General features: G+C 36.0%; 5 protein-coding genes across 8 annotated transcripts; 2 read left to right on the top strand and 3 right to left on the bottom strand.

The window, feature by feature from the left end:
• Positions 1-3,504: 3,504 nt before the first annotated feature.
• On the bottom strand, positions 3,505-22,682 carry LOC128997436 (uncharacterized). The gene is made up of 14 exons (XM_054423074.1): positions 22,477-22,682; positions 21,924-22,047; positions 21,314-21,417; positions 20,623-20,788; positions 19,654-19,800; positions 19,176-19,341; positions 18,555-18,632; positions 17,651-17,793; positions 16,619-16,825; positions 15,664-15,788; positions 15,315-15,341; positions 14,500-14,670; positions 12,403-12,589; positions 3,505-6,078 (listed from the first exon to the last, which is right to left on the bottom strand). The coding sequence occupies exons 1-14, from the start codon at positions 22,680-22,682 to the stop codon at positions 4,606-4,608; spliced, it is 3,324 nt and encodes a 1,107-aa protein (XP_054279049.1). The 3' UTR covers positions 3,505-4,605.
• Positions 22,683-35,190: 12,508 nt separating this feature from the next.
• LOC128996197 (proton-coupled folate transporter) lies at positions 35,191-56,216 on the top strand. Its single transcript, XM_054421340.1, has 10 exons — positions 35,191-35,365; positions 37,784-37,996; positions 46,171-46,345; positions 47,024-47,212; positions 49,935-50,195; positions 51,552-51,653; positions 53,004-53,141; positions 53,779-53,862; positions 55,090-55,246; positions 55,966-56,216. Exons 1-10 carry the CDS (start codon positions 35,348-35,350, stop codon positions 56,051-56,053), a joined length of 1,425 nt encoding a protein of 474 aa, XP_054277315.1. The 5' UTR covers positions 35,191-35,347; the 3' UTR covers positions 56,054-56,216.
• Positions 56,217-57,747: 1,531 nt separating this feature from the next.
• LOC128996196 (N-sulphoglucosamine sulphohydrolase) lies at positions 57,748-85,745 on the bottom strand. Of its 4 annotated transcripts, none has more exons than XM_054421337.1 (12): positions 85,527-85,733; positions 80,431-80,591; positions 79,684-79,813; positions 78,155-78,288; positions 68,174-68,324; positions 67,552-67,702; positions 67,191-67,278; positions 65,718-65,837; positions 60,581-60,760; positions 59,766-59,935; positions 59,145-59,291; positions 57,748-57,962 (listed from the first exon to the last, which is right to left on the bottom strand). In XM_054421337.1, the coding sequence occupies exons 2-12, from the start codon at positions 80,540-80,542 to the stop codon at positions 57,816-57,818; spliced, it is 1,530 nt and encodes a 509-aa protein (XP_054277312.1). In that variant the 5' UTR covers positions 80,543-80,591; positions 85,527-85,733; the 3' UTR covers positions 57,748-57,815. The 4 variants fall into 4 exon arrangements, with proteins under 4 accessions (XP_054277312.1, XP_054277310.1, XP_054277311.1 ...); XM_054421335.1 differs by having other exon boundaries at positions 78,155-78,291; positions 85,527-85,732; XM_054421336.1 differs by having other exon boundaries at positions 78,155-78,291; positions 85,645-85,726.
• A 789-nt stretch (positions 85,746-86,534) lies between these two features.
• Positions 86,535-96,488, top strand: LOC128997435 (cytoplasmic tRNA 2-thiolation protein 2-B). The gene is made up of 9 exons (XM_054423073.1): positions 86,535-86,770; positions 90,615-90,892; positions 91,300-91,540; positions 92,498-92,633; positions 93,125-93,256; positions 93,852-94,001; positions 95,088-95,211; positions 95,774-95,886; positions 96,393-96,488. The coding sequence occupies exons 1-9, from the start codon at positions 86,706-86,708 to the stop codon at positions 96,486-96,488; spliced, it is 1,335 nt and encodes a 444-aa protein (XP_054279048.1). The 5' UTR covers positions 86,535-86,705.
• Positions 96,489-97,608: 1,120 nt separating this feature from the next.
• LOC128997256 (N-alpha-acetyltransferase 35, NatC auxiliary subunit) lies at positions 97,609-110,939 on the bottom strand. Its single transcript, XM_054422871.1, has 13 exons — positions 110,802-110,939; positions 108,882-108,982; positions 108,367-108,515; positions 107,791-108,014; positions 106,988-107,150; positions 106,193-106,379; positions 104,717-104,901; positions 103,519-103,695; positions 103,066-103,206; positions 102,227-102,405; positions 100,704-100,902; positions 99,881-100,135; positions 97,609-97,828 (listed from the first exon to the last, which is right to left on the bottom strand). Exons 1-13 carry the CDS (start codon positions 110,870-110,872, stop codon positions 97,688-97,690), a joined length of 2,172 nt encoding a protein of 723 aa, XP_054278846.1. The 5' UTR covers positions 110,873-110,939; the 3' UTR covers positions 97,609-97,687.
• Positions 110,940-117,592: the final 6,653 nt, after the last annotated feature.

Below are 117,592 nucleotides of genomic sequence, written 5' to 3'. Positions count from 1 at the left end.
AGCCATTTTCAGCAATTCCAATTTAAAAAATTAAAATGGCAGCCATTTTAAAATTTGTAATTGGATTTTTTTTTTTCTAACATGGGTTTGTGAATAAAATACTAAGAACTATCTAGGGTCCCATGACGAAAATGGTGGGTGAAGTATCAGAACAATTAATTGTTCTGATAGAATAAAACAAAGAACTAAGGGAAATCTACAAACTCAAGACGTAATAGTTCAAATAAAAAGTAGGAAACTGAGATGGGGCAGTCATGTAAAAAGAAAAGAAAATTATATGCTAAGAATGGTGTCTGAAAATCTCCCTCGGGGAAGATGACCTAGGCTAAGATGGCAGGACCAGGTGCGAAGAGACAGGTAACTCAATTGAGCAAAGACAGAATTGCGATGGGAGACAGAGAGAGGTGGCGACTTGTTGGTGAGGCCAAATCCTACTAAGGTTTGAGTGGCCACATATGTATGGTAAGGTAAAGTGGGTTAGTTTTACGCCTACATACATAACCAAGTTTTATGATTGACAAATTTCAAAGATAAAAATGTTTATTATGAAAAAAACAAAATTGGGGATATCAATTTAGGTGCCCTGCACTCTGCAGTCACTGAGTTGGTCTATTAAAGTAAGCCAAAATGCAGGGCTGTCTTTATAAATTCATAAAACATTAATTATTTTTGAAGTTACAAGGTAGCAAGTTATGTTTATTTACTCGATATAAAATTGCCTTCAATAATGATTATTTGTAAATATAATAAAAACTATAAATAAAATATGTTTTGCCTAAAAAAATAATTATATTTTTTGAAAGCATGACCATTTTATTTACCTAAAAAACCATATATATATTGTTTTGCACCTAACATGTATTTGGAATACAATACCCTACATAAAATACTAAAAAAATAAAAATAGATAAATAAATAAAAATGTTACATAATTATGTTTTTGTTAAGTACTACAAATTTGAAAAACCTTATTTTTTAAACCCAGCCCAAATGCAGGGCTTTCCTATGAATGTATAAAACATTTCTTTTTGAAGTTTCAAAATAGCAAGTTATGTTTATATACTCAAAATAAAATTGCCTTCAATAACTATTATATTTAAATATAAAAAAAATATTTTTGCCTAAAAAAAATATAAATACAAAATAAATTTATATTTTCTGAAAGCATGACTATTCTATTTACCTAAAACCCATATACAGTATATATATTTTTGCACCTAACATGTATTTTAAATACAATTCCCTACTTAAAAATAAAAAAAAATTAAATAGATAAATAAATAAATATTTAACATATATTTTTGTAAAATACCAAAAAATAGAAACATTTAATATGAATTTAATTTTTTCTACCCTAAGCCAATAAGATATAATTAATTGTATTTTTTTTAACAATCAACCTTAGTTATTATTAAAATAAAAAAAAATTACCAATTTAAGTGCCATTTCAAAACATTATGGAAGTGTTCCGTGATACAACTTTTGAGCCCAATAGAGCCATCACAGAACAGTTCCATGATTGGCCAATTGGTTAACAAAGCGATTTTGGAAAAAGAAAAAATGTTATTCATGGTAGCTTAGTTGGTTTTACCTAATGTTATTTAAATAGATAGATTTAGTCTGCAGGTTTGCTGCGGCAGGAGTATCTAAAGTTAATTATTTTACATTTATGTTGGCACTATTTATTGTGCATTTTGTACATGCTATAAATGAAGATGATTTTTATTATTAATCAATTTCCTGAAATATTGTTTTGGAACACTATATTTGTTTACTGATTAACATTCTCAAGCCCAGAGTCAATTAGGATGGCTTTTTCGTAAGCGACGCTAACTAAACCACAAATGAGTAAAATAAAAGGCAAACATAAAAATAAATACTTTATTTCATTCTTCAGTTCATACAACTTTATGCAAAACAATAAATTATGCCAAGTTTAAATATACTTATATACAGTTATGTACACACATCTGAGTAAATACTTTACAAAATACGAGGACATTGCACAAGAAACTTACATACAAATTTGATTGAATTCTGTTATTTTTAAAAATTGCATACACCAACAAATTACACCACTTATGCACTAATTATATTCAGCCAAATAATTGATTCTATGAAAAAAAGCCATTTGGGCTAGTCTACAACCAGTGTTTTATTGACATTACAAACCCAAGCATTTCTTACTAAACTAATGAGGAAGATTGTAGGTTTCATTAAGCATCCGTGATGAATAAAACTTTATTTTATACTCTATAGTTCCTTCACAACCTGGGACTCAAGCCCCTGTTTTACACATTACTTCAGACTAGGTCTAAGAGGGTCACTGAAAATACATTTGTACATTTTGTTGTAATTCTCAATCAGATAAAAAATTTGGATAAAATATAAATTTAAAATATAGTTGTAATAATACAATGTGTAATAATATTTTTATTTTTTAAACCTAAACAATTAACCAACAAGGGATTAAATTATAGTTTTCCTTTGATATTGGTGCATTTGTGTTGTAAAATCTTGCCTCTACTGTAAAACCAATATTCTGATTTAATACTATGAATAATTTAGGATTTTGAAGCACAGTAGAGTATTTAAATACATTCAAAATACAGGATGCATCAGAACTTACTAAACAGTTTCACTCACTCATTAATCAAGCTGTGTGGAGGGGGGGGGGCAGATACTTTTAGTCATGTACCTCATACGGTTTCAGTAGCTATCTTGGTTTGTACCGAACAACATCGAGGTAATGCTGTGTGCGCAAATTTAAAAAAGTAGGTACTACTTGGATTGCATTTCTCAGGCAGGTTTTTTTTTTTAAACAATGCAGATATGGATTAAAAGGTTGGGCTGCCAGCACTCTTAAACAGAGATCTGGATCACAAACCAGTGCGAACACTGAAAAAATGTTTTTAGCGTTGCTATCACAGACTGTAGTTTTTAAATACACACAGCCTTGATGTTGTCTAGTCCAAACCATGATAGTGAATGAAACGGCAAGACTGGCCAATCGGAACAAGACCAACAGTGTCCACCTATTTCCCTTCAAAGCCAAAGTACTATGAGAGTAAATTCCATTCCATCACCCATTATGGGAGAGTCCATTCTGTCAATGTATAATAGAATGTTATCACAACCAACATAAAATTTTATGTAAACAAACTTAATTATAAATCACAGCCACACCCCTGTAGGGAAGATATGTTACACAATTGAATACTAGGATATCTTTTATACTACAGTATAGCCAATTCAAATTCATGGTATTTTAAAATAATTCAGACAAGGGTAGTACTGGATACTTATTGGTTGTGTCAAAAAGGCGATTTTGAAGAAGAAATGAAGAAAAATTAGTAAAATTACAAAAGGTTACAACTTTTGGCTGCCGTTTATTAGACTCATTGGCGACTCTTAAGAAGTTAGTGATATGACATGGTTCACTATTAATAATCATGATACTGTAGTTTGATTACTAGAAAGTAGAAATGCAAGCTATTGACAAGGGATGGAGTAATATTTGAGTCATGCACAAACAAGGCAGCACCTGGCATCCATAACTGTTGGTTTTGTGGATGGAATAGGATCTTCAAAATTTATTTTCTGAGGCCAAGGTAAATAAATTATGTTATGTCGATGCCAAATGCTGTCCAGCCCAACCATCAAAAGTTGAGTAACCAAGCCATTATAGTCGTAGACAAGCTAAATGTGAATCCAACAGGTTATATGCGGACCATAAGCTAGCAAATTGTTCTATCATAGTTTTGTGGCTGGTCCCTTATTACTGTCACTCAACTGAACTTACAGTAAAGAGACTAGGAAGCCCATTAAGGACAAGTAATGTTCCAAGATAAAACCACGCAAACATTTCCCTACAAATTTTGATAAATTTGATACCAAATTTCACACAAATCAGCGATTGTTATGCTAATGTCGACTGATTTGTGTGAAATTTGGTATCAAATGAACAGAAATTAGTAAAATTACAATATCACATTGTTAGATTTTTTCCCAACTATACTAATGGCAACCAATTGGGCTCCCAGGTGCGAGTTGAGTCCACCAGTGAAGGGAACCGCCAAATGTTAGCTTGACCATAACTATAACCAATAATTTCATTAAAATGTGGAATCATTCGCACAAAGCGAGGTCACTTAAGCTATTTAGAATATCACCAATAAGCATCCAAGACTCTTAGGCAATGTTTAAGAAAAAGTAGGTAAAAGTATGCCAATTCTACTTTGTATGGGTAGAACAGATAGAAAAACTTATTTTCCATAAATGTGTGTGCATATAGGCCATTTCAATTTCTAACATAAGCTTTGATTTCATTACAAATTTAAGAAAGACTTATGAATTGGGTCCCAATTTAAAAGTAAAAGAGGCCATACAAAAAATACTTTACAGTGGCTAAAATTCCAAGTAAAAATGAAATTATGTATTCTGTCTAATAGAGAACTATATCTATTATTTATGTACCTGCATTTGAAGGAAGAACTTTTGACTAATAATCTCTAACATTACACTGAATGTGAGTTCTACAGCAAAAAATTGCACTGCTTAAAATAATATCACAATATTCTTTTAATACTAGGATTTCATAATAAACTAACTTGATCCATTTAGCAGAGAATATGCAGTTGAAGGAACTTTGGTTTTATCGCTGCATAACCCAAACAACGAATCGCAGTTGAATTTGTTTTTTAATTTCACTGTGGAGGGTGGTTTGGGAGAGTGAGATTCTACGCTGCTACATGGCTTAAGGGTATTTACAAACAACGGAGTCCGTTCACACTCGATGCTATTAGACTGATGTGAATCACTTTCACTATGCAACCTGAACCCAGGATCCAAGTGATTTGACAGCTCTGAACTTAATTTATTAGGTTTTGACAAATTATTTCTCACAATCTTTTCATGCGTCAGCCCAACATTTTTAAGATATTGTCGTTTGTCGGATTCAATTTTACTTTTCTGTCTTGTTTTATCTTCTTCTATCTTTGATTTTATATATGAACATTTTGAAACTACTTTAAAATTCATTTTAGGCACAACCGTTTCGATGAAATCATCGATTGGAACTGAATCTTTATATCTTCTTTTACTTAAAGTTTTTGTTTTTGAATTCTTTTTTCGATAAACCTTTTTTGGAGGTACATTTTTTTGTGAAATCTTTTTGGGAGAGACCTTTTTTGGTTTGTTGTTTCCAGTTTTTCCGATAGAGCGCGAGTTAGAAGACCTTAAACCTGGTCTCTTATTTGGTGAAGAACGAGTTTCTTGTTTATTTTTAAACTTTGAAACACTAACTGTCGATGGATTTTTGGCACGAGTCTTCATAATAAGCTTGTCACTATTGTAAGCTTCCTTCTCCTGCAGTTGATCACTATATAAATTGATCTTGCCGTTGAACACAGCATGTTCAATACTGGATTTTCTGTCCAACATCATTCGTATATCTCTTTGTGTTGTTTTTGGTTTGTCGCAATTCCTTGAAAGTTGGTTAACTGCATTCGCATTCTGAATTATATTGTTGATGGTTATCCTTTTTAGATTAGCAATTTCCTTATCTGAAATTTTTACATTTTCTTCTGCATGTTTAGTCATTGCTTTACCTAAAATGTTACGTTTGTTTTGTTCTTGTATGGTAACTTTATCTTTCCTCTGTTGTTGTGATGCTTCTTTTTTCTTCTCTACAAGATCACTTTTTGGTTGCTCCTGTATTTGTTTGCTTGTACTAGGTTTTGCTTCCTGTTGTTGTGGTGCTTCTTTTTTCTTCTCTCCAAGACCGCATTTTGGTTGTTCCTGTATTTGTCTGCTAGTACTAGGTTTTGCTTCCTGTTGTTTGTCAACTTCTTTATTTTTCTCTCCAAGTTCACTATCTGGTTGGTCCTGTATTGTTTTGCTTGTACTAGGTTTAATTTCATTACTATGTTCCGCTACTTTGTTCCAGTAATCTTCAGCTAAGTACTTCCTCCACACTTGTGGCATCAACTGAGGAGGTTGCTGGTAAAGTTTCAACCCTTGATACACAGGGTACACATAGTGCACCACAGTTGGGGCCTTGCCACACCTGAAGAATGCCTGAAACAAGGATTTGCTTCTTTCAACAATATTTAGTATAGGTAGCCAAACACATGCAACTCTAAGCCAAAATAATCTATTGAAATGAAAAAAAGTTACCTCAATACGCTATTAAAACATTTAGTTAATAGACTAACAATTGGACTATTCCTAAACAGGGTATAATAGATTTTATTGATGAAAAGCTAATTTTTCCACCGATTCTGAAAACAGACTGGTTGCCTCATGATGGGATAGCAGATTTATCCGCACAATTCTTTTTGTGTGGAAGAACTATTATTTATACACATGTCATTTGTTATTTTTTTTTAAGTGGAAATCTATTAAGAAAAAAAGCACCAGAAATCAGAGTAAATTTGGAGGCTCGGCTTTCTTGGATTAGCCTACTAATTTCAAACAGTCGCTGAAGAGTTATTTACCATTCCTAAATATTTATTCAAACACCAAAGTGATTGCAATCTAAATATCTAGGGCGCTATAAGAAATTTTGTTTGTAGTTTTGTAATTGTTTTATGAGTTGACACAGCTAGGCTGCGAGGGAAACATAGGAGGCTGACGACCATCTTGGATCTGCCCACACAGCATTGTTAATTTCAAACAGCCGTTGAAGAGTTATTTACCACCCCAAAATATTTCTTCTAATACCACAGTGATAGTAGTTTAACACGTAGAGTGCGGCCGTTCCCGATCGGGTACGGTGCTTGGCCCCCGTTCGGTGCGTCCGTACCCCACCGGGAACGCTCGGCAATGCCTTTTGTATATCTTCGTTTTTGCTCTAGCGTCGGCCGAAAGCGGACCTATACCACGTTAGCGTGTAGTATGTGACTTGCATTTTGTTGTGGTGTAGGTTGGTAGTAAATTTTCTCGTAAAATCCCCGTCTGGCAATCTCAAAAATCTACTTTTTGTCCCTTCTTTTTCCCTCTATTTGGCAATACAATTCCAATGGGACCAGCTACGTTCCAAGCAGTGCTGCTATCATCTGTGGGTGTTGTAATCAACTGCATCGACTCTCGTTGTAAAGCAGGACATTCCTGCACGTTATTTGCTATTCGTCAGACCAAAATTGGAAAGCCAATCACACGCGACAATCGGGTTTGTTCGACGCTGAGGGCTGTGCCGCACTGGGGATACGCTCGCCATTTGACGTCCTGCAGTGAACGTGTTAAACATCTAGGATGCTATGAAACACACACAGGGTGACCACCAGGCCAACCACAAAAAATTCATGAGTAAAAAAATTTCCAACGCGTTTTGCCCCAACTCCCGCAATGCTGTTTTAGCGCTCTAACACAGCTCGCTATTTTAGTTATCATAAAGAGCATTCTCAGTTAAGGAAAAAAATTATGATTGCCTGACACAAGTATTCAATTTTTATATATTAAATAATCAAAAAATTAAAAACTAATCCTTAAACCTGCAATTTATTAATAACTTCCTAAAAATAGTGATATGTTGATACCAAAGTGTATCAAATCTCTGTACAGACACATGAAAAATAAATTCTTAATACTGATCATTTCTATTTTACCAAATTTTCTGAAGGATTCCTACACCAACCCCTGGTTTATGTACTTTCATATAGTATAATTTTGGAGAGATGGGTTGTTTTCCAAGTGGCCTACAGAAATAATAATGCAAAATTACAAAAATTGCACGTAGCCAATTTATGTTTTAAACCCTTCTAAACACATTAAATAAATACGACGTTAAAGGTAAAGGTATTAAAAAAAATATATAAAAAAACTTTGAAGAAGTGTGCTATTTTGAAATTGTTGGTCAAGCCAAACTCGAGGTTATATTGTAATCATCTAACACATTCGTAGAGACACTATCATCATTTTCTGCGATAACTGAAAAATCCTGAATATCTCACTCAGTAACAGAAACATCACCACTGTCTCCCAAAGTCACGGAAACGTCATCGTTGTCACACGCGGTAACAAAAACGTCATTGTCGTCTCCCGAGGTCACGGAAATGTAATCGTCGTCTCCCGCGGTTACGAAAACGTCATTGTCGTCTCCTGCGGTCACGGAAATGTCATCGTCGTCTCCCGCGGTCACAGAAACGTCGTCATCGTCTCCCGCGGTCACAGAATCGTCATCGTCCGCATGCGCGATCGCGGCAAAATCACTAACATATCCCGCGACCGTTTGGACATCATCATCGTCTCACGCGGTCACGGAAACGTCATCGTGCGCATGCGCAATCACGAAAACGCCATCTTCGTCTCCCGCAGTAACAGAAATGTCATCGTTGTCACACGCAGTCACGAAAACGTCATAGTTGTCTCCCGCGGTTACGGAAATGTCATCATCATCTCCTGCGGTCACGAAAACGTCATCGTCGTCTCCCGGGGTCACGGAAATATCATCATTGTGTCCCGTGGTCACGGAAACGCTATTGTCGTTTCTCGCGGTCACGGAAATGCCATCGTCGTCTCCCACGGTCACGAAAACGTTGTCATCGTCTCCCGCGGTTACGGAAATAACATCGTCATCTCCCGCGGTCACGAAAACGTCATCGTCGTTTCCCGTGGTCACGGAAATGCTATCATTGTTTCCCGCGGTCACGGGTACGTCATCCTCGTCTCCCGCGGTCACGTGAACGTCATCGTCATCTCCCGCGGTCACGGAAACGTCATCGTCGTCTCCTGCAATCACGAAAACGTCATCGTCGTCTCCCGGGGTCACGGAAATATCATCATTGTGTCCCGTGGTCACGGAAATATCATCATTGTGTCCCGTGGTCACGGAAACGCTATCGTCGTTTCTCTCGGTCACGGAAATGTCATCGTCGTTTCCCGTGGTCACGGAAACGTCGTCATCGTCTCCCGCGGTTACGAAAACGTCATCGTCATCTCCCGCGATCACGGGAACGTCATTGTCGTCTCCCGCGGTTACGGGAACGTCATCCTCGTCTCCCGCGGTCACGGGAACGTCATCGTCGTCTCCCGCGGTCACGGATACATTATCGTCCTCATGCGAGTTCGCGGCAAAAAATTCCCGGTTCAAAAAATTCACGCATAATTCCCGGTTTTCCCGGTCGGTGGACACCCTGAGTCACAATTTTCTTTGTAGTTTTGTAATTGTTTTATGAGACCGCACGGCAAGGCTCCAACGAGTCTGAAGTCACTATCATATAAAGGAAAATCAGCCAACTGTGTAATTTAAAATTTCTTCAAAAACTTTTAGAAGAACCTTTTGAAGTGTCAAAAAGGTTATTAATAAAAGGAACATTAATTTCAAGGAACAAAACCAAAATATCTCTGGCCTTGGGCAGAACAACAACAGTTTTTCAATCAGAGGTCCTGGCGATTGAGTGCTGTGCTAATAATATTATTAGCAAGAATCTAAGAAAGGGTAAAATCCTTATTCTCTCTGACAGCCAGGCAGCACTGAAGGCGCTGGGGTCATGTGTGACACAGTCACGAACAGTAAAAGGGTGTAAAAACACCCTCAAAAAGTTAGCAGAGCGAAACCAAGTCAAATTGTCTTGGGTTCCTGGACATTCGGGGCATGAGGGGAACGAAAAAGCCGATGCATTGGCCAGGAAGGGTGCGGAAGACCAACTGTCAGGACCAGAACCCTACTGTGGTACCCCCATAAGCTCAGGAGTAGCCAAAGTCCAAGACTGGGTCAAGGTTCAAAAGGCTCTGGCCTGGATGAACCACCCAGGTATGAGGACGTCCAAATTACTAATCGACCCCACTGATAAAGGCTGGAAAGACTTGCTGAGCCTTAAGAAAGGGGACATTAGTCTGCTAGTAGGAGTGTTAACAGGGCACGGTCCTATCAGGAAACATCTCAGGACCATAGGGAGGTCACAAACAGACCTCTGCAGGTTCTGTGAGAACGAGGTAGAAACCTCAGAACATTTATGGCTGGACTGTCCAGCGTTGGCCCATAGAAGGCTTATATCTCTGGGGAGGTTATTCCTGGAACCAACAGAGATAAGGAAGCTGGGTGTCTTTCAGCTCCTGGGCTTCTTGAGGAGCCTAGGGCTGTCAGAATGAATTAAAGGGTGCTACAAAAGGTCTCCAGGCCGAAGTAGCTAGGGGTATGCCATTACCCCAGCCCCCACAAAAAAAAAAAAAAAAAAAAAATTGTTTTATGAGACCGCACGGCAAGGCTCCAACGAGTCTGAAGTCACTATCATATAAAGGAAAATCAGCCAACTGTGTAATTTAAAATTTCTTCAAAAACTTTTAGAAGAACCTTTTGAAGTGTCAAAAAGGTTATTAATAAAAGGAACATTAATTTCTTAACAGCCACCGAACGGAGCATTTATTCTGTCAACCTCAAAAAGCATCTTCAAAGATTGCTGGGACGAAAATTCACGTTTACTCCCAGATCCCCTCTAATATCTGGGGGAAAGTTATGAGGTCTTCAAGATCTTGAGGGAAAATACTGATGCATCTGAGATCGAGTGGGACAATGATGCTGTCTCCGAGATCAGTATAAAACAAGTTTTCACGAGTTGGGATTTAAAATCTGATAACGTCCTCAGGTGAGAAGGTACCTAAAACATAACAAGACTACAGTACGGTCCACGAGAGTCTGCACTTGAGGGAGGAGCATATTTCCCACGTGACTTAGAAGTAGCCAATGAGGACCAGCTGATTCGAAAATATTGTTTAGTATATTTTAATGTTTAATGTTCAACGTCGCGCTAGTCCAGTCTTGCTATTGGCTTCCGCCAACTGCAGACTCTCGTGGCCCCTAGAGTAGTACACAAGCCCAGTCAAAGCTGGAAAATCACTAAATAAAACCATAGATAAAACAAACTCCCTTAGTGTTGCTTAGTCTAGGATAAAACCCACACAGAGTATATTAGTCAATAAATGAAACAATAAATCCGGAAGAAAACAATTATTAATACAAAAGTAGCTCACAATAGACATTTCTTCTCAGCCTTGCTTGAGCCATCATTTTTTCAACGAACCGTAATGGAAAATGTCTGCAATATTAATTTAAATGACTTAAATGCTTAAGGTTTAAAATTTAGTTAAAAATATGTAAATTAAATAGTTGCTATTATCTTAGTAGAGGTGTGCGAACGGTTTGGTTTTTAAACTATGCCAAGCCTAACCTAAAAGCTGAAAAGACAAGGCACAAAATCAGAAAACAGCCACCGAACGGAGCTTTTATTCTGTCAACCTCAAAAAGCATCTTCAAAGATTGCTGGGACGAAAATTCACGTTTACTCCCAGATCCCCTCTAATATCTGGGGGAAAGTTATGAGGTCTTCAAGATCTTGAGGGAAAATACTGATGCATCTGAGATCGAGTGGGACAATGATGCTGTCTCCGAGATTGTGGATGATGTAATTTTGACCTAGGTACAATATAGAGCCAAGTTTGTAAAATTAATTACCTACAAAAAGGTCATCTGCTGCTGAGTGAGGTGAACATTTTGTACGGCAGATTAAAAAGAGCATTCAAGCGACCAACATTCAAAACTAGATGTTTTGAATTTTGATATCAAAGAGAGTAGAGAAGGCTGGCGGCAAAAATCGTTATAGATCAATCGAATCGTAAAGCAAACGTAAGTGAACAGCCCGATAAACGACTAAAAGAGATTTCGGTATTGCATCATAAGGTCTTTAAGCTTACAAATATTTTAGGCTAGACAAAAGTAAAACTCGAAGAAGAAAATAATGAATACGAGGTTAAAATGAAGTGTTTGGTGTAAATGATTGTTAATATTCAGCTCAACTACTCTCTTTTCATATATTTAATGTCAATCTATTGTCATTAAAATAACCATCTTTGTTTTTATTCATATTCATCCAAATGCAGTACATTGATTGTTTTTGCAACATTTGTTTGTTGGCTCAATTATTTTTCACGGCGACGATGCTAGACAATTGCGATTTCATAGACAATTTGTCGTCGACCGGTGTAACATCAATGAAGAAGTAATGTTGAACTTACATCCTTGGAAAGTGAAAAATAATGATAATTAACTTATGAAGATTTTGTTTTCAGTCTAAAACAACAATTAATATAATATACAGTCTATCCAAAAAAAGTTGGATATTCAACAGATAGTGTGGGGAATTAAATTTGGGCTCGATTCCCGAACCGAACCGAATCCGACCAGAATTTTCAGATATCCGTACAAATCTAGCAGAAACGTGATTGACAGTCCTTAGTTCAACAATTGTCGCATTTAAGTGTCTCTTGTCACAAAATGCGATCACAGATTAAACCCTGGTATAAGGCCATAAGAGTCTAGTTCCAAAATGTGGAAACAAAAGGGTGCCTACCAAACATTCAATCCAATCTTATACTGACAAATCAACAAATGTACCATAAACTCACCTTTATCGGATTCATCTGTTTGAATGCATTCATTTTCCTAATGTAATATGCAACTCTACTTGGAGCGCTCCGGGGAATGGTCATGTCGTAGATGACTTGAGCCATGTCTTTGATAGTTCTCTTCTTTCGAGATCTCTTTTTCCGATCCATCATTTGAGTTACCTGCTCTAAACAAAGTGCTAGCAACCTGCCAAAATATATAAAAAACTTGAAACTGTGCAAGCAACAGAGCATACAATTTCAGAAGTAAACACTTTGCAAAGGGAATCCCCCCACCCCGTATATATGACCAATGAAGTTGGTCGTATATACACTCAGTCATGAATTTTGAATACAAATTCAATTTAGAACAGGAACTACTACTGTAATTGATAGCATTGGTGGAAAGTATTCACAAATTTATACTATTTTATTCCAATTTAAAGGAAACAAAGTTTTGGGATTTAGTAATTTTACCAGCAACTCCAGAATTCTTTCTTTTATAGCAGAATAAAACAGCTAAATTAATTCTGAATTTTATAGTTACTGACAAATTTATATCTTATGAATTTAAATGAATCATGAACTCATATGTAACAAAGAATAAAATGCCTTCTTTATTTTTTGTTATATAATTATTGATTTATTGTTAACAGGATATCTAAAAAAAAACATACAGATTGGTTTTCCTCAATATTAAATATTTAAAATTAGAAAATTACATTCAGATTTTTTTTACATATTGACTACACATTTCATGGATATAATTAATAGAACTGTACATAATTTATTTTTAAGTCAGAATAACACCCTAACGATACATTCCACAATGTTCACAATCGTTATAATGGTTTTGGCAAATATATCAATCAATCTCATATTAGTAACGGTGACCAGATATTCTAGAAGGTCATTTTAACTCTTGCCTTCTAGAAATACGTCACGAGTTTAATATGAGATGTGATGTTGTGACTGAGGATTTTTTATCGAGGTTATCTCCTCTAGAGCCGCCGTGTTTTGCGCCAACAGGGCCACCTCAAGTAGGGTGTGACTCTGCGTCACGCACGGACGATCTTGGGCAAAGAGAGGCTATGAGACCTGCGTAACAGCGTGACGGAACAATAACTACCATGGCACAATATAGTTAGTTACCAATAGAGTAATTGGCTAGAAATTATTTGGGGAGAGATAAGACTTCAGCTAGCTGACTTGAGATAATTAGAATCCAGGGGCTGATAGATACAAAGTAAAATGTCACAAAACCAAACAAAGATGTTTCGTGACCTTTAGTTTGAATCCATCCTTAGTTTGTTCTAAAAACTCTTCTTAAAATGTGAGATTGTTGTTGGAGCAATATTCAAATTCAATTACCTAATCCTTTATTAAATTGTCAAGAAAAGATTTGTGGTTCCATCAACTACAATCTACCTACAAGACTAATCTAGTTTATCTACTGTTCCTTATCTTCCTTATTTGTTTGTTTGCATTGTTCCGTCGTGCTGTTCGGTCCTCGCATCATTACCCCCAGGATCGCATAGGATCCCTTGACCCCATAGTTAAAGTTATACCCCATTCATATCCCAGGAACACACTATTGTAAATACTATAATAATTTAGAAACTAAATAAAAATAAAATATCCTAAATAGTTGTGTTAAATTAAATAACTTAAATCAAAAACCATCAAACAGTTATTTCTCAATTTTTAATAAGGAATTTCCACAAGTACCGATTTTTGAGGGATCGGTAATGAGAATCTTCAAATAATTTTGTTACTCTTCTTTGCTCAATTTCTCTGTAGGTACAAAACTGGTTTAGTGGCATATTACAACTGGCCAAAATATTTAAGGAAAATTAAACGCCAATAAATTTGACTATTGCATGTGTTTGCTAAATCTACTCGGATTTCTAAAAAAAATATTTAATTTCCAATATCTTAGTAAATTGTTTGAATGTAAAACCAAATGATAACTTTGAAAAAAACTCGACCCTAAGGGTCAATCAAAAATGTTAAAGGCAACTTAAAAGCTATTAGAGCCATATGTGTTTTTCATCATTTAAAATAATTACCACACATAGATTGGCGATGAATCGAGAGTAAAAAGAGAATGCTACATACATATTTTCTGAAGCTGTGAAAGAGGTATGCCCCGTTGGTATCAGACATGTCAAAAAAGGAGTGGAAGGCAACAACAACGGGTACAGAATAGCTTCACTCTCCATCATACATTTCATCAACTCTGGAGGAAAATCTTGCGACATCCTCATATTGGACTTTTTTTTCTTGGCTCTGCAAAGAAAAAATTTCAAAAAATACAAACATACCACAGAGAAAGATTTGCCTGCTGAATTAAAATGATTTACTCCATAAAATTGCTACAAACATACACATATTACATACAATGAAACACAAGAACTTCAAGATAATGCGATAAAACTTTTTTGTATTTGCCATATAACTTAAATTGAATAAACTAGTGATCTGTTTGAATTTTTCAGACAATTCTCGGTGATAACGGTTCTTGAGAAACGTACTGGTACCAAAACTGATGTCAGCACGTACCAGTGAAATACATGACTGTCAACGGACACAGTCTGTTAATGACGGTTGTGTCTCTGAATTTTGAATCAAATGTGAACGCATGATTGTTTAATAATTATGAATGATAGTATGATGAAAAAAAAAACACTATTAACAAGAGGCCTTTTTACAAAAGTATATTGCAATAATTGCAAATTACTAACAGCAAATTAAACAAATACAAATTTAGAAATGCCTTTTTGCAATTTTTTAAGTACTTGCAGAGTGATATGCATGTGTTACATCTTACATTTCCAAAAACATCTGTCCAGTAAATACAAAGATTTGTTATAAACTGACTTAAGTGTTTGTTAAGTGTTAACTCAAAAAAGAATTTATATACAAATACTTACTCAGCCTCAATTTGGTCCAGAACAAACCTAAAACAAACCAGATTAAACATCAATATAAAAAAAATAATGTAGTAAAAACATGTTTGAAATCTGAAAATGTCAACTGCTTTGATGAAATTGTGTTTTATTTGCAAAACAATATGACAAAAGTGAACTTGTAAAAAAATGTTTAGCACTGTACCTGTTTCAAATATATAAAGCCAGCTCTAAGATGTGTAGTTTCAGTGTAATCATATTAATTTTCAAAATGACAACTTCCCCACAGGTTTACATAAGTTTTTAACAATAATACAACACAGGATTGCACCAAATGGGGGAATTTATTGGATAAAAATGTTGTCAAACTCACTGTCGTATCTTATCTCCAGACTGTTCTACGATGCTCTCCCATTTAGCGACCGTGTCCAAAGCAGCGGACAAGTTGAAGGTTTCTTGACCGCAAACTTTGTCTTTCTTCAGTCCAGACAGAGTCACCTACCACAGCCAAGATTTCTTTGTTTGAAAAAACAACACTAACATGGTTAAAAAATATGCGAGAAAAATAGAAAATTACGAGGAAGATTGAGCTGATGGTGAAAGAGGGAAGGGTTTGAGTTGGAGAGGGATCTGAGGTGATAGAGGAAATAGACGTTAAGAGATTGTGTATCAGTTGCTTGTTCGTATCAAATTACACAACCCTCATACAATCTCTTTAATTCTTTATATGATTTCTGTCTCAACTCTTATTTGACATTTCACAGTGGATACCCGTGTTTCGGAATTTTGTCAAGCCATAATCATATCTATCAGGGATAAAAACTGATCCATCTCTCAATATCTTCCTGCCATAGGCTAATGACATATCACCAAAGTCTTTAAGGTAAAGATACATAATGTGACACTCTAAATCACGCCTAAAGTAATGTGTAAAAGTAATTTTTAATATGTTGTTTTGTTTTTTAATGGGTAATTATTATTTTTTAGCAATTATTTATATGAGGCGACAGAGTTCAGCTGGTTCATTAGAGAATTAGAGTTAAGGGGCTAATAGTTACCGGTACACAAAATAAAGACAAGAAAACATTAAATTAACTACTGTTATATTTTATGACCTTCATTTCATTTATCTAAACTGGTTTATAAAGTATCAGCATTGTTTTGCACTCATTTTCTGTCTTGCTACCAAATATCTAAGTTTACTAGTCTAATGAAATGAAATGAAATGAATTTATTTTCCTTTAAGCATTGTACAAAATGCAATGGGCATCGTCAACAAAAAATACAATTGTCAATATATACAATCATTATGCAAAAACTAACAGTACCAGCATAGTTTTGAACGTGGCCGCGTATCTGTAATATCTGGGATGATGGTAGGTCTGCACATAGTGCTGCGTAGTAAGCTGTACATGTTGCCGCATTTGTTGAGCCAACAACAGAAGCTGGTTGGGGTGGAAGCCAAGCTGTTTCTTCTTCTTCTCTTCCGCTTCTCGTCGTTGACGCTCTTCCGTCTCCTTCATTATACTAGCCTCCTGGAGGATCACATATGGTATGTTTCAGGTTTATAATCTCTGTGTAACAAACACCTTGCACAAAGCCTATAGAACATCTTAAAAATACAACTAACTGCACACCATACTGTACAAATAGGTAAATTCATATTTGAGGGAAAATACACGTGGCTAATCAACAAGTTTTTTTTCTAAAGAGATACATTTTTGTTTAACTGAGAAAATTAGTCCTAGGGTATAGCAATATATAAGGAACCAAACAAAAAAAAAAAAACAGTATGTCCTAAGAGGACTTCTTTAGAGTGTGGATGTAAAAAAGACCGTTTAAAATATTGAGCATGTGTGGTGTAATGTTTTTTGTGAGACCGATAAGTTAGTGATATGATATTTTTATTTTATGTTAAGTATAAACTATGCATATAACTATAGAGTAAGGTACCACAAATGTAGACAAAAATAGCCATTTACAATCGACATTTTACATACCAATTGGGGAAAGTAGGAGGGAATGTACTAGAAATAAAATGGGTCAGAAGACACAATGGAATGAAAAAAGATCAAAAGACAAATTATTGAAGACAGGATAAGAGAAAGAGAAGAATAAGCAGTACTGGGGTAATTTGAATATATAAAGACGAGAGGAGATTTAGGGAATGAAGTTGATGATAGAGAGTAGACCAAATGTAGAGCGTGGATGGATGTTAAGAAGAACATGGAGAAGAGAGCGTGAGATGGCACTTGGTGAGAAAGAGGAACTGTTAAGGGATGGGAGATGTAGAAACTGGGGTAACTCATATCTGGGAATAAGCAGAACAGAAGATGGTGTTATGAATGTAAAATACAAACCAATTCAGCAATACTCTCTGATGTCCTGCCTTCATCATCACTTGACAATGCGTCCATTTCAAACAGCTCCTTCATCAAAGAGTTCAACTCCTTCTTGGAAACTTTGACGGCTTTGTCTTTGCGCATCTCCTCTTTGTAATCAACTGGAAAATATATAGTAACGTAGTAAATATTTCCCAAAAAATAATTATTTAGCTGTTGTTACCACTGACTTTTGGATACTGAAGTTGACATCTATATAGACCAGCTGTAAGCATTTTGTCTTTGATTGTTACAGAACAGAACTGAAATTGTATTTCCTTTTTAATTCTTGTTACAGAAATAAGTAATGTAACGTAAAATATGCTATAGTCCATGATGACTTGACCGGTCAGTGGTGGCTTGTTTAAAATGACATTCAACATAAATTACTAATTAATATCAACTCAATATGTTCATTTTATCATGGGTCAAAGGTAAAACATACTACTTCAAAAGACCATAAAAATATATACTATTGCGTTTAAGTTAGTAAAATTCTTTACTGCTTTCAGAAACTACAAGTTATGAAATATTTTACAAATGGTATTTTTTAATTGATCACAGTCAAGTAGATGACATAGTTATTAATTACCAAATCAGTAGTAACTTCTGATGAAGGTAAGCCAGATATTGCTAGTTTGAGCTTGGCTAACTACCTTATCTTTTTACGGCATTTACCACTCACTTGCCCATGATGAGTTAAACTGTAAATTAACGTCACTGGTATTTAGGTAAGTACAAACACCAATAGGTCTTTAGTGACAGTAAAAAATTACAAGAATAAAAATTATGGTAAGTTAGCCCAAATATCTTCAAAACTTATATTTAGTAATTTAAAACTATAAAAGCATACTAGAATCTACTACCAAAGTATTAATATTACTTGGATCTTTTTCTTCATCTTCAAAAATATTGTACTCAGGATCATTGTCCGGATCGTCTTCGAGTGTCTCGTTGGCAGCTGCAACACCAAAAAAATCTAATTTAGGAAATTGACAACAAATATTGTTTTTTTGGAAATAAATCTAAATAACAATATTAATTATATTTTCACATTCCAGATGTATCATCACAATGTAACATACATCTTTATCCTAAACCTGTTCCAATGATTACTAATGACAATTGCGTAACATAGATGAGTCCAGGTAAATAATGGATTTTACAGTTATTATAATAGCACCAGCACCAATCTCCTTAGTTGTACAAACATTTCCAAACAGTGTTTAATTTCCTTTTGCAGTTTACTAGAGGTCTCTCTCTAGGCCTTTATGTTGGCCAGTAAAGATTCTTTCAGCATAAGAAGTAGCCTAGAATTTCATAGAAGTAGCATAGAAGTTCATCATGTGATGGTAAAATTATGTTGGTACTTTTACAAAATTTCAGAGAACTCCATATAAAAAGGTAAGATTTCATTTTATGTCACATAGACTTAACCCTTGTCTTAAGAAATTCTACAAACTACAAGTAAATACACTCTAGAGACTCCTAGTTCAGAGTTTACCTAACGGCTGAGTGAACTCCTTCAGAAAGTCATGCCAGTCGGGATTGTCACATTCGGCCTCGTACATGTCAGGAGTGATGTCCGGAGGAACGTAAGCTTGCTCTATACACTCCAGAGGCATGTCGTGAAAGTCCAACTTGGACCTTGTCCGCTGACCTACGTTCTCCTGCACAAGACTAACTGGTCAGTAGAAATTAAAAACCCATCGAGTGTTTATATTTATTGCCAAACGACTTTCTGGTAATCTTTGTACCCCAAAAATGTCAACAACCGTAGAATCTTTGATCAACAGAGAATCAATAAATCAACAGTACAGTGGATTAACTGGGAATCAAAAAATGACTAGTGAAGGGTATTCACTTACAATTGTTGCAAGGAACCTAATAAAGAAAATATAAAACATAATTTTTAAGTTAATGATTATTAATTATTGTGATTATTAATAAAATTTCAAAGTTGATGTAAACTTATTGCTAACCTGTGGAACTTTAAAGAGGCCGTCCTGAGACAAGTCGTAAGAACACTCGTGTACTGGAGTGGGGGGAGCTTGCGACGAGACAGGGGTGGGGGGAAGTGAGTCCATGTCACTTGCCACGGACACATCTCCTTTATCTTCATCTTCACTCTGTAAATAAACATTGTATTATCACTGCTATAATATTGAGTCAATTAGATCCTGTATCTATTGAGATTGGACAATAATTTAATATTCACAGATGAAGGTGGCAGAGCAGGGTGTAGATTCAATATGTGTTTTGATTTTTAAATTGAACCTTCATTTTAAAACGTTTCCATGAGTTTATGCCACATTTATTTTAAACATATTTATTTTTCACCAGCATTGAAAGTAAACCTACTTACGCCATCGCAAAGCTTGAGGAATCTTCTTGGTCAACTATTTAACAACATGGTGTTGTGAATATTGAGGTCTCAACAACAAAATTGAAGCTCAATAATTAAATGAAATCTTGCCATTGCTCGTCTTTAAAGGGTCATTCCATATGAAATCAACCAATAAAAAATTAATTTCAACCTGACCATCTTTGATTTTGATTTGATGCCATTGTACAACTTGATAGGACCAATAGAACTCATCCTAGACAATATTTAAGATTTGCGCGCACGGTAAAAAATGCCAATTTTTACCATTTTGAAATATTTATATCTTAAAAACTATAAAAGATAGATTTTTTCAAAAACCTATTTGGATTCAAGACTCAAAATATTACAAGTATGCAAAATTTCATCAAAATCCAAGATGGTCAGGTTGAGAGCCTAGTTGATTTGATATGGAATGACCCTAAACAATGTAGATAAATGTTCCGGTGTTTGACTATGACTCCAAAATATATTATAAAAATTTCTAATAAGGATTGTGACTAATAAACACAAATTGAAAATCACTCATGGCTCTATAACTCTCTAACAAAATAATCATATCACTTACTGGTGGTTCAGGTTCATTTTCGGGGTTGTATTCTTCGTCCGAGGAATCTTCTGACAGTTCTTCATCAATAAGAAGTTTAATTTCCGGGCTCAACTCACCAGTTGGAGAGTTCGACAACAATTCCATCACTGGCGGAACAGGAACTTCCGGGTGTTGTAGCAGTTCTCTGTGAATTTACAACCAGAAAATGTTGAAAACTCTTTGACAATTTGAATGGTAGTAAGATGCATGGTTTTATAATCAATAATACAAACTGTGTTGGAATGCGTTTCATTTGTATCAGTTGTAATATCGACTTTGAATAGTGCAAATAAACCTCTCATCCGATTGTAAAGTTTTAATTCTGTTTTGGTGTGTGTTTGATGTTGTTTCAAAAAATTACCATGAGATTAGTAACAGTGAATATTTGTCCTAATTCCTAGTCCTACTTTTTATTACAATCAACAAATTGTAGGATGGGTTGAATAAGAAACCTTTAAGAACCTTTTATAGTCGACTAAACGTGTAGTCAATCACTGAAACAAAGTTTAGAACATGACGCTACTATGTGGGAATCAGGCTAGAAAATTAATAGAGTAGCATTATAAATTAACTAAACTAAACTTAAAATTGAACTAAGGCCTATAAGGATAATTAACATCCCTGTTGACAACATTTATTAGTTAAAGACTAAGACATTGGCTTTACTTACTTGGTTTTTGCTCTGGTGAGTTTCGGCTCAAAAGGAAAAGCACTTTGGCCTCCTTCCTCTGCTGCTCGTACCATGTCCACCACATACTTGTTGGTGATCACCGACTAAAAAACAAATTTTCATCATTCTAATATTACTGACAAAGACTAACACCAGCTGTTTTATTAGCCAGGACCATTTATTAAAAGCCCAATTATCAATGGCAGCTGGATCTAAAAGTTCATGACTTTTCTCAGGATCCAACCAGCAACCTTTTGATATTTAGACGAGCACTGTAACCAATGCCAATGCTTGATGGCAAATCTGTGCATGCATAACTTTATACAACTTTTCACAACCCCAGAAATGAAGAATATTTTTTTAACTACTAGGTCAGTTAGAAAATGAACCTTAAGGTTTGAAACCTTAGTTGCTAGAAAAAAAAAAAAAAAAAAAAACAGAACCATTACAAGTGCATCATCAGCTATTTTACTTTTTTTAATTAATTAGTTATTAGCAAGGGTTTTTACAGAAAATTATCAAATTGAATATCAAACTACACAACTAGGTAACTTGACGGTCATCTAACCGTATAAAAATCTTACTGATGTGGACAGTTTTTGTCACTAACCTTTAGAATGGTTTTAACATTCCTCGCTGTGAGTTTGGACTCCTTGGCCTTTGAACGATACTGACACTCAATTTCTCTCTCCACTTCATTTGAAATGGATGGTATATTGGTATTCTCCTTCTTCCTGAAAAGGTATCTTACTGAATTAAAAACCACAATTTAAGTTAGCAGCCAACATAACAAAGAGAATTTAACATAAAAAAATATCTGGCTATGTTTTATTCTATTGAAAAATATAAACATGGGCAAACATTGCACATGTAATAAGCGATAAAAGTATATCCAATGTAGATAAAAAAAATCCACCTTAACCCATCACAAGAACATTGAATAAGGCCCTAAATATTAACTTTCGATAGGAAAATAGTCTTGGCAGTGATTAAAATTAAAAAAGATAGTCTTGGCAATGATGTTATAAATCCATGCATTTCATGAAGGATAACCTATGTAATAGAACTACTGTTCTATACATTTTATGATTAAAAATAGAGACCAAACCGTTGCAAATTTTAATATAGGAAATCTTTTCAAGACTTAAAATGCTAGAACATACCTCTTCTTCGGAGAAGGTTCACTGAGGCCAGGTTTTCCATCTTGTTTTGATGATGAAATATGATCTTCATCATCAGAGTGAACATTAACATTTAAATTGAAACGTATATTCTTTTTACATTTTTTGCCATCTTCTCGCTTGAAATTGGATTTTTTCCAAATGGACTTTTCTGGTTTCGGAGATTCATTTCGATTTTTATCCTCCATATTGACGCTGAAAATTGAGAGGTGGATTAGCCATGTTATTTTAACAGCACCAAAATCACAATTACAATACGACTTAAGGAGACATTTCCTGCAACTTGTGAAATAGGTTTAAACAACTACTGAAGAAACTGTCAAGAGATTATTTAAACATTAAGAAGGTCGAGGAAAAAAGTGAACTATCTTTACATTGCCTGTGAGTGTGCTAGGCCTATGTGTTTTGTTTGTTAATATGTGTTGCTATCATTTAAGAGCTTTCTTAAAATTGATAACCATTCCTTTCATAACCTTCTTTCCAATCCAAAAGCAGTATGCATCATAACTAAGCTAACCTAAAACTAATACATATAACACTAATCAACAAAGGAATGTAACAATATCATCCAAGCAGCAAGAAACCTGTGTAAAAAGATAAATCTTGATGGTTAACTATAATTTAAGAAGTTACAGTGTGACTTGTGTTGTTGACCACTTGAGGACGAAGCTGTGAGTTACAAGTTTGTTATCAAACATAAGTGAACACAACTAAACTAAATAAATCCAAGAAGTGAGAGAGTCAACAGTACTTAATATATCGTTATTACCTAGATGTTTAAAAAAGAAGGCTTAATTGTAGTCTTCTAATGCGAACACATAGCCTAGAGGATCATTTAAGATGGGATTTACGCAAGGACTAAGTAGGCCTATTAAATTACGAGACAGTTTCGAGACAATATCGACTATCAAGTTTAGCTTACACCTCTTTTACACCAGTGTGGTCTGGATCGTTATGTTGATCTGAGCTACCCCAGAAGGCGCTTTTACATTATTTACAGGAACCAGGTGTTTCCAGGCCAAAATAAAACAAGTTGTGTAATGAGCTATTTTTCCTAGTGGGGTAAGTTTTTGGTTTTTTGCTGCACGCCGATCGTTGAGGTAAGTAAGTGGCCGGCGAAGCAAAATAGGGTCAGTTTAACCTGAACAGCTTGTTTGTTGGTAGCTTGGATAGTTTAGAACCGGCTATCGAATATATTTTGTTAGTGTTTGGAAGATATTCTATTTATTAAACACTGCTATTAAGTAGCTCAAAAAATTAATAATAGTTCAACTTGTATTTAGCATTGCCTTTTGGCTTGGTATTTATCGAGACCAGCTTCTTGTTGTTTAGTTGCTCTGCCTATACATTTGTTGTTTAGTTGCTCTGCCTATACATTTACTATTATTTGGTATTATTGTTTATTGAACGAAACTGTTTGATTACAGTATTAGCTTGGGCATTAGAGTTGTGGATTGGATTTTAGTGGCCGAGTAGACCCCGCCGGTTGATAACAATTGTTGAGGTAAACACGTTCACTGTGAATATACACTCAATTTTAGCATGAACACTCAATTTTAGCACGTACACTCAATTATAGCATTCATTAACTTATTTAAGCCCACATCTTAAGATTTATTAAGAGCTTGCTAGTAGAAAATTGGCAAGTTAAGTTTTTCTAATTTAATAAATTTGGTGTACCGTACCTAATGTGCATTTATTTTATTATCAACACTTTCAAGTTAAAGGGACATATAAGTAAATTACATATGATAGGTAAGTCTTCTCTAGGGGTGGCGCGGCGAAATTTGTAACATCTGGCTGCAATTGTGAGGACATCATTATAGACTCCACGATCTTGGACATATCCCTTTCAGACCCGGGAATCTTAGTCATCTCGACCGCTTTAACCCTCCGAGTGTCCATAGTTTAGGCCTTAATGTCCGCCTATTTTTGGCGCATTTGCAAGGTTTTATTAAAACGGATCTGAGAAGCTTAAAACAATGTTAATTCTACTGTTCTATGTACCATTTTGTTTGGAAAATCATGGGCTTCAATATTATACATAAAACATAAGGAACATTTGTTTCAAAAAAATTTTTTAGGTAAAAAAAAATATTTTGGAAAATTTTCAAAAAAAAAAATAAGTTCGCGCTCAAATGAAATTGTATAAATTATAGGCCTATAAATATTTGAAAATAGCCACTTTGTTCTAAATTCTATGAGGATTACAAATGTATAATAATATAAGGAAGTAGATTTGCAAATAAATAAGTTATGGGCAAAAAACAGATTTCAATACATAGCGTTTAGCTAAGAATGCATAGCCTAACCATAGCTAGGAATCTGGCTGATAATTTGCATCAATATCACTACCTACTTCTTCAGGATCATCAACCAGCCCTTCAAAATCACTTAAATCTTCTTATAATGCACCACGTATATCACTAGGCTACTTTTGATTTTTAACACTAAAACAATGATAAACGTAATAAAACACATCAGTCATCGGTCCGAGGGTAACCTAGCTGTTTACAAATACGCACGTCAGCTGTCTGCTACAATTACGATCGGCTCGGAGAACATAAAGCGCTTAGAGACAGACCTCCGGAGAAAGCTTAGAATCTAACGAAAAGAACGATACCTAACTCGATCCAGTTCAATCCGATTCAGTCAGTCATATAGCCTTCGCCGTAAACGGTGTTCGTGCGTCGAAAAATCGACGCGTGACACTACACAAAGTGTGTCGTGCGTCGATTTTTCGACGAGTGACGCTCGGAGAGTTAAGTCTTGAGTTTGAAAAATTTCCAAATTTTGAATAAATGTTGGTTTTTAACCCAGATTTCAAATAGGCTACTAAAATTATTAATTAGGTTTGTTTTAAAGACGAAACCTTCATAATACCATATTAACCATTTCAGTTTTAACAATAATTAGCATTGGGTACGTTTAAAACATAGGCTAAATAAAACAGTCATTAGCCTTAACAGTTGCCTCTTTCTCATCTTACCGTGACATTGCAACAAAACAATCAGTGTTACCATAAGACATGAAGGCAGACTGCAAAACAAAAATTCCCAGCTGATCTCCATAACCTACACAATCGATGCGTACAGGTCTGAGCAACAGAAAGATCCAGAAACTTCAAAAAAACAAATAAACATCTAACCTACACAATCCTGTTGGTTAGGTTAAAAATTTACCTACACAAATGAGTGTGCTGGGTCTGAAAGGGTTAAGTTCCGGGAAGGCAGAAGAAAACATTGTCACCGTATCCTGCTATCACGGCAAAATGTTGAACATCTCTCGTGATCATGAAGACTTTAAGTTACAATGGTCTTCTGCGATCAGGACAAAATCCTCAACACAAGTTAGATTAAGTTGGTAATCTTGAACATCTTCGTAAACGCCAAGACATCATCGTCTTCTCCACGATAGCGGCAGAATTTTTAACATCAGATCCAGCATATCCCCCGGCCCCCCGCATAGAGCCTAAGTTAGACATCATTAACTTATTGTATCCAGTAGGCTAATACTTCATGGTAGTGGCGAAATTATGGCATAGCAACTGATTTAGACAAAAAACCGGAAATTTCCATAGATTCTAGGTTTAGGCCTAAGCTTTATTGGGCTGAATAACTTTCTGTAATGTGACTGATGACTGATAACAGACCGGTGAGTTTAGGCCAAGGCTAACTTATTATTCTTTTATCTTTCTAAGTCCCAAAGGACTAGCCTCTATTTAGGCCTAGCTTTAAAGTTTTAATGAATCAAACATGATTGATTAAGTTTCCTCCTAAGTCACATGTCGTAAGCCTACAACCATATTCCCTCTAGGCTAACCTAACTTCCCATTTGCATTTAACTACTGACGGACATAGGACAGGCCAAAACCTGACTCACATCCAAGCAAAACCAGTCTGTAGCCTAGGCTACCCCCAATTACCCAATTACTAGGCACTCTGAAGAAAGGTAATGACGATGAGGCAGTCAAACTTCTTGGCTTTTGGATTGACTCAAAGATCAATTGGAGTCAGCATATTGAGAAGGTATGCGTTAGATTGAGCAGAATTCTATTCCTTGTACGGAAACTAAAGTACCAGATCACTCGTCCCTATCTGCTAATGGTCTACCACTCTCTCTTCCATAGCCACATAAACTATGGACTGGCTGTGTGGGGACATAGCCCTGCTACCCAAAGTCTGCTGCTACTTCAAAAGAAGGCCGTACGTATAATAACATCGTCAAGTTCAACTGACCATTGTCGGCCTATTTTCAAGGAGCTTGGCATCCTGACCATTCACAGCCAATACGTGCTTAACATCCTAGCCCTCCTGAAAGAAAATGAACCATCCTTCATAACTAGAAGCGAACAGCATGATTATGGGACGCGCAGAGCATGTGATCTTGACCTGCCCCGCTGCCGACTCAGTCACACTCTTAACTCCTACCCATCACTTGCTATTCGGCTTTTCAATACACTGCCGATAGGAGTTCGTGCTCTTGACAAAAAGAGATTCAAGCTGACGCTACGCCAGAGTTTGCTTAGTAGACCGCTTTACTCCTGGCAAGAAATCTTTGACGAGCCTCTGGTTTTTGTAAATAATACCGCCATACCCGCCATTGTTGCTTAGTTGTATATATATGTTTTGTGTTTAAATGTTTTTAATGTAAATAAGACGCAATCTATCCAACTTTGTTGGTCAAAGATGAAGTAACCAAGTATCAAGTAAGTATCAAGTATCAAGTATCAATGAATGTGTAACTTAACTTAACCAATAGGCCTAGTGTAAGCTTAAGCTATAACCTTGAGCAAATGTACAAAACAGCCTTAGGCCTATCTTACAATAACTTACATGCCCGAATTTAAAGTTTTGGATCTTTTGGGTGTCTTTTAGCGCCAAGAAGTTTTAACTACAGTCTAGGTGAGCAATTAACTTAAGTTAGTGTGAAAATGAACGGATAAACGCGCCTAATGTAGGCTACATCATCATAACATCTACAACCGATACGGGCTCTGACCACAATGGTGTGAAAGAAGTCTTAGGCAGGGCCTGAACCTACTCTCAGCCTAGGCCTAATATACTGTTTTGAGGTTTACCTAAGTTGCTTTGAGCTTTTAAAAGACAAATAGGCTAGGCCTAGGGCCTACGAGTCAGGACTAACTTAAGTAGACCTATGATCAAGGTAAGGTTTTAACAATAATTCTTGAAGTTGTATTAACATCGTGTTTTGTTATTAATGCAGATAACCGTTGACCATAAAATCTCAAGAAAACATAGGAATGATTGTACATTAGGGTAGGTAAATGACTTACCGGTAGTACGTGAGTAAACCGATGTCTTAGTCTGGCTGTCATATTTACTAATTTAATCTCTATATGCAGTTAGTACACTTCGATTCAACTGTTTGTTTGAATATAAGACAACGATTTCAAAGTTCAAACAAAAAGAATCTGCTACAATAAGGCTGAAAATAAACTGACTGGTCGACAGTAGTTGTTGGCGCCATTTCAGTATTTCACCGTTGGCACTTGGCGTTGACACTTTCACTGTTTCAGTTCACTACTCTCATTCTCATTCTCATACTCAAACTCAAACTCAAGACAAGACAACAAGATCAGATTGACAAGAAGAAGAAGAGGCAAGCCAGCGATAAAGCGCGCGCACACACACACAGCCAAACTAACTACGCAGAGGATACGCGTCCGGTAACCGGACGTGGATTAGGCGTCCGGCAGTTACTGTCATAACCTAACCTAACCAACCAAACTTGCTGATAGTGAAAAAAATCAAATGAAGGTTCAATTCTCTTCATAACATAAAATTATAAATGCCAAAAATTCTAACAAAAGATGTACAGTTAAGAAGAAATTACATTCAAAGCAAAATCTGTGACAAAAAGTTAAAGTTACCGATGGGTTTCGAACCGGGGACCTCTCGCACATCAGTCGAGCACTCTATCCACTACACCACGAACACTGATGGCTGAATATCGTATCATTGTGGTAATGGCGTTCCGGGACCCCCTACCGGACGCCTAATCCACGTCTGGTTACCGGACGCCTAATCCACGTCTGGTTACCGGACGCGTATCCTCTGTGAACTAACTAACGTCTTTTCTTTATTTGCTTTTTCGTCACTCTACTCTACTCTACGCTAACGCTAATCCACTCCACCAAGGCCACACTAAAAAAACTCTAGTGTGGCCTTGACTCCACTCTGCTCAAAATAAACTGATACTGAATCAGAATGAGAGTGGAATGGTGGAATGAGAGAGAACAATCATAGTATTTTTTGTACAATCATAGATTACACAAAAAAATGATATTACACTATGTAGTCGTAGTAAGCTTACTCCTTAAGCTGGGTTTTCCTAGGCGCGGAAGCGGAGAGCGGAATTGAAATTAACATGGCATTCCGCTCCGCTTCTAGGAAAACAGTAACATTAAATTGCCTAAGACAAGTGGAGTCCGCTTCCGCTCTCCGCGTTCCTCTCTCCGCTCGCCGATTCCGCCCCTAGGAAAACCCGGCTTTAGGGAGTATGCTTAATCTTGTTTAACAACGCTAACCGGGGGGTCTGGAATACCCTGCAGCAGAAAGGGGAGTCCGGGGGTGCCCCCGGAAATTTTGGTAAAACTTGCAAATAAGTCGTCATTTTAAGCATTTTGACTAAAAAAAATGAATATTTTACACTCTGAAAATGGCCGTTAATATTATTGCTAATTGCACATATTATTGTTTCAATTCCATAGTGGATATCATAAATATCGTCCACGACAATCATTAATAAAAAATGAGTACTTCTCTTTTCACTGTGGATTGTCGTCCCGTCACTTTGTAAATAGTATATGCTCATAGGCTATCTTATCTATATTATTTACTTTTTGTCATTTTAGGTTTATTGTATTTTCGGGAGTTGGTCTGTGAAGGGGGTTTTAAAGGCGAGCGTTGGTTAGTGCAAGAGTTACTCGGTGCGCTCGTCTTCTTTCGCCTTGACTCGGGCTGCCTCGCCTCGCCTCGTGCTCGCCAGCGCTCTGTCTGGAGTAGGTTTTTTGACACGAGTCAAAGGACCCGAGACTGCGACACGAGTGGTGAGCGCTACTTCCACATCGAAGTTTGCCTCCATTTCAACTGCGAGACAAAGCGAGAATGTACACGGTTATCTCGCACAAGCTCTCGACAGGCACCTCGGCGAACAGCTCGGCGAGAGTGTCCTGGGGGCAATGACTCACTCAAACTCACCGGGGTGGCCCAGTGGCTGCCGCGAGGCTCGGGTTCCGTCATCCTGCCGCCGACGGCTGTCAAACGATGTTTTGTATTCTTTTGTGTTTTAAATGTCGTTTGTAGGTTTTTATTAAATCAATACAACAATTGAAATAATTCATAATAAATAAGACATATTTTAGACACATGTATCTGTCTGTCCTTTATTTTATTATTTTCATTCCAAAACATTTACTTATTTTTAGCGATAGTAAGGCCTCGCCGGGCAGGTCTCGCTGGGCAGGTCTCGCTGGGCAGGTATCGCCGGGCAGTCCTGGAGCGGCCGCTCCAGGATTTTTCTCGTCTGGTGCAAATCCTACTCTTGCACTTGAGACAGCTGACATCCAATTTGAGGAAGCGAAACACTGGTTTGCGTCCAACAAATTAAAACTGAACGAAGACAAGACGCAGAGACTTACTTGTACTCTCAGTCACCTTGCCCACGTACAAGATGTACCAAACGTAAATCTTCTTGGTTTTGCAATTGATCCAAAACATTAAATTTTTTTGTCAGCCGACCATGTGAAGGCAAACCTACATAAATTCCCTACAAGAAATACTGCTCATAGCCATGGTACAAGACATCGCTCCGACCTGGACCTTTCTGTACCTTTCTGCCGGCTGTCTAAAACCACAAAAACTCTTTCCCAACGCTTGCCCTGAAGATTTACAACCATCTGCCTACGTCAATCAAAAACCAAGGGGAAACGGCCTTTTGTACAGCCCTGAAAAACTTGTTGAGGGAGAAACCATACTACAGCCCAGACAGCACACTTTCTCCTCAGGACATCCGACGGATATTGCGACAGGATATGCAAGATATCCCATAGTGGTCCTATGGTCAACCTGGGATATCCCAGGATATCCACAGGAATGCGTAATGTCCCCGCCCGGGGATGTCCTACGGATAAGGTCACAGCCTATCCGTGGGACATCCGAGGTCATCCCAGGGTAGTCCTCAGGACATTCTCAGGACATATGGGACTACTATGGGATGTCCCTGGGATAAAGTGTGGTCAGGGCCTGAACATAAAAAACAAAAAATAATATAGATTTAGTATGAAAAGCTTAATTATAAGTTTAGTAAATTGATTAAATAGTTAAAACACAAATTTTGAAGAAAAAAACGAGAAAAAAGTTTTGACCCAGACGGGTCTCGAACCTGGTACCTTCGCCTTATGAGCCTCTTATCTTTCCTCCTGAGCTATCTGCGCTTGTTGATTATGGGTGTTTTCAAGTGGTGAAAGAGTAGCCGACAGTTGCAATGGTCGCAATACTTATATTTTTGATACTACAGTATATAATATGATTCTGTTAATCTGTTTAGGCCTCAAGTAGTTGAATTGTTTTTCTGGTAGTTGGAGAGGATACTGGTATTTGAATATAGATTATTTAATTACCATTAGATTAGCACTGTTATAATTGATTGTTATATGATTAAAATTAGTTTTTGATTGTTTTATTAATTTAAGAACTCAGTGGTAGTAATATGTCAGTAAAGTTAAGTAAACCCTTGCTAGCCACAGTATTAACAAGACATATTTTCAATCTGGGAAACCTTAAACTTTTAAAACAAATTATAAAACCTTTTTATTCATCATTGCCTCCAGGATTGATTATTGACAATAATAATGGTTACATACCTTACGTCGTCAATCCTAAAATAAGTCTATGGCGACTAGTTTCGAAACATCAAGGTTTCATTGTCGAGCCTCTTGCCTTTTAAAAACATTGTGACATCTTGTCGTCGTCATTATACACAGTACATTTAACATAAACACACGAACACGGACACATACTATTTACAAAAATGAGTGCGCGGCCGGCCATAAGTACCGCGGTGACGGACACGATGCAACTAACGTTAGTTGCATCGTGTCCGTCACCGCGTTACTTATGGCCGGCCGCGCACTCATTTTTGTAAATAGTATGTGTCCGTGTTCGTGTGTTTATGTTAAATGTACTGTGTATAATGACGACGACAAGATGTCACAATGTTTTTAAAAGGCAAGAGGCTCGACAATGAAACCTTGATGTTTCGAAACTAGTCGCCATAGACTTATTTTAGGATTGACGACGTAAGGTATGTAACCATTATTATTATAAAACCTCAACATCTTAATGCGTGGGAATCTTATTTTTAGAAAAAAAAAAACAGACCAAAATTATTTGTTAAATAATGAAGACGGCCCCATTATAAATTCGGAATTACTGAAAATAATTACATCAAGAACAACACCGTAATACATCCAAAATTCAAAAGATTAATTTTTCTAATATTATTTTTTATTTTTCCAATATCCTATAAATCATCTGTTTAAACTTTGTTTAAAATTAATTTATCAAGTAAATATTTACTTTTTGTACTAGTGTAAACACAGCCTGAAGATGGAAACCTAGTTTTTGAAAGCGCTAGTGAAAAAAAATACCCCCGCCGCAGCAAACCTGCAGACTTAGCGAATTTCCATTTGTCTGATTGGATTTTAACTAAGACGTCTCCTTAAAAATATCACATTTATTCCCTATTTAAACAGAATTAGTTTAATGAGTATTTAGGTTTGCTGCAACAGGGAGGGTAAAAAGTTTTTTTCATGTAAAATGTTACAAGGTACTATGGTTTAGTAAGAAATTAATGTATTTTCCAAATTTGATCAAAACAAGTTCATAAACAAGCAAACTACAACAGTTGACTTATTCTCCATAAGAATAACATGGGAATTTTAAAATTACAATTTTTTTGAATTTTCTCCGTAACAATTAGGCGCATAATAACGCTTCAATATACTAAATTATTTGTTTTTTTAAGCTCTACAAAATGGTTCTAAAAGAAATTGTGAAATTTTGTGTTTTTAGGGTCAAAAATTGGAAAAACCTATTTTTACCCCATAAACCCCCGTTCCCGTAGTCCGATCATGCTGGTTCGCGAACTCATTCAAGTTTATCCCGCCTTACACCTTCAAACCAAATTTGATCAAAATCGGACAATTACTCAAGTTATCGTGCGGATGGACACATATATATATATATAGATATATAAAAATTTGAACGAATGGTGTTTTTGGCCTCTGGGGACATCAAAATGAAAAAGTAAATCGGTCCCGGGCTTAGGTCTTACCATGAGACCTACGGTAATAGCTACTTCCCTATAGGGAAATTCGCTAAAACAAATTATTATATATAATAAAATAAACAGTTACCTTGTTCAATGTCCTTTGGTGCTATTAGATGACGACCGGTTTCGTGACGACAATCACATCATCAGGTCAATCCTCGTAGAACGATTCGTTATAATAAATACATAAAGTTTTTACCGAACACAAGACGAAAACACATTATATTTACAAAATATTTACACACAGAAACCATCGCGATGCGTGCACGCTTATGTCGCGATGGTTTCTGTGTGTAAATATTTTGTAAATATGATGTGTTTTCGTCTTGTGTTCGGTAAAAACTTTATGTATTTATTATAACGAATCGTTCTACGAGGATTGACCTGATGATGTGATTGTCGTCACGAAACCGGTCGTCATCTAATAGCACCAAAAGATATTGAACAAGGTAACTGTTTATTTTATTATTAAAATTTTCAATATCCAGTAGTAGGAAAATTAACTCTGATCAAATTATTATACAGGGTGTCCCGGAACTCTCTACCAATATTTTAGGGCATTGCTCCTGGGTAAGAAACATAACTAAATATCATATTTAAACTGTCCGGAAGTCTTTAGTTACTCACACAGCCGCCATTTTGTGTTTTTCAGTTATTAATTTTTTTCTAAAGAATGGTTAAACATACGAAATGGAAACTTTGCACAAACATTTATGACAACTAGACAAAGCTACCAAAAAATTATCACAATTATTCAAATTCATAAAACATAATGGTGGCCATTTAAAATATTTGTAAAATCAATGGTTTTTGAGTTATTTAAGAAATAAAATTTTAAATGACCACCATTTTGTTTTATGAATTTGAAAAATCGTCATAATTTTTTTGTAGCTTTGTCTAGTTGTCACAAATGTTTGTGAAAATTTTCCATTTCCTATGTTTAACCATTCTTTAGAAAAAAATTAATAACTGAAAAAAACAAAATGGCGGCTGTGTGAGTAACTAAGGGCTTCCGGACAATTTAAATATGATATTTTAATATGTTTCTTACCCAGGATTAATGCCCTAAAATATTGGTAGAGAGTTCCGGGACACCCTGTATATTGGCCTTGTTGAACATTTAAATTTAGATATACATTTCATCAGTGGTAGTATTTTTTTTCTTCAGTTTGTTACCGGGACATTACGGGACATTACAGGATATCCAGTGGATTTTGTACATGTCCCGGGATGTCATGGGACATTCTGGGATATCCTATGGCATTCGTACATATCCCGGGACTTTACAGGATATCCTGAGGTTAACTTACAAATCCCGGGACATTACGGTATATTGTAGGATATCCTGTGGATTTCGTACTCGTCCCGGGATTTTGCGGGATATCCTGAGGATAGCGTACATATCCCGAGACATTCTCAGGACATATGGGACTACTATGGGATGTCCCTGGGATAAAGTGTGCTGTCTGGGAGCCTACAAGACTATTTTGATGAGAAACTTTAAGTCAATAAGCCTGCGGCAAAATCATCCACCGCCAAAGTACTTTTAATACAGTTCATATTTCAATCTATGGAAGTTTTTATGTATAGTGTAAATAGAAAATTGACGCAACCTATCCGGCTCTGCCTCGGTCAAGGAGGAGGTAATTAAAAGGTAATTAAAGGCAATTCCACCCTAAGGACAGCGCGTTGATTGGTTTTTGGAAATAATCAACTACTATCTTCGGTTAATCATCCATATATAAATTTCAAAATACCCATGAATTTTTGAGAAAACTACATGTCACACCTCCATAAACCGTATAATAAAAATGTTCGTTAAGACGAGAAACTTTGCGCAAAACTATCCACTTTTTCACAAATTGAACTTTAAGGTCGCAAATCCTTCCAAAGGGAACTTTCCATATAAAAATAATCTCAATATTATCCATTAGCAATTTCCAACAGCTGACACGGACAGTGTTGTTGAATTCCATTCTAACTCTAATAATCTAACATGGCGAAGGTGCAGGTGGTGGCAGTTTGATCTTCCGATTTTGATCCGACTCCAAGTGAATTCCTATGTAACCGTAACCGTTGTCGATATAAAAGCGATACGATATTAGGTATGACGTAGCTAGTAAGTTTTGCGAGTGGTGAACTAGCCAACTAGCGCTCTCCGCCAAAGCTCTTTCCCTTTCCTTCTTTTTTTCTAGCAGCCTAAGAGCCTACTTTTGCTTTCAAACGGGTTTATGTGGAGCGAATGCGGTGCGGCATGCGATTCACCTGATGCCTTCTTTCCTTTCTACTCCTACTCTAGCAGACGGCAAAGGTTATCTATCGTGTTTGTGTTTTGTTATTGACGTTATCGTTTCGTTTAGTTACTAGGCTAGATCTTGATCGTTTGGTTTGGTTGGTTTCCAAGGATAACAAGACAAGAAATTCAGTATCTAACTTATCTAGCCTAGTATTTTCCATTGCGTAAGACTTTTTAGGAATTTGTTTGACTGAACAAGAAATGGAAGATTATTATGAGGTTTGTTTAATTTGAATTTGTAGTGTGCTCATCATTTAATTTATTTTCTATCACTAGGCATGTAACTTAGGCTAAATTATAAAAAAAGTCAATTTTTATGACTAATAATTATTTATTAATGATTAAAAATAGATATAGTTCGGACTGATTCAAGTAGATTATCTATATTTATAAAAGAGGAAGTTAAGTTAAATTCAATACAATATTAATTGGGTGATTGTCACAAAAAACCTGCTTGTGTATTAAATAAGTAAGTTATACTAGAGGTCGTCCAATGGTCGAAAACTTGACCAAAAATATGTCCTATGTAATGTACCGGTACAGACTTTTCTATTTTAACCTTACGCTGTAATTGAAACATGTGATTGGAATTTCTTTTGTTTGTTTTGATTTTCTGTTTATATTTTGTATTTAATTCGTTATCAGCATAGGCCTACTTAGCAAAACATAAGGCCCATGTTAAGTTATTAAAATTTAAAATGAACTTTTTTTGTTTATTTTTGAGCCTATTTTAGTTTATAAAAGTATTCTGCACGTCTACAGGAAAATATCTTTCTAACAGTATGGGTAGATTTTCCCTGGTATGCACACGAGCTGAGAACAAAGGTTGGTTCTAAACAAACATGCTTGCCTATTAATGTATTGAAGATAGGGTATAGATTAATCTGATATCACAGGTACCTATTGATCGGAACTGTACCCTCAACTTTATCTAACGATATCGCAAGAATCTCTGAAAATTCCCACTAACTTAGTTCATCTCAAAATTTGCCGCAAACAAACACTCCTAAAAGTTTTGGTTTGCCCTAACTTCTTTTCATATTTCTAATTATCTTAGGGCTGCACTTTACTTGACGTCCTACACTCATTTGAATGAAAATATCGATCGATATATCGATTAATCGATTGCTTCATTCGATATATCGTTTGGTTAGTTAGGTAAGGTTAACCTAACCTAACTAACCAAACGATATATCGAATGAAACGATCGAATGAAAATATCGAATCGAAAAAACAATCGAATGAGTGTAGGACGTCAAGTAAAGTGCAGCCTATCTTAGTACCGGTATTTATGAACTTAACTTATGCTTCTATTTGTTTTGATTTTCTGTTTATTTCGTTGTTTTTTCGTCACCAGCATGGCAACTCATAAGGCCCATGTTAATTTTTATAAAATTTCAAATTCATTTTTTGTGCTTATTTTTGAGCCTATTTTAATTTATAAAGAGATTCTGCATCTACAAGCAAATATCTTGCCAACAGTATTTATGTGTAGATTTTCTCTTCGACGCACACAAGCTGAGAAAAAAAGTTTTAAACAAACATGCTTGCCTATTAATATATAGATTTTTACAATCCTTTGGATTCACCCTGAAATTCACATTTTGAGGTTGCTTTAACATCAGTAGGACGGCCTAAACATGTTTATTTTGTCCAATAAGACATTAAATAATGGACTATTACGTTCAATATCACGATTAAATTTGTAATATGTGTCTGAGAACTCTTTTATTATGTAAAGGCTACAACATTTAACTTAGCTTTATTTAAAAATCCTAGTGTGATGCTTCTAGTTTTATTGGTATTATTCACAATATTAGTCATACTCTGTAATACCTAAAACCAGTGGCGTAGTTATGATAGAAATAAGAAATAACTGATTGATCGAGTTAAATAAAAAACAATAAATTTTTGAAAACATTTACTTTAAAGATAGCTAATTATTAGAAGTAGAATGGATAATAAAAAAAAAAAAACAACCTATGGTAACAATAATTGTCTCTGTGACCACTGACATATAAAAATAAGTTATGGCAGTGTACTAGTAATTCGTCGTGGGTACAACGTTGGCATCACTCCGTGCAGTGGGTGCGGCCGGGTTTGCGACTTACAGAGTGTTTAGCAAAATCCGCGGCTGGACAAAATCAAATTAGCCTGTTCCTGAACAAGCCAATTACCGAATGGGACAAAATCAAGTGCGTTCCAGAGTTAGCCAATTCCATTGGCTCGTTCATTATAGTAGGTTAATGTGGGTATTAAAATCTTTATCAATCAATCATTCATCATCATAACCTTAGTGTTAAAAGTGTCAATAACCACTATTGTAACCAAACCCAACCCTAAATTTAAATAGTGTGCCAAGTTTATAAAATTTACTAAAGTGATAAAAAAATAAACAAAATAATCACAATTTGGATGTCCTGTTAGGGCTATTGGCCGTTTTCTGTTTGAAAACGGCATTTACCATTTGAAAAAGTGCCAGAGAAAAAAAGAATTGTCTATTTTAGCCAAATATAGGTTACCATAAGTTTGTAAAAATCCAATGTACAGCTTTTTAAGTTCTTTAGTGTGTTTTTTTTTACTTGAATTTAAATGGTCGAGGCTTAACTACCATTGTTATTTTGATTATTTTTTCAGTTCAATGATGGCAAAAGAGGGAACCCTCCTTGGTGGGCCAAAATCTCCGTTGAACCTGTGATGTTTTTGTACATGGGTTCCTATATGGTGTCTTCTGTCGTGGAGCAAGCTTTCTTTGTTCACAAGGCCTGCATGGTTGATGTCGGACTTCCTGCCGATGTATGTGCCAACATATCAGCTAAAGAGAACGAAGAGTACAACAAAAGAGTGCAAGTATGTTTCAAAGTTATAAACATCATCATGTACACAACTTAAATTATTACTGGTAACTTAGCTTACATCTTAATATAACGTGTTTTTGAAATGTTAATAATACAAAAAGAGAGATTCTTACATAGTTCTTCTTGGTTATCTTACATTCGATAAATTTCTAGTCAATATTCTTGCAATGCCATAAAAAACTTTTTGAAAGTTAAGTTACTAGGCCGGATTATATTTTCAAAACCAATGTTGTATATTTTAGCAATGTGTAGGCCTACTGTATTATCTGAGTGTAAGTTTTGTAACTGTATCTATACAGTTACCATTTATACTTGATTATGTTTCATGTAGCCTAATTGAAAAATTACTAAAATTAACTAGGTACTAATAAATCAGGTTAAACCGTCATTAGAAATTTAATTTCAAAATGTATAACAGATAAAACCTATTGATTTGAAACCAGTTCAAGTTTGAAAGATAAGACCAACAGTTTAATACCTTAACATTTGTCCGCAAAATATCGTCGAAAGCTAATAGAGCAAAGTTTTTATTGGTTTCAATGTAGTATAATTGAGGTCAGTGACTGAACTATTGCCATCAAAGAATCCGATAACAAACCCTGACCATCTGTCTTAATGCTTAGTAGTTGCACGTTCTTTTCAACAAGAACGCTACCATGTTTTGACTAAACGCAATTATAGTTTATTGAAACAAATTATCTGTAACTTTTTACTGCGCAAATAACTAAGTAAAGTCAGTATAGTTTGATATTATTTCATCGTTATGGTAGACATTAGTTGTATGATAAATTTTGGTTGGCTATTTTCAGTTATCTTGTAAAAAAAGTCGTAAAAAACACACTTAAATTTACTGTTCTTTTTTGTACCTAGGCCTTCTTAAAATTTTAAGAAAATCTGCTTGGGTATATTTAGAGAGAGTTCTATCTTTGATTATGATAAAATACCCTAAAATACTGTATTCATAGTACGGTAAATGGTTTAGTTTTTCTAAAGAAACAATGAATCATCTACAACAAATATGCTAGGTGCTGCAATTCAGCTAACTTAATAGCTCCTTAACAGCCAATATTTACTTAGATTCAATTTATAGACCATTAGATACTACTGATGGAATTTGAACTACTTTTACCACTAATAAACATCCAAGTAAACATCATTATGTTATCTTGTTTTCTTAAATTACGAGCTGTTTTTTGATAAAAAAAAACCACAAACCATCTGATCAATTGAAAATAGTATTTATCAGTGATAACTATCCAATACGACGTTAATAGCAGTGAATAAATTGTTTGACTCATTTTAATTTACAACTTCCGTGGTTGATTATGACATCAACCCAACCAAAAATAATAATGAGTGTTCTAATATTTGATGAATTTCTTATCTTTTATTTAACCAACTAAGTGTGAAACGGCAAAAGGGTCTTTTCAGTTTTAGGGCACAGAATAGGCCTTATTGATTTTTAATCTTGCTTGTTAAAGGAGTAGGCTAATTTAGATGCATTTAATACAGAGACGATGACTTTAATTAAGTCATTGGTTTTAATTTAAAGAGGATCACATTCAAAGACTTTATCAGGGCAACATATTACATTGTTTAAAAATTCTTTTTATCTACCTCCTGAATTTACTAAGCCTTTAGAAAATATATTTAATTTTATAATTCGTGTCATAACTTAAAACAAAAAAAAATTACAGTGAATTTATACACCATTACTTCCTCTTCCTCACTAAATTCCTTAAGATTGGAGGTTCTTCTAGGTGGTTTTGGGATTGATCACCCCCAGGTTAAGTTAGGTTGGAATAGGTTATAATATTCTTTGATGATGTAAGTGTAAAATGGATGGTCAATGATAATGTATTTTAGAGCTACTTATCATTACACTTATCATAATTTACATTGTGGTCAACCACTGCTTCCTGAAATCCAAAGAGTTTTTCAGCTACACTTCACATTGCATTGGAAATAGTTATTTATGAAAAAAGTTACTGTAAAGTCAAACATATTTATCACAAGAAACTGGTATACACCATGTAATATTAATGAAATTGTCCATACTAAAACTACTTTTAATACAATTTATTGACTTTCAATTATTGTAAAATTACTTTGTTGTTGTTATTGTGTATATATTTGACTTATAATTTCTCTACTGTATGATGTCAATCACAAATTAAGTGTTTGATAACCTTATCTGCAAAACTACTGGTAAAACAACTTGAAACTTGAGTTGTACGTAAAGTGTATTTGCTAATCTTAAAACTCTCCCACACTCTGTTAGATAACAAAATAATCTTAATTCTTTTTGAAGTCCTAATTAGCATGGTAAAACCTCAAGTAAGAAATTCTAATGAAGCTAGTAGCTAGGTTATGTAAATGAATGAAGTTAGACTTGTTTATTATGTAACTTCTTGATTATCATTTCACATGTTGAGTATTACCATAGACTAACCAACACAAGTAGACTTCTCATCCCATTGTAAATTTTGAAGCTCGTTTTTCATGTCTAGTTCATGTACGCCACACTGGGCGCTAGTGTCGACGAAATTTTGTTTCTATTATTTTAGGGTTAATTTCTTGATTTGTGCTTTACTGTTTGGTTAAATAACTAGGGGACAATTTATTGTTTATGATTAGATCGTATTATTTGGTTAAACGAGGTTTTAAATGACTGTATTAACGGGAAACAAATTGTAAACAAAACACGACCTCTACATAAACCGTACATGAACTAACAATAAAATTGTCTTCAGCTGTTCCATAAGGATGAGAAATCTACTAAGGGAGTATGTTTTATCTATGGTATTACCGTTGACTATATGTATATATAGTCAATGGTATTACTATACGGATATAATAAAATCGGCCTTTCAACTCTACCCAATACATTACTAAGAAATACCTAGGGTGTTTTTTTAACACGATCCAAATTAAAACCTAAACATATTCAAAGTCAGGCCAGCTTTTATAAACGGGCAGACTGGGCATATGCACAGGGGCGCCGGTGGTTTGGGGGGCGCCCGCCGGGTGGGAGTCAATGGCAATTTTATTTCTTTCTCTGGTCAAATACGTGTCTGTCACCTAGCCTGGAAACAAAATTATTTAAGTATAGCTAGCTGTTACATGTAGAGATGTGTGAAAAACATGGACACTGTAAATAGTCATTATGCCCAGATTAGTGAAATGGTGACGGACAGAATCATCAAAATTATAAAAATCATGGTTACATGGAAAAAATAAGTATTGTATTAGTATTATTGATCCTAACAGTGTTTACAACCTATAGTTGATTTATTGGGTATTGGGATAATATCCTCACCAAAAACCTTATTGCATACATCACTTTATTGCATACAATGGGTTTATTTTTTTAAACACTCTTTTTACAATGCATAGCATACCGTACTCTTTGAGCTTGTAAAAACCTATAATGAGTCTTATTCCCAATATCCCTTAACTGTGTAGGTAACAAGGCTAAAATGCTGATTGGCGTAAGGAAAGCAGAACTGCCAGCATATAACTTGTTTTGTCCCTAAATAGTGAATTTCTTTACTTTTTAGATTGAGTTTGTATTTTTATCCAAACCAATACCGATAACTAACTGTTGTATTAAGTCTGTTCTTTTTATCATGTGTTTAAATATGTTTGTTGTCAGATGTTTTTGTAAACATTGGTTTAGTTTGAAAATAGAGTTTGTTCAAGCAAGATGTGTGAATAATATTCTTGTATAAGAAATAGAACATGGTGGCAGCTTAGTGGATTTTTTATCGAACAAAGTCTAAAACCACGCATGATGTCAAGTAAGGGCAGAAAAAAACGAAATACTCGTAGGCAAAGGTATGAGGACAATGAGGAGGATGCCCAAAGTGAATTCAACTACATGTCAGAAAGGGATTCTAGAAAGACTGAAGGTGAGTCACTAGGTTTTGCATTGGGACAGACAAACCGAGAAAATAATGCAGTAATGTTTACTCCTACTCCTATGATAAATCTGACGTTACCAACTCCAGATACCTTCTCTTTTACTCCGAATGAGTGGCATTCCTGGAGGAATCGCTTTCAAAGGTACAGACGGGGGTGCGGTCTAGATAGCACTTCCGACGCTCGGCAAATCGATGTACTTTTGTTTACAATGGGTAGTAGGAGTGAAGATATTTTCGATTCGTTTTCACCAAAACCGAATACTTATGACGAGGCTCTTCGGGCCTTTGATGCATACTTTGTGCCAAGACGAAATATCATTTATGAGAGAACAAAATTTCTGAGACACAAGCAAGGGAGTGATCCATCTGAAAAATTCATAACAGATTTGCATGGTCTTGCAAAAACGTGTGCATGGGGTGAACTGAACGATGAGATGGTGCTTCTGGTCCTCATTATTGGTATGAAAGATGAGGCTCTAAGTGATAGACTCCAGCTACACTCTCAATTGACTCTGGAGAAGGCGATTAATACCTTGCGCCAACACGAGGAGCTAGAACGCCAAAAACGTGAGCTCGCCAATACTAATGTTTTTATGGTGAATCAAACGTCAATACAAGTCGGTAAAACAAATCTGTCTGAAAGAGCTGGTGAACAGAAATTCACCGAGGATGCTATGAGAAAAAAGTGCAGGAAATGTGGTTATAACTGGCACGGATCACTGGCCGAATGCCCTGCTAGGAAAGCCAAATGTGACAAATGTTCCGAGATTGGACATTTTTTTCGATGTTGACCCTCCCGCGAAAAGTGGATGAGAAAAAACAAAAACGTTGTTAAGGAAATCGAACAGCAAGATTCAGACAGTGGTTATCAACAGGTTCCTGAGATTTTCATAGGGAATATAGACAGCAGTGACAAAGCCTGGGTCCAGGAGGTAAAAGCAAGCTGTGGAAACCAAGTGTTAGGGCTTATAAAATTTAAACTTGACACAGCCGCTGATGTAACCATGATTCCAGTAGGAGTTCTTGGTGATTTTATTAAGACTCTGCCTCTAGGAAAGTGCAAATCCCCTGTGTTTAGCGCAAAGAAGAAAGAACGAATCAATATTTTGGGAACTTTAAGGCTAAAGCTTGAACATAAGGGTGTATCAGTTTATGATCTTGCATATATTTCTGAGGAGATCACTGTTCCACTTCTTAGCAGACGTTCCTGTGAAGAGCTGAACCTGGTGAGGAGAATTTTTTCTGTTGATTCACATGATATTGACTGGGCTACTAAGTATCCTAATTTATTTCAAGGGCTGGGAAATATGAAAGGAGAGTACAAGATTGAAATGAAGGAGAATGCAGTTCCTTACGCTATATCCACCCCCAGGGTTGTACCAATACCTTTAAAAACCAAGGTGAAAGAGCAGTTAGACGATATGCTTGAGAAAGGAGTGATTGTTCCAGTTGAACACGCGACTGATTGGTGCGCACCAATGGTAGTTTGCGCAAAAAAGGGAGGTGGGGTTAGGATCTGCGTAGACCTATCCAAACTCAACAACAGTGTGAAACGTCGGTTTTATCCTATCCCAAAGATCGAACTTTCATTGGCCGAGATCGCGGGAGCCAAGTACTTCAGCAAGATCGATGCGAATTCCGGGTTCTGGCAACTGAACCTTGCAGAGGAGTCACAAGATTACACAACATTTATCACCCCTTTTGGGAGGTATAAATTCCGTAAGTTACCTTTTGGAATTACGTCCGCTCCTGAAGAGTTTCAGCGCCGCATGTCAAAAGCTTTAGAAGGGGCAAAGACCTGTTTAGTGCACATTGACGACTGTCTGATATGGGGAAGAACGAAAGAAGAACACGACGAGTGTCTTAGGGCCGTTCTAGAGAGAGTGCAAGCTAATGGAATCACCTTGAATAAGCAGAAGTCGGAGTTCTGCAAGAAGACTGTGACATTTCTGGGGTTTGTGCTGTCTAAGGACGGAATCAAGCCTGATCCAAGCAAGGTACAAGCGATTGTGGACTTACCAGCTCCAAGAAACGCTAATGAAGTACAAAGATTCATGGGCATGATCACTTTTCTGGCAAAATTTATTCCGAACCGCAGTGAGATTTTGGAGCCAATTACGAGCTTGTTAAAGACTAAAAACGATTTCTTTTGGGGACCAGCTCAAGAAAACGCTTTTGTCACAGTAAAACAGATTTTATCATCAGAGCCATGTTTGACTGTTTACGATCCGCAAAAACCCTCGATTCTTTCTTGCGATGCTTCAAAAAAAGGTCTTGGAGCGGTTTTACTTCAAGTTGAAGGAGAAAACAAGAAACCTGTGGCATATATATCTCGGACTCTAACGCCTGCTGAAGAAAACTACAGTAACATTGAGAGAGAAGCGCTTGCATGCACATGGGCAAGTGACCGTTTGAAATGTTTCCTGATGGGTAAAATGTACACAATTGAGACCGACCACAAACCGCTTGTCTCAATTTTCAAAACACAAAATTTGGACGAGCTCTCACCGAGGCTACAGCGGTTCCGAATGCGTATGATGAGATACGATTATCGCATGACCTGGACCCCAGGAAAAGACCTTGCCATAGCAGATCTACTATCAAGAAGTCCTATTCCGGCTGACGAAGATGGCGAATTGACCGAAGAAGTGGAAGCCTTCGTCCACGAAATCAGTCTGATTAGTATAAACACTACAGATGAAAATGTGACAAAGGTACTTCACTCACAAATGAGAGATCCAATCTGTGCACAACTTAAGTTACAAATTTTAGACGAATGGCCTGTAAAATCAAGTTTACCTAATGAGATTCAAGAGTACTTTAATGTGAAAGACGAGTTAAGTTGTATTGATGGGCTATTGCTTCGAGGAACTCGGATGATAATACCTCAAGAACTACGAGCGGAAATGCTCGAGAGGCTTCACAGTGGACACTTGGGAATCACAAAAACAAGGAAACGTGCTTTGGGAACCATGTGGTGGCCTGGAATTTCTCAAGAAATAGAAAGGAAAATCAAATCGTGTCCAGTGTGTATTCAGAACTCAACTAATCACAGTGAACCATTGATTCCGAGAACTGTCCCGGATTACCCGTGGCAAAATGTGTCTGTTGACTTGTTCAAACACGAAGACAAGTGGTATATGGTTATCGTGGATCACTACTCAAGATACTTTGAAGTCGAGGAAATGCATCGAATGAGGGCTTCAGATGTGATTCGGGTTTGCAAAACCACATTTTCACGTTTTGGAATTCCTCAACGTGTTTATTCAGATAGTGGGACACAATTTCACCATATTGACTCAAGTGAATTTAAATTGTTTGCAAAGGAGTGGGGGTTCTCCATATTCAGAAGTAGTCCCCACCACCATCAGGGAAATGGGGCAGCTGAAGCAGCTGTGAAAGTAGCAAAAGGGCTAATGAAGAAAAACAAGGATAAATTTGAACTTGCCCTACTTTCTCACCGGACCTCACCTCTTGAAACCGGCTTTTCCCCATCTGAACTTATGTTTGGAAGGAAATTAAGAGACAATCTTCCATCTACTTTGGTTGGAAATCCTGTGGAAAATAAGAATTTTCTTGAGAGGGAGAATAAGTACCAGAATAAGTACAAGATACAATTTGATAAACGACATGGAGCGAGTGGTTTAAGTGAATTAGAAGTTGGAAGCATGGTATGGATCACAGATCTACGTCGACACGGTAAGGTAGTCAGGAAATTGAACGAACCACGTTCCTACCTTGTGGAAACTGACAAGAGAACTATTCGCCGAAACAGGAAGTTCTTAGTTCCTGCACCGTACTACGGAGGAGATGGAATTCTTTCAAACTGTTCATCCATGGTCCTTAATCGTCCATGCAACTCACGTGATCGTCCAGGAGCTGGCACAGTAACCCGTTACGGAAGGTCCATTAAGAAACCGAGGCGGTACTGAGGTTCATAAAGATGTGGACATCTTGAAGCGGGATGTTGTATTAAGTCTGTTCTTTTTATCATGTGTTTAAATATGTTTGTTGTCAGATGTTTTTGTAAACATTGGTTTAGTTTGAAAATAGAGTTTGTTCAAGCAAGATGTGTGAATAATATTCTTGTATAAGAAATAGAACACTAACATATTAATGTTTATCAATATTTAAAGTTTCAGTAGTGGTAAATGAATTCTTTAATAATAAGCTAATAAAAAATTTATTAAAAAGTTGAAAATGAAGAAACATTTTTGTCTTATTAAGATGTTGTTTGTTCAAGGTAGTAGTCTCAACATTTCACCAGTATGAGGGCATTGCTAGTCACATAGTCCCAATGATTCTGGCGTTTTATCTTGGCGCGTGGAGTGACCGAGTGGGTCGAAAACTTACACTATTACTTGGGCTCTTCGGCAGTCTGTACTACTGGATAGCCCTCATTGTTAATTCATTACAAGGTTTGTATACCACGTAGTGTTATTGACTTTAATTTTGATGCCATATAAAATATACCTGTTGATTGAATAGTTTTTTAAATGTTGATTTTTTGTGCACAACCACAGTCTAGCTTATTATTCAATAAATAAACTCCATACTATAACACTCTTTTTTTATTAAATCAAAAGGATACCTGCTGTACTATCAGTGGTCCGTTTTTAGTCAGAAACCAAGGTTTTGAATGTAAAGGCTCATTTTCATTCAAGCTTTATACCAAGTTGAAAAAATAGTTTTCAATCCTGGGGAAGAATAAAAATCATCTTCAATCCTCTTTTTTTATAAGAAAATCCTAAACTTCCTTTTTAAACATAACCATTCCAAGGGTAAAAAGATTTTTTTTTTTTAAATAGATATTAATTTTTAATTGTTGACTGAAAATAACATACTGCATTAGATTATGAAAGCATGATAGACAATCGTCCTTGTTTTAAATATGCAATAGTTTGCAAGAAATTGTATAGTATACAATATTTACTTTTTGGGATACATTATTTATCTACCATAGTGTACTTTGTTGAATAGAATCCGGTGGTTTTTTTGCGACCCTACGCCCCTGGCGGGATTAAAGAAAATCAGTCAAGAGTATTTTGATAAAATGAAGGCTTTAATATTTTCACTGTCTCCCATGTTTATGACAGAGACGTGGCCTCTACAGACCGTGTTGTACACTGCTACGTTCCCCGCTGCGCTGACAGGCAGTTCGCTAGCCATCTTCATGTCGGCCATCAGTTACCTGTGTGACATCACTACGCCGGAAGAGAGAACGGTCCGAGTCACTCTGCTAGAGGCGGCCTATCTTCTCACCATGCCAACTGGTGTTGCAGTAGGTACACCCATGGTGACGTTGAGTTTTTAACATGAGTAACACAATTATATTTGTTTAATGGCAAGCAGCGGATTTACAAAGATTAGAGTTCATGTAAGATGTTGAAGATTTGTGATAGCCTACATAATTTAACGCTCCTGTGAAAGAAACAGCTGGTTTTAGTAACTATTTAGATCACCCCACTTTAAGTTCTCTCGGATTATTGCAGACTTTTTCAAAAACATTTAGCAAAAAATCAGGTTTTCTCAACTTTTAGGATCTGGAATCGTATCCTGTCTTAAAGTGAGAAAGTACCTTAAACAACTTGGCAAAAAAAGCACAGAAAAAAACCACACATGTAACTCCAGATGAGGAGTGAAAAATCCCAAAGGAAATCTATAAATATATAGGATGGAGAGGACACAGCTAACTCACCTGATGAAAGGTTGCAGACGAGTCAAAGACACATAAAACACACACATTATGTGTTCTTTGACTCGTCTGCAACCTTTCATCAGGGAGTTAGCTGTGTCCTCTCCATCCTATATATTTATTTAATCCAAGCTAAATGCTTTTCCCTAAAAACATAACCTTAAAGGAAATCTATAGTAATTTCTTGTCCTCAGTCTTCGTTACTATACAGTTCTATGTGTGCGTTTTCTTCTGTGATTTTTCCAACTCTGGCTGGGTGTTTGTTTATGTACCCTAGGCATATTTTCGGTGTACTATCTCACCGCAGAATAGATCAGATTCCAGATTGCAAAACGTCGTGAAAACTTAGTTTTTTTTTTCATTTCTTGCCATGAACAGGTCTGCAAAAATCTCTTAAATAACTTAAACATAATACAAATTAACTCCAAACAAAGCACTACACTTCATTGCACACTCGTCTTGCATTCTTATTGACCTTAAATAAAATACACATCTAGGTGGCATTGTTGCCGATAAAGTAACAATGATTCAATGAAGTTATTGAATGAATGTGACAGCTATGAAATTGCTAAATGCGTACACAAACTGAGATAACATAAAATTATATCATAAACATTTGTTTAGATATTTTACCAGTAAATAATCTTTAAACCAGTAAATGCACTTCTTTCTGCTCAATGCAAACATAATGATACACACACGTGTATCCAGACAAAGATAGCTCTCTTCTTGGGTCAATTACCACAAGCACAATGATTCTTAATAAAGATGGCATTGAACTTAACACTGAATTGGTTGTTATCAGAGCAGATATGAATGGTCGTCTGTTGGTTTGAATAGTCCGTTTTGTAATCTAACTATGTGGGTTTTAATTTAGAAGGTTTTTAACAAACATAAAAAAATGTTTTGGCAAAAGTATTGGTGTTTAACTTATTATACTAATTGCTTCACTTAAAAAAAGTGTTAGGGTTTTAAATGGCTATACAAAAACAAATAAATATTGGGTTTTAAATGGTGTTTGAAGTATGTTGAGTGAATTAATCAAGTTTTTTTAACTTTCCGTGGGAAAACATTTTTAAACCCGACAAGTAATGTAATATAATGTGTAGTGTAAGTTTTATAGGGAAAAGTCTACATGGACATGCTTTGTTTTATATAAAAACATACTTTTTACATTTTATGGAGATTGTCTGCAGATTAAGGCCTCCAATGAGGTCCTGACAAGGCTAAACCAGATAATTCAAATCTATCACTACATCGTGATCTTTAATTCCTCCTATTACTTTCCTGAGGGAAAATTTGCGATCTCGCCATGTATTAATCTCATTCTCTGATTAGGTTTGTGTACTATGTATTTAAATGTGAGGTTTGGTTATTCGATGTGTTCTTCTGATTTCGATATGACCTTGTTTTATGGAATAACTGTTTTTATTGATTGTTATATAAATGTTATCCAAAACTTAAAGTGACCAACAAGCTCGTGTCAAAACATAACAAGCTTGTCTGGGTGTGACAATTAGTGCGGTTTTCTTTGCTTCTCCATCACTATTCTAGCCCCCGCTCTTCTGCAACGCTCGGTCTTATTGTAAAGTGCTATCTCTCTCAATATAATTTATCCCAAGGGTTTATATCCAAAAATTTGTTATGTACGGTATTTGGTTACAATGTGGATTCTCACATTGATGTAAGGTGAAAATTGTGTACCGGCACATCTAGGTTTACAGAACATTTCAATTAGGGTATGATATGTATTCGATGGATTACCAATATAACTCACAGGTAATGTTATTAACAAACTAGTCCCCTCATACAATGCGATCTAATTTTCCAGGGAAACTGAACTAACTTGTCTAACTAACGATATTAATTGGAGTACTTAAACTAATTTTCATGTTGAGACACAATTTTGTTGTACGTTATGTTCTTAATAATGAGGCACAGTCGTATTTTGAAACGTAGAATGTTTTTGACCAATTATAACAAATTTTATTTCTGTAGAACAAGAACCACCTCTATTTGTGTGTATAATGAGGTCGGATTATTTATCCCAGATTATTTATAGTTTAGTTATTGAGGTTGTGAGATGTAGGAAGTGGTGGATGTGGCAAATTGTACAATGACTTTGTGGACAGTTCTAAGAGGTTTATACAAATGTATACATCAAGGAATTTGTTATACCGAAGTTCGATGTATTGAGCTTGGCACTGTAGGATCATTTTACAATAGGAGGGAAATTCATGACTCATTTGCGACGTGAGCTAGATTACTTGGAGCTGCACAATTGTTTACTCTACAACACAGATCTTTTACAGGTTCGTACCTCTTCAAGAAGGTTTTGAACGGACAGTTCACACTGATGTTTTGTGTGAGCGGTATCATGATGCTGTTGTCCATATTCTGGGCCATTCTCAGGCTACAATGGTGCACCAACAAGACTAAACAGACAGCCCCGATCAGTTGTGTAGGAACTGTACGAGACACGCTGCGAGTCGTTACTAAAAGTCGACCTGACAGTTACGCATTGTATTTACGTATCATTGTCTTCGCCATGGCCGTCTACACGTTTCAGAGAGGTTAGTTTTGATGTTTTGAGTTGATTGGTATTTTAGTTGTTGTTTGTAACTGTAATATTTTTATAGTACAGTAGAACTCCAATTATCCGAACTCCAATTAACCGAATCTCCAATTATCCGAATCGCTTGATTCGACAATTTAAAAAACGTAAAGCTATAGTAATAAGTTTTGCAAAATATCAAAGAATTGTTATTTAACACATTTAGCCAATGTGTAATTTTGGACTTTGATGGAACACTATTGACTTAGACTTCATAAAATGTATAGAACACTATGAGCATTGTAAACTGTAAAAATGTTCTTATTTCAATTATTATTAATTTAAAGTTCACTTAGCACCAAAAATGAGGATTTTTCTTTAAAATTCCCGGAATTCCGGTAAAACTCTGATTATCCGAATGGGGTCTGGTCCCTATTAATTCGGATAATCGGAGTTCTACTGTATGTTTATTTACTTGAAAGGTCAAGTTAAATACAAATATAAAACTGGTTGTACAAAGTTAAAATCCAGAATTAAACGATTATTGTATTAACCACTTACTGATGTAGTAAACATGTGTTAACTGGTTTAAGATTTAGGAAATTTATTATGTCAAATTCATCATATATTTACTTAGTACAGAATTTAGAAAATTATATTTCCATGAGTTAGAATTACAGCTATTTTACAAATTTATGTAAAATACATGCTAGGCCTACAATATTAGGCGAACAATATTAAGCATCGCACCAACAGAAACATTCTTTATGGGGAGAGAATATTCAATATTCAGGTTCCTTTACTCTGGGATGGTAGAAGGACTAAACTGTCCAAAAACGTCCTGCCTACCTCCCTTGTTATTTTAAATTCACGTTTCCTCTTATGTGGCCAATAGTTGCCGGTAGCAAGAAAATTCAAAACCAATTTGATTTCACTGTTTGAAGTTTTTAAATTCTAAATATTAACTCACTACTCTGGCTGCTAGCCACTAGTTTACCAGTTAGTTTACTAGTTTACTTCTAGCCAGTACAACAGTACAAGCATATATAGGGCTAAACTTACCATCAGTTTCAATTGACACTACTTGCCCTGTGGATAAGCTGTGTTATAGTTTGTCATACTGTGCATACCCTTTAGTTAAAAATGAGAAAATTACTTTTGAACTTTTTTTAGTGTAATAAAATGATATTATATTTTGTTTATACAGTTAGTAAAAATTATTAGTTTGATTTTAAACACTTTCCTTGGGGTTCTATTTAATTCTATAAATCTTATAAGATGCTTAGCCTAATGTTCCCAGAATGTAAAAAAATTATATGGTAGTTGGTAGTGTTACTAATTAGATCAATTTTACATGATTTCTTTCATTTTATAGATGAGAAGAATATGACTTACTTGTATACAATACTAAAATTCAACTGGAACGTCCAGACGTACAGCACCTTTCGAACATTTCAGTCTTCATTTTTTATTTTAGGTAAGTTCAATGGTATACTACACCTCAAAATGCGTTATATATAACTTCCAGGTACATTTAGCAGCTAATTCACATTATTATTAGTTCTATTCAAAACCCTACTGATGTTTTAAATAACACAAAATCTACAATATAAGCTTAAATATTTTGTTATTTCATTTCAAAGGTTCTTATAACTACATGTTCTCAGGTCTTTTTAGCGAATTTCCCATATAGGGAATAAGCTATTACCGTAGTACTCATGGTGAGACCTGGACGCGGGACCGATTTTTTTTTTCGTTTTGAGGTCCCTAGAGGCCAAAAACACCATCCGTTCAAATTCATATATATATATATATATATATATTTATATATTTATATATTTATATATATATATATGTGTCCGTTAGCACGATAACTCAAGCAAAAATGATCCGATTTTGATGAAATTTGGTACAAACGTGTAAACCTACGTTTATTCGAACGAGTTCGCAATCCAGCATGATCGGACCATGGGAACGGGGGTTTACGGGGGGTTTTATGGGGTAAAAATAGGTTTTTCCTATTTTTTACCCAAAAAAACATAAAATTTAGCAATTTCTTTTCAAAGCATTTTGTAGAGCTTAAAAAAACAAATAATTTAGTATATTGAAGCGTTATTATGCGCCTAATGGTTACGGAGAAAATTCCAAAAAATTGTAAATTTAAAATTCCAATGTTATTCTTATGGAGAATAAGTAAACTGTTGTAGTTTGCTTGTTTATGAACATATTTTGATCAAATTTGAAAAATATTTTTATTTCTTACTAACTATTAACATTTTACAAAAAAAGAACAGTTTTATCTTCCCTGATGCAGCAAACCTAAGTACTTGTTAAACTAACTCTATTTAAATAGGGAATAAATGTTATATTTTTAAGTAGACATTTCAGTGTAAATCCAATCAGTCAAATGGAAATTCGCTTAGTCTGCAGGTTTGCTGCGGCGGGGGTATTTAAATTTAAGAGGTTTACGGTCTCTTTTAACCTTGCGTTTGACTGTCAACATAGGCTTTGGGCCTGTGCATGGAACGCATCCAGTAAAGCAAGGTGTGAGTAAATAAAGTGGTAGCTGGTATCAGGATCGGAAACCACAACATCGCTGCGTTGGGCGCAAAGTCCGTGGCACTACATACTCATCCCTTTCTCCCCCGGCATTTAAAGTTGAACTTTTAACAAATACCTTTAAAATTTGACTCTTGTACTGGTTAACCATATGTGTGACAACTTGATGTGTAATGTGTATTGCTTAACCATATGTGTGACAACTTGATGTGTAATGTGTATTGCTTAACCATATGTGTGACAACTTGATGTGTAATGTGTATTGCAGGACTACTGGTAGGTGCTCCTATCCTAGGCAAGATGTTTGGTTTGAGAGACACAGTGATTGTCATGATAGGAGCCGCGTCTCATTGTGTAGCGAGAGTGGTTTACGCTCTTGCATCTCAACCTGTTGTCTTCTATGTTGGTGAGAGTTTGTTTCAATGAATAAATAGGATGAAAATCCTTGATAGATTTATTATCCTCATATGGATTGGTCAAAGACAGGTTTAAGGCATATTTCTATCCAATATTTGTAGAGTGTGTTTTTAAGGTTACCATTGATTTCTGTGATTTCATCAATGGTAAAGCTACTAAAAAACAATTAATAGCAATATTTACCTTTATTTGTCCATCAATATGGGTCCCAAAGGCCTGTTGAATTCATTAAGCAAAGCAAGGGGTTAGCCGGTTGAGTACAAGAATGAACTGTACTGCACTAGGACATGAATCCAAGACATACCTGCTTTGGTTTTACTGTACTTTGTAGGCCTACTACTGACTGAGCATACAACTGACTCATTTATTTGTAAATTTTTTTTCTTGTAAATTGTAGAGCAAGTTGCGCACTAAAATTGACCCTAAACAGGAGAGAAATATTGAGAGATTAACAGACGTAAATGCAACTGGACACTATTTTAATTGAATTTCTTTGAGTATTTTAACTATGTTTTCATAATTTTGTGTGACCACAGCAACAATATGAAGTTTTCAACATGGCTTGTATTTAAAATAGTTTGTTCCATTAATCAAATATAAAATTGAAGATATTAATTGCTTTTCAGGTGGTGCTTTAGGGGCGCTGGGACCCATTGCAGCTCCAGTGTTGAGGTCGATTGTTTCCAAACTAGTGCCTGCGTCTGAGAGAGGTTAGTGTTATAGTTAGAGATCAATTTCAGAACTGGACGACATTTGCTTTCATTTTCACCATCTTTAAATAAATCATTCATACTTATTGATTTTTACCTTACCACTTTACCTACATGAGTGGTTTTCAGATTTTTTTGTACGTCTACGCAAATGGCATTTTTTACGTTTTGAATAAAAAAGTCTCAAACCCTAGTCTTAGTTTTTAACGTTCCACGCACAGGCGCCTGTGGACCATATGGACAGACAAATGCAAATTAAAAGAGGCCGCCAACCTCTTTAAAAAAGAAGACAAATTATCTGGGTCCTGAACGATCTTGTATGGAATGGAACCCGCAACCTTTAGATTTGAGTTGAGCACTATAACCACTCGGCTACCTAGTGTGCTATCAACGCTTATTCATCAGGCTTGTTGTCATTTGGGTTACACTAACTTTCCCAGCAACCCTCAAAGAACGTTTTCTAACTGTAAAAAATCTTCTAATGAAAAAGAGAACCTAGAAAAAACTGGAATGTGCAAATTAAAATCTGGTAATTGTGAACAATATTACATTTAGCCAAATAGGTCAGTCTTTTGCAACCTGATTAGAAGAACACAACCCAAACCCTCATATTGTCCAACAAAAAGGCAAATGTAGAAAATCTACATTTGCCCAACAGGTATTGAAAATTACCATATAATGGTGTTATTGGACAAAATTGTTTCCATTCTAAGTTACAGTACTGCAAAAAGGGATTTTTATTAGATACTCTAGAATAGTTTCATATCTAATAGATCATTAAAAGAGGACACCACCAACCTATCAAATCCACCATAGCTCCAATTTAAAAAAAAAAATTGAAACTCAAGTGACACTGACGCAACCCACTCGTCAAGGATCAAGACAATTTAGAACAAAAGTGAGGTAGAGCCCAGTAATATTCCAGCTAGTTGTGGCTTGGATTTCACTCGTTGCGGCTAGTGATTTCACATATCTTTGTCTTGTACATATTGATTGGTAAATATTTATTATTTTATATCCGTGTGTGTATCATGCAGACTATATGTAACTTTAACACAATGACTTCCAATGGACTAAATACATTTCACACTGGAGCCTGATGATGGCACATCAATGTGGTGGAAACTCGGTTGCAGAAAACGACTATTTGAACTGGAAGATGAAGGTAGTTAAACATTAATTAGACTATAGCTTTACTTTCTAATGTTTCCCGTATTATTTCCACAGGAAAAGCGTTCTCCCTGCTGTCCGTAGCCGATACTTCGGTACCAATATTGTCCAGTACGATATACAGTCAGTTGTACAACGCAACCATTGACTTTGCTCCAGCCTCCATATTCTGGGTCACAGTCTTCACTCAACTACTAGTGTTTGGCTGTGCTCTGTAAGTTGTTTAGCAAGAATCTAATCTAACCCTCCCATTCAAACATCAATGCATCGAAATTCTGAGGTGTCAAGTGTCAATGCATTGACGGTAGTGCAGATTTCAGTCCGATTTGGATTGTATATCACTGTAAACAGCAGAATACTGGCTTTCTCCTGGTGTCTGTTTCCAGTTTCCACTTCCAGTTGTTATAAGAAAAAGTTAGGCTTAAACCTTTAAAAAATTAGTAAACTTTGGCGTAGTGCTACATTCAAGAGTATTTTTGAAAAGGGCGTCTTTTCATTAATCTGGGTTAAAAATTGTGATTCTTTACATTAATGTAGGCGGTTGCAATAAAATTAGCTGTAAGACCCTGAATTTTAGACATATTTTAACACACTATTCATGAGCATCAAGAGAAGTTTAAAATGTGTTCATCAAAATGCCAAATGAACAAATGCCTTTACAACGAGGTATCCCTTAACCTACCTTTACATTTGAAAATTTTCCAAAAACTACCCCCATCCTCCAAAAAAACTACCCGTGCGTTTGGGAGATTTCAATATAATTTCCCCAAATTCTACAGAATAAAAATAGGAGGGTTTAAGTTGTTAGGAATGATCTACTTCTATTGGTTTGGCCGCAATACATTGTGCACTGCCTTGCCATGTAGGACCTATAGTTAAAAGATATAGCATACAGATGCTTTGTCACTCTTCTTACCATGTTTGTGTTTCCAGAGCAATACAGTGTATCCAAGGGTCAAGAAAGTTAGAGCAAGCTGTTGATCCACAAGAAGAAGTTACAAATGAACAAGTAGTCGCATAATCTTCACTGTCAAACAGTTGATGTAATACCAGGACATATCAGCTCTATACTGTGTTACTTAGTTTTTACTGTTGTAGTGTTTGTTTAAAGCCTGAACAAACTAGAGAGATTCTCATTCTCTACTGTGATCATTCCTTTTAAGTATTAAATATTTACATTATTATGTTTGTTTTTTTTCTTCCCACTGAGATTTGGGTATTTATTGGTAGGTAATATATTGTTAGGTATGTTGAAGTATTACAACTTTAGTACGTTATTTTATGCAAATGTATAATTTATTTAGAAATATTAATTGAACTTTGTGTGTTTCTGTCTGAATAACTATATCACTAAGAACTTGAGTTGGGGACACATTAAAGAAGGAACAGTTATGACAACTAACTCACCTTAACACGTTCGCTGCGGCCCATCAAATGGCAAGTGTAGCCCCAGTGAGGGGCAGCCCGCAGCGTCGAACAAACCCAATTGTGATTGGCTTTTCAAATTTCGGTCTGACGAATAGCAAATAACGGGCGGTGATGTCCTGCTTTAAGACGAGAGTCAACGTAGTTTGCTAAAACACCCACAGATAGCAGCACTGCTTGGAACGTAGCCGGTCCCATTGTATTGCCAATTGGAGGGAGAAAGACAGCACAGCAAGTTGATTTTTAAGCTTGCCAGATGGGAATTTTTAACTACCAACCTGCACCACAACAAAATCAAGTCACCCACTACACGCTAACGTGGTATAGATTAGGTCGGCCTTTGACCGACGCTAGAGCAAAAACAAAGATATGCAAAGGTCATTGCCGAAAGTATCCGATCGGTTTCGGCAGCACCTGAACACTACTCGGCCTATATCCGATCGGATACGCCCGCAGTGAACGTGTTAATATATTTTGAATTGTAGAATAAAGAGGATAGCAGCCGCCTTACATTGAAGAAATACAGGTAAACCATATAGAGCTTACAGAAGACACACAATATTTAAATTCATAAGTTTTTAATTCATATAAATTGGACGTAAGTAATTTATTGTCACAACACAATATTTCACCTCGTGGGGAACTTTCTCTACACTTGACAAAGTCCCCAGGGACTATAGCTCGGCCGCTTAGAAAACGACCTGCGCGCTAATGCTAAACCAATGCTGGAGGAGGTCGTTTTCTAAGCGGCCGAACTATAGTGTGTGTTCTGTATTTTCTATGCCCTTACCTGTACTTCTCCAAAGTAAGCTGCTATTATCTTTATCCTCTTTATTCTAAAATTCAAAATCCTGGCCTGGAGCCTTTCTTTGAACAAAACCACAGAAAACGTACTACTATAACCCAGAATGCCAACCGCATGGTAAAAAGCATTAAGTGTTTTGCACGCTGGTGGCGCTGCCTACGGATTGACAGGCAAAGCTCTCTCAAACCGCTTAATGCTTTTTACCATGCGGTTGGCATTCTGGGTTATAGTAGTACGTTTTCTGTGACAAAACTCACCTTAATATATGTTCACGTAAACCTATTAAATTAGAACAATGTTTTCCTAGAACTCCTAAAGATTCCTGTAAGATATTTAGATAAGCTCTAGACCAATTTTAGTTTAGTTTGTGAACATTGTGGTTTTCTGTCCATAAAAATGTACTAAATTACTAAATTTGTATAAATGTCTTTAATATACACATACACATATATATAAAATATAATACTACTATATTAATCAATGCACTGAGAGAAAGAGACACTAAATTAACTAGTAGTATAGCTTTTTAAGTTAAACTATAACTAGCGAAGCATTATATTTTGTTGTCGAGAGAGAAGCAGTGCGGATGTTTCTTATAGGTACCAGCGTCTTCCAACACTCCCCACGGACTACATAGCCAGGGATCCTCTGTATCTCTCCTCCAGACATCCAACCTAGCGATCAGTCCGTCCACTACACTCTGGAAACAAACAGATGCCATCATGGAGCTATTGTGGGTTATGTTTGATTGGAAAGAGGCAGAGTCGATACAGGTTCAGCGATGTGTGTTATTTGTCATACAATCAATATGGTTAAATTATTCTGATTACCAGTACAGTAGAACCTCTTTAATCCGAACTAATTGGGACCAGGGGTAGTTCGGACTATTGAATAGTTCGGATTACAGAACATATTGTTGTTTTTACATAACAATAGCTAAAACATGGCTAAAATTGATCAACATTATTTTTGGGAAAGTGAAAAAATGTTTTATAAAGTAAAATACAGTGTTTATTTAATACAGTAGTTAAACATGGTGAATAAAACGTACTGTAAATTAAATACAGTATACAATAAAGAACTGCTGTACTGTGTATAGAGTACAGCAATGAGGGGTTCGGATTAGTGGATGTTCGGATTACGGGGGTTCGGATTAAAGAGGTTCTACTGTATCTCTTAATAGGCTGATAACAGGAGACATAAACCCGAATCAAGGAAAAACTTAATTTATTCAGAATTCATTTTCCTTCTTCTGGATATTGATAACATTAATACAAAATATTTTGGTTTCCTTACAATATCCATAAATGTTGTTGATACAATACTACATGTTTCGTGGCGACGGCCACATCATCAGGTTGATCCTCTTGGTAGATTCGTCATTCATAAATTTATTCTTCCGGGTGACCATGTATGAGTGTGTTTTGTAGTGAGATTTCTATTGTAGCTTCGTTCTGACTGAGACCAGCTATTTCTTTAGCCAGCGCTATTTTTATTAAGTGTCCAATTATCAAGGGCATCTAGATGCAGTGTCGGTCTTTCAAAAATTTTGGCTTTTCCAGGGTCGAAACAGTACCATGCTAATTGTTAGGACTATGGTGACACAATAGGGTCACACAACATAAACATTTATATTAATCTCAAGAGTAGAACTTATTGATTACAGATTAAGGTAGTGGACGCAACTGCCCGTTCTCAAAATTTATTCGGTTTAAGGGCTAAGGTTTCCTGGGTTCCCCCACCATTTTTTTAGCTATTAAATGTACATATCAGCTGTCGGCTGGGGATGGAATTGCTTCCCCACAAATCGCCTAAATTTTGGGAACAGAGTTTACCCAAATATGAATTTGTGCTTTTGAAAGATAAAAAGACTGAAACTCACTTTGAAGGAAGAGTTGTACGCCAAATTGTCAAGTTCCTCAGGGTCAGTTGTGATGTCAAACATTTCCCACTGAGGTCTGTAGTAATACTGCTTAAGAGATCTGTTCCACTTCAACTCTTGCTTGGTCCTCGTGCGGTTCAGAATGTCCTATCAGAAATAACCTAAGTGTTTACACAGTACAGTGGAGGTTCCAAGTGGGAGCTGCAGGGACTAAAGCTCCTCCCCATTTGACCTGGATAAATATACAAATACTTACATTTTGCCCTAAAAATGTAACCCGCAACACCGCAACTTTATAAATTATCCCTGCCGCAGCAAAGCTGCAGAACTATTAAAGCTGCTGAGTACTGTAGTTTGCCACCACAGCTGTAAGTAGGCTCGTGGTAACATCTGCAATACAGTTGCAATTTGCAATAATCATAATACAATAAGTAAACATAAAAGTATCGTAGATAGTAAAAAACTATCTGGAAGAGAGAAAGCCTAAACTCTTATAACGTGCATAGGATGATTACATCACTGTATCAATAACACAGACGACAAAAAAAACATAATTATTATAATTCAAATTCTTGAAACTGGACAAACACAAAAAAGAACCTGAACTCTTAATTTACAAACCTGGAAGGATGGTGATAGGAAGAAGTCCTGATCAATCGGGAACGGCATGAGGTAGTTAAGGTTGTGGATAAGTCTATATTTTCTTGTGCGAATGGCTCGCATCGGGTAGTACATTGTCACTTCATGCAGACTATGGCTGCCAAACACTGCTTCGTTGTCACTAATATGCTCTGTGAATTTAAATCAATTAAGTTATTCACAAAAGTAAGACATTTCAACATGATAAAAATATAGTTCAGAGCCAAATTAAACGTTTAGCGAAATTCCTAAATAGGGAATATAAGCTATTACTGAAGGTCTCATGGTAATACATCCACCCGGGACCGATTTACTTTTTCGTTTGATGTCCCCCAAGGCCAAAAACACCATACGTTCAAATTCATGTATATATATATGTGTGTGTCTATTAGCACGATAACTGGAGCAAAAATCATCCAATTTTGCCCGCTGGGTGCCCCCAAACCACCGCCTCCAGCACTAGAAAAAAAGGGAGGCTGCTCTGGGGTTTGCCTAGGGCTCCACTGACCCTTAACGCGGCCCTGTTTGTACGGTTATTGGTTATTGATTGGAATTTCCTCAGGATTGTACAGTGACCTTCTAATTACTAAGCGAGCAAAATAACTACTGAGTCACCCAGCCTAGTCTACATAAATACACTTATAACTTAATACATTGGATGGATGACTGTAAGGCCAGCAAGCTGTAGGATATTATGTGTTCATATTTTCCAAAACACAAGTAGAGAAACATGCTTTGACATGCATGCCAACTAACCGAAAGATACCTGATTAATTTATACAAATAAACAAAATTACCTTCACGTAGAAGTGGCAACAGTGATCGGCCGGTGAAAATTGGATACTTTCTTGGATAAAGAATCTTAAACCAATCCAACACCGTCGGGGTGATGTCCAATAGACTGGAGAGGCTGTAGGTTACTTGGTTGTGTCGGTCCTCTGGTCTAGGGGAGGATATTAACATAGGTACAGCCACTCCTGAAAACAACAAGTAGATTTGAAGATTGTATGCAGGAACAGCCAAGGCCCCACTAGAAAAATAGGCCATGCTGCAGGATCCATGACGTCACACTTGTGGATAGATTCACAGCCATATCCCATATGTTTTAGGTAAATAAGCGGGTTGTTTGTAAGATTTTGTGACCACTGTGTTGCGCTGCCCACGCTGCAGCATGGCCTGTTTTTCTAGTGGGGCCTCTTGAATTATTCTCCCAAGTGGAGGTGTTTAGGGATAATCTAAGTAAAACTACGACGAAAAACGAATTTAAACTATAAAATAATCAAATGTATTTCTCATTAATGTTTTCATGACAAGGAACAATATTGGACAATAAAACAGACAGCTGATAGTAAAAACAACATTCATATCATCTGTATGACTATTAGAAATAAATAGAAAAGGCAGGCATTTTCAACACTTTCCCTTATTTGCATAGTCATGCCGAGAGTCCGAGATTTTCTCGCAGAACTTGAAGTCTTGGTCGAGGTATAGGCTTTGTCAGTATATCTGCTAGTTGATATTCTGAACCGATGTGCTTTACAGTCAGCATACCTATATTTATCCTGTCTCGAATGAACAGGTACTTCCGCTGAATATGTTTGGTACGAAAGTGAAACTCTGGGTTTTCACAGAGTTTTCTTGCTGATTCGTTGTCAACTTTCAGGATAGGAACAACAGACAATCCTATAAGTTCTTTGAACAAACGAGCAATCCAGATTGTTTCTTTTGAACCAAGATTAGCTGCAATGATTTCAGCTTCACAAGTTGAGTTCGCAACTAACTCCTGACGACGACTAAGCCAAGTGATAGCTGCACCCGCGTATTTAATAATAACTCCACTTGTTGATCGCATTGTAGTTGGACAGCCAGCAAAGTCCGCGTCACTATAGCATTCCAGTAGACGTGTTTTAGGTTTGGATTGGTACACTAGCTTCTGGTCCACAGTGCCGGTCAAATAGCGTATAACACGCTTTGCTCTTGTCACATCATCTTGTGTAGGATTTTCTAAGTGACGTGATAGAACACTTACACTAAATGCAATGTCAAAACGAGTACCACGAGCAACATAAAGTAGGGCTCCAACTGCCGATCGGTATGGAAAATCGGAGGCTTTCCCTGGTGTTTGAGCAGTGAGCTTCTCTATGGGAGTAAGTACTGGCTTGCATCCTTCCATGTTAAATCGAGAAATGATCTTCTTGATATACGCTGATTGGCAGACCAATATATTACCATCACTTTGAGAAATTTCAAGTCCGAGAAAGTATGACACTTCTTTAGCAACAATTTCAAATTGTGAACGAAGTTGCCCAATAAATAAGTCCATTTCAGTCTGACTAGTCGCTGCGACTAATCCGTCATCAACATAGAGTGCAACGATGATTTTTCCAGCAGGGGTAGGACAAATGTAGACGCAGGGATCTTCACGGCTCTGTCGAAATCCTAATCCTTTCATGAAGTCGTCAAACTGTTTATTCCAGCATCGAGGTGCCTGTTTCAAGCCGTATAAGCTGCGTTTGAGACAACAAACACAATTTGTCCCATCTGAATATCCTTCAGGCTGCTTCATAAAAATCTCTTCTTCAACGTCTCCGTACAAGAACGCAGTTGAGACGTCAAACTGCCGTAGAACCATCTTCTCAACAGTTGCGATGGACAATATTGATCGAACGACCTCCAGACGAGCAACCGGGCTGAAGGTTTCGGCATAATCAATACCAGGTCTTTGCACACATCCTTTGATGACCAATCTCGCTCGATATTTGTTAACACTTCCATCAGGATTGCGCTTTATTCGGTAGACCCACTTGTTGTTGATAGTCTTCTTTCCCGGAGGGAGTTCGGTCAATTCCCATGCACCGTGTTTATGCATGGACGCCATTTCTTTGTCCATTGCTGTTTTCCATTCAGCACTATCTTCTGAACTGATGGCTTTAGTGTACGACTTAGGTTCATCGTCAACAAGAAGAACTTCGGCAAAGTTAGACGAGACGTAATCGTTTAGCCACTCGGGTTGCCTTCTTTCCCGAGTCGAGTGCCGAGTTGCAGGATCGTTGGATAACTCTCCATCTTCACTATCACTGCTACTTGACGGGTCCTCAGTCGGTATAGGCTCATCATTACCCTTCACTGGAGAACTAGGCTCGTCAATAGTCTCTTCAACTTCTTGCCAATCTTCTTCGACGTCATTGGTTTTCTCAATCTTGATAGGCCACTCAACTTTCTTGTCACAGTCTCCGACGATTTCGTGAAAAACGACGTCACGAGAAACTACGATATCTCTTCTCTCTGGGACGTAGATTCGATATCGTTCATCGCCATCGTATCCAACCACAGCTTTCTTGTCCATTTTTCGCCTCCTCTGAACAGGAACATGGACGTAGCACTTTGAGCTGACCACTCGCAGATGTTTGATCCTCGGCTTTTGACCAAACCAGAGCTCAAAGGGTGATTTGTTGGCAACTGCTGACTTTCCCACTCAATTCAAAACGTAGCCAGCAGTGATGACAAGTTCAGCCCAGATCGCTGCAGGAAATGTTACATTTGGATTGGCATACTTGAAGGTACGGGCCATTTCGACGATCGTTCTGTTCTCTCTCTCTACAGCACCATTTTGCTCGGGTGTATACGGCGCTGTCAGACGTTGGTTAACACCATATTCTCTGAGGATTTGACGAACTTCAGCGTTGTCAAACTCACCACCGTTGTCGCTGAGAAACTCTTTGACGTGATGACCAATTGTGCGTGCTTTAGCCAACACTTCACGCAACGCTTCCTTCACAGCAGATTTTTCCCTTGCGACAAAACAGTACCGGTACCTTGAAAAGTGGTCTTTTATGACGATCAAGTATCGGCGACCTCCGAAGGATGGGTCAAACGGGCCGCAAACATCACCGGATAACAACTCACCGGGGGGGGGGGGGGGGGGGGGGCTGAGGGGCGTTCTCGTGTTCCGAATAGTAGACGGTGTGCCTTTCCGAACTGACATGGTTCGCAGATCTCGTAGTTGGCTGGCACTTTGATACCCATTTCGGATTCGAGCTTCGATCGGACGTAACGTTTATCCATGTGACCCCAGTGCTCATGATATAACTGCAGAATGCGATTGTCTTCTGCTGCATTAGCGCAAACCTCAGATGGTTGAACTGTGTGAAATGAGGCACGATACAAAGTTCCGCCACAGTTTCGAGTACCTTTGAATACAGTTTGTTCGTTAATAGTGAACCGACACTCGGTATTAGTCGATTCAAACCTGCTATTAGGGTTTCGATCATGAGCTGCGAGAATGGACACTAAGTTCCGAGAAACGTCAGGAACATACCAGACATCGTTGAGTGTGAACGTTTCCAGTTTTCCATTTTCATAGTTCGCTACTTCAACGACTCCACAGCCAAGAGCTTTTATAACTTCCTTTCCCGCCGCCTTTACTGTTGCGTTCGAGTTTGCAGGAAAAGGTTTGTACTCCGTGAACCAACTCAGATTTGACGTAATGTGCCGCGTAGCGCCATTGTCGATCCACCACTGGTCGTTCGTGGTCACGATATTCGTGTCACTGCTGATGGAAATCAGCGCACTTCGGTTGTCGGTCACGTTAACTTGCGAGCACTTCGTTCTCTTCTTATCAGTGTCACTCGTTTTTGAACTAGTGCTAATGCCATTAGCTCGAGCTGGATATGCAGGCTTGCCGTCAGCTTTCCATTTAGAACACTGGCGAATCCAATGACCTTTCCCCGAACAGTATTTGCACGAAGTGTCACCTTTTGGTTTCCTATTCTTCTGACCACCACTGTTTGTGGCACTAAGAATGTCACCAGCTTTTGAAGTAGGAGCAACATTACGCTCATGAAGGATCAATGCAGATGAAACATCTTCAAGTTTCTTGCTCTCGTTTGCCTTCATAAGTAAGTAGCTAGACTTGAACGATTCAAAACGCTTCGGCAAAATGTGTAACACTTTTGACACAAACAGGAGCTCAAGAAAATCTTCGACTGTTTGGATGTTACGCGTTTTGAGGCCAGCTGCAAATTCGCGGTTTTGATTCTTCAATCTTGAAAGCACGGTCGGGGCATCCTCGGTATCATCCCATTCCATACTGAAGAAATCCAAACACTGACGAAACAACTGATCTTCTGCCTTGTTATCGAACTGCTCGATCAAAATGTCCCACGCTTCCTTAGCTGATAATCTTCCGGAAATACGTTGATGTAGATCATCACTAACGCACTGAGAAATGACTATTTTTGCCTGAGTCGTGGATTTGTTGAATTTCTCAAGTTCTTCCTTTTCGGGTTTAGTCGGAGGCTCAGAGAGGGTAGGCTTTTCTCTCTTTCCCTCGACGATATCAACCGCGTCGAACAACTCTAGAACGTCCAACACTCGATCTTTCCACGTTGGCCAATCTTCTGCTCCTTTCAATGGTTTTATACCTTTCACGTATTCCATTTGTATAGCTGGACGAACTCGATCGAAAGATATACCAAAGAAATAAAACTCTTGAGACAGAAAAATACGTCAGTATAAATTTTTCTTACCGTGTACGTAGTAGACTAGATTTCCCAACACTATTATGTACATAAAACGATGCTGGGCCCATAACCTCTTGAATTATTCTCCCAAGTGGAGGTGTTTAGGGATAATCTAAGTAAAACTACGACGAAAAACGAATTTAAACTATAAAATAATCAAATGTATTTCTCATTAATGTTTTCATGACAAGGAACAATATTGGACAATAAAACAGACAGCTGATAGTAAAAACAACAGGGCCTAAGTCCAGCTTTGAACCATAAAAAAGCTACTGACAGGTCACAAAACATAGCTCGTCTGGTAACAAGAGAATCAGTCAATCAACTGACTACTCAACTACCTCTTTTCATTAACATTCTATAACAGAAACTATCGAGTCAAATAACCTAGAAGTGTAGCCTACCTGCCTACCTGAATCATACATGTTAGTGCGTCCAGTGGGGAATGGTATTCCATTATCAGATGTGTAGATCACAAGGGTATTAGCCCCAAATCCTGCGTCTCCCAACTCCTTTAACACCAGCCCGACACCTGTAACATAAATTGGGCTCAAATTTTTAGTCTGAGAAAACTTTTAGCAAAGTTTTTGAAAAATAATAACAAACCATTAAAAACTGCAGAACTTTCAGAAGTTACAATGAATTATTATTTATTTTTTTTTTTTTTTTTGAGGTCCCCCAGAGGACAAAAACACCATCCGTTAGCACAATAACTCAAGCAAAAATGATCTGATTTTGATGACATCTGGTATAAACGTGTAAACTCCATTTATTTGAAAGAGTTTGCAAACCAGCATGATCAGACTATGGGAAAGGGACATTTTGGGGCAAAAATTGTTTTTTTTTTCATTTTTGACCCTTAAAACATAGAATTTTTCAATAATTTCTTTACAAACTGTTTAGTAGAGCTTAGAAAATTCCAACAGTGCAAATTTAAAATCCCATGTTATTGTTATGAAAATGAATAAACTGTTATAGTTTACTTGTTTATGGATATATTTTAATTACATTTTACAAATTTGTTTATTTTATACTAAGCTATCAATATTTCAATACAAAAATCACACCTTATTATTTCCCTGTAGCAGCAAACCTAGGTACTTATTCCAATTAATTAATGTTATTTAAATAGGAAATGAATCTGACAATTTTAAGGGAATATTTCAATGTAAATCCAGCAAGGTAAATGGAAATTTGCTTAGTCTGTAGGTTTGCTGCAACGGAGGTGATTTAGTAGTTAGTCTGTGCTACAAGCTCTAAGACATACCAGCCCACTTGTTTACCATACACATACATGCGTTCACCTCTCAGCTTACAGGAGTTCTCTGTCATGTGTTGTTGTGTCATGTGTGTCTCCTAACACACCTGGTACATGCTTGGTAAAACAGTAGCGAATCACTTGTGGAAATATCTAGTTTACTGTAAACCTCATTTTATCAGCTATGACACTACAACGTTATTGTTAATAACAACATTTTATTGTCAAGTTCACATTACAAAAAGTAAGCAGTAAGTGAGTTGTGGTTAGGTGTTCGACCTGGATGGGAAAAAAAGTGTTTTACAATCGTGACGAGGCAGACATTTTTTTGTGAGATCCGCGAAATGTCAGACTTTGATGCCATGGATGATTGTGTGTTTTGACGAGTCCTGGACATCATAGGCAAAAATAAAGGTGAGTGAAGCCACAGAAAACATACTACTAAAACCCAGAATGCCAACGCATGGCAACGCTGGTGGCGCTGCCTACGAATTGACAGGCAAAGCTCTCTCAAAACACTTAATGCTTTTTACCATGCGGTGGGCATTCTGGGTTATAGTAGTATGTTTTCTGTGGTGAAGCCCACAAATAATCTTCATAACTTACAATAAGTCCTAACACACTAACCTTGGTCAAGCCTAGAGATGGTAGTGTACTGAGCCGCAATGTCTTCTCTAGCTGCAGGTGTGTCTTGTACAAAATATGGAACCTCTACCTTTAACACAACTCTGTTTTATTTGCTGCTTGGTAAAGAGTAAGAAATAAAATAGAGACTGATACAAAATAATCCTGAAGATTTTTACTAGTACTGAAACTACTTGGTAAATTAAATTTGAAGATTACAATCAGAAAGTAATTGGAAATAAACTTTAGCTTAAAATATGAACGCAAGTATGCCACTATCTAAAAGTATTGAATTAATTGACCATATTGAGTATCTTGTGAATGTAAAGTTTCCCAGAGTTTCAACTAACAGAGAGAGATTTACCTCTTCAGGTTTGTAGATTGTTGGTGTCCAGTCGGGGATGTGCCCCATGTTTGGTTCTCCGTTTCCAAATTTCTCACAAAAGTTTCCATATTGAGGGTGAGTGTGCCCGCAGCGATGAGGGTCGTGAAACGCAACGTACAAGAAAAATGGCCTGGTAACCAAACACTATTTTGAGTACCTTATAAAATACATGGACTGTTGTAAAATAAGTAATTGTTATTAAAGTATTTGACTTAACCAATGTTGGGTTTATTTGTGACTATTATCAAGACTTATGAAAAAAGTGGATAAGTTTAGTTTATTTGATAAATATGAATGCACAACTTCAGAATAATGATGATATAATTCCAAATGAATAGCACTTCATTGTTTTAAGTTTTTAAGGATTGCCTGTTTTAACCAACTTTTTGAGTTATTCAACCTAGGTCTAGTCCCGTTAGGGTCGGTTAAGGAGATGGTCGGTCTTCTGTACAGAGAAAACAGGACTTCTATTAGGTGAACACAAATACCACTGTGTAATGGTGTGCATAAAGAATTCAGCATCCTGCTATGAAGGATATAGGACATGATACTATTGCATTTAAACATATATCACCATAAAAAAGTAGAAAATGAAGATTACTTAGATCTGCCCTGAGCTAGGAAGTCCCGAACCAGAAGTTTTATTCGGGTAATGTTGCGCCCAACTTGCAAAATAGAGTTGTTTTCTTCAGTTTCCTCGTAATCAAACTGGTAATTTTCCTTTTGCCCAACGTGTTTCTTGCCAATGATTCCTAAAAATGATATAAAACCAATAAAACTGTAGCAGAGTTTGTGCTTGAGTACTTTTCCACCGGAAAACGTGACAAAACTCAATACTCTGTAATGATTTAACTCTTTGAAACCAAGGAGTTGTGTTTATTGGTCAAGTTACACCTTTTTGTATAAGCACAATAACAAGAGACAAATAATGGCCATTTGCCTTGTGTCGGCCACACAACCTGCATCAATCTTTTCCGAGTTTAAGTGTAGCTGGCCTAGATGTTAAATACAGTGGCGGATCTAGAACAGTCACAAGGGCCAGGGGGGGCAACTGTGGGGTCTGGGGGGTTCGGGGGTACCCGCCCAAAAAATGTATGTAAACGGCAGTTTTATACCATTTCAGTGTCCAAAGTTAGTGTTACAAATTATTTTACCCAATGTGTATGAACTACTGTATTACATGCAGTAAAAAAATGTATTATGTATGCCCGAGGGGATGTATAGCCCCCCCTTTAGATCCTCCACTGGTTTAATATTTGTGTTCTGTTGATATGTTAGCTCTAAAGTCATTTGTTGAACATTCACTTCAATTTGATGAACCTAGGATTTGATAATGGGTCATTTGACACAAAACTGGTACAGTATAACCTTGATAACAAGACTCTCATAGGGATCATAAAATAAGACTTGTTATCAAGGTTGACTTCTTATCGAGGTTTGCAATAACATGTGATTAGGGGTAAAATAATTTCAAGGGGATTTGAAAATGACCCTTGTTATCAAGGCTGACTTGTTATCGAGGTTCTTCTTATCGAGGTTCTACTGTACTATAATCCATTTACCCAGGTATGTAGCAAAGATGGTGTCAATTAGGATGGAAAGATGAAGGAAAGGCTCCCAACAGCACTGAGAGTCAAACCAGATAGAAGGTATATTGGTACTAAATTAATCCGTTGGCAATTCCTTGAGAATACTAATTATACAAAATAACAAATGAACGGTGGTGGGGAAAGGATATGTGAAAATCTCATTCCCCATTCTAATTGACACAATACCAAATTGCAAACACTTTAGGACCCTTTATTGAACCCTTTTTGTGTTGAATTTTAGTCTTAAAAGCATGTTTCAAGTGAACATTCTTCATTTTACACTTCTTAGTGTAGAAACATACAGACAGCGTAGCGTAGCGCAACGTAGCGCAGCGCAGCGTAGCGTATAGGAGCGCAGCGTAGTCCAATACACACAGAGAGCGCAGCGTAGCGTAGCGCAACATAGGTTGTAGACGGTCTTAATAGGGTAACTTACATCAGTATACAGGGTGTCACAAAAAAGTGTGATGGGCTATACAGGACCTAATTCTACATGCAAACATAAGTCAAAAATGAAGAATAAATTTTTTTTGATTTCGGCTTAGTTTAGCCGTAATCCGCCATTTTGTTTTTTGGGGAAAATATTTATTATTTTAAAATCCCTTTGAGATATTTTTACGAAACTTGGCAAAATTGTTTACACTATAGTAAGTAACATTTATAAAAAAATTATTATTTTAACTTTCCAAATTTCAAAATGGCGGCCGTTTGAATTTTTTAATGCCAAATTTCATGAAAACCGGTACCTAAATCCAAATTTAGTATTTACACACAAGTTTTTAACTTTTATTATTTATTATAAAGTTTTAGTATTTATTATAACAAATCCAACAAAACAAAAATGAATAAAATCGGTTCATAGATAAAGAAGCTGTGTTTATTTTAGTAATTTAGACAGAAATTATAAATATTAAAATGTATTAAATGTAATTTAATAATTTATGTAACGTATTAAGTAATTTCAGTCTAAATTACTAAAATAAACACAGCTTCTTTATTTATGAACCGATTTTATTCATTTTTGTTTTGTTGGATTTTTCATAATAAATACTAAAACTTTTGTGTCTCACAAAATTTTAATTTAGGTACCGGTTTTCATGAAATTTGGCATTACAAAATTCAAACGGCCGCCATTTTGAAATTTGGAAAGTTAAAATAATATATTTTTTTTTAATGTTACTTACTATAGTGTAAACAATTTTGCCAAGTTTCGTAAAAATACCTCAAAGGGATTTTGAAATAATAAATATTTTCCCCAAAAAACAAAATGGCGGATTACGGCTAAACTAAGCCGAAATCCAAAAAAATTTATTCTTCATTTTTGACTTATTTTGCATGTAGAATTAGGTCCTGTATAGCCCATCACACTTTTTTGTGACACCCTGTAGAAGATAACACTGTCGAAGACGGCGTCGTATTAGTTTTGTCGAAAATACCTTAAGGTGGCAGTTTTTGATCAGTAGGAGAAGTGTCGTGGTGCATGAAGTGTGTAAAGGCAGGAACAAGCATGGTGAATACATCTTATTTCAAATCCTTAGGAAACACGAGTCTCGGTTTAAGAATTATGCAAGAATGTCGACTACAACGTTCGATTACATATTTAGTTTGGTGAAGGATGATTGAGAGAAGCTTACAACTAATTGAAGAGGACCAATTGATGCAGAAAAGAGACTAGCATTGACTTTTAAGCGTGTCTGCAGTCGAATGCGCTCCAATACGCTCTGAGAAAAACAAAATAGTTTGTTCCTCAGTCGTACGCTGCGCTGCGCTGCGCTACGCTACGCCGAAATACGCTACTAGTATGTCATACCTCATTTCAATGCACGGTTTTGATTTAAAACATGCGCTGCGCTGCGCTACGCTGCGCTACGCTACGCTGTCTGTATGTTTTTACACTTAGAGATCAACCAGTGTAGTTAAAACATTCCTAATATAAAATTACTATTATGTTTTACTGATGGGTGAATAAGCTAGGCTATTCCTTTACGTCAACAGTTTAAAGTGTGGTAGTCAAACTCACGACGCAGGGCCTGATTACCCATTAGGCTAATTAGGTTGGAGCCTAGGGCGCCAGTCAGCTAAGTGTTTTAGGGGGGCGCCAGACAGCTAAGGCTAAGACTTAAAGTTGGGACTGGGGGCGTAAAAAATGTATTATTCCAAAAAAGGATTCACGCAGATAGTCACACCCCCATAAACCATATACTTAAAATATTCGTAATGACGAGAAACCTTGCGCAAAACTATTCATTATTTCATAAAGTAATTCCTTTCTAAAGGGAACTTTCCATATAGGTGAGTGAAAATTTAAAAACGTACGTTTTCAGGAAAAGCACTTTGCAAATTTTTTTCCCCTTTTTTCAAAACTTTTATTATTATTTTTATTTCATTAACATTTTAAGTTTCATAAAATGTCCATGGTAACGCAATATCTTTGGTAGTTTTCTTTTTAAAGAGCATCTTTAGTAGAAAAACACAAAATCCTGTCACGACCATAACGGACGTTTAAATGAATATTAAAAATAGTTAATATTATTTTTATAACTATGTTTTGCTATAAACTAATTTACTTTTATGACCATTATACATTAAAAAGGTCACTGAGCTTTTGGTATATTTGGTCTTTCTAGAAAAAAATTTAAAAAACTCATAAAATAGAAAAAAGCCAATAAAATCTTTTTAAGTTTGTATAACTCCGAAAAAACTTACCTGAGACCCGAAAAATCGTTATGTTTGTATAGAGGTGTGCTTCTTTTGTGTATAAAACATTGAAATATGACGATATTTTAATTTTTGAAATTTTTATGATAGAAATCATAAACGTGATGGTCAGGGACAAGCGGTACGGTCGTGAATTGTCTGGAATAATCTAAATCTTTCCAAACAATCCTTCAATTATACTGTTAGTTATAATAAAACTATGTGTTTCAATTGAACTAAACTGTTCAATTTACAATTATATTAAAGTTATTGTCACGACCAAACTAACTATAATCCATAAGGCTGGATTGGTCGTGAAAAAAACCGCGATGGTCGTGAAACTTTGGTCGTGAAATTACGTGTTATTTGGCTCTGTTCTGGCGGTAGCCCTGCACCTCATGTTCGAGGATACAAAGTGGACTTCTAGGTTGATCTAGCAATTGAAATATCTTATAAACAAAAATTAACACCATGTCTACTTCATCGAATGACTACGGACGGTCATGGACACACCAAAATTACAAAAAACACAATCTTTCCTTTATTAATCTTGTAATTCCTCCTTTCAACTCAAAACGACCGGCACTACAATCCTGACGTACACCCCGAACTAGTCTCTAAAACCAACTGACTCCATCGACGCCAGGCTTGCCACTGTCGTGCTCCAAAGTTGAAAAATTTTCCCAAATGGTCGTGACGCCAAATCGAGGGACAGACTTATTTTGTCATGGTAGTCAGTCTGCAATGACAATAAAATTATAATATACTCCTTTTTTGTAAGTTTAATAACCATTGATAACATAAAAATATGACTTTATATATTTCGGCATGAATAATTAGTCTAAAAACAGCGTGAAAGTTGGAAAATGTACCCTAGGGACACGTCATGGTCGTGAATTTTGAGACTTTAAAAATACGAAAAAATACCTAGAACCTATTTAAAACTAAATAAATGTGTGTAACATGTTGCCCCCGTCCCAAAAAATATTAAAACACATAATAATAAACTACAAATCCAGTATCTACGAAGTAAAAGGCCAGGGACATGAAAACGTACGTTTTTAAATTTTCACTCAGGTACCTAATGTTAAAAATACCTCAGCTGTACTTATTTGTTTATTTCAGCTTGGCTTAACTTAACCAATCAATAGTTTTATTAATACTTATGAAGTCTATGGGTTACAGCTAGTTTATAGTAATAATTGATTTATAAAAACATTTAACGATACTTTTTGTTGCAGATAAATACTGATAAATGCTGTAAACTAAGTAATTCCATCTAAAGGTCCTAATAAAATTATTGGTTTAGGCCTAGGTGATTAACAGAGTTAATTTAGAAAGTACGCATATTATTGTTTGGTTTTTTCGATATTTTAGGTTAGGTCTACTTTTGATTTAATACAATCATATGTTTAGTAAAATGTAAAATAAATACATTATTAAATACAAAAGTTTTACATATTCCTTGAACAACCGATTTGTTACTATTTTAAAAACTCCTAATCAAACCATACATTAATTATTTATGATAAGTTTTCTTTTGTTTTTAAATAAACTGAATATTAGTATAATGCTTTTGGCCATTTTTAATTTTGAATTCAGTATTGGTATTCCTTCTTTGAAATTTTGAAAGTGGTAGCGGAGAGGGTAGTGGAAGGGAGGAGGGGGCGCGAAAAACGTCAGCCTACTAACTGGCGACTAGACCCTTAATCAGGCCCTGACGACATGTTTCGCCTATTCAGGCATCGTCAGGTAATTTCCTATCAAGAATACTTCATCCAATAATAGTTACATAATTGCATTCAAATAAATACACAAAGGACATAACGCACAACAAATTTTTATATTTTGCAGGCTGTGTAATTGTGTGACTCTGTATCCGTACCAACTAGATAGGAGACCAAAATAATACACTCTGTTGACGTAAAGGTATGTACCTAATTGTCTTTGATAAGTTCAGGGGCTACATTATGAATTTTAAGTAGAAATAAGGGGAAAAAATGTTAAAATCATAATAAAACCTTAAAATCTTTTCAATAATGTTTAATTGAACAAACTGAAATAACACTTTTTAAATGTTTAAGAATTTAATTGGAAGAGTTTGATTTCATAGTTTTGAGTACAATCAGTACAATAGAATTGGGATCATTGATTTCCCTTGCCATTCTTCTATTTGTTGTGTTTCTCATATTCTTCACATTGTTCTTCATTTATTGACATTTTTCATTTTTCCCAATATCTCTCCTTCACTTGTATCATGTTCGTTCAGAGTGTAGGAGTTTTGCCAACGGGTATCAGGTAGAAAGGGTCCCCATCCATGAATTCCACATACTGCGGAGTTTTGCCAACGGTTGTGGGTTGCGCGAGAGGTTGACGGGGAGAGAGAGAGAGATTACACGTGACCGTGAGGGTGGCTTCCGCTAAGGGTGGACAAACCAGGCAGGATGCTGACTGTGTTCAAAGTAATGGAGTTATGCACCTCTGACTGTGAAAGGAAATGTATTGAATTTTTAACCTTACCTAACCTAAACTAAACTAACCTAACCTAACCTAACCTAACCCACTGCGACAAGCGCATAACTAACTGCCAAGCGTAGACAACCCTGACAATCGCTCTCCCTCCCTCCGTCACACTCTTTCTCCCACCACCACCGTTGACAAATCTCCGCACCAAGAGGTGGCCGAAGGCATCCCCCCCATCTACCTGACACCCGTTGGCAAAACTCCGGTTCCCGTTCGTTCAAGTTTCTTAAATAGCAATTAATTTCTTAAATTCAATTTTCTTCAGTGTAGGCCTAAATATTTCAGATCCATCTTTTCCGTTTGTTACAGACAAGAATTCCTTCACTAACTTCCCTCCGTATTGTTTGTCATGAAACAGAAAAAAATTAGGTTGTAAAATGATTTTCTTGTAACATTTCTTTGTTATTTAAAAAATAAGATAATAAGATTTGATTGGTACCAAAGTTTTAAGTCAAATAAATTAGTGTGATTTATTTAACATTAGAATGATCTTCAATTTACATTTTGATTCTTTTTGTCATTAATTTCAGTTAGTGAAAATACACTTGTGCTATATTTGTTGTCAAATAAGTCACTTACAACAACTTTTTCTTCCTTGTTGTTATACTATGTGTTAAACTATGGGTCCGTTGGCACGATAACTCAAACAAAAATTATCCGATTTTGATGAAATTTGGTATAAACGTGTAAACCTACATTTATTCTAACGAGATCGCGAACCAGTTTGATCGGACCATGGGAACGGGGGTTTATGGGGGGTTTTATGAGGTAAAAATGGGTTTTTCCCATTTTTGACCCTAAAAACATAAAGTTTTGGAGTTTCTTTCCCAACCATTTTGTAGAGCTTAAAAAAAGAAATAATTTAGTATATTGAAGCATTGTTGTATGCATAATAGTTACGGAGAAAATTAAAAAAAGTGCAAATTTAAAATTCCTATGTTATTCTTATGGAGAAAATGAAAACTGTTGTAGTTTACTTATTTATGGATATTTGTTGATCAAATTTGGCAAATTTATTTAATTCATCCTATACCATTGACGTTTGGTCAAAAAAACACTGTTTACCTTCCCTGTAGTAGCAAACCTAAGCACTAGTTAAATCTAATGTTTTTAAAATTGGGAATAAATATGTCTTATTTATGGAAATATTTTACTAAATATGTAATCAGACAAGTTGAAATACGCTTAGTCTGCAGGTTTGCTGCGGCGGGGGTGTTTACATTTCCACCACAGTATTGCTGCACAACATTATTAAAATCATTGGCTTTAGATTGTTGTACATTCTCTATGTCATGCTATTTATTTTTCATCTAGATGCACCAGCTGTTAATAAAATTGCTGTTTGACAAGAGCACACTCTAAAGAGTGTTTTTTGAATCGACTGAAATTTTGCACAATTCAGTATATATTTGAAGAGCAACCAGCATTGGATCTTATTTTGGCAGCATTTTAGACGTTTTGTAGAAATATTACTTTGCAAGTAATATCCTCAATCAGTTAAAAATGTTACAAAATTAGTTTGCCAACAATAGTAAAAATCTCTGACTCATATACAAATGAATTTATTTACAATCTGAAAATTAAGTTCTTAGATCTCACAATTGAACACTAACCCTCATCAATACATATATCTGTTTTTAGATTTAGCTGTTATCCTTGTATGCTTATCGCAAAAACCCTATTCTCTGCAACTCTCAGCTTCCTTTAGGAAAGCAAGAGGGTAATAATATATCTTACTTAGATTATAGGGTACACTAGAATATCATTAACTATGGAATACTAGCAAATACCTCTGCCGCAGCCAACCTGCAGACTAAGCGAATTTCCATTTGCCCAATTGGATTTTCAATTAAATATATAAATAACATTATGTTTAACAAGTACCTAGGTTTGCTGCTACAGGGAGGGTAATAAAGTGGGCTTTTTAGTAGAATATCAATAGCTTAGTATAAAATAAGGTAATTTGCTAAGTTTTATCAAAATATATCCGTAAACAAGCCAAATAAAACAGTTTACTCATTCTCCATAAGAACAGCATGGTAATTTTAAATTTAAATTTTTTTGAATTTTTTCTGTGACAAATAACCGTAAAAACCCATTTAATATACTAAATTAATTGTTTTTTAAGCTCTAAAAAATGGCACTAAGAGAAATTGTGAATTTTTTTGTTTCCAGGGTCAAATATGAGAAAACTCAATTTTTACCCCGTAAAACCCCGTTCCCATAGTCCAATCATGCTGGTTTGCGAACTCATTCAAGTTTATCCCGCCCTACACCTTCAAGCCAAATTTCATCATAAACTGACAAAAATTACTCAAGTTATCGCGTTCACGGACACACACACACACATATAATTTGAAAGAATAGTGTTTTTGTCCTCTGTGGACATCAAAATTAAAAAGTAAATCGGTCCCGGGCCCAGGTCTTACCATGAGATCTACGATGATACTTTCCTATAGGGAAATTAGCTAAAACAACAAAAGACCTTTAAAACTATTATATATATAAATATTTCTCTCTCTTAAAAGTAAAGAAAGTTATGTACTCATAGACTTCCCAACTGAAAGATTCACCTCACAAAATGATTCCGATTCTACATAAAATATTATAACTCTTAGGGAAGTTAATTAGATTTTAAAACACCATCTTTTTGAACTCAACTAATTGCTAATCCATTTGCCAATTGTCTGCAACTCTCAAGCTTCCTTTAAGAAAGCAAGTAACTATTACTAATATTATGTACTATGGATTTTAACACCAGCGAAAACTTAATACTACCACACATCAAGATTTTTAAACTACTTATTAGAAACCTACTAATATTTTACTCACACTTTTCATCCTTATGTTCTCTTCTGCACCAGCATAAACAATGAATATGTAATAAATTGTTTCCATGGTTTTAACATATTTTAAAAAGAAAATAAAAACTGAATTCAATTTTACTTGTTAGACTACTCGAGTTTAACCCTCCCGTACCCTTGCTCTCTTGCTAGAAATGCTCTTTTATATACCTAATAAAGTTCATGTAGCATAAAAATTTCAAATAATCCAAATATAGGTAAATAGATATAGAAAAATTTAAAAATAATTACAAATATTTCAAATTGAATATGTCGTGTTGAAAACCAATCAGTCAATCGCTGGCCTGTTCTTCATCCTCTTGAAACATGACGCGCCTAACTTTACACCCTCGTATGAGACAGTCAAAACACAGCAATTGCCCTTTGAAAGGTAGTGGGGGAAGGTAAATGGCACATCTAAACATTCGCTCGCAGATTCACTTATTTCGGTGTGCTTTTTCAAATCCGCTGACTCTGAGTCCGCGGAGGTTAAAGAAAATCTCCGTCTACTGGAGGTTGAGTGGTGATGGACTTGAATAGTGGTTTACCACTAAGACCACAGAAAGTGATTCTTACTTGGCGGGAGAGGCAATTTTTTTCATGATGTTTGTGAATTAACGTACATGTATACTCAATGTAATGAAGTTAATCGTCCTTAGGGGTAGGAAACCACTGGAATACTAATTTTTTTTTCGGCCAAAATTTGCCGGATTTTCTAGGTATAAACAGTGATGAAATAAGGAATTTGATGTTGACCTCAGATTTGAACTAGATGTGTCAGAAGCTTGACGGAGAGTTTAATTTACGAACAAACCTCCTATTAAAGTAGTGTTTGAGGGGCGGACACAATCACTCCCCCCTTATTCACAATCCATTCCAGAGATTTTTACAGACTTAAAAGATAAAATTAGAACCCAAACTTATGTTCACCTGTCCTGATTCCATGTTCCGAAAGAATGTTTGGTAAACTCTTGGAGTTTTTCAATGAGTCAAAGTTGTGTACTCCGTTGTGCAGTCCGTACATGCCATTCTGATGTGAGGGTAGTCCAGTCAATAAGGCTGACCTGCTGTTAGAAAAACTATGTTTACTTGAAATATTCCTGTGCGACACTGACAACAGAGTTGTAAGCCAAGAGTATACAAGACAATTGGAAAAACTTATTATTTAGTGCTGGTACCTCAAAGAGTTTTTAATGGGATGTTTTGGACATTGTACCAACAAAAGACTTCTAAACTTGGTAATTAAAATTATTGTGTACAAATTATTAGTGTTGTGATTTTGTGAATTTGGCAAGAAAATTTCAATGCTTGTGAAAGACTTGCATGTCATTCTTAATTCCACAGCCATATCTGAAAATCGGTGATTAAGGAAAACCCGCATTTAGGTAGTTTTTATCGTTTAGATAGGTAGTTGTTTGAATCTTACTAATCTTACTAATATTATATATGTGAAAGTTTGTGTGTTTGTTTGTTTGTTTGAAGTTCAGTCACGCATAAACTACTGGACGGATTGGGCTGAAATTTGGCATAATGATAGCTATTCCCGACTAACAATAACATATAGGCATATTCTTATCTCAAAATCCTTTCGGGCTCCGTCCCAGTAGCTCTGCAATTCTCCATGTTAACCTTATGAGTATAACCTTTAGTCAGCTGTTTCAACTAAAAAGTTGGTTCTATGATATGCAAAAGCATTAAAAAGTTATAAAATTTACCAACAGGTGCAGCACTTTTTTTTGCATTTATGAAAACAGCTAGGCCTAATTTGAACCAAGCAGCAACAAAAAAACTTATACGCAATGAAAACTGTTAAAGTAGGATTGTATACAGTTATGTTTATGTTTTTAATTCCATGAATAATTTGTGATGTTTTGCGAATTTTTAATAAATTATTTTTCTCTATTGTTTAGGTAAAGTGGTAGAACATTATAGCTATGGTATGTGTGTAATACCGTAAATTTAAAGAAGCAAATTTTCTCAAACTGTGTCCTCCCCCATTGCAAACGCAAAGCTTGAGTATAACTGCAATAAGTAGTTTATACTTATATGCCAACCCCGCACGAAGGACGGGTACTCTGCTAGTATTTTATACTTCTTAATATTTAACCTTTACTAATTAATTTGCATAGGCCTAAAATTAATCCCCATTCTTATAACATTAAATAAGATGGATCATAGGTTATTTAAAATTTAGGCCTGATCATCCGGATCGTCAAAAGGATTGATTTTCTTCCACCTAATTAGCTGCATTTTTTACTATGCAGATCGATAATAATGAGATTTACGATGCAGTCGTAATTGATTTGGACAATTGTAAACCTACACTGTAGTGGCAAATACCCCAAGCTGGCAAAGCTTCCGTGTTTTTTACAATAATAGTTTCTAACGTTATTAATTAAATGCAATTATATTTATCACCAAAAGTTAACTATTGGACATCAAATGTAGGCTACCAGTACCTAGGAGAGCAGCTGCTTACAGATGTGTAAGAATTGTTGAAGATGAGGCTTCTTATCGCCAATGCATCCAGATTGGGGGTTCGTATAACGTGGTTCTGATATGTTTTCATTTCAAAACCCCCGTCATCGGCTGGAATAGATATTTTTGCATTTTAACTTCAGACTCAGAGACAATTAACGCAAATAGTCAATAACAATAAGGAAGTAAAACATTCCGGGATAGTAACGGGAAAACGCTGCAAAACGTTATTGATAGCTTTTAAACTATGATAGCATTGGTCGCTGTAATGCCTATATTCATTAAATACTTACTCTATTTTTAATTCAACTTCTTATAGAACAAAATATTCTATTTTTGATAGTATGAAAACATTTTTGTTCAACAGTAATCATTCTTTACAACCCACCATTTTAATAATGGCTGAAATAATTTTTTTGGTTAACGAGCCAATCAAAAGCCCCAAATGAAAGTGAATAAGCTACCATTTCTGTTTACATTTTTGTTGATACTGTACATGAATTTTCCACCAAGCGAAAAAAAACTGTCATCGGTCTACGGTCTACCTTTCCAACACTAGTTTCTGACTGGAACAGGTATAGGTACCAAGATTTTGCTAAATGTCTTATATAACTTCCTCCATAATACAAAGAGAATACTTAATCTATGCTTTTAACATCCACTTAACAAAATCGTTGGACTGAGTATCTAACTATGAATAAAATTGCAATTCTAAATGCATTATTTACCTAAAATTATGAGAACATTCCTAGCATCCTCAGAACAGCGGCACCATCCTAATAGAGTGATGCAAATAAGTAACAATCTGTTAAGCGAAATAAGCTTCTTCGGTTTCGGCATTTTGGAAATTTCCTTTGATAAATAATCCACCACACCGTGATTCACCTCACTGCAAACACATTTAATTACCTAGCAACAATCATTTTAAATTATGAAATATTTACTCATTCATAACATCAAAGTTGTTAAAGTTGTGTTATTCAGTTGACAGCTCTTACAGAAAAGATAAAATAGAGATTATGCTATGCATTATCTCTCCAAGTGCAAACCTGCAGCAGTGATCAGCAATAACCCTTGTACCTTTTCTCATACCCCCATTGCAGCAACTTAAGCTACCTGATTTCCTGTTGCTTTATTAAATTTTATGCTTTAGGAAATTGTATACCCAAACCTAAAATAAGATTGTGCTCAATAAGTACCCAACTTTGCTGCTTCGAGGAACTCACAAATGTTTTACAAGTATGGGATTATTTTTTAAAAAGTGCATAAAAAATAAAGAATTATGTTTTAAACTATGAACTTTCAAGTGATTATTTTTTTGTCCTAAGGCGCAAGGCACGAGCCTGGGATTGTTTTTTATTACTTCAGGCTAGACCTCAGAGGGGTTGCGGCATTCACACTTAAACATAAAATCCATTGGTGATTCGGCGGGATTTGAACCCTAGACCTCAGGGACTTAAGTCCCGCGTTGTTACCTTGACCAACTCGCTCCCCTTCTAGTGATTATTAGATGTAGTATGAGTGTAGTGTTCTTCGTTTTATTTTAGGTCGTTTCTATTCAGACCTACTGGAAATTGTGTATAGTAATTGTATTTTGCTGATAATAATTATGGAAGAGGCAGATATGCTATGGAAGGTGGTATCGTTGACTAGGCCTATACACTTCTCAATTGATAATTACTCTTTCTACTGTAGGCTGCAATAAAATTTGTCTTTATACGTGTAAACTAGCTGTTCTGAATTATAGGCCTACACAGTTTTAACTGACTACTCCCGTACGTAGGACGGGCTAACACCTCGTTTTTTTATTAAAACAAAAAGTACAAATGACTATATCTTGTCCCAAACCAAAAGTTACTACAGTAGACTCCCTCTTATCCGGACACCTTTTAACCGGACTAAACTTGGCGGAAATGACATCTTTTTAACCGGACAATTTTTATCAGCACATTGGTTTCACTGGACTAGATCAGAAGGAAGTGGGCGGTACTGAAATGACTGTTCTCGTGGGAAAGATTCGGGACCAGTGATCACGTGTCTAAATACAATACTCTCCCAAATTTAAGTCAAATACCACAGTAAATGGTCCGTTTGAATGAGTTTTTGGGGACATTGATTTAACCGGAAAAACTGTTACCTGGACTGGCCTCGGTCCCAAGTAGTCCGGATAAGAGCGAGTCTACTATAATAGCCCTAATTAGAAAAGAATTTAAACCGCTCATTTTTGGAGTAGTACTAAGGACGTACCATTGAAGGTCCACTAATGCAAGCAGTTTCTATCCATTATTAACTACACCAGAGAGAAAGTTATAACTATTACTTACCCTCCCTTTAAAGGGTATTTACTCAGGGGAGGTATAGAAGAGGCTACGATGACAGCTGTGGGCTTCTTATTAGCTGAGGGAACGCCATTACCATAACAAAACGGTCGGTAGCCGTCGGCCTCGGTGGTCTAATGGTTAGCGTACCGGGCTGATATACTGTAGGTCCCGGGTTCAAATCCTGTTGGTAGCATTAACTTTTTATCCAAGATTTTTTTATTATCAGCAAGTTTGGTTGGTTTGGTTCGGTTATTACAGTTTAATTTTATTATTAAGTGATTATAAAATTTTAATTGAGCAAATTCTAGTTTTATTTAATAAACAGAATTATTTTTCCGATTACTAAACTTTTGTTATATTATTTCTTTATCAGCAAGTTTGGTTAGTTCGGTTAGGTTATGATAGTTTAATTTTATAATTAAAAAATTATAAAATTGAATTTGAGACATTTATAATTTTATTTTATGAACAGAACTATTTTTGCGATTAGTAAACCTTCATTGCCAAAGTGCTCTCTACTACAGCGCTGTTCACGGAGGAATTTTGAACTAAATGCCTCATTCGTACCTCCCCTAAGTCAGACCCCCTTTAAAGTAAGAAGATAGAATATCAATAAGATATTAAAAATAAAGTTCAAGTATCAAAAATCCAGGGAGGATAAGGAAAGATTATAAAAAGAAAATATTCAGATTATTACAAATTTGAATTCATCTATTGATTAATATATACATTTGCTAATATATTTTTTATCTTATTGAGATCAATAAAAAATATTGCTCTATTCACAACACTTTATGACTTTAGTGTACTCAAACTAAGTCCATGGAAGGAAATTACTAAATATAACGGTGCCTATAATAAAATATGAACAAAAATACATTCTAATACAATGAGACCAAATATTAATCGGTTTATCTGTTAAAATAACAGTTCTCCAAACACTAGCTATGTTTTCTTTTGTCTCTACTAAGCTATAATTGTTGGAGCCACTTGTCTTCAGTCTACTGGAAATCACATCACTTTTAGTGTCACTTTCAGTCTTGTAATGTAAAGCCACAAACCAGTAAAGCACTGGGCAAGAAGAGGCAATCATCCTCGTTGTTACTTGAACATGGACAAAAAACAAGCAGAATATTGTCAAAAACACTGAGTGGACGACAAAAACAAAGAATTCAAGTGTCAACTCTTGTCGTTGATAATTAACACGGTACTTTGATTTTTTTAAACCTAAAGAAAACAGAATAGAGGTGTTTTCAAGCATGAAAAGATATGAGTTCCTCAATATTAAAAATATTACAGGCGATGCTAGTAAAAAATTTGGAATTTGCTTAATTTGATAGTATTTAAGAAAACCGACATGCCAATAATGGTTTTGTACGTAGGAGTACGAGAAAGGTATTTTGTGGTTACACCATGGTGGCAAATCAGAAGATGGAGTCACAAATCCTTTTGATTTTCCAAACTCATTCAAAAATTCTGGTATATTTACTTTGCTCTTGCAAAAAGTCATGTAAGCATATCCTTGGAACATAATAAATGGGGCAATAAATACTATGGTGCAAATGCATAATTTACATAGTTCAACGATCATAGTATAGAATGAAGAAAAGCTAAATTGATATTTAAGTACTTGTAAAATATTAAAGACACGTTTTAGACATTTATGAGCAATATATCCTAAATTCAATACACCGTTAGAACGAGTACAGCTTGACAAACCCAACGCAAAACTAGACAACAACTCTCTTTCATTTTCTACACAAAACAGCATACCCGAGAAAGTGAAAAAGGCAAAACAACTTTCTGAATACGGAGCAGTGAAAAATATACTGGCTGGGTTCACACAGAAAAATAATGCAGATTTATACGCGAGCGACTCATCTTTTAGTACTTTACACGAAAGTTCGAAGAGCTTGATTGATGCACTCACAAAGAAATAAAAGTTAATTGCCAAAGCAGACAGTAATACTGTTGAGTAGTGATTCAATACACCATTTAAAATGACATCTAAAACATGGGCGAGACTTCTAGCAAAGAACGGAAACATTGGGAAAAATGCAAGTGTATTTTCATAGGTGTAGCCGTAGTGTGCAATGTGAAGAAAGTACTGAGCATCCCATCTCACTAAGCCTCCAAATACGTTGTTAATGATTTCATCGGCCAATGATATGTTGATAGTAGTTGGCTGTGGGAAGATGTAGACTCCAGCATCATGGTCTGGTAAAACTAAGTTAGAAATCCATGATAGGAAAATAATAAAAACACGAGAGCTGATAGCGAAAAGTAGCACTTTTGTCTTCAAGTCATTGTGAGTTGTAGCTGTCTTCATCTTGTTTAAGCTTAGTTAGGGCCTAAGTCAATCACTGACCTGCAAAAATAATAATTTTGATTACAATAAAATTAGTATAAGTTAAAATTGATTGTCTTGTATACTGTAGGCATGTTTTCCTTTCCATACGATTTTTTTATCAAGACATGAGTTGAACTGACTTAGATCTGATTAGTCTTTTGACTTGCAAGTAGGACAACACACAAGTTTTCTCTTAGGAAGCCAGGATATTTTACAGGTTCAGTTAAATGTCACACTTGATTTTGCAGGATGATTAGGCTACATGTGCTCATCGTATCTGATAAGTCTTGGATATCAGTAAAATTGCCTACAACAAAATGAAGATGTGAGTGAAGCTTGTAAAATATCTAAAGCCCCATTTCCATGAGGAGTAGGAAGAAGGCATGAACCACACATTCGTGAAATAGGCTCCGTGGGAACGACACATACATTTGCCTCTGACGTAATCAGGGATGGGGAGAGTTCACGAACTGCCACGCTAGGGATTAAATTAATTTTCAGTTGTAAACAGCTTGTATATTTGCCTTCCTGGTGGTTTTTTTGTAGTACTTGTGTAGTGGTGTGCTAAAAACTTATGTCCTAGCCATCGGGAACAAGTGTAGTGAAATTGCAAGACAATAAACTATGAAGTTTCTAAGGTTGTACGCTGTGGAACAGTCACTGTACAATACAAAGGAAAGAATACAAAGATGGAGATTTAAGGAATGCAGCAGCAAACAGGATTTGAATCAATGGCTATTCCCGGGATTTGGACTGAAAGAAGTTTTGTAAATTAAAAAACTTAAGTTACAAAGTTCTTATTGTCTGCTAAGACTTTGGGGAATTTTATCCCAAACGCATTTTCTTCTGTTTTATAATCGGTTCACGAGAGTAGCCTACGTGACTGTCTCAACTTGTCAACTTAACTTAAATGTGAACGTGACTAAAAGCTGAACTTATAACTTCACTACCTACTCTCAACAATAACTTGTACTCTGCCATTGCTTTCTGAGGTAAACTAAATTCAAAATAGACTAGGCCTAGGCCTAACTTATGAAGTGTGGGTCATAGGAACAGTCCACACCTTGTGACAGGTGGTAATCCCATCCTCACCACAAGCGTGCATGACACTACACTACATTTTATTTTATGAAATGTGAAATAAGATAAGTACCTTGTCAGACATAATATCCCGAAAAGAAGTCAACATAGGCTATTTTAATTGGGCCTAGGTAGGATAGCCTGCTGCTTCAGGTAACAGATGACAGCGTAGGTTTGAAAGGAATAATTACCACAATTCACATTTGCTATCAAAGTAACATTTTTGAAGAACAAATAATCATACTAAGTTAAACAAGTTATAAAACAAATAAAAAATCTAAAGAGTTAACAAACAGTATACAATTGTAAGAAAGCAGTAGCAGACAAATTTGTATACACTAGCAAAAACAAACAGTAAACAAACTTAGAGAATATTTGTTCTTCTTCTCTCCCACAGCCTAAAAGAGTTTTAGAACAGACTACGGAAACCAAATTACAGTATTCTCTCTATTATCTAAGGGAGTATGTTTTATCTATGGTATTATATTGTCTGTGGTTTGAGGTTTTGATTAAAGATTACATAAGATAACATGGCAGACAGGTGACATCAGCTCATTATTTTGCACTTTATTGATTTAAATTTAAATTGAAAATAAAACATACAGAATTGAATACCGAAACAATATGAATTAAAATCTAAATCTGTATATTTGCGGAGTTAATATTGTAATAGTCCAGTAACCAATCTTTCGTAAATACACAAATACCATAAGCTGCTTCCAAACAAAACAGCTGTTACAACACCACTTGCGACGTTGCCAGTTCGAAGGCCGCGGCCTGTAGTTAAAGGTGGCCGTGATTTCTGCTTTAAATAATGCAAGTTTATATTGACATATTAATGTTCGAAATTTAACATGGTCATGCAATGTTTGCCACTAACGAAAGACACCATAAGTAAAAAATGGGCCAAACGAGATATGTTTTATTTCAGGAGCTACTTGGTTAAAAATAGCCTGCCAACAAATTGCTCAAAATGTATGCAACAGATGAGATGCACTGAGCTTCAGTGATGAGCAGTTCACCACGCTCACGCTGTCTGCTCCCTATGTCCTAGTCCTGCTGTCACTGCTGTCAGACAAAAGAAAACGTTGCTTTAGATAGGTTATGTTGAGTCAAGATGTATTGAGTAACTAACTCATAACCTCCATTTCTCGTTTTGCATTTTTATTTTATAATAAATAATTTACTTTCAAAACCAAAAGTTGAATTAGTGTATTGTAGTAAGCTATTAACAGCTTACATTTAAGTGACGATGTGTAGCAATACAGAAATAGAAGATGGGGCCATGCTGATGGAAGCTTTGGATAAATTTGATTTGTAAGTGTATCTTTTTCAAGTTTCATAGGCCTACTTGACTAGCTCTTATTTGTATCCAGACAAATTTTCATTTTAACATCTAATTGTAAGGATTGATTTGTATTCGTAAATTGGATAAAAAAAAACAAACCAAAGTCTGTCAGTTGATAACAGTTAACTAAACATAAACAAGGACAAATCTTTTGGTTCTGATATTAGGGAAAGGTAAGGTGTACTTAGATAGGCCTTAACACGTTCGCTACTGCAATAGTACGAAATTTTCCATTCACATGGACCAGCGACGCACATATGCGACGGCCGGTTTCCACCCATAGACTGCCGTCGCATGCGACGGCTAGTCACATTAAAATAGACTACCGACGCATATTTTCGTCGGGGTTCTAATGTTATTAAAATGCTTATATCTTTGTAGTGGTCTATTTGAAGGCACTGAATTCCCTGCAGTGGTCTACAGAGATGTCTGCACACAACTTGTCTGTGGATATGATGATTGGTGACGTCATATAATAGTTGGAAAAACTGGTCTTTACTTTTCTGCATCACTGTATGTATGTATGCAGTATGTATGCTGCATTATCCTATGTAGCTTTTATATTTGTTCAGTTATAAACTGTTCTTGAATAATCTGTTTATTTTTTTACTTACTTCCACCTTAAAACACAAAAAAATGAACTGTCGCATATATGCTATAATAATTCAAGAAAACTATGATAATTTTCACTATTGTCTTTGCTGTAGACCGGGCGTCGCAAATATGCGACATTACAAAAGGTTATAAAAAATACAAAAAACCAAGAATAATTGATTTACAAACACGATTGTAGCGTATTACAATGTAAATGATCACTGTTTTACAGGTTTTCGCCCGTGGTCTGTGTGTACTGTTATCCAAGTGACAGCCGGTCTATGTGTAAGATTCAAATGTATACCTCGGTCTGTGGCAATGACCGCGGCGTCGCATATATGCGTTCGCAGTAGCGAACGTGTTAAAATATTAAATGAAAATATTAAAATATCGGCCAGTAACATGGTAGAGCAATAACACCCAGCGAGAATTTCGATACATCAAAAAGAAATCTTGGACAATAATGAATTTTCCCTTAACAGGAAAGTACCTTTATTTATATCTATTTACCTACTAACTTAGCTGTATGCCCGTTCTACGTGCGGGAATCTTGTATTAAGTTGAATCTTTCTTATATTCAGAACAATATGTTGGTTTGCATATTTAGTGTGCATTTTTCAGATATGCTGGAACTATTACTGAACTATTACAAAACTATTACTGTATAGGAATACATATAAACCTTCGCAAATATAGGGTGATTACTGAGAAACGCATGTTTTTTAAATAACTTAGTATTCAGGCAATTCAAAGCAAAAAATATATTTATGAGTGGAAAAACAGTGTACACAATATGCAATTTAAGAATAAAATTACTTACAATTTAGTGTTTAAAAATTACATATATAAGGTAATCATTCGCCTTCTGCTTTGATACAGTGTTGAAGGTGTTCCTTAAAACGTGCTACGGATTTTGCTAACATCTCTCTATGAATGGCGTTGATTTCCTGGCGAATAGCTTCTTTAAGTTCCTGTATTGTTTGTGGTTTGCTTATGTAAACTCTAGATAGAAAAACCAATGAAAGAAATCGGGAATTGCAGGATCCGGTGAGCGAGAAGGCCAAGTGACATCACCAAAACGTGTGATAACTCTTGTAGGGAATGTTCGAAGAAGGAATTCCATACCAAGCAGAAGGCGACCATCTTAGAGATGTAATTTTTAAACACTAGGCCTAAATTTTAAGTAATTTTATTTTAAAATTGCATGTTGTGTACAGTGTTTTTACACTCGTAAATATTAACTTTTTCTCTGAATTGCCTGATTACTCGATATTTGAAAAACATGCGTTTCTCGGTAATCACCCTATACAATATCTAACAGTTTCAAGCCAAAACGATAAATTGTTTCATATTATTTATTTATTGTTGTTGTTTTAAATTATTTATTTATTAGTATAACTTACCTTTTGTTATTTTGTTTTGTTCGGCTAGGTTTGTCATTGTTATTGTTGTTTGTAATTAGATCATTATTATATTGTTGATTTTATTTCTAGTCTATAAGCACAAAATTTGTTATTATATGGCAGAATGGACAGACAGAATGGCAGAATGGACAGACAGACAAACAGACAGACGGAAATTGAGATAAGACTCGTTTCGGCTTTCTTAGGCTATGAAACGTAAAATAACCAAAAACTGCACGATTCTAAGCAATGTACAGACGAAACTGTAATTTTATTTATATAGATATTTGGATTAAAATTCATTGTTGTAGCCCCGGAACTGTAATATATAAAATATCTGGTTTTACAATACCTTTATCAGTTCCAAAAGTAACTTTCGTCAACGTGTGTTACATGTTTCGGCGAGCTGCCATTGTCAAACACTTCAATACAGGAAGATGTAGATCCGCTTGAATAGCTTCGTTACAACACATTACACGACACGACATTTTTACAAGACACGTACGACATAAAAACAAAAATAAATACTTGTAATTTGATAGGCCTATCATGAATATGCAACATTGCCGGTACACGAGCGGGAACAGACTGTCGGTGGAGGGTTCAAGTCAGCGCTATCTGGTTGAATTATCTTCGTTATCTGTTGTGGTCAGCTGATCAGATTTGTTTCCTTGTTGCAGTAGCGTGTTAAAAATTATATTTGACTTAAACTGGAGTTTGTCATTCAGGATATGGTTGTTGGAATCCAGATTTTTTATTGATTTGTATATTTCAAACTCCTCCAAGACGTCCATTTTATTTCCCTTTTGACAGTAATGTAGTATTTGCAGACCGGTGTTAATGTCATTCATATCGTGATTACAGTCAATAAGGTGTTGGGCAAATGTTGATTTTTGTGTATCTGTTCTCGGGTCTGTGCAAACGGGTCGAGCATTTAAAACCCGCTATAAAGAACACCGCCCAGACCCGAGAACAGATACACAAAAATCAACATTTGCCCAACACCTTATTGACTGTAATCACGATATGAATGACATTAACACCGGTCTGCAAATACTACATTACTGTCAAAAGGGAAATAAAATGGACGTCTTGAAGGAGTTTGAAATATACAAATCAATAAAAAATCTGGATTCCAACAACCATATCCTGAATGACAAACTCCAGTTTAAGTCAAATATAATTTTTAACACGCTACTGCAACAAGGAAACAAATCTGATCAGCTGACCACAACAGATAACGAAGATAATTCAACCAGATAGCGCTGACTTGAACCCTCCACCGACAGTCTGTTCCCGCTCGTGTACCGGCAATGTTGCATATTCATGATAGGCCTATCAAATTACAAGTATTTATTTTTGTTTTTATGTCGTACGTGTCTTGTAAAAATGTCGTGTCGTGTAATGTGTTGTAACGAAGCTATTCAAGCGGATCTACATCTTCCTGTATTGAAGTGTTTGACAATGGCAGCTCGCCGAAACATGTAACACACGTTGACGAAAGTTACTTTTGGAACTGATAAAGGTATTGTAAAACCAGATATTTTAGATATTTGGATTATTTGAAATTTTGATGCTATATGAACTTTATTAGGTGATATGAGTGTTTCAAGTAAGAAGTACAGTAAGACGCGGACTGTCAGTCTGCCCGCGTATACTGGTTTTACAAGGGCTGTTAGCTGTGTGTATACTGGAGAGTTACTTCAGTTATTAAATAAAATTGTCCAGGCTATAGAATGGTACTTTCTAATCAGCCATGTTTTGAGGGCAGTGTTAAATCTCCTTGTTTCAAGGTTAATTATGTCTTGTTTTGCAGAACTGGCTCTCTTTGCAAGAAGTGCGGGAATGAAAACAAACCACAAATCGTTTTAAGAAAGAAGGATGCTTATTGCAAATCATGTTTCTTGACCTCTGTCAAACATAAATTTCGAGCATGCCTTGGAAAATCAAAGAAGATGAAACCTGGTGATAAAGTTCTTGTTGCTTTCTCGGGTAGCAGCAATTCAGTTGCAATGCTTCATCTCATTCAGTCAGGGTTACAAGAAACCTCTCACAAGAGATTAATGTTTCACCCTACAATAGTGTACATTGATGGTGAGTAAAAAATATTTTTTTTTTGTTAAATAGTATAGTCTAAAATGTAAGCAAGAGGGTTTTTTCCATGTCTACACCATGCCCTTGGCATTTTTTAGAGGATATGAAAGAGAGTGATGTTCAAACGGTTTTTAGGAAAGCGGTCCAAACCCACATGCTTTGTGGGCGAGCCGGAAAACAAACCCGTTCCTCTCATATCCAAGTCCGAGACGCTAACCACTAGGCTAGCAACACATTTTTTTTACAGTTGATGTAAAATAACGATATCGTTGATGTTGATAAACAATATTATTCATCATAGCCTACTACGCCACATTTTTAAGCTAATTTACTCAAAATCAATATACAGTACATGAAACCAGTTATTGATTTATTTAGTGATTTCAAATACAACTTTTACCTTACAGAATACTCTGCATTGAATTTGTCAGAGGAAGAAAGCAAAACAATCAAAGAAGATATTCAACGGACCTGGGGACTGTACGAGTATCCAAAACACATAGTGCCATTGCATTTATCCATAGAAGAAGAAGAGACTGTTAATGCGTTTCTCACAAAAGGCACCTCAACTGATAAAACTAAGTTCATAAATATGTTCACAAGCTTGCCAGAAAACACTTCAAAAATTGATATGCTCAATAAACTGAGGTAATTTAATCGTATTCCGTAATAACAGAAAATTGACTGTATTAAATTAGTTAGGCCTAATGCATTAACTATCCGAACTCATTTTAGTGTATTTAAGAAAGTTAGGTTAAGGTTTTTTTAACATAAAGTGTTTTTAAAGCTAGTAAATAAGAAAAAAGGAACTGTGTATATTTGATGTAAACTATAGTGGAGTATGAACTTTAAGTGGCAAGGTGGATTAAACATGAAGTTGTTTCAACAAAACCTTAGAAATTTAGATTTAAAGGATTGCTGGGCTGCAACTGGAGCACGATTGTTGTTTTTATTAAATAATAGCAAAACTATACTTTGTTCGCAAAATTTAGGCGGTTTTAGGGTAAGGAATCTATTCCCTCCACTTGATCATCCTACAATTAAATTATAGCTCAACAGCTGAAGTTTGCCAAAACATCATTCAGCTGCTACATATAATAAGCAAAAAAAGAAGTTGGTGGAACTTCTCAAACCGCTTAAATTTTGTGAACGGAGTATAGGTAAAGCACCCCCCTAATCTTTCTTCAGGGCTTTGCCCTACAGATTGACTTGGATGCTATTTTATTGTAACCTCAAAGGACATTACATAAAGTTTTAGTCATCTGGAGAAATATAGGCTATGGCTGTATATCAATGAACATTAGTTTGTGATTTTTGTTTAAATTAACAATTTATTTATAATATTATGAGAGTTACGTGTCATGTTGTGTCTGCAGCTCTTGAAAAATGAAAACTTGATATACAAACCATCAAATTAACATTCAGAATCAAATAGGCTTTTAACTGAAGAATAAGACTTATCCCTGTCCACAAAACAGACTCATTGCCAGTGTTGTAAGTTGTAATATATCATTGCACATTTAATTTGTAGTACCTATTGTAAGTTACAGCATTTATGAAAAATTAATTTAATTTATCATGAAATTATCCTTTTTGATCTCTTAGGAGCAACTTGTTGGCCCAGATAGCCAGGCTACTTGGGTGCAATAAAATATTCACTGCGGAAACGGCTAATGATTTGGCAGTCAAACTTATCACTAACGTATCTCTAGGTAGGGGAGCTCAGCTGCCGTATGACGTGGTGAGTGATTATTGTTGTTGCTTACACCATTGGCATATAAGAAACATTAAAAAAGTAAGAAACTTAAAATGTTAAATATTATTGCAAAAGTAGTAGGCCTATTGTGATTTTTTTGCCATGGAGGCTAATTTACTTCCATGAATTCCATAACTAAACTTAAGATAAGATATACATGAGGCGTGTTGGAGGGAAGTTTAAAAACATGTCTCTATTCATTGTAGTTTTAACTTTTTTTACTGACACTATTCATTGCACCACCGTTGCACAAAAGTGTTGTCGAGGTCCGTTAACTACCATTTTGTAAAACCTCTGCCCATTTGGTTTCTCAGTAAATTCTGCGAGCCACTTGTTTTTTAAAGATACAAACAAACAATTTAATTTCTTTGCCAAAACTGTCATAACAGTGCAAGTGAAATTTATGGAAACAATACCGTAAACTTCCATATTAGTAACTAATGTGTTAAGATTATAACATGTATTTCTACTTTCAGGGTTTCTCGGATGATAGGTATGCAGAAGTCAAGGTGATCCGTCCAATGCGAGATTTGTCAAAGAAAGAACTTGTGTTCTACAATGTATTTCATGACTTGATTCCTGCACATGTGCCTTCTTTGTTAACCAAGGTAATATTTTACTTAACAATCTTATTTGAGAATTTCAAGCAGCTCCATAAAGTGTAGAATGAAGAAAGATGCAGTGTGAACTACGAGGTCTTTTTACTTCCTAATATTAACTGATTCTTCAGTTAGCCACTATAATATAATAATACAATTACCTCGTCACAGCTCTGAAGTTTCCGTATATTACGGTTGTTTTGGCATCTAAATGCCATCCTCAGATATGGATATCCACCAAAATTGGCGTCGTCAAATTTTACACACACGAAACACAATAAAAAACAGTTTAAAACGTATAAACAAGAAACAGGCCTGTCGCGCTCATGATGACCGATACGAGTACGGTCATCATGTGCGTGATAGGCATGTCTCTTGTGTGTTTAAAGTTTTATGACAGCTCAGGGGCTAAATCATGTCTATTGATCTTCAGTTAGGATAATTTAAAATAAACTCAACCATTATTAGTGCTGGTTCAAGTTTTGAATTGAATTGTTTAAACTTACTTTTTAGGTTAAACCTTCTGATTAAAGAGAGAGAAATGTAACAGCTCGGTTACCAAACCAATCTTATATACTCATATTTTTCTAATTTCTGTCACTAGGCCGAGCCACATTCAAGTATTCACAGGCTGACGGAGTCATTCCTCACAGACTTACAGGACGGGTTCCCAAGTACGCTCTCAACAGTTTTTCGAGTTGCTGATAAGCTCACTACAAACCCAGAGGACAAAATCATTTGTCCGCTATGCCAGGTAACTAGATCATATTATTGTGAAGGAAAACCAAATTTTTGTGGCTTGTGGTTTTATAGTTAAATTAATCTACAAGAAAACACCATTATTTTTAGATAAAAAGTACAGGTATTTAATGTATAACATAACAGGATAGCCTACTTCAAAATTAACAATTATTATTCCTGTTCGGGGTATATTAATTAGTGTATTTCTTCCAGCAGCTTAGGCTGTATTCAAGACACTGACAGATAAGTCCAATTTAGTATGGTCACTATTTCATAAGAAAGTATTAAAGTAATTTATCAGAATGAATTCTGACTAAAAAGCTGTAATCTTTATATTTAGGAATATTTAGTTTAATAAGTAGTCAATAGTTATTTGTGTAACTAGTGGTGAAAGTGGCACTTTGCTGCACACGAGAGCGGCTCGTGCGGAATGATCTCGAGTGCAGCAAAGGCCTTTTTCACTCGTGTTACACATTATATTTTTCCTACAGTCACTATAAAGCATATAAATAATTAGTCTTTCAAACACTATACAACACGTTTTTAGGTTCAGCTGGGAACACAAATGGTGCCCTAGAGAAAGTAGTACCCGCGGTCCGTATCACTCCGCTATTTTTCCTTGGCAAGGAATGTGCTCCGCGTTTTGAGAATATAGTTCCGTATGTTTTTGTAGTTTGAAGTGGTTTCCGCGCCTAAAAAATGCTTTAAAGGTATTTTCTTGTTTATTAAGATCGTAGGAATGTTTTAAAAACGTTTAAAAGAAAAGTCCAGAAAGTTCAGAAATACCGAAACTATAAACACGAAATGACAGGTTAAATCGTAGTTATAATAGTCAATCAGCTGCTCATAGTATTATTATCTTTAAGTGTTGCCAACCTATTTCCAAGCGTACACGGATTACGTGCATAATAGAACCACGCTGTTTTGTGTTGTTTCGTTGGAATCCTGATGTGCGGCAAAGTATAAACCGTACGGCAAAGTATAAATATGCAGCAATTAGCAGCTTTCTGTACTATAAACAGTACAAGGAAACCAACTTTTTCGGGTGACTGTAGGAAATAGTAATATCACCATTATAATATTGATGTTTGTTCAACAGGCACCAGTAGACACTGATAAAGTACCTTCTTCTTCCCTTAGTGCTACACAATTCTCAAGGATTGTTTCTCATGCAGGACCAAGTAAACTTGATGCATCTAGTTTGGAGGCCACTTGTAATTTAGGTAAAAAATGTTGTAAATCAATTTACCACTGTTATGTTTGTCATTTGAAACAACTTTGTGTCGGGTAGTGCAATAACGGCAAATATTAGTACATTTAGGATTTTGTGAGGGTAGCAGGCTTACCTGAATGGAAGAGTTCAATCTGTTAGTGAAACACATACTTAACGCAAAACACTGAAATATTTTCCTGTCACTGACAGCATTTACAACTAAGGAAGGCGTAAGTTGAAGAAAAAGTGAACTTCCTAAAGATTAATACATTTTAGTTAGATACAAACACACACAGGTTCTTTGGATTGGACTGCTCGAGGTTGATTTGGGTTAAGAGACAATGGTGTTAAATGTAATAGTACCAATATCGTACGATTACCGGCTATTGGCTAACGATCTTATTTCCTTTACATGGTGTGATTTGCACAAGGCAACTAGATCTAAAATTGATAACAGTACTTAATATTCAATATTACAATTCTTATAATTTTGTATTTCTTGACAGTTTACTTAACAATTTTGACTTTAGCTGTATTTTCTTTTCTATTGTCATGAATAATTGTTGTGTCAGGTTCAGAACAGTGTTGCAATGGTGGAGGGGACCAGTCATGTAGGAACAAAGCCTCTGAACCTTCGCTGCAAAACCTGCTTTGTTACGGTTGCAACCTGATTGTCAGAAACGCTGTGAGTACAGATACTAGATAATATTGAATTGATTATTTGCTACTAACAACTATACGTTTTTATGTCCTACTATCCAGGGATGCTAGGATGCTTGGCTCTAGCCCGTAGCCATTCACAGTTTATACACTCACTAACGGAAACCAAAACACACATATTCAGAAACCACCGTGGGCTATGATGCCTAATGAGTAATGGCAATTGAAAAATTGTTGAAAAACCTGTAAACTCCTGTTTTTAGGCTATTAAGACATATGAAACTAATTTTTTAGTTAAAAAAATTGTAAAAGATCACGTTTTAAGGTCAAGGGATGGGGGTTCAAATCGCTAAACACCCACCCCCCCTGGATACGCCACTGGAATCCACTTAACCTTCTATGTATACTCTCACAGGTGGAGGAAAAGGTAACATAACATATAAGTTATATATTGAATAATGAATATATTCGTACGTTAAGCAACCTTATGACAATTTTCTGTGTGTTTTTATTAACATTCTTTATTTTCAGGATGTGGCTAAATTTCCGAATGAAGTAAAGAGGAGTTTACAAGAGGCTAGCCAAAGGTTTCAAATGAGAAAAGAAATCGAACATTTTCTACTGTGACACTTTCTTAATAATTAATTTTTGTTACTTTATGTATATACAAGTGTATAATTTGTTTTAGGATTGTTGTTACTTTTTCCATAATAAATTAGTTATATTTTTTACCTGGGATTGTTTGGACTGATATTTATTTATTCACATTTTCATACAAAAAGGAGTAGGAAGAGAACGTCAGTCCCTTAATTTACCTGTAAAAGTATAATGAAGGTAAATAAAAATGTGTCTGATAACACTCTTGAAACATATTGTTAACTCACAAGATCAATTTTGATTGGACATTCTAATCACCATCAGACCCATGGGCAAATGACTAGAAGATTCTCAATGGCGTCCCATACTATTATCAGAAGTGAAGGTTATCGGAAGTTCTGATAGAAGTTCAGATAAGTACAACTGTCAAAATTTACTTATTCATTAAATAGCTTATTAATATTTTTAAATTTTCCTCATAAAAATAAATAATTCTTCGCAAGCCTTCTTATCATTTCCTCTCTTACAATTCTATAAAATACATAGATTGTCCCCAATTTTCCCTGATGAATGGCAACTTTGTAACAAGTTTAGTGCGACCTTTGATCTTTCTGGTTTGTTTTTTTTCCATGCAGATATGTGGTTTTTAAACATTTTACAAAATTAACAGTAAAAGCCATTACAATTGTTATGATTTATTTTGAAGATCCATGGCGAAGCATCAAATTTGTTGCAATCTTCTATTTGTGGATGCAGTATTTAAGGTGTTATGAGTCCTAAAGGCTATTGATACTCCATATTTCACTTCTTGAATTGGTTAGCAATCTTTTGTGTTCTGGTTCTCGTTCTCGTGTAACTAAATTTAGCATATCTTGTGTTTTCCTCTTTTATTTCTTCCAACGTTATCCTGCTGTTTAGTTTTAAGTTGTTATCCGTTAACTTGTGGAATAATTTGTATCAATTCCTTTTTCCTATTGGTTTCACTAAGTGAGATTTGATATCTTTGGCACAACATGGATCCAAAGGCTGGAGTCTTGTGGATTGTTGGGGAATTGCTGCTAATCATGACTGTTTGCGTATGATTCATGTTGTACCGCAAAGTATGCAGCAATCCATACTCTAGCTCAAGGATAATTCAAAAAGGCAATAATGATCATCAATGTGATTTATTTACAACAAATTATGAATTCTTACAAAACAAATATAAAGTGTCTGACTAGATGAGTGTATTACTGTAGTTTGATGATGGGGAAATGGTGGTGATATGAGAAGTCAAAATCTGGTGGCTTGGTGCTCTCCCTCCTATGTCCTGTGGCGAGAAGTTTCAACACCACAAAGTTGGTTTTGGCAACTCTCAACAGCTCATTGATCTGTAATAAGACACAATTCTAAACATGTATCTTATGACACCGTTAGCCTGTAATGGGAATAATATAATAGTAAACGTTATTTATCTATCAAATATTCCCACAATACAAAGTAAGTCATATTTGTCTCAGATAAACCCACAGAGGAGGTTCGACCCTTATAGTAATACTATAATTTGCCTGGTGGCAAGGAGATCTCTCAGAAGGTGAAAATATTACCCACATCTAGTAATTAATCGATATTTATTACATGGACATTACAACTGCGGCAATACATACATTGAAATGCGTTTTAAACGATACTCTATCACAACGATATACAGTTTGTCGGAACGTGCTCCTTTCTCGCACCAAACCTACACTACACACTTCAATCCTCATGGGCGAATCGTAGCACTTTATTACATGTAAAGCGGTATCTCAAGGTAACCGATACATAACGAATCGATACATTAACAGGATGAACGATAAACTGGATTTCGTGAAGAGACAGATGCCCCTCCCGATATTCTGTAAAACATATATTTACAATTTATGTCGTACGAGACATATGCCCCTTACGACTTGATACGTGAATTAATCTGAAGGCGAGTATAATTAATCTAAATAGACTATCGACGCGCGAGACATGTGCCTCACGCGGATTAACACGTAAAAATTACCCAAAAGACCACCTCACTTCAGAGACAAAATACAGAGGAACTTTAGCTCTACCTTACGTCTGAACGCCTATTAAGCTGATTTCGTTAAGCCAGATTATTCTCAAACGTACGGCAATATCACTAAGCGAGACATCTACCCCACACGGAATATTGCGCGTAACGCAACACTTTATCTAATTTCTTCGTGGGACTTTAAAATACAAAAATAAGATCTCAATCAAAAGGGGCTTTAAATTAAAGAATAAACGATAAACTAACACTCTCTGTAAACGTGTCGCCATGCGAGATAGTTACCCCACACGGAACACAACATACAACTTAATAAATTACACACTTTGTGAGTTATTAGAATACTACTAATGTTGAACAGCAATTCTAAAGGGGACTTCAAATTGAGGAATACATGATACAATAACACTCTCTGAAAATAAAATTATACTTTATCCTCGCTTAACCTACAGAAAAACAAAATGGTACATTCCGAAATAAAATTTTACTGACATTTCACTTTACAAAAACTTAACCAAAATGATTTCTTACTTGAAATTAAGAGGGCCTTTTTATAATTGAACCGACGAGACAGATGCCTCCGCTCGATTATATGATGTAAAATTTCTAAAAGAATTTAGAGCCTCGAGGTGAGGGACAATTGCCTCTAACCGAGAGTTAGAACGTTCGATACTTTATGGACTCGATACTGGAAAATTAAAAACGAGACCGACTTGGAGAAAATTGACATTGAAATCTGAGTTTGTTAAAGAATTAACAACTTACGACTTTTGGAGGGACACTTACCCATATGGAAATATGCCCCCGTCGGTAATCGGCGACGCTACACTCACTTACGCCATAAACGAAACTTTATAACTTGATAGCTTGACGGTACGGCACGGAATGTCCTCTGGTCACCTCCTAGAGCTCCTTCCCCTCTCAAGGTCGTGGTGGGGGGGTAACTAAATGACGGTGGCGCCTGACGTACTCCACGACAGATCTGCGATTTACTTATCTCGCGGGAAATTTGAAATTCACTGTCACAAGCCATGGTGTTGTAAGGGAGCAGGTGGCTAAGTTAGTGGGGGAAGGGTCAGTATGAAATCTGGGAGGGGGATTTGCGCTCATTGCCTTAGGAGGAACGGGCACCTCTGGCCTCTAATTTATGCAGGTAAGCTAGTTAGATCCATGTAAAAGAAGGAATTTGTTTGAAAAGCAATTAAAGTTTGGCCAGTCTACCAAAATAAATTGGTTTTCTCTCAACCAACTCCCTATAAATCCTATATTAGCACGGTGATCTCTTACTGTGCATCTATTAGCCCTTGCACTCTTAATTTTCTCAGGTATGCTACCTGAACTCGATACCTTTTCAAAATTCCTAATCAGCCACTTAGTATCTTACCTCATTGTCGGGGTTGGTGATGGACTCCAGCAAGGACCTAGCCTGGTGGAAGTGTTTGCACCCGTGGGTGTACAAGCTCTGACTATGGGTGTGCTGTAGTGCCGCGGTCATGTCATGGAACTCTGAGTACTGCACGGGTGGAGGTGTCAGAAGACTGCTGAAGGGTGCGAAGCGGTGTTCGTAACGGACTCGCTCACAGTCAAACTCCGGGTGTGGCAGTTGTAACTTCCCGTCTTGCCGGAATCCCAGCATTGCCTGTGTTTGGAGAAACATTGCCATCATTACAATAAAATAACAGGCATATTGAAGTGTTTTTTACCCAAGACATTTACTCTATCCCAAACAGTTATTTCCACTTCTTGGCTGTATTTTATGAGGAATGTACAGTAGAAATGATTGAAATCCGATTAATCAATCCTAAATAATTCAGTAGCCTTTTGATGGTTTGAGTCTGAACCCAGGTGCCTTTGGCTTTTAATACCTGATCCTGGCTAGAGGAGCTGATCTTTTACTAAGTGTCAAAGCTACACAAGGCATCTCACCAAATCTATACTTGTCCTGTGTTCTTATTAGGGTCGAAATACACTTAGAAGCATTAATAGTAATGATATTAATATCTTTAATCAAATGTTGAACTTCACAGAGCCTTTATGTAGTAGATGGTCGATGTGAGTTAGCAGTTCCACGATTTAACAAAAACAATTATTTAAAATAAACAGGCATGTAAAAATCAAATTGGTGTTATGCAGGAAGTTATACACTGTATTAAAACAAAATTCATGGACATATTTTTAACAAAATAAAAGATACACAGATAAATTACCTTATAATATCCGCCACACATGTTCTGTAGAGCCTGGTGCAAGATGATTTCCCTAGTGTAAGGTCTGGCCTTCTTTTTCCTTGGTTTGCTACGTCTCTGTGCCCTCCCCGCGGCGGCAGCCTGCTCCTGATCCACCAAGAAACTGTCGGCTCGTGTCAGAGATGAGATCAACCAACCATAGAGAAATTCGTACAAATACCTGCAACACATCTAGACCTTCAGTACCATTTTTAGGGACTAGATAGTAATGTGTTTTTCATTAACTTTAAAATGGGTTTTCCCAGCTTCCAAATACGGCTGCAGGGTTGTGAATGTCATGCAAGTGTTTTAGTGTCTGCTTTTTTTATACAGTCCCTACCAAATTTGGCAGCTAGGAATACGACTGTTCCTGACTGTGTGTTTAGTTGGTGCTGAAAACCGCAGCTGTACTCTGCAACCGAATTCGGCAGCTATGAAAAAAACCTCAAGTTATTGATGTAGACATATCAACCATTAAGTTTAAGGTGTAGATAACCTTTTGATCAAATAAAACGTCTAGTTGAATGTGCAAAAATAGAGTGCTCCTTTCAAAGTTGGATTTTCTGCTTTTTGGTACTAGACAATCAAGTTAAATAATTTCCCAATCCCTTAGTCACCCAACCTGTATAAACAGCCTTAGTATCAAAGGTCAACCCCAACGTTATCTCTGAAGCTAGTTCCGTGTTAGCCATTGAAGAGGACACATGGGGTACCCCACTACACTTCAGTTCAGTAAGCAAATAATCTCGCAAAGGTACCTATTATACTTTACTTTCATTTTTTGGGCTGTTCCCATTATTCTATCCAAATGAAATGAGTAATTTACAAGCTCACTTAATTATAAGCTCACTCTGTCTATTACACTCAACAACTTCAACATGGGAATGGCTTGTCTAGTTCTGTTAATAGTCAAGTCTCATAAAAAGTTAGGATTGTGATTTTATGATGGTAAAATAACAAAATATTGTGGTTCATTGACTTACTCTACTCAGCATAGATGTTAAAAAAACTATCGTGTATTCAAGAGAATGGAGCAGAATAAAATCTGGAGAATATTTAGAGTAAACAAGGTGAGAGGGAGTTAGGGATTGAAGAAATCACAGAAAGAGTGAATCAGGGGTACTTGAAGCCAGCTAAAGGAGTAGAAAAAGCAATACTAAGATGGTTTGGAAATGCAAGGCAATTTGTAGAAAAATCATGGTAGAGGAAAGGACGCTGTGAAGAATGTAGACAAATAGGTTCCAAGAAAGAAAGAAGGTGGTTAGGTTACGTGCAGAGGGTTCTGGAGAAGAAAGGAGTGAAATGCCAAATGATAGAGGAAGAGAAACTGTGAAGAGATTAAGGATCAGGTAGCATATTTATTTAATGCCCATAGCTAAGGATTACCGAAACAAAAGAGGAAATTTATCTCTTTAGCATTCTTTTAGTAATCTAAAACCTAATCTTTAGATCACTAGTAGTTTGGTATGATTATGCTTAAATACTTTTCACAATGTAAAACTCACCAGAAGATGTAATGGTACTCGTGAGTGCTGTAGAGTTCCAACTCAAAGCCAGAGAGAAGAAACATAATCATGATTCTGAGACTGTGGTAGAGTACCCAAGTGCCAAAACATGCCAAATGAGATCTCGGAGGGTCACACTTCTGACCTATGTTGTTGAGGAACGCATCCACTCTCTCTGCCTACAAATTTTAAATTCATCTTCATGTAAGCTAGCTGAACTCTATTCTAATCAAAAACTTAGTTGTGATGCACTAGGTTTACCTTTAAATTATATTTTAAAACCTAATAGACTATATGAAAATTCACTTAAATTGGTATCATTACAAAACTAAATACTCAACTGGGTTTAAAATTGAAACCACCACAGATAAATGTCAAGAAACCCCATTTGTGCTCAAAAGGTACTCGCTAGGTTTCAGTTTCTTGCACTTAGCTGTAAATCCTCTATTTTTTGCATTTTTTATTCCACCATCAAAAGATAGTCGATTCCCCATGGGTGCATTCTTTTCCCTATTACTCTAAATATCCCGTCCTTTAAAATATTCAAGATAATGAAGAATGTGTCAACACCAAGTTTTTCTACTAAAGGGACCTTCAGTCAATTTTGACAAACACAGTTAAGGTTATATTATTTTAAGTTCCCTAAGTAAAATGGTAAACACATAGTGTTTGTATTCCAAGCAGCAGTTGAAGTGGCCAGTAACATAGAAATTATTGAGAAAACTTATAAAATTGTAAATAAGATTGAATTTTTTTATCTAGTAGATGAGTACGGTGCTTTGGTTGAATTTTGAAGAATCGCAGAAACCTAACCTAACGCTATTGCCATAGACACAAACCTCGTCCTGTAGAGATGCAAACTCCTCCAGTAGATGAGCTAACTTGTCTCTCTGTCTGGCTCTGTTGTGTCCACACAGTTGGATGAGACTGGTGAACGGACGAACACATCTGTCAAAGAATGTGTCCACATACTCCCTGGCCTGCACAGAAACATCACACTCAACACTTTAGTGTAGTTGTGAAACTTATAAATAAAACAAGAATTTTGAAGCAGTTTTTTACAGTCTCAACTACTAGCTGTAAAATAAAATGAACATTCATTCAACCATGATGAAGTATAAGTTTTTGAGCATATTATATCTAACGTTCTTGATGTAAAATTGAAATTGATAATTAATCTACAATAAGGGACTGAAAGCCAATTCAGGAAGAAGGAATGGATTTGTTTAGAAAAAGGCAATAATTTTAGCAATATAACTACAACGCCTGATGTGATAGGTTATGAGACTCACCTGAGGGTTGGCAACGAATGGGTTCCTCGGTGCGAGGGAGGGAGGAGATATGAAGTTGCGAGCTGCGTCTCTCAGAGCATCTACACAGCTACCGTTAGCTCTGTTGACGTACAACAGTTGCATCACGCTGCGAGATACGATACATGGGTTGCTCCTGCTCAGCTCTATAAACAGGTCCTGCGCAGGTGCAAACAGATCTGTGTAAACAGCTGATAGGCTACGTTTGTCAGTAGCTATCATTTGACTCAACACATGCCCCCTGGTGTGAATGAATGAATCTAAAAATCGTTTTATCTCCAAAACTCTGAACAATTTAACGTTTAACGCTAGGAACATACTTAAATGTGGAACAGTAATGACCTATGAGGCTGGTTCTTGTTACTAAAAGTATGGATGGACGGGCTTGTTCTTCTAATTTGAGTTGAGACAAAACAGCATTTTTAATTCCTTCCTGATTTTCAGGACAAGAGGGACAGCATTTTTCTTCCCCTGTGGAAAATCTTAAATACAATTTCTTTTAAATGGCAATAATGACTAATAATTTCACATGATTGTGACAAGTTTGTAAACACTTTTGGCAATTGCAAATACCGGTAATTCGTGATCATCTTTTGAGTTTGCGCAGACACCATCATTGTCACTTGGCGACAATATTGCTGAGTCAAAACCAAATTTAATGCTTATCCGCCGGAGGAAATATTTTTCTATAAAAAGTTCACCAAATATTGGCACCTGTCCATCCCACATTAAAAGCCAAATGGTCAAGGACAGCTAGGTCCACTTTCAAACCATCTAAGAGCAGTTTTTCGGACACAAACTAAGAACATAAAAAAAACTACATTCAATTGCTTTTTTCTAGATTAATAAAGGCTTTAAGGCTAAGCCACACCGCCATCTGCAGGGTAACGTTTTGTTACGCTTCAGATTTTTTGGGCCGATCGCTTACCGTTGTTTCAAATGGGGAAAGTCATACCGCCGCATACAGACTATGCGGACTTGTCTGCTGGATCAGAAGCAGACATATGTGCACTGGGCTCATCTGGACTCATTCACATGGCGAATTATAAGAACTGAGTTAAACATGGGCCGTGTGACAATCGAAGACCTCTGTCACAGTGTGTCTTGGGCATCGTTATGTAACATTACGCTGCAGATGGCGGTGTGGCATGGCCTTTATATACTGATATTACCCACGTACCAGAGCACTATGGAAGGAGGTGCATGTAGCTACCCTGCAGGCCTGTTTTAGTCTCCCTATAAGCTCTTCTAGATATTGATATGCATCTGCTCTACTCTTGACTCTGGTGTAGCGAGGAAATGTCGGTGGAAGCAGTCTCTGATTGACTAGCGGCTCAAAACCCATCATCACCGAACCTCCGTCGGCTATAGTTACAGATTGGGAATTAACTTCATTTTATAGTTGAGGACAATCATGACGTATAAGGTAACCAGGGTGCTGGTTCAAAGGGGCGCATAGCCTACTTTTGAAAGTTTTACTTAAAACTCTAATGGAAACTATTAAAACAATTTTTTTCATGTGGAAGATCAATACCTAACCTATCTTTAAATACTAGAACATTTGTCTCATACACAATAGAGTCTTATAAATTAAAAATTAGACTTCCACAGTCATACTAGACTCTATTTTACTAGATCAGGGGTCTCCAACCTATGGCCTGCGAAGGCTTACTGGGAAATAACTAACTGGTCAGTGGTAACTGCAGCAACAGAGTTTATTGAATCTGTGATCGACTCAGTTGATAAAGTCAACAAAGTTGTAGGCATATTTATGGACTTGAGTAAAGCCTTTGATAGCATTAAATGGGACTTTATTACATAAATTGAAATTGTTTGGGATTGAAGGGAAATAATATAATTAGCTTAGTACATATTTCTGTAACCGACAACAGTTTGTAGAAATTTTAAATTAAAAAAACAATAGATTGCTCAAATACAAATCCACTTTTAAACAGGTAATAAGAGGTGTTCCTCAAGGGTCCATATTAGGATCTTTGTTTTTCACATGCTACATAAAATATATGACAAAATTACATAATAATTATAGCTTATGTCTTTATGCTGATGACGCTAATCTTCAAATAAATGGGCACTCTATTGAGGAGGTTGAGTTGTCATCATTTTCAAACCTGGCTCTTTTAGATCAGTAAAAAAAAAATAATAGTTTAGTATTATTAATAGTCCTCCAAATATTGTCAATGTGGCCCTTGAGTAAAAAAGGTTGGAGAACCCTGTACTAGATCATTGGGAGATGGCTGCATTAATGAATTGGTGAAAATCCTGGACGACGTTTCAGATAAGTTGAAACAACCCGTCTCTGAGGCAAGCTACAATTCAACAATAATTTTAAAGAGTATATGTATGTGACTTCTGCTATGCATTTGCAATGTCTGCCAGTTAAACTATGCAGTCATCTCCTGATGAGTAAGATTTCACTGTTGAAATAGAATCTAGAACATCTTATATAACTTTGTAGGCATAGCTTTGTAGGCTGATCTTAAAGTATACCATACACACTTTAGTTAATTATAGGCATTTTCCACTCTTAGTTTAGTTAGTAACCATTCTTTTCCTTTGATTTTTTAAGTCATACTTTCAGGGCCATCTAGTTTATGGAACCGTGTTTATTCCAAAATCAAACTACTGCACAACTCACGTGTAGGTGTAGGTTGCAGACCACGGTCCAATGTTTTGATCAGTGTAGGGATGACCTCAGCACATGTAGTCAGCAGTTTGCTGCTGTCCCCCACGCTGACTCCACCTTGCTTGCTGAGGGAACTGAGTGCTTGGTACAACAGTCGTGTGAACCTGACTCTGGCGTGCAGTGCTATCAAGTCTTCATGCTGAAATACACTTATAGTTAATGTTGCAAGAGTATTTAAAATTGTGTTATGTATTGTTGTTGCTCCAATTTTTTAGAAAAAAAAACATTCATCCATACCATCACTTTGTACTAAGGATCACTTAAGACATTATTTAGGGTACTTGCGGCCTCAGCACTAGTGGCTCCTGCCCCTATATGGAGCTTCCCTACAATCACAGCAAAATCATGAAGTTTTCCCATGATCATTTTAGTGTTTTGTTATGTTTGCATTTTTGATTAGGACTATTTGATTTTTGTATTAGTTTGTTTAGATGTTTTTACACATTACAAGCAAGACCAAATGAACAGGATGGCACAATGTTATGAACATTTCTGTGATCGTGTAGACATTTTTATCGTCTCCTGCTATCATGGAAACTTTGCCGCAGTAATCCGCAATCCTGAATCTTCTTATGATGCAATCGTTGCAGATAACACCGTGATCATAAAAGCTCGGATCAAGTGCAATTTTCTATCTAAGTGCTCAATCTCTCGAGTTTGTAGGCTACGCTCGGCTCAGCTCAAACATCAAGTCGCTCGCACACCTCTAACGAAAAACCTATAAATGATCAAGTTTGAAGAACATACCTTGCCAGTGTCGGGTGTGTCGGCAGTTCTAGCTCTAACCCTACGTTGTAGTTCGTCCTCAGTCTCCCGCAGCAACGCCACGACTCTCTGCTCGCTCCAGTCTGGACACAGGCTGTAGCCGTACACTGTAGGCTGGAAGTCTTCCTCCTCAAACACTGTACCTCTACAAGACAACACATGAGTGATATCCAGGGTAGGCTATCTGAACTAAGTTAAATTCAATTTAGTGCTTCACATTATTGTAAGGGGAAAAAACTATTTCAATCAATAGGCTACATCTATTATCATCAAGCAAGTAAGCAAATTAAACTGGCTGCAAAGGGATAAAAAATAAAGAACCAAACTATTAGGATACACTTAGGGTAATTTGGTGGTTAACGTGTCAAATATCAAAAATATGTCAAAATTAAGTCAAATCACCTTAATCGCAAATAAAAATGTTCTGGAAATTTTGTTTAGAATCCATTTAACATAGGTAATGGGTAGAAGATTATCTGATAGAAACGCTTCTATTTAATACTTTTTTCTTATGAAATGGCGAACTTACTAATGTGGTATTTTAAGCCAAGTATGAATGGAAATAAGTGTAGGATGAGTAGCATGGATGAATGTAGATGTATGGATTTAAATTGCTCACATAGGCCTACACAGAACATTGTTATTTTGTCACCGTTTGGGTACTTTAGAGCACTTCGATGATAAATCATAGAGAGTAAGATAAAAAGCAAAGCTTCAAAAACCTTTCGACTAACCAACTTTTGGATAGAGTACATTACACTACTGTATTACACAATTTTCGCTACCTGTTTACAAAGTCCTTGATGATGTAGACGATCTTGTAGACAGAGAAGCAGAAGGCCCGCAGTGGTTTGTCCTGGACTGTGTGAGGTTTATGTAGGAAGAGGTTGGTGAACACGGTCTGTGCCAGAGAGTGACCTTCTAGCCAAGACACCAGGCAGGCTAGAGTGTTGTCTATGACGCCTATCTGCTCACTTAAACTGAGACTGGACAGCTTCAGTTTCCCACACTGTGTGAAAATAGTATACCTGGTGTCAAAAGCTATCACAGAATATGATTACCGGAGAGTAATTTATTTGTACAATTATTCCAGAAACACTAAATGTATTATTAAGAAAATATTGATACAGTAGGCCTACCTAATTAGTACTTACAAATAAGTATCAGAAGTAACATCTTGATTTATGGCCTGTGACAAATTGTACGTAGTTGAAACTTTGTAAGCCTCTAGAAAACAATCTGGTTGGGTTGCTATTTAATGCATTTGAAAATTTAATTTAAACCCATTATAAAATGTTGAAACTCAATAAGTGCATTTCACCCAGTTCAGTTTAGTAAGGACAATAAATAATGTAACTCACATCAACGGCCTGTTCGAAAGTGAGCGCAGCTTTGTTTCCTCTGTTGCAAAGCATTCCTGCGTCCATCTTCGGGTCCATCATCTCTATGGCCGACATAGCCTCGAACAGTCCAAACAGCTCATCATGCAGCAATTCGCCTAAGTCCAACACTGCAAATAGTAAGTTATGGAATTAATAAAGTGCTTGCCAAGTAATCTGAAGGTGCCAGTTCACTGAGAAACATCAGTATCTTTTCCATAGTTTGAATCTGGAACCACCCTTGATCATTGTGGTAGTAATAACATGGTTCTTGGTGAAGAAAAAGCTGTTTTTACTCAGAAGCACAGTTATCATTTATTTTCATTTTCACTTTAAAATTCATTGTAAAGTGTGGAGTATTCACTTTAAAATAGGCCTAGACATTCTGAGCAAGAATTTTCAAGAATATACTTCTGAAAGTTTTTATAACAGGCTACACAATGAATCAAATAGGCCTAGGCCTAGTCTAGTAGCATGAAATAATCTAAATCACTTACCTTTGATGGAATTAAAAAAGTCATCAGTGATATCTACCCAGTTGTAGTTATTTTCGGAAAGCATGACTGGACTCATTGCTGGGCTGTGATCGCCGGAGCTCCTAAAATAGAACCAGATAAGTTACAGTTATACAAAAATCAATGTATACATAAGAGTAGGCATAAACTTGACTCAAAGCATATTCTTTCCCTTAAGCAAGCTAAAGCAAGGTAAGCTTAAGCTTTTGGCAGTTCTTTATCAATAAACCTTATCCTTTCCCTTTATGAATAAACCTTAGCTAAGCTAGTAGGGCCTAGGCCTAGGTTTTGTTCAAAGAAAAATAGGTAGGGTAAGCGGGGGGAATTGGGTGGTAAAATTTTTAACAATTTTTATATTTTTTATTTATTGATATTTTAACATTTAAATGACATGTATGGACAGCCAATCTCTTCAAGAATAAGCCATAACCTTTTCAGATTTGTACCTTTAAACATTTAAAGGAGGGAAATAGTTTTAGGGACCCTTGTCATTTCGCGATTCTAAAAGTGGTATGCAAACTTTTTCAATCTTTCATATAAAATGCATTAAAATTTTCATACATGTGAAATTACATTATTTTTCACCATAAAATGAATAAAAATATACCAAAGAACATGCCCAATACTTATTTTCATAATAAAACAACTACTTCTAATTTTTTCTTTTTTTTTTCAAAAATGTTACCACCCAATTACCCCCTTATGGGAAATTGGGTGGTAAATTTTAAAACTGAGCTAATATTTACTGTTTCCTTGGCTTAATTTAATTAAAAAAGGCAATAATAATAATATTTTGTGAATATAATTCACACTAGAGTTTTTGTTTTGGTATTTCACCACTACCACCCAATTACCCCTATACCAATACCATTAGCCCTATACCACCCAATACCCGTGAGTTCACGGCACATTGGACTGAACCCAGAAGACCTAAAAAAAAGTCACAAAATTGTATTATAGTTACTTAAATAGGCATAGAGACTGCAGTAGCGACTGAGCTGATGTAGTAAACTAGTGCATTAGGCCTACATTAGTTTATACAGCCTCCCTTGTTTTATATCGTGCGAAGGACTGGAAAATCGTGCCTCATTTTCTAAAGTTTTGAGACCATATTACATAATTTAAACCTTATTAGAGAAACATTTGTCCCTATTTTCCTGTTAATATTATTAATGAACTCTTTATATTATGAATTTAAAAACTGTAGGCCATAATATTTAATTGTGGTTAAAGATTTTTTTTCATGTGCGTAGTTTAGGAAAAATATGTTTGTCACCACAAAATTTATGGTAAATTTTGTTTATTTTTTACTAAACCTAGTCAAAAATGTTGCTTTTAGTTTCCTTTATAACACCCAATTTCCCAACTTTAAATAGCATTTAGTGTTTATGGATTGTTGACCTACCACCCAATTACCCCCATGGGGGTAATTGGGTGGTAAAACACATTTTAATTTTTTTAATTTTTTTTGGGAACTGCGGGAAAAAAATAAAACATGAAAAAGATAGCTATTTGTATTATAAAATTACTTAAATAGGCATTTAGCAACAAAAATAGGAAAAGTGGCCGAACCAGATACATTTGTAAAACATACCTCCCAATTCCCCCCGCTTACCCTAGGCCTAAACTTAATGCAAATGATACAGAAAAACTAAACATGCTACATTATATAGTGAAAAGGGGATACACTTGCTACATTACCACTAAAACATCGATAAATAAACAGTTGAGGAAAATTTTTTATTAAAAATGTAGTCAAGATTTACTTAGATCAAAAACCACGGCCTAGACATATTTTGTGGTTCGTCTAGAAAGTTTCTTTTGACTTTTAATCAAATTATAAGATGAATATGTATGCAGTAATTCTAATATAACTAATGAAAAGATAATAATTTGACTTACACTTCCTTTTTATCATCAATGTTCAATGACTTCAAATCCTCACTAACCTCTTCATCAGCCATTGTTTTCATTTTGATTTTTGGCTTTTATTTACTTTACTTTTACACTTTCCTTTCAGTTTGACTTTTTCCAACGCGTCTGCTGTCTGCTCAATCCTCAATGCTGCCGTTCCGTTTCCCACCCCACCTCCAGCTGATGTCATTTTGTTTTTGATTGACACTGCTACCAACCGACAAAAGTAGATTCAGATCAATATTATTCATTACATGATACATGATCTCTCCGTCCGTAGTCCTTTGCCTTAAGGAATTGGACAGGTCAGGGTTAATACAAAGAATAACCAGCTTAATACTAATTTTTGTCACCGTCTAGGTAACTGTCTATGTCCTCTAAACTTAACTCTACTAGATATTTTTTTAATTCTGATTTGAATTTTGTTAAGCTCTGAATTTCAAGTAATTTTTTCGGTAGGGCCTGGTACAATTTCATTCCCATGTAATCTGGTTTGTGTTCAAATTTTGTGAGTTTATGTTGGACTGCATGTGTGCCCTTTGTTCGTGTGTTGTAAGTGTGATTTGTAAAAGTTGGTTTAATGTTCTGTGATTTTATATAGCAAACTGATTCATAGATATAAAGTGAAGGGACTGTGAGAAAGCCAAGTTCTTTATAAACATTTTTGCAGCTGGTCCGAGGCGGCATGCCCAAGATTGCTCTTACTGCCATATTCTGCCAAACAAAGATCTGGTCAATATTCTTCTTAACAGCTCCCCATGGAATGATTGAATACAAAATGTGCTGTTCTATTAGGCCAAAATACACAAGTTTAGAGAGAGCCAGGTTTCCGAAGGTTCTTATTCTTCGAAGTACAAAGACCCCTCGAGCCATAGACCCCTCCAGTTTTTTTATTTGTGCATCCCAGCTCAATTTATCGTCCAATCTCACCCCCAAAAAGTCGGCAGTTTTTGAAATTTGAATTTGATCCTCTCCAATTAATAGGTTCGGAGTCCTATTATTTTTTAAATTTTGTCTTTTTGCAATTTGGATACACATGTATCCTGTTTTTTGTGAATTTAATTTGAGTTTGTTTGAGGAAAAAAAGTCAGCCAAATCATTTGCTCTTTGATTAGATTCTGCCTCCAGGGCCGCGTCGTCAGTTCCCCTTACGAACAATGTTGTATCATCCGCAAAGAGGTAGACGCTGTCCTGCGGAACAGTATCTGTGATGTTGTTGATGTAGACCAAGAAAAGGAGAGGTCCAAGGACAGATCCCTGGGGGACGCCATTGGAGATCAGTTTTTTTGTTGATGAAATTCTTTCAGTTTTTGAATTTGAGTTTTTTTGAATCTCAGTGACTTGGAATCGGTTGCTCATGTAGGATGTGAGCCACTTCAGCGCAAGTCCTGAGATTCCAATTGATGCCAATTTTTCCAATAGAATCGCAGGTTCGACACAATCGAAGGCTTTGGAGAGATCAGCAAAACAACCAACTACCGTCTCTCCAGCCTCCATTGCGTCCATACTGCTGTTGATGAAATCAATGAGTGCCAATTTTGTTGATTTGTTGCGTCTAAAACCATATTGTCTGTCACACAATATGTTATTTTTTTCCAAGAAGTTGCTAAGTTGCTCCGAAACAACTTTCTCAATCAATTTTGAAACGACTGGTAGGAGAGAGATTGGGCGATAATTCCCCGGATCAGTTCTGTCTGACTTTTTAAAAATTGGTTTTATTTTTGCAATTTTGCAATTCTGAGGGAAAATTCCAGATGTCAGTGAAAAATTGACTATGTGGGTAAGAGGAACTGCCACTTCCTCCCTACAATATTTTAGGACATGCATACTGATTCCATCTACACCACTAGAGTGTTTAGATGGTAGCTTTGAGAACAAATCCAGAAGGTAAGCAGATGTAATCAAATGAAATTGTCCAAGTTCAGCAGTGCCATTCCTCCTAAAACCAGATAAGGCATGGGTTTCCTGATCCTTGTTAACAAGCTTCGAAACATTAACAAAATAGTCATTTAGGGTTTCATTGATCATTAAGTACATTCAGTTACAGTGCAATAGATCTTGTCATGCAATACGCAATGATAAACTAATTTTGCAATGCAGTTGTCTGCTTGCATTAGTCCAGAGGGTGTTATACCATCTACATGAAATATTTCATAGTAAAAATGATTGAATCTTATTCAGTTTTGCCATAGCTATGTAGTTAATACTAAAAATACAAACGAATTCAGCTGAAGCACTTGTTGAATTTCCCTATAGGATAGAAGGTATTACCATATGAGGCACGGGAAGACCTATATCTAGAAGAAAGAACCGATTTACTTTTTTCTTTTTTTGATAACATTCCAGCGACCCACACTATTTATTTAAAAATATATAGCATCCAATTTTGATTTAATTTGGCATTTAAGTTAGGAGATGGATAAACTTGAATGAATTCGCAAGCCAGCAAGTATCATGGGAACGGCCGGAGTATTATTGGGGTTTAAAGTTTTCAAAAATGGTTTTTTATTCCTAGGTGCATAATTTTACTCTTAAAACATCGAGGTCCCAAATTTTCGTTACAGCCTTCTTGTAGGTATAGAGCTGAAACCCCGCCAAAATTTGGTACATTGGAGCATTGTTGACGAATACTAGTTTAATCAAAGTTATAAATGATCAAAAACTGTTATTTTAAAATGTCTGTTATTCTTAGAGGAAAGGAAAACTGTTGAAGTTCACCTGTAAATGGGGAATAAATATGACTTATTTATGAAAATCGTGAAAATCCAATCAGACAAATTGAAATTCGCTTAGTCAGCAGGTTTGCTCAACATTCAATATCTAGTAAAATAAATTGTTCATTCGTAAAGTTGACACAATGCAAAATATATAAGATTTATGAAATGTATATGGATTGGGTTATACTTTTTCCACTTCGAATATACCGTACAGTATTTTTTTCACTCCAGCATTTTCCATCACGAGACACTACAAACCGATCGTTAGCAGCACAAAATCCCCTCGAAAAGTGCCACCATTTTACTATGACTTAAAGCATTTTTTCTTCGTTTCTTGCATCGGACCACAACTCACAGATAAAATAAGTAGTATAAAATCTGTGATCGGACATAACAAAATTATTTAGATATAATGACATAGACTTGTAGAGAGCATCGACTTTGTCTTGGCCCCTATTTATATTATTATAAACGCAGTGTTGCCACTTTCAGGGTAGTAATTTACTCTCCTAGGATGAATTTTGGGGATACAGTATTGATAAATTTAAGTTAACTAAATAAGGTTAAAATTACAATTTTCATGATGGTTCAAATTTAACTTTTAAACATGGGACAGGTATTTCCCCCAAAATAACCAAAATTACATTTTAAGACAGAACTTATATTACAACCCATGCTAGCGATTTTTCAGATAAATTCTGTATCATAAATTGATAAAGTTTGTTTTGAAACAAAACAATTACAGCATTTGCGAGCATAATTGGTTAGTAGGTAATCTGTGAATACAAATACAAAACTTAACTTCAACAAGCATAGATTTGAAGTTCAAAATAGAGAAAACTTTAGGAAATTGTATTGTAATTCTGTAGAAAAGAATAAGTGGGAATGATAAAACATTCTATTGAATTTTCAAATCTAGTACATATCATACAATTTTATTAGTATATCTTAAGGGACATTTTATATTGTTTATATCTGTTATGAGATGCTACTCAATTTAAATCCATTATAAAATTCGATAATTCGTTATCTGATCTGAAGCCGATACAGTCTGGAGTACCTCAGGGGAGTGTTCTTGGTCCCTTGCTATATTTGATATATACAGCAGACATCCCTATGGTCCCCAACGTCACAGTTGCTACGTTTGCTGATGACACCGCACTGTTGACGAGTCATGTGGACCCTCAAGTCGCTTACATAAATCTACAAGCTGCCTTGACTGAGCTCCAATATTGGCTTAAAAAGTGGAGGATAAAAGTAAACGAAAACAAGTCCAAACATATTGTTTTTACTCTGAGAACAGGGTACAATCCTCCAGTAACCATTAATAATGTAGCCTTAACGGAGGCAGAGAGTGTAAAATATTTAGGTCTAACTCTTGACAAAAATTAAATTGGAAATCTCATATCTGGTGCAAGAGACAGCAAATGGAATTAAAACTTCGTAAACTCAATTGGCTACTAGGTACGAATTCAAAATTATCATTGGCTAACAAAATTTTACTGTATAAAGTTATGATCAAACCAATTTGGACATACGGAATTCAACTTTGGGGGACCTCGAGCAAATCCAACATCGAAATTCTTGAACGATTTCAGGCTAAGGCACTGAGAAGAATTATTGGCGCACCCTGGTTCGTATCCAACACTACAATTAGGAATGACTTCAAAATTAAATCAGTGAAAGAATAAATTACAGACCTTAGCAAAAATTATCAAGAAAAATTAGAATATCATCCGAACAGTCTTGCTGTTAATCTGCTGGACAATAGCCAGTGCATTACCAGGTTAAAAAGTGTTGTGCATGTGCTGGACCTAAGCTACAGATTTCTGTAAATATTTAAATGACTGATCCAATTTTTGGCAAGACTTGTTGATGAACAGGTGCTTGCTTCCTGACATTGTTTTGATATATGTTTTACTTATTGTTATCATATTTGAACAGATTGTAAAATAAATTCTGATAAAAAAAATTATTAAATTCAAATTGGATTGGATTCAAATCCAACCCAAAAATAACATAGACATAGACATTTTAAAATTACAGTTTTTGATAATTTTTAAAGTAACCTTTGATTAAACTAGTATTGGTCAACAATGCTCCAATGTACAAAATTTTGGTGGGGTTTCAGCTCTATACTGTACCTACAAGAAGGCTGTAATGAAAATTTGGGACCTCATGTTTTAAGAGTGAAATTATGCACCTAGGAATAAAAAACCATTTTTGAAAACTTTAAACCCCAATAATACTCCGGCCGTTCCCATGATGCTTGCTGGCTTGCGAACTCATTCAAGTTTATCCATCTCCTAACTTAAATGCCAAATTAAATCAAAATTGGATGCTATATATTTTTAAATAAATAGTGGGTCGCTGGAATTTTATATAAAAAAAAAGAAAAAGTAAATCGGTTCTTTCTTCTAGATCTAGGTCTTTCCGTGCCTCATATGGTAATGCCTTCTATCCTATAGGGAAATTCGTTGAAAAGTGCTTCAGCTGAATTCGTTTGTATTTTTAGTATTCACTATATAAGTTAAGTTAGCTATAGCAAAACTGAATAAGATTCAATCATTTTTACTATGAAATATGTAATGTAGATGGTATAACACCCTCTGGACTAATGCAAGCAGACAACTGCATTGCAAAATTAGTTTATCATTGCGTATTGCATAACAAGATCTATTGCACTGTAACTGAATGTACTTAATGATCAATGAATAATATTGATCTGAATCTACTTTTGTCGGTTGGTAGCAGTGTCAATCAAAAACAAAATGACATCAGCTGGAGGTGGGAAACGGCAGCATTGAGGATTGAGCAGACAGCAGACGCGTTGGAAAAAGTCAAACTGAAAGGAAAGTATAAAAGTAAAGTATATATATATTTGGGTTCTATATCTTCCAGTTCCCAATCTTTCGGGTTCGGGTGGTGTTTTCTATTTTAGCCAGACCCCAAATGCTCATATAAATGCGTGTTTAAACTATACAGGTTGTTAAAAAAAGGTGGGGACATATTTTACCTAGTGATTCCTTGGGCCAAAATAAAGCATTAAATGATTTCACGTAACGAATTTTGGTTTCTACAATCAATAATGGGTGTGTGGATTAATTTCTAGTGTATTTGAATAGTTTAATCTTCTGATATGGAAATGAAACAGATTTTATTAATAATAATAGCAAATCATGAGCCGTAACAGAAGAACAGCCGTAACAGAGTCTGTTTGAAGAGTCGTTCACATAGCTTAGTCACCCTCCTTTCTCACAGCCCTATTTGTCCGGAACATCCCTTGTCCTAATCTTTCCAAACACCTTTAGACCAGCTAGCCCCCGAGGGTAAGCGAATAGAGTTGAAAGGAGATAGAATACACTGTGGTTTAAAAGTGCAAAATATTTACTACAACATCCAGAACAATTCATTTTTCACTTAGCCGTGATAGACATAGGGGTAACCAGGGTAGTAGGCCTTGTAGTAGGGGTAGTAGGGGTAGGCGTAGTACGGGTAGTATGGGTAGTAGGCAGACTCGGACGCCTCTAGTCCTTCCTTGGGGGCAGCGGGTGCGGCATCGGAGGCGGCGATGGCCGCAGGAGCGTTGGGGGCGGCTTTGGCGGGGGCAAGCGGCTGGGCGGCCGCTAGAGCAACGAGCCCCAACATAGCGAAAACAGCCAACTGTAACACAAGTGAAAAAAAGTTGAGTTGTGTTGTTATGTCAATAACACTTTTTAAGATTTTCGTAAGGGAATTGTTCAAACGGCTTTTGGCGAATTTCCAGACATAGGCCTTTGTAAGGAATAAGCTATTACCGGATTTGCTCTCGTGATAAGACCCGATATTTGGGGTCTGGGGTCACTCTTATTGCCTTCACTCATATTTGGGTTAAACGCACCTAGGTAGCGTCCCCACTTAATGATTGATTATTGATAATTATAGTAAGCTATTACATCTTTTACGTCACGTCAACTATCTCAGTTTAGAACGAAAAACTTTGACACTAGTTTATTCTGTGAAAAAATGGTAACAGCTGGTCCATAAAGATGGTGTTTATTCGCCATCCAAAAGTCAATGTTA

The sequence above is a fragment of the Macrosteles quadrilineatus genome, unplaced genomic scaffold, assembly GCF_028750875.1.
Source record: "Macrosteles quadrilineatus isolate MER2022 unplaced genomic scaffold, UCM_ALF_1.0 Scaffold_6__1_contigs__length_79288215, whole genome shotgun sequence".
NCBI classification, from domain to species: domain Eukaryota; kingdom Metazoa; phylum Arthropoda; class Insecta; order Hemiptera; family Cicadellidae; genus Macrosteles; species Macrosteles quadrilineatus.
This window is presented reverse-complemented; position numbering and strand designations above follow the sequence as displayed.

Excerpts from the sequence above, each read along its gene's own strand:
- LOC128997436 (XM_054423074.1), bottom strand. The coding sequence starts at position 22,682 with ATGGAGGATAAAAATCGAAATGAATCTCCGAAACCAGAAAAGTCCATT. Across the intron at positions 22,048-22,476 it reads GAACCTTCTCCGAAGAAGAG|GAAGAAGGAGAATACCAATA; the intron begins GTATGTTCTAGC and ends ATACCTTTTCAG. Across the intron at positions 16,826-17,650 it reads CAGAGAGTATTGCTGAATTG|GAGGCTAGTATAATGAAGGA; the intron begins GTTTGTATTTTA and ends GTGATCCTCCAG.
- LOC128996197 (XM_054421340.1), top strand. Across the intron at positions 47,213-49,934 it reads GCCAACTGGTGTTGCAGTAG|GTTCGTACCTCTTCAAGAAG; the intron begins GTACACCCATGG and ends GATCTTTTACAG. Across the intron at positions 55,247-55,965 it reads CTAGTGTTTGGCTGTGCTCT|AGCAATACAGTGTATCCAAG; the intron begins GTAAGTTGTTTA and ends TTGTGTTTCCAG.
- LOC128996196 (XM_054421335.1), bottom strand. The coding sequence starts at position 80,542 with ATGCCGAAACCGAAGAAGCTTATTTCGCTTAACAGATTGTTACTTATT. Across the intron at positions 60,761-65,717 it reads CACTAACATGTATGATTCAG|GAGTGGCTGTACCTATGTTA; the intron begins GTAGGCAGGTAG and ends TGTTGTTTTCAG. Across the intron at positions 59,292-59,765 it reads TCCTATCACCATCCTTCCAG|GACATTCTGAACCGCACGAG; the intron begins GTTTGTAAATTA and ends TATTTCTGATAG.
- LOC128997435 (XM_054423073.1), top strand. The coding sequence starts at position 86,706 with ATGTGTAGCAATACAGAAATAGAAGATGGGGCCATGCTGATGGAAGCT. Across the intron at positions 91,541-92,497 it reads GATATGCTCAATAAACTGAG|GAGCAACTTGTTGGCCCAGA; the intron begins GTAATTTAATCG and ends TTGATCTCTTAG. Across the intron at positions 95,887-96,392 it reads ACCTGATTGTCAGAAACGCT|GATGTGGCTAAATTTCCGAA; the intron begins GTGAGTACAGAT and ends CTTTATTTTCAG.
- LOC128997256 (XM_054422871.1), bottom strand. The coding sequence starts at position 110,872 with ATGAAAACAATGGCTGATGAAGAGGTTAGTGAGGATTTGAAGTCATTG. Across the intron at positions 108,015-108,366 it reads CTTTCGAACAGGCCGTTGAT|TGTGGGAAACTGAAGCTGTC; the intron begins GTGAGTTACATT and ends ATTTTCACACAG. Across the intron at positions 104,902-106,192 it reads TCTGCAACCTACACCTACAC|CCGACGGAGGTTCGGTGATG; the intron begins GTGAGTTGTGCA and ends CTGTAACTATAG.